At 54.0% G+C, this 117,069-nt stretch overlaps 2 protein-coding genes across 2 annotated transcripts; one reads left to right on the forward strand and one right to left on the reverse strand.

Moving 5' to 3' along the window:
- The first annotated feature begins 21,229 nt into the window (after positions 1-21,229).
- Positions 21,230-103,792, forward strand: KCNH2 (potassium voltage-gated channel subfamily H member 2). The gene is made up of 15 exons (XM_083466659.1): positions 21,230-21,396; positions 29,760-29,990; positions 52,087-52,251; positions 55,433-55,870; positions 57,221-57,435; positions 81,561-81,986; positions 85,543-85,930; positions 86,680-86,879; positions 88,011-88,263; positions 91,967-92,160; positions 92,286-92,385; positions 92,684-92,962; positions 98,395-98,590; positions 99,444-99,639; positions 101,267-103,792. Exons 1-15 carry the CDS (start codon positions 21,321-21,323, stop codon positions 101,456-101,458), a joined length of 3,549 nt encoding a protein of 1,182 aa, XP_083322785.1. The 5' UTR covers positions 21,230-21,320; the 3' UTR covers positions 101,459-103,792.
- Positions 103,793-107,238: 3,446 nt separating this feature from the next.
- Positions 107,239-115,430, reverse strand: LOC310690264 (diamine oxidase [copper-containing]-like). Its single transcript, XM_083468958.1, has 5 exons — positions 115,351-115,430; positions 111,951-113,481; positions 110,301-110,589; positions 108,805-108,937; positions 107,239-108,253 (listed from the first exon to the last, which is right to left on the reverse strand). The coding sequence occupies exons 2-5, from the start codon at positions 113,473-113,475 to the stop codon at positions 107,975-107,977; spliced, it is 2,226 nt and encodes a 741-aa protein (XP_083325084.1). The 5' UTR covers positions 113,476-113,481; positions 115,351-115,430; the 3' UTR covers positions 107,239-107,974.
- Positions 115,431-117,069: the final 1,639 nt, after the last annotated feature.

Raw genomic sequence — 117,069 nt, forward strand, 5'->3', positions numbered from 1 at the left:
GGGATACTTAATTTTTTCTTTTTATGTGTGCCCTTGTTTCTCAATTTTACATGGTTTTGTATATTTTGTGGTATTTTATGTATTGTGACTTGCCGTTATTTTTATTGATTATAGGTTAGTAATTCTTTATTGTAATTGATAAGTGTAAACTGTTTACACTGTTTGCTGATATTTAATTTTACTGTTTTCTGTTATATTCTAATGAATTGTTGAATATTGGTTTATTTGATATGTTGTTCATTTTAAAGTTATTGTGACTTTTTTCTATTGGATCAGACTGTTATTAAGCGTGTGATCTTTGCTGTCTATTCTGTTGTTTCTTCAGCTGTTAAACCGCCTTGTTTATAGTAAAAGAGAAAGGCAGTATAGGGGTTGGACTAAATGACCTTTGGGGGTCCCTTCCAGCTCTATGATTCTAGGACCCAATTCTGGTGCTGAAAGCGCCTCATGGCTCCCAGGAAGCCTGGGTGGGCAGTGGGCAGGGAAACCTGGAGGGAGCCAGCTGGGGGGCTTTGTTTGCCCTCGTTGCAGGAATTTATGTATAGGTTGGGGGTTTTTTTGCCCCTCCAGCAGATATCATACACATGCAGCCCACTACCAAAACCAGCACCATTGCTTTTGTGACTTTTGTGATTTGTCCCCACAAAACACTTCATCAGTTTCTTCCTATCTAGCCAAAGGGCCTTTGCTGCACGATACCAAATGTAAGAATTCACTGATAAGTGTATCTGTGTACTGGCTCACTGGGAAAACTTCAGAAATTCCTATAGACATGTGAGCTCAGCTCCTCAGCAGCCCCTCTGCCTGAGTGATAATCCCTGGCATCCTGATACCTGAGTGCCAGGCAGGTAGCCAGTCCAGAAATAACAAACCCAGATGAAGACAAAAGGGTGGGATGAACCTGGCTGGGAAACAGGGAAATGTAAAGATCTCTTTTGTTACACTTGATGGGTGTTTGGTGGAGGGCAAGGGGAACCAGGGGGCAGGGTCCAGGATGCCCAGATTACTGCCACCAGACCTCCCCTTTCATGATGTAACCGTGATGTATGAGTGATGTAGTTTGGGAGGTGTAACATGGGGATTAGCAGTTAATAAAAGTTTGGGGGCTCTTTTGTTTGGGGCTTCCATCTTGTTCCACCTGGTGGCAGGTGGGAGTCCTGTTGCAACAGTCTTCAATCAAGACTGGTATTCCTGGCTGGCGTCCTTGTTTCTTGCCCAAGGGAGCCCTCAGATTTCTCCGTTAACACCCTGCACCCAGATTCCCACCTGTGTCTGGAACTGGGTCCTGCCTTTGACAGGAATGACAGTGGCAGACCAGTGCCAGGCTGGGCTGGGTCTGCCAGATCAGAAGGGAGCGCCTTCTTGCCTTCCTGCCAGGACTCCTTGCAGCTCCTGTCCGGCAGCCAGAGCCCGGCTTGCTTGGCCATCTGCCTCCTCCCAGCCCCCTGCCAGCCTGGCCCCCCCAGCTCTGCTCTGACGCCCTCCTGCCAGCTGCTCTGGCAGCAGCGGCTGTAATGAAGACCTGCTAAGCCGCTCTGCCGCTCCTCCAATCGCTGCATCCCAAGTGAGCCGCAAGGAGACCAATTAAGGCGGAAGGAGGGAAGGAGAGAGAGAGATGGCAGGGGACGGATTCTGACAAGGGGTGGGGGCAAAGGAGGGCCAAGCAGCTGGCAGAGGCTCAGCAGGGAAATGTCCAGGCCTCACCCTGCTGAGGGAGGCAGGAGCCCAGCAGGTGTGAACAGGCGCCCACAGGTGTGCATGCATTCACAGCCATGCGCCTTTAGTGCGCAAAAACAATTGGAGGCAGCGATGCTTCTGAAGTTGCTGGAAAACTCAGGAGGGGACAGTTGCTCTTGTGTTCGAATCCTGCTTGCTGGTTTCCCAATGGAGGCATCTGGTTGGCCGCTGTGAGAACAGGAGGCTGGGCTAGGTGGCCATTGGCCTGATCCAGCAAACGCCCTTCTGATGTTCTTATAGAATCATAGACCGGCAGAGTTGGAAGGGACCCTGAGGATCATCTAGTCCAACCCCCAGCAGTGCGAAGGGACACGGTGCAAATGTTCCCCAGATCTGTATGCGTTAATAACAAACCCACTTGAATGATGTAGGAATCCATCTTGTAAGAGAAGTGTGCATTTATTTAATACGCAGAAGGCATCAAGGCATTTCTTTTAACGCAGCCGTGACTGAGGGTGGCTCTGGGAAGATGGAGATTTTGTTTTTTAATATTGTGTTTTGAAATTGCTGGAGTCCTCCCAGGGAAGAGGGCAGTAGCAAAAACAAATGTAGTCTAGACTAGATTCATAGAATTGAAGGGGTTAATGTAGAGGGTTTCCAGCCTGCAACCCAGGGGGTCCTGCCCTCTCACATGATGGGCGACCACAAGTGGGTGGGTGGGTGTTTGTGAGGCCAGAAGCAAAGGTTTCTCTGCCCACTTGACCTCCCTCTCTGTCGTCCCTCCAGCCAAGGAAGAAGGATCCTCAGAGAAGGGCAGAATTCTGCCCAGGCAAGGCCATCCCAGGACGGTCCAAAGAGGGCCAGAGAGGGAGGTGGGCGAGGGAGATTCCCAAGGGCCGGAGAGGGCTGCATGTGGCCCCCAGACTTAAAGTTCCCCAGCCTTGATTTAAACCAAGAAAACACCTCACCAAATTTAAAAGTAGCTGCAAAAAAGTGCAGCACATTAAAATTAACCAAACACAGACTGGAATGTCTTCCAAGATCTTCTTGAAGTCTGGCAAAGACGGGAGCCATTATGTATAGGAGGCATCTTAAATACCTAAAGGATATTGACAAGCCGGAACGTGTGCAGAGGAGGGCGACCAAGGTGATCAAGGGTCTGGAAACCACATTTGAATGCTGAATCGCCTTGGCACGCCATTCGCACCCAGAGCTCACCATGGCCGCTTCCCTGTCCTGGGCAGAGCATCCTCTGGCCTGCTGGCCTTGCATCCCTCCTCCCTCTGCCCACCATTTATCTGGTACCCTGAAAATATCAAGGCCAATGCTGCTGGTAATGAGAATGTGCTGAGACAGGAGGAATGAAGGGGGGGGAGAGGGAGGGAGGGGGAGAGAGAGAGAGAAAGAAAGAAAGAGAGAGGGGGGAGGGAGGGAAGGAGGGAGAGCGCTATTCCTGCAACCTGACAAGGAGCAGAGCAGCGAGACAAGGCAAATCGCGTCCTGTGGAGATTTCTCCCTTCTCCGCCTGTTCCTCTAATGAAAGCATTTGTTAAACCAGCCCGGCTTTTCCCAGGCATTATTGCCCACAGCTTGTAATTTTGATTTTTCTCTTCCCAAATGCACCCAGCTTCCTAGCTACACTTTCTGAAAAGGGATCTCCCAGAAGCTGGAGCTTAGGCGCAAATCTTCCAGGGCTCTCTGGGGATGTTGTGACGCAGTGTCCCCGTCTCTGGGCGGAGAGAGACTCGGGGTTTTCCACCTTCGGATTCCTTGGAGACTGTGGCACTTTTAGGATACCTGGTTTTATTTACACATATGTACAACCCGAGCATAAGGTGGAGGGTTCACGGCATCGACACCCAAACAAATCTTGCTTCTCCTCCTCCTCCTCCTCCTCCTCTATATTTATATTTATTCCCCACCTTTTCCCCTGACAGGGACTCAAGGTGAAGAACTGCTGAAAACATAGGGAAAAAACATAATTAAAAACAATGAACCATCAATAGAATTAAAACTAGATATTGTGGTTGTTGCCCCCTGTCTGTCTCAGGAGACCATGGAGGGGGGGGGTCCCCTTTGGGGGCGAAGTCAAACTGTGGGAAGGTTCCATAGCCTGCTGTGGTTGGAGATACGCTCTGTACAAATAATTACAATAAAAACAGCGCAGCACCAGCCCTCTCGTTAAAAGCCGCGGGCTCCCCAAACCCTCTTGGAACAGGAAAGTCGTCACTTGCCGGCAGAAGGACAGCAAGGAGGAAGCCAGTCTGGCTTCTCCGGGGAGGGAGCGCCAAAGTCTGGGAGGAGCCACCACTGAGAAGGCCCTTGTTGCAGCCCAGAGCAAGCAGGTCTCTCTATCTCCGGCTCATCGGCCCTTGATCTCCTACCTAACAGACAGGTGGGGGTGCAAGGAGGAGTACAAGGCAACATCCAACTGCCTTAGGGACTCCACTCCCGCTTTCTTCTCCTGAAGATGGGAGCAGAGGATTTAGCCACGGTGACACATTCAGAGGCTGGATACTTTGCACAGCCAGTTGGTGGGGAGGGAGAAGAGCCTTCAGAGGTCTCTCTGCTTGTGAGATTTCCAGAGGGATCTACCTGCCTTCTGTCAGGGACAGAAGAGCCTTTGATCTGTGCCAGCAAGAAACACCGCTCTGGTTCTCTCTCTCGCAGATGCAGCATTTTTGAGCAAGTCTTGGCTGCACACCTTTCAAACTGGGCTTCTGAAGAGCTAGAAAATGCAGGTGAGCCAGGACTCTGGGCTCTCTCCATGTCCCTGTGAGGGAGCCAGCTACTCAAAGGAAGCTTTGTCCCTCCACACAAATGCAGAGCCTGTAGCTGGATCAGGTCCAGCATCCTGTTCTCCCAGTGGCCAACCAGAAGCTCCCCATCAATGGAGGTTTCTAAGCAGAGGTTGGGTGGCCATCTGTCAGGGACGCTGCAATTCCTGGATTGCAAGGGGTTGGGCTGGATGTCCCTCAGGGGTCCCTTCCCACTCTACAGTTCTGTGCCTGTGAAGCATTGCTGTCTCCAACTGCAGAGGCAGAACAGAGCCACCCATAGTCCTCTCCTGCTCCAGGAATTTGTCTCACCCTCTTTTGAAGCCATCTAGGCTGCCTCCTGAGGGAGGGAGTTCCATAGCTGAACTCTGCACTCCTCAATTCCAGACCTTGTGGGCATGAGTTCCTTACAGAAAAGGGGAAACTGGGGTCTAGAGAGATGGTGGCCCCAGAATGGGGTTTTATTCTTTGCTGCTGGCACCAACAATCAGGAAGCAAACCCAAGACTGATGGGTGTCAGAAAGGGGTGCTGCTTCTGCTCCCCCAGCCATGGATGCCTCTTTGCAATGGGGTGGCTCAGGTCTTACTCCTTAACACAGGGGTCAGCAAACTTTTCTAGCAGGGGGCCGGTCCACTGTCCCTCAGATCTTGTGGGGGGCCGGACTATATTTTGAAAATAAAAGAAAAAGAATGAATTCCTATGCCCCACAAATAACCCAGAGATGCATTTTAAATAAAAAGACACATTCTACTCATGTAAAAACACGCTGATTCCCAGACTGTCTGCAGGCTGGATTTAGAAGGCGATTGGGCTGGACCTGGCCTCCAGGCCTTTGGTTGCCTACCCAGGACCTAACACCTGAGAGAGAGATCCAGGCCAGGCTTCCTCCTTCTGACAGGGAGAAGGTGAAACTGCAGAACACCTACTTCGCCTCTGTCTTCACCCAAAGGGAAAGAAGCGCCCAACGTGGTGATCACAGAATGAACGATGCAAGTGGGGAGCTGCAGCCCAAGATAGGAAAAGAAGTGGTAAGTAAGGGAACACCTAGCTTCTTTGAATGAATTCCAGTCTCCAGGGCATGAATGTTAAAGTTATAAGTTTAATGCAGGCATAGGCAAACTTGGCCCTCCAGATGTTTTGAGACTACAACTCCCATCATCCCTGACCACTGGTCCTGTTAGCTAGGGATGATGGGAGTTGTAGTCCCAAAACATCTGGAGGGCCGAGTTTGCCTATGCCTGGTTTAATGTATATAAAATGCTGTGATTGAATACCTTGTATTTAAAATGCTACAATGGGAAGTTTACCAAAGGCAAAAAAGGTTGCACTCTGGCAAAAGCGTCACCACAGAAGGCTGTTATTTTTCCATTAGAACGAGATAAGCTACCTGATGACTCAACTCTGGAAAGGGGAGCTGCAGAGTTCTCACAGCAGGAAGCTGAAACTCCCGCCAGGCACTCAGAGTTTCCCTTCTGCTTAGAGAAGAATTGGTCAACATTTGACAAATACAGATTAGCCGGCAGGAGTTTTCACAAAAGGAAAGAGATCACAGACAATGGAAGGTGGTTAATTAGCTTCTGGGCTACGTTTTTGCTCCGCTGGTCTCTCTCTCCTTCCCTGGCCCTCTTTTCTCCTTCCATTGACAAGGCTGGCTGTCATTTATCTTCTAACAGCAAACAGGACAAATCAGGCTTTCTATAATTAACACGGGGATGCAAGCCGGCCTCTTTCTCTGTGGCGGAAAATGGGCTGCGAAAATGAAGCTGCACTTTAACTGCTGGGAAGAGGGAGGGGAGGGAACATCCAGAGAGCCCTTTTCTCACAGAGGCCAAGCAGGAGGCAAGCGCAAGAGCCTGCTCTCTCCTCTTGGGGCAACTGGAGGCGGAGCAGAGCCAGTGAGCCTAGGAGACATCCGTAGCCCTCTCCTCTATAAACTCCTCATTTTGCAGGGGGCTTTGTGCACATCCCTGACATCTGTGGCTACAATGAATCCAGGTGCTCCGCAAGGAACGTCCCGAGAGCTGAAAAAAGGAAATAAATATTTTAGGTCTTTAAAAGAAATAGCAATAAAGATTAATTTTTAAAAACACACATTGGTTACCCCCAATCAAGCAGAAATATATACCCGGTATATATGTATTTGTATATATTTATATAACACAGTCATGTAAGAAATACACGCCTAGCAGTATATAAAAGGAGATCAGCACCTGGAATGCTCCCAATTGCATCTGTTGTGGGAGATGAGAAATTTAATCCAGCAGGTCAGTTGGGGACACTCGAAATTTGGAACATAATCAAGGTTTGGGACTTTTCAGGGGCTGGGCGCAAATGAGCCGGCAATTAGGAGAACACAAAGGCTGCTCCCTTCCTTCCAGTCTGTACTCATAAGGATGTTTTTAAAGTAGGCTGGGTCAAAGGCAAACAATAAATAGAGAACAAATGGATTAAAAAAATATTAATGGGAGGAAAGGCCCAAGATGTTTGTGAAAATATATTGGGATACTAATGGTTGCAAGATCTAATTTACAACGCTCACAAGATACTGGATGTTCTGGGACCAAACTCTGCAAAATACCAAGCTTTTTTAATCAGCAGAGGAACCACCTCCTCAAAAGCTACTAATTGAAAAAGAACAGCTTCAAGGTGATTTATCAGCAGCTTTGGACTACTTGGAAATCCTACTGCGCCGGAAAAAGGGGAGGCGGAAGGGATGCTGGAAGGGCAGTTTCCCTCTCCCTCTCGTGATGGTGGAATTTTTGGACATCCAGTGAAGAGTCAGGACAGACAAAAGGAAGGGCGTGTTCACACAGTGCACAGTTAAACTGTGGAACTCCCTCCCACAGGAGGCAGGGGTGGCTACCAACTTGGAAAGCTTTAAAAGAGGATTGGACAGATTCGTGAAGGCTCCCCAGGGCTGCTGGCCAGAGTGGTTCTGTTCTACCATAGGAGAGAGAAGAGGGGAGGGGAGGTGAGGGGAGGGGAGGGGAGGGGAGGGCTCCTGTGCTCAGATCTTGCTTTCCCTTTGGGGCTTCAGGCTGGCCACTGGGAGAGCAGGATGCTGCACCAGATGGGACCCTGGTCTCATCCAGCAGGCCTCCTCTGAGGTTCTTTGTGTGGGCAAGGGGGATTTTGTTCACCTATGGTTCAAGAAAGGGAGGGGAGGGGAGGTCTTGGGCCACAGTAACCACCCAAATTGGTGAAATGTACCACGGACTGCAAGAAGATCCAACCTCTCCATTCTGAAGGAAATCAGCCCTGAGAGCTCACTGGAAGGACAGATCCTGAAGCTGAGGCTCCAAGACTTTGGCCACCTCATGAGAAGAGAAGACTCCCTGGAAAAGACCCTGATGTTGGGAAAGATGGGGGGCGCAAGGAGAAGGGGGCGACAGAGGACGAGATGGTGGGACAGTGTTCTGGAAGAGACCAGCATGAGTTTGACCAAACTGCGGGAGGCAGTGGAAGACAGGAGGACCTGGCATGCTCTGGTCCAGGGGGTCACAAAGAGGCGGACATGACTAAATGACTAAACAACAACCAACATGATATTCTGCTAAATCCCTTCTTCTGTTTGATTAATTATGTAAAGAACTGGATTCTGACTAACCATCAAACTCATCCTGTGTGTCTAAATACTGGCTAAAAGCTGGAAAGACAATAAGAAGCCAAATAAAAGGAACTTTCTTTTTAGGCACAACTAAATATTATAAAACTGGCTGCTACGAGATAAAGAAAGATTTACCCAATAAACATTCGAACCTTGTAACATAACTTATGCAAAAATAGCTAACATTTTCGGGAGGAGGAAGAGACTCTGAGCCGTTTTAATTTTCCTCCCAGCTGAAGTATTGTTTTAATCTCTCCGTCTCTGTTTCACATTATTTTGGTCGCTTTCGGCGCCACTTGCAGTCCCTTTTTCTGGTAGTAAATTTAGCACAAAGCCACTTGTCTCCCTCTTTCAAAAGCCCCGTCTTCTCTTTCAAGAGATGGGCTCTGCGCAGTCCCCCTCCCGGCCACGGCTGGCCTAAATCCAGAGGAACATTTGGCCCCAGTCACGTCTAACCACAAGGCAAAGGCTTCCTGTGAGCAGGATGCAAAGTCCTGGGCAACAAGGGAAGGCAGGCAGGAGAGATGTGTCACCTGCCAGGCAATCAGGGCAGCCAACGGACCCTCCTGGCTCAGGAAAGGGAGTGAGAAACATAGAATTGCTCCCTCTTCCCCATGGAAGCCCTTGAGATATTTGAAGATGGCCCTCCTGTCTCTTCTCAGTCTTGTCTTCTCCAGCCTCCATGTCCCCGGCTCCCTCAACTGTTCCTCATAAGGCTTGAAGTGACAAGGAGGCGGCCTTCTGAGTTTAGCATGTAGAACTGGCCCAGAGAAGAAGGTAGGAAATAATTATGCAGAGGATGCAAAGCTATTTCTTCTCCTTTGATGGGGTTTCCAACTCATGTTAGGAGTTCCACGGTTGCTTATGCTTTTAATTAAAAGTGACCTTAGCATTTCAGTTGGCTGAAGATGCCTTCTTAAAGCTCCATGCATTGTGCAAGTTGAACCTTTGCATTCTGAAATAATAAAAACTACCCATCATTTATTTTTTGTGTTTCTACCACGCCTTTTCCTCCAAGGAGCTCAGTCACATACCTGGTTCTCCCCCTTCCTCTTTCAGTCCCCACGACAACCCTGTGAGGGAGGTGAGGCTGAGAGACGCAGGGACTGCCCAAGGTCACCCAGTTTGAACCCTGGCCTCTCCCAGGTCTTAGTCCAACACTCTAACCACTACACCTTGCTTCCTGGGGAATCGCTGCCAGCCCTCTGCACACACACGTCCTTGCCTTTGCCTTACCTGCCTTCCTCTACTCACCTGAGCACGGAGACGCTTTTCCTGCCCCCACCTGCCTCTCAGACCCACAAAGCACACACCAGCCTCTCCCAGTTGGGGTGGGTCACAGCCCCTACTTCTGCCCTGGGGGCCACCAGGCCCTTGACCCCACCCTGAAGAGTCCCACCTGGCCAAACCCGCCCTTGACTGCAGAGACGGGAAACTGAGAAGCCCCTGGCTGCTCTTCTATTTGGGGTGGGGCCTGAGTTATGGGGTTTAAAAAATCCCATTCCATTTATATGCTGCCTGCTCCCACCGAGGAACTCGTGGCGGTTCACATGCTTCTCTCCCCCGCATATATCCTCACAACATCCCTGCGAGGTGGGTCGGTGGCTGCCAATGGAGCGGGACTGGGAGTCCCTCCGTCCTGAGAGGGCATCTCTACATCCGTGCGTCGGTCAGCCGAGCTCAGAGGAAAGGGACACCCCCGACCCACCAGCCCTCCGGGTCCCGAGCGGAGGCTTCGTGCCGGAGCTGGGACCCTTTCCGACGCCGGCGGGGCTCCAGACCCGGGCAGAAGGCGCCGCGCCCGGCCTCCGCCCCCCGCCCCCCGGCTCGCCGGCCCGGCCGCCTTTCAGCACCTTGGAGAGAGGCGCGGGGCCGGGATCCAGGCGCCACTTCGGCTCGCCGGCACCTGGGCGGAAGGCACTCTGCGCGTCCTCAGAGGCGCGCTCTCCAGAGTCGAGCTTTCCACGGGCGTCGACCCTTCTCGCCTCCTGATCCTGGGCGTCCCGGGCCTCCTGGCTTGAGGACCCCCGGACGCCCCCCTGGCCAGCCCGGGGGTGATCCCGAGAGGCAGCTCCGAGTCGAGCGAAGGCGAAGGCAAGAGGCAGCCCGACTGGGCCGTGAGAGCCGCGCTGGGCTGGTAGACAAAGCAGGCAAGGCGGGAGGAGGAGAGGGGCTTGGGGCGGGGGAAGGGTGAAGGGGTCGATCCCTGGGAGAGGCTGAGCCCCAGCTCCAGGGGGGCAAGGGCCGGACTCACCTCAAACAGGACATGGCAGAGTTGGGGAAAGTTCAGAAAGTTCATAGGGGGCGGAGCGACTCCCCTATGAAGAAGCGTTGCAGCCTTCGGGACTTTTTCGGGGAGAAATAATAGACTCAGAGAACCAGAGAGCTGGAAGGGACCCCAAGGGTCATCTAGTCCAATCCCTGCAACACAGGAATCTCAGCGTGATAGACTTTACAAAATTGTGCCTAACATGAGAAAGTGGACAGAGAAGAGTTTCTCCTCCTCCTCCCATAACTCGAGGACCTCCAATGAAACTGCATGTTGGAAGATTGAGGGTGGATTAAAGTAAGTCCTTCTTCACCAGTGCAGTTAAACTGTGGAACTCCCTCCCACAAGAGGCAAGGGTGGCCATCAACTTGGGTGGCTTTAGAAGAGGATTGGACAAATTCACGGGCTATTGGCAGCTCCTGGCAGGATGGCTGTGCTCTGTGCTCCACAGTCAGAGACAGCAACGCTTCCGAGTCCCAGCTGCTGGAACCTCCGGAGGGCAGAGGCCTCTGGAGCTCAGACCCTGCTTGCTGGTTTCCCACAGGCTCCTGGCTGGCCACTGTCAGAACAGACTGCTGGACCTGATGGGTCCCTGACTTGATCCCGCAGCCTCTTCTCGTGTTTTTATATTCCTATGTTCCTCCATCCTCAATTTATGTATTTAAATCACGTCTCTCTTGCATTGGTCTCTACAGCCAATGGCAGGCACTGTAACCTCCCAGCAGTTTGACTTCACCCCGAAGGTGCCCTCCTCCGTTGTCTCCATTGTTTGCCCATCCAGCTAGTCCACATGAGGTTTAGAGAGCTGCCTGAGCCCCCTCTTACTGAGAGTGCAGCTTGTTCAGATTTGGTGGTGGGGCTTCTGCAAACGTTACAAGGCTTGGAAAGCCTAGAAAGGCAATGACAGAACAATAATGTAGGAGAACAAGGATACAATCCAAGGAGGCCAGCTAGCACCTTGGCTGGGAGTCCTGGAAGACCTGCTCCCTGCCTTGCAAGCCCTTTCCTACCTGGCCTGGGAGGGCGGGGCCCAGACTGAAGGACTGACTCCAGCTGCAAAGGCTCAGGCTGCTGAAGAGACTCTTGGGCTGGGGGATTGCTGGGGGGGGGGATGTTGAGGGGGTGTTGCTGCTGTTATGGATACCAATTTTGTTATATATTTATTATGATTTATGTTGAAATTTTTCAATTTGATTGTGTGCCTTTTGGAGGTTTTGTTTATTGTTTATGACCACTTCTGTTATGCGTTGAATTGTGTAATTTCTTTCATGTTGTAAGCTGTCTTGAGCGTGGTTTTTCCTATGGAAAGGCAGACTACAAAGAGAAGGGTGTCTGTATGGTGCCTTCGTGTGATGAGGTGAAGAGCTTGGGGAAGCCGCTGGCCTTGACCTGCTTTGGAGGCGGGTGCGAAAGCAGGGAGATGGCAGCTAAGAATAGAAATCCAAAGTAGCCCAGCAGCCCAGAAACCAAAAGCGCTGACCAGGTTCTCAGGAAACGGACGGCAACAGATTGTTTCTTGGAAAAGAGAAGCTTTGTGCTGCTGTTTGGATTGGGTGAAGGTTGAAAGGAGGACAGCAGGGTCCTCTAGGAAAGGTTGCTAGAGAGAGAGGGCAAAGAGGCAGAGCTGATTCTCTTTGCAGAGCTTTGCCTTATCAGCAACTATCTCAGCCAGCAGAAGGCAGCTAGGGAGCCCAGGACACACACAGAAGAGTCTCCACAGCATTGGACATTGTGCATCATGCAAGATTTCAAAGGAGACAGAAAATATCTAAGGGCAGGCAGGGCCGGAGAGTATCCCAGCTGAAAGTATTAAGGTAAATACCAGTATTATATAACCTGAATGAAAGGGAAAGCTGGGCACAGAGAACTACGTATCAAAAGCAAATCCCCTACCAGGTGTATTTAAATCTGAGCTGCTTACACAATGCTAGACCCCAATGGAAAGGGAGGACTTCAGGCGTGATAATATGGGGCCAAGAGCATTTTGCAACGCCTGGCTATCTAAATATCATGGAATCATAGCGCAAGGGTCATCAAATTCAACCTCCCGCAATGCAGGAATCTTCGCTAAAGCATCTTCGACAGATGCCCACCCAACCTCTGCTTCAAGACCTCCAAGGAAGAGGAGACCACCACCTTCTGAGAGAGTTCATTCCACGGTCAAACAGCTCTGGCCATCAGAAAGTTCTTCCTAATGTTTAGTTGGAATCTCTTTTCTTTGTTTGGGGCTTCCCCTCTGGGGCAGCAGAAGACCAGCTGACTCCCTGTGCAAAGTGAATCGTCATTTGCAGGAGGTTTTGTTGGTGTGAACTTCTTCTGCCTTTCCCAGCCTCCCCCCTCCTCTGCCTTTCCCGCGTTCTGGATCAGCTGCACAAAGCCTCTCTCAGCCAAGCGTGTCAGTCAGCAAACTCCTTCCATTAGGGATTGCTGATCCATCCAGGCAGGTCAGCAAACTTCCCTTGATTGCTTTCCAGGAGAAAAGCTGGAAGGTGAGTCAGCATCTTCTCCCCCAGATGCTTCTCAGGAACCCAACAGCATCTAGGAAGGGTGCAAAGGAGGCAGTGGTGGCCGGGCTTGGGGAAGGCACCTGCCTTTCCAGACCCCAAATCCAAGGAGGAGACAGTGCTGGACCATGTGGACCACTAAGAACATGGGGTACACATAGAGGAGAAGCAGGTCTCATGGCACTTAGAATCCTAGAATTGTAGAGTTGGAAGGGATCCCAAGGGTCATCTAGCCCAACCCCCTGCATTGCAGGGATCTCAGCTCAAGCAGCCATGACCAATGGCCATCCAACCTCTGCTTAAAAACCTCCAAGGAAAGAGACTCCACTACCTTCCAAGAGAATCAGTTCCACGGTTGAATGGCTCCTACTGTTGGAAAGTCCTTCCTGATGTTTAGCTGGGGTCTCCTTTCTTGTAACTTGAGTCCATTGGCTCAAGTCCTACTCTCTGGAGCAGACTAAGCATATCCAGCTCCTTCAACCGTTCCTCATAAGGCTTGCTTTCCAGACCCATGATCATCTTGGTCTCCTTCCTCTGCACACATTCCAGATTGCCAATATTCTTCATAAATTGTGGCACCCAGAACTGGACACAGGACTCCAGGTGTGGTCTGACCAAGAACTGGACACAGAACTGGACACAGGACTCCAGGTGGGGTCTGACCAAGGCGGAATAGAGTGGGACTATTATTTCCCTTGAGCTCCACACTGGGCAAACAATTCCTGCATTGCAGGGGGTTGGACTAGATGACCCTTGTTGTCCCTTCCAACTCTATGCTTCTATGACCCTGGGGAGTCCCTATCAATGGCGATGAGGCAGCAGGACTGCAAAGCAGAGGAGGAGGCTTGAGAGCTGGGGTCTGAGGGTGGCTGGGCACAGGGGCAGCCACGATGCCCACTTCAAGAAGTGACTGCAATGGCAGTGGGCACCCAGTAGCCCCCTGGAGGAAACCACTGGGTGGAACTGGAACCCTCCGTATCTGCTGCACAGGAACATCCTTCTGGTCACAGGAAGAACAACTTGGTTCTAACAGGCTTGCCTTATATCTTGTAGAATAACGGAGACGACGGGAGGTTGAATGCAGAAGCACGCTGGCAAGGATGCTCCAACAAGCTGCCGACTAGCTCTGCCGAGGCTCCTTTTATTAGTAGAAGTTAACAATTGGAAACAGTAGTGAAACCACCCTGAACTTAACGTATTTCCATCTACGCACATTTCCAGCGTTAGCAAATACACATGTCAGCAGGTGTTTCCCTGAAATGTTTCCCCCTGATACTTGCTTATGTCTGCGTCCCTGGTCATGCTCCAGCCAAGCGATATGTCTAGCCAACAATTTGTAAGAGGACAAATGGTCAGGGGGGAAACCAAGAAGGCAAAAGGTCAGGGAAAGCAGGTGCAACGCTCCTTGAGAGCCAGTGTGGTGTAGTGGTTAAGAGCGGTAGTCTTGCAATCTGGGGAACCGGGTTCGTGTCTCCGCTCCTCCACCTGCAGCTGCTGGGTGACCTTGGGCCAGTCACACTTCTCTGAAGTCTCTCAGCCCCACTCACCTTGTGGGAGAGGAAGGGAAAGGAGATTGTGAGCAGCTTTGAGACTCCTTGGGGTAGCGATAAAGCGGGATATCAGATCCAAACTCTTCTTCTTCTTCTTGACATACTGTTGCATGCCTGGTGCGAGGTTTGCCTTCGCAAAGTGGAGCGCTACCTCCACAATCTGTGTTTATCCAGGAGCAAACCAGTGATTCCTGCATTGCAGGGGGTTGGACTAGATGACCCTTGGGGACCCTTCCAGCTCTACAATTTTTCATTTTATGAAGTCCTGATGAATTAAGCAGAACTTGCTGCCAAGTCTGTCTGCTCTGGTAAGTGGTGTCCCTCCAGCAGAAGTGTTGGGGCTCCGATATAAGATGTACATGCCATGGAAGTGCAGATCCTCTTCACAGCACCAGTCGCCACACAGAAGCAGAGTGAGGTCCAAATCTTTGCTGCTGTAGAAGTAGCAGGCTGGGTGAGCAGCTTGGGATGAAGTTGTGCACAGAAAGACAAGTGCCAGCATGTAGGCTTTTCTGATACAGATATTTAGAGATATAGAGAATCACTGTTGCTCTGACTAACACCAACTAACCAAGACAGAACACAACACAACCGACACCCATCAATCACAGCTCTCGTCAGGGCTGTGAGCCGTTACCACGGCAACTGGCGCACTTGACCTGGCACCTGTGATTACCTCACCCAGGGGGTGATTGATGCTCATGAAGGAAATTAGCCCTTTCCAGTGTCCAGCTACTCCAACCAGCCTCTGTCCGGCCCTCTTCTACCTCAGAATACCATTTCCATGGAGCAGGCCTGAGCGGCTTTGCAGGGAACCCCCTTGTTCTGAACCCCGACACCTCCCAGAGACAGCTGGGCACACAGCAGCCACAGCAGCTTTCGCCCCCGTAGCAGACTGGTTGTGTGGCTCTGCCGTTCCCAGGGCAAACTAGGATTCTGCACACAGTTCTTGACTCCCGTCTCAGATGTGTGGAGCCACACACACACACACACACACACACCCGATGTGGGAGGGAAAATGAACTAAGCGACACCTTAGAGAAGAGCAGATTTATGGGGGCCCCGTGAGCTTACAGAAGCAAGGGCAGCATCTTATGAAATAGCTCTTGCCGAGATACATTCACGATGCCATAAATCCGGCCGTCTTTAAGGTGCCTCAGGGCAATTACAGTTGCTGCAATGGACTCACATAGGTATTCCTCCAGAGTTCACCCCCATGGAAGGAAATGAACTCTTCACATGCACAGGGGAAGTCTATTCTTTATTGTTGTTATTACAGGTTTTATGTCTGAGGCCTGGCTGAAGACAAGCTCTGTATCAGAGATTAGTATTTTGGCTGATATGCATAATGGATTGGATTTTATGATGAAACATGTGTGTGCATAACTGTATCATCTCTGTCAATATCTATTCCTGCAACTCTTTTAACTGTTTAATATGTGCAGGTGCTTCTGTGTGTTGTCTGTCTGTTTGGGATGCCTCCTGGGAAGTGACTCAGACGAATCCCACCATCTCACAGGAGCTGCTCCTGGGAAAACCTGAGGTTCCCTTGATTGCAACGTCCCTCTTTGTATGAGAGGAAATGGAGCCAGGCCTGCAGGTGGCCAAGGCAAGAGCCAGTCCCTGCTGGCATCCCAGGCTGAAAAGGAGGCCCAGGGCAGGGCTGGGAAAGGGAATCCACCTGAATTCAGACAAGGCTGAAAGAGGGGAGAGGAGAGGCTGGCTGTCTACGGCTCCACTGTCAGAGGCAAAATGCCTTTGGAAAATACCAGTGGCTGCAAATTACAGGATGGGAGCGCTGCTCTTGTGCTAGGATCCTGTTGGTTGGCCCCTGCGAGAAGAGGATGCTGGACCAGATGGGCCTGGGCCTGATCCAGCAGCCAGGCTCTTCTTACGCTCAGGAAGGAAGGTCAACTGAGACTGGCTGGATAACCTACTTGTTTTTCGCTCTTGAGATTGGCTCTGGATTTCTGGCTGAAGCCAAAGCCTTGAGGTGATGGAGGGAGCTCCCCGTCAGCTACTGGTTCCCAGTGGCCCCCAGATAAGCTCCGTCCTAGGGAGGTGGGAGAGTCACCCAGGGAGGCTGCCTGCCTGCCTGCCTGCTGCTCAGCTGTTGTTTCCACTACTGGGCTGCATTTGCAGTTCTCCTTCTGATGCCAGGCTGCCCGCTGTTGCTGTTTGGAGCTGCTGCTGGGCTCCGTGGCAAGGCCAGGAGGGGCAGAAATGCTGGCAGGTGAGCAGGACCTTGGAGCGCCTCACCTGGACTCCCTGCTGTGGCAAAGGCAGCATCCTCCTGTTTTCTCCCTTCCTCTCTCCTCTGGCTTGTTTCTTGTGAGCACTTCTGACATTTTGCCCTGGGCGGCTCTCAGGGGACCCGGCGCTCCTTCCAAGTCCTAAAATACCACCAGCCTCTGCGCCCTTTGAGGTGGAGCAGAGGGACAGAGGGCGGCTTGGAGAGAGAAGCCGGGAGCCTCTGGGCCCAGACTTCAGAGGGGAAGGAGGAGGAGGAGGGAGCCCAGAACCCGGCAGGTTCCAGGTGCTTCCCTGGATGTGAGCCAAGAGGAGACCTGGCGGCAGAGAAAGGCTCCCAGGTGGGAGAGGGATGCAAGCAAGTGTCTCTTCCACCCACCCAGATAGGGGCGAGAAAGGGGGGGCAGGAAGGAATGCTGCTCCTTCAGCCTCTGCAGGATCCACAATTCAATGAACATAGAGTGGATTCAGTATCGCAAAGGGACAGTTTAGACTTAATGCCTATGAACGGAGTACATGCAAAGGTACATACAGTATTCATTTATGGCAAAGTCAACCCATCATTTGAGTCCATCTGCATCAGTGGAGATGCATTCAGAAGCCGGAAGCCCAAGGTGTTGGGGCCCAGATGATGCCCTGGGCAGAGTGGCAGGCTGGCATCCCCAGGGAAGACCAGAGATGGTGGCCCCAGAGGAGGCGGGGGGAGCCTTCCAGGTCATCTGGAACTACAACTCCCATCATTCCTGGCAACTGGCCATGTTCCTGGGCTGCTGGGATTTATAGTTCAGTCACTGAGATAATGCTAATAAAACTGTATAATGCTGTTATACAAATCTATGATGAAACCGCATTTGAATATTGTGTATAATTCTTGTTCACTCACCTAAAACAGGACATTCCGGTTAGAAAAGGTCAAGAAATGGACAACCAAAATGATCAAGGGGTTGAGCGACTCCCCTATGGAAAAAGGTTGCAGCGTTGGGGAGGAAGAAGAGACAGGACGGAGGACTTGGGCAAAAAAAATGAGAGGCACAAATACAAGATGGGTGACACCTGACTTGAGAGCAGTACATGTGAAAAGGATCTAGGAGTCTTGGTTGACCACAAACTTGACATGAGCCAACAGTGTGACGCGGCAGCTAAAAAAGCCAATGCAATTCTGGACTGCATCAATAGGAGTATAGCATCTAGATCAAGGGAAGTAATAGTGCCACTGTATTCTGCTCTGGTCAGACCTCACCTGGAGTACTGTGTCCAGTTCTGGGCACCACGGTTCAAGAAGGACACTGACAAACTGGAACGTGTCCAGAGGAGGGCAACCAAAATGGTCAAAGGCCTGGAAACGATGCCTTATGAGGAACGGCTAAGGGAGCTGGGCATGTTTAGCCTGGAGAAGAGGAGGTTAAGGGGTGATATGATAGCCATGTTCAAATATATAAAAGGATGTCACATAGAGGAGGGAGAAAGGTTGTTTTCTGCTGCTCCAGAGAAGCGGACACGGAGCAATGGATCCAAACTACAAGAAAGAAGATTCCACCTAAACATTAGGAAGAACTTCCTGACAGTAAGAGCTGTTCGACAGTGGAATTTGCTGCCAAGGAGTGTGGTGGAGTCTCCTACTTTGGAGGTCTTTAAGCAGAGGCTTGACAACCATATGTCAGGAGTGCTCTGATGGTGTTTCCTGCTTGGCAGGGGGTTGGACTCGATGGCCCTTGTGGTCTCTTCCAACTCTATGATTCTATGATTCTAGGTGGATAAGAAACGTTTTCCTTCCTCTTTCAAGAGACTGGACCTTCCAGTGATGCTGAACGGTGGAACTTCCCCCAACTTGGATGGTTTTAAAAGAGGATTGGACAAATGAAGCAGGAGCAGGAGAAGGCTGTCAGTGGCTGCTAGCGATGCTCTGCCTCAACAGTAGGGGGCAGCAATGCTTCTGAGTCCCAGTCTCTGGAAGCCCCAGGAGGCGAGTTCGGATCCTGATGTGGGTTTTCCTTTTTCTTTCAAATAATTTTTAATAACAAACCAATCAAATCACATTAATTCCAAATTACAAAGCCAAATTTTTTAAATTTTTGTTGGGGGTACCCATACTTCGAGCTCAGAAAGGGATCCAAACATCTCTCTCTTGCTGCTTTAATATTCACAGTTCTGTCCAGATAGTATTCACAGTTCTGTCCAATCTTCTCTCTATTGTTTTCTTCATCTTCTTGTTGTTATCGTATATTCCTTTCTTTGTGACCTCTGATAGTCTCCACAAGCGGGTTGAAAACAAACCTTGTGATGTGGGTCTTCCTTTAGGGTTTCTGGCTGGTCCCCGTGAGGACAGGATGCTGGACTAGCTAGGACCCCTTTGGCCTGATCCAGCCCCCTCTTCCATCAAAAGCTCCTCACACTCTGCTCTGTGGGGCACATTTTCTCAGCTAAATGGGGGTGCTTTTTCCTACAGTAAATATTTTTTATGTCTGCTGGCTGGTTTATGTGTGTTTAGGGAGGAATTCTTTTTTGTTGACTAAAAGTTGTCAATCAGTTGACGGAACCTATGAGAGCTGGACCATGAAGAAGGCTGATCGCCGAAGAATGGATGCTTTTGAATTCTGGTGCTGGAGGAGACTCTGGAGAGTTCCATGGACTGCAAGAAGATCAGACTTCTCCATTCTTAAGGAAATCAGCCCTGAGTGCTCACTGGAAGGACAGATCCTGAAGCTGAGGCTCCAAGACTTTGGCCACCTCATGAGAAGAGAAGACTCCCTGGAAAAGACCCTGATGTTGGGAAAGATGGAGGGCACAAGGAGAAGGACGAGATGGTGGGACAGTGTTCTTGAAGCTACCAGCATGAGTTTGACCAAACTGCGGGAGGCAGTGGAAGACAGGATGGCCTGGCGTGCTCTGGTCATGAAGAGTTGGACATGACTGAAGGACTAAACCACAATAACAAAATTGGTTGATGCAACGGTGATTAGCTGTGACTTCCTGCCTGGCAAGCGGTTGGACTAGATGACCCCTGGGGTCCCTTCCAACTCTGCAATGCTAGGATTCTGTCAGGTGCAGATAGGTAGCCGTGTTGGTCTGCCATAGTCAAAATAAAAAAATTCCTTCCAGTAGCACCTTAAAGACCAACTAAGTTAGTTCTTGGTATGAGCTTTCGTGTGCATGCACACTTCTTCAGATACACTGAAACAGAAGTTGCCAGACCCTTCTATATAGTGAGAAGGTGGGGAGGGGTATTACTCAGAAGGGTGGTGGGAATGGGAGATAGGCAGATAGCTGAGATGAGCCTGTTGACGACTCTTAACGACTGCAATAGGTCTTCCAGGAAAAGGCAAGGGGTGAGAAGGTGAGAAATGGCTTAGTCATGTATAATGAGATAAGAATCCAATGTCTTTGTTCAGACCAGGTCTCTCCATGGTTTTAAGTTTGGTAATGAGGATTCTGTCAAACGCTGCAGCCCTGCAGGAAGCGCCCTTCCGAAAGATGGAGGTTACCAAGTGGGGCGTGAATTCCCCCCGCCCCAAACACACCAACCCCAACTGGCGAGGAGCAAAGAGCTGACCCGGCTCCCCAGGCCAGCTCCGGGAGGGGCCACGAGCTCCGACCTTGGCCTTCGAGCTCCGGAGCCCGGACAGCGCCTCGCGGGGAACCCGCCTTCCTCCCTGGCACCGCTCGGGCTGGGACTCGGTCGGGGAACCCCCACCCTGGGACTCAGGTCGGGGGACGCCCCCTCCCAAGCGCAGAAGCACCTCCTTGAAGGGGGGTCTCCGAGGGAGCGGGCACTCCCGATCTCGCGCCTCCCCGGGCTCTGCGCCCTCGCCCGCCTCGCCGCGTCTCGACGTTCCCGAGAGGTTCCGGGGCTGCGCGCCCGCAGGAGCTGCTCCCGCGCAGCCCCGCTCCCCCCTCTCCCCAGCCGCCTCTCTCTCTCTCCCTCTCTCCACCCTCCCCGGTCCGTCCGTCGCGGCGCTGGGCGCCTCCATTGGCTGCGCGGCGCGCTCTGGCTCCGCCTCGGCCGGGCTCTCCCTCCGCCGCCGCCGAGCCGCCGCGCATCTCTCGCCCGGCCTCGCCGCCGCCGCCGCCGCCGCGCTCGGAGCCTCGCCTGCGCGGACCAGAAGGCGGAGACGCGCCCCCGGGGCGAAGCAGCCAGCCGGCCGGAGAGACCAGCGGGCGCCCCGCCGCCTCCCCCGCCTCGCCTGCCGTCCCTCCTCCGCTCCCTCCCGCCGCTGCCTTCGCCTTTGCCTAAATAAGGGCGCTCCTGCTGCCTCCGCCGCCGCCGAGCCAAGCCGGGCCCGTCCCGTCCAGCAGGAGAGGCGCGCGGGGCGCCGGGCCGGACGGCGGCTTCCCTCGGCCCCGGCGGGGCTCCCGGGCCAGCCGCTGTCGGGGCGCCCCCATGGGGCTGGGCGCCGCCCGGAGACGCCCCCTGCCCGCCGCCTCCGACGCCTGAGCCCCGACACCTGCGGGAGAGCAGCGCCCGGCCGCGCCGACGCCACCCCGGAGCCGGACTGCGCGTCGGCAGCGCGGAAGGGCCCTCTTGGCCCCAGCGCGCCCCTTCGAGCCCCGGGCGCGGCTTGGGGGCAGCCGAGGCCGGACGGCTGGCGGCTTGACGGGCCCCAGCGCTGGGCCGCCCCTCGCACTCCGCGGACGGCCCCGGCTGCGCGTGGGGCGGGGGAGGCCGGGCACCCCCATGGGCTGACAGCATGCCTGTCCGGCGCGGGCACGTCGCCCCCCAGAACACCTTCCTCGACACCATCATCCGCAAGTTCGAGGGGCAGAGTAAGTCGGGGTGGAGGGGGTCTTGTCCCGGAGCGGAATTGGGGGCTGCTCGGTTGGGCGGGGGTGAAGAGAGGCCTGGGGGTGGTCAAGGGGGAGGTCAGTGCTCCCGCATTATGGGGGTCATGTGGGGAGCTCAAGGCAGGTCTGTGTGTTGGGTGCTCTGGAGTCAGAAGTGGGCCGTACATTGGTTTATTGATGCATTTATTTATTTTGCATGTCTGTCCCTCTGTCCCCCGCTCTGCGTTCTCCTCACAACAACCCTGCGAGGTGGGCCAGGCTGACAGGCTGGGGCTGGGGGTGCGCATCCCTGTGAAGGGGTGCTTGCAGGTGGAGGCCGGGCCCCCGCTCTCTTGTGCTCCCAAACTGCCCAGGGAATGGGGTCCTTGCTGCTGGGGGTGTCCACCTGCCCGGGGACGTGGGCAGCTCCATGTTTGCCGCAGGACGCTTGCCAGCTGGGTGACCAGGTGGCCTGTGCTTGGCCACCTGGACTGGCGAGGGACCGGCCGCCCCTCTTGGAGTGGGGCCTGCCTGCCTTGCAGTCACTCCTGGGCTCAGGCCTAGTGGTCTGCTCTCCTTCCCGGGACCCCCTCCCTCTCTTTCCGGTGTGGTTTGGGGTGCATGTCCCTGGGCCCCAGGGCAGGAGGAGGAAGAGGCCGCTCCCCACTGTGGGGTCCCTCTTCCTCCTTGCTGGGGGACCCACCAAGAGCGCAAGGGCCGGCCTCCAGAGCGCCACTGCAGGCACCCAGATTCCCATCTCTGGCCACGGGGATTTTGCACGGCAGCAGCGTGGAGCATATGGCAGCGTGGGGGCGTTTGTGTAGTGTTCCGGTGCCTGGATGTGTGCATGCCTCATGGTGTTTGTGTATCTGGAAAGGGGTTGTGTGCACGTGCAGGCACACACACGCAGTTGTGCAGTGTTGATAACCTGGTGTGTGTCTTTGTGTCTGCTGGTGGGGAGCCGCTGGGCTGATGCCAAGGGAGTGGAAGGGGGCCACTGAGCGGCCAAACCCTTCCCCCCCCCGCCGCCTTCCCTCTGCTGGCTATCTTAAGGAGGACAGAGCTGGGGGGGGGGCGGTAAAAGATGGAGGTGATCCTGTGACCTCTCAGAATGCGCGCTCTCTCTCTCTGTGTGGCGATTTTCATGGTGTTCTGAAACCTTGAGCCGTCTGAGTTGTGAAGAATCACCAACACTTTCTGGTCCTCCCCAGAGTTAAGGCAACTCGGAACATTTCAGGGTGAAGAAAACGATGTGAGACTTGCCTCTCCTTTTGCGCCCATCATCCTGAGCTGAGCAGGGCGAAAGAGACCAGTGGCCTGGGCTGGAGGGGCCGGCGGCGTTGGGGGTAGGCTCAGAGGTGCTTTTTTCCTTGGGGGAGGAAGAAGAAGAAAGCAATTCCGCTGTGCAAGCAAAACCCCTTGCTCTGACGGAGTTGGATCCTACCCGCCCATCCACATTTTGCTCGGTGCTTGTTTTTCTATTTGTGCCCAGCAATAAAATAGCATCTAGATCTGCCATTCCCTTAAGAAATGAGAGAGAGCCTCCTCCTGGGCCTGGGGGGGGGGTCTTCCTCCCCTCCCCCACCTGTGCCCAGGGCAGGACTTCCCCACATCTCAACCCTCCTGGCAGATGCCTGGCTGCCTGCTCTGTGCAAACCTCCAGAGGAGGTTCTTTGGCTTCCCTGGACAGCCTTGCTTCCCTCCCTCTCCCCTGGTAATTTAACCCCGCTGCCTCTTGGCTCTCCGTGTGGCATCTCTGCAAAGGCTGCTGCAGTCTGTTTTCTTTCTTGGGGGCCAGCTGCTGCCGCTGCCGTCCTCCTCGTCCTCCTCCTTGCAAGCGGTGGTGGCAGCGGAGGGCGGCCCGCTCTCCTCCTCCGCTTAGGCCTCAGCTGCCTTTCAAGGCCAAGGCAGACAAATTGGAGAGGATTCAGGGAGGGAGAGATAAGGCGCTGGAAAGCACGTTGCGTGAGGGAGGTTAAACAGTTGGGGCACTGGGCTGCTTCGCCTTGAGCAACCAGGAGCCTGATAACCATCTCCAACCAGGAGCCTGATAACCATCTCCGAATACTTTGGGTTGTGGAAAAGCTGGATAAACATCATGGCAGTGTGGAAGGCAAAAGCTGGCCTGGGACATCAAAGGGGGGATTTTGAGATTTGCAGGCGGGGGAGGCAGATTAACTTGGCTGCACTGAATGAAAATGGCAAAGGGCAGATGGAAATTAAAGCTAGCAAATTTTGGGGTTCAAGGGTTGTGGCTACTCCCTTCCTCAAGTCAGGCTGGAGTTCCAGGGGGTCTCAGGCATATAGCCTGTTTTCAGCCCTAGAGCATGTGAAGAAGAGGGGTCTCTCGAACATTTGCAGAGTATCCTTCCGCAAGGAGCTTGCCCCTCTTTCTTGCAAAACCCTGGGCTGGAGAGGAATGTCCTCCCGGCTGGAGCTGCTAAGCAGCCTGGGCTTGGGCTGAGCTCTGAGGCTTGATCCCTGGGCTCTGCGGAGAGAGAGACAGGGCCACAGCCAGCTTGCACAGGATCTAGGACTGAGCCACCAGGGTCACCTGCATCCTTTTGGGAAGGCTCAGCCTCGCAGCAGAAGGAGATGCTCAGGAAGCCTCTCTCTCCTGCCCAGTGGGCTCTGCTGGGTGGCAGATGGTCTGGGAGAGCCAGAATTGTGCTTCAGCTTGGAGGCTGTGGCAAATTTCCCACACCTGTTTCTCTGCAGACAAGATGGCTATGATTCTGGCCTGCCTCTGCTCTCTCCAGGGCAGCCACCTGCGCCTGGAGCGCTGCCCGTCCCGGCTGCCAGTTGGGAGAGGCGGCTCCCTTGCTGGCGGAGCTGGGCTTGTTAATGCCCCATTTAGGGAGGGCTGGCTGCCAGGTGGCCTGCGATCTGTGGTCACTTGGCCTGCAGTCAAGCAGGCTAACCTGGAGCAGAGATGGATTTGCAGCTGGCCGGCTACCACCTGGCCCCTTTCGTCATTACTCAAGAATATAACATGAGCTGCAAGAGTCTGGCTTCTTTGCAACGGTATATTTGAATTACGCAAACTGGATTTCCTGCGCTAACCTACTAACTTGGGGCCAGAAGCTTTGGTGTACCAGAGTGGGCTTCCCCTGGAACAAAGATGCTGGGAGGCTGCCCCAGGGAGGAGGAGGAGGAGGAGGAGGAGGAGGAGGAGGAGACAAACCCTTGGAGAAAGAAGACACAAAAAAGCAGGACAGTCAGGAGCCATGCTGTATCTCTGCAGCTACAAAAACAATTCCACACCCTCACCTCGGACACTGTTTCTCAGCCAGAGGAGCAAGCACACTGGCTGCAGACTTCAGAACGTACTGAGGCAGCAGTGGAAGGAACAGTGTACAGAACAATTCCTGCCGTTCCCCAGAGAAGGAAGAGACGTGTCGTGGTGATAGGTGACTATTTACTGAGGGGGACAGAGGCAGCAGCGTACAGAGGAATGACTCATGGTTTCAGTTGTCTCTACACAAATGCACAGAGTATAGGAAACAAGCAAGACGAACTGGAGCTTTTAGTATAGGATGGCACATATGACCTATTAGGCATTACTGAAACCTGGTGGGGTGAGACTCATGACTGGGATGTAGAAACTGAGGGGTATGACCTGTGCAAAATGAATAGACCAAACAGGAAGGGGGGAGTAGCAGCATTATATGTAAAGGATGTATGTGTACATTTGTGAAGAAATCCGTGACCTGGAGCATGGAAAGCAGAATGAGAGTATATGGGTTAAAATTGTAGGAGAGAGAAGCAACAGTGACCTTACTGTGGGGGTCTGCTATAGATCTCCAAGCCAGACTGAAGACTTGGATGACGCCTTCCGAGAGCAGATTAGCACACATTCAAAAAGGAGATATACATAGTCGTGGTGGGAGACTTCAACTTCTCTGATATCTGTTGGAACTCAAACTCTGCCAAGAATGTAAGGTCTGACAAATTCCTCCATTCCTCGCTGACAGTTTCATTTCCCAGAAGGTGGAAGAACCAACAAGGGGATCATCTGTCTTGGCCCTGGTCCTCACCAACAGGGAGGAACTGATAGATGAAGTGGAAGGACAGGGAAACTTGGGAGGAAGTGGTCATGTCCTCCTGGGTTTCAGGATACAGAAGAAAGAAAGACTGATCAAGTGGTGAGTCCTCTGGAGAAGATGGAGAAATGCTATTGGGTGACAGAAGGCAGAATTATTCAACTTCTACTTTGCCTCTATCTTCACCCATAAGGAAACCAATGCCCAACCAGGTGATAACAGAATAAACAATGCAAGGAGGGAATTGCAACCCAAGATAGGGAAAGGGGTGGTAAGGGAACAACTAGCTACTTTAAATGAATTCATATCTCCACAGCCTGATGAGCCAAGGGTACTAAAGGAGCTTGCGGGTGTCATCTCAGAGCCTTTGTCTATTATCTTTGAGAATTATTGGAGAGGTCCCTACAGACTGGAGGCGGGCAAATGTTGTCCCCATCTGGGAAACATTGACCGTGAGCTTGACATTGGTACCAGGAAAGATCCTAGAACAGATAATTCAACAGTCAGTCTGTGAGGAGTTAGAAAAGGATGCTGTGATTCCTAAGACCCAGCAGGGGCTTCTCAAAAGTATGTCATGACAAGACAAGCCTCATTTTTTAATGGAGTTACTAGCTTGATGGATCAGGGGAATGCTGTGGACAGAGTGTATCTTGATTTCAGTAAGGCTTTTGTCAAAGTCCCCCATGATATTCTCACGAGGAAGCTGGTAAAATGTGAGTTGAGTGAAGTAAGGTAACTGTTAGGTGGATTTGTAGCAGGTTGACTGATTGAACCCAAAGAGGACTCATGAATGGTTCCTCGTCATACCGGAAAAAAGTGACAAGTGGGGTGCTACAGATTCTGTCCTGGGCAAGTGGTTGTTTAACATTTTTATAAATGACTTGGATGAAGGAATTGAGGGGATGCTCAACAAATTTGCAGAAGACACCAAACTGGCAGGAGTAGGTAATGCTGCAGAAGACAGAATCAGAATTCAAAATGACCGTCACAGACTGGAGAACTGGGCACAAGCTAACAAAATGAATTTCCATAGGGACAAATGTCAGGTTCTGTCTTTAGGCAGGAAGAACAACATGCACATATATAGGATGGGGGACACCTGGCTTACTAGCAGTACATGTGAAAGTCCCCAGTGCCATGGGCATAGCGGGGGGCGGGTAGCTGCCCCTCCACCCCAGATCAAGTAAAACAATAGAAATACTTAATTAACAATCGCGTCGTTCTGTCCCCCCTAACAAAAATCCTGGCCAAGCCCATGCAAATGCTTCGCCCCTTCTTCATAAGGGAGTCCCTCCCCCCCCCCCGCTCATTTCAGTGGCCTTTTCTGAAACTTTTCCAACTCTACAAACATCCTTTTGGAGGTGAGGCCACCAGAACTGTCCACAGTATTTCAAATGTGGTTGCACCGTAGGTTTTTTATAAGGGCATTATGATAGTGGCTGTTATATTTTCTATTTATTTCCTAGCATTCCCCAGCATGGAGTTTGCCCTTCTTGTGGCTGCCACATGATGGGTCCCTTTAAAAGGTGACAATGACCTTTCTCTGCCTGGAGGGATCCTTTTGGGAGAGATCTGGCTGGATTTCTTTTGGGATTGTTTTGCTGGTTTTGTTGTTTGCGAGTTTGCTTGTGTCCGTGAGGATAGCTCTTCATTTGTGCAGGTGAGGTTGGGGGTGTCAGGAAGCAGGTGGGAGCAAACGGAGGGGGGCCCTTTGTGGATGAGTGCCAGGGATCTTAGAGCTGCCACATGGAAGGTGAAGGGGGAGGACCCGAAAGAGCGGATTCGAGTTGCAAGAAAGGAGCTTCCAATTAAACGTTCATTTAAGGTGGTGGAGTCTCCTCTGCTGGAGGTTGGATCTGTCAGGAATGCTTTAGCTGCAACTCCTGCAGGGGGTGGGACTAGATGGCACCTTGGGAAGAGGGCACACAGTTGTGCCAGTGGGGGAGGGGCAGCCTTGGCAGTGTGCGAAGAGGAGGCTGCAGTCTGTGGAAGGGACGACTTCCATTTCAGATAATAGCGGGCGCCTTAGGAGAAGGCGTCGTCGTCGTGTGTGCAAAGAATACGGAGCATCGCTTGGCACAGATTAGTCATCCCTGAACTCATTTTTAATTGGCCTTTTCTCGAGTCAGGCAGCCTGGGTCATCAGCCTGCCAGCTAAGCGGATCTGGGGTGCTTTTTGTTGTATGTGCAGTGGGCCAAACACAGGAGATGAGAGCCCGTGTGAGAGCCAGGGAGTGCAGCATAGTGGTTACAGCGCCAAGCTAGGACCTGGGAGACCAGGGTCCCAATCTCCTGCTCCCTTGGGGCCGTGGGGCCCTGCCTCTCAGCCTGACCTACCTTGCAGGGCGGTTGTTGTGAAGATTAGAAGAGGGAGAACCATGCGCACGACCCTCAGCTCCTTGGAGAAAAAAAGGGGGGTGTAAATAACAACAACAACAACAACAACAACAACAATAATAATAATAATAATAATAAATTTTATTTATACCCTGCCCTCCCCAGTCAAGACTGGGCTCAGGGCGGCTAACACCAAATATAAAACAAATTGATTGAAATACAACTTAAAAACAAGATTAAAATACATTGAAACATTAAAATGCAGTCTTATTTCTGCAGAAACTCAAAAACGTGTTTGGAGATAAATGTAATAAACACATAAATAGCTTGTCCAGTGTGATTTGAAATAAGAGGCCATACTCCTCTCTTTGGACCTTGAGTGTAAGTGGTGCCCAGTGTGCCCCCCCTGCCCCCCGGCTACGCTGCTGCCGGGAGCCCTTGCTGCACGTTGCTGTGTAGACCGTGGCTGAGCCAAGGGGGCCCAGAAGGGCTCTGGTGGAGGGGGGGCAGCTTCCTGGGAGTGCTTCATGCCCCCCCCCGTGGAGTCTGTTCCTCCTCTCCTTGTTGGCATAGCGGGGGGGGGGGCTTCCCTCCCTCAGAAGCATTAGCTGCAGCAAAATGGAAGGCCCCACTCTGAAAAGGTTAGGGGGCTGATCCAGGTGCGGTTCCTGCCCTTAGAGATGATGGTCTCAGGGTCTGGGGCACTTCATTTGGGAAAAGGCGGCCCTTGAGGTTTTGCGGTCCTGAGCCACTTAAGGCTTTGTAGCTCAAAATTGAATTAGGCCCAGAAACTAAGGGGCCCAGGCAGGATCAGTGCAATTGGTGCTGTTGGGCCAAGATGGGTGTCAGATGCTCAGACCGTCTTGTCCCATTGAACCACCTGGCCACTGAATTCTGCACCAGCTGAAGCAACTGGACTGCCTTCAAAGGCAGCCCCACATATAAGGTGTTGCAGTATTCTAACCTAGAAGTTACCAGAGCATAGACAACAGTAGGATGGATGGCAGCTAACAGATTGAGGTTGAATCCTGACAAGACAGAAGTACTGTTTTTGGGGGACAGGGGGCGGGCAGGTGTGGGGGATTCCCTGATCCTGAATGGGGTAACTGTGCCCCTGAAGGACCAGGTGCGCAGCCTGGGAGTCATTTTGGACTCACAGCTGTCCATGGAGGCGCAGGTCAAGTCTGTGTCCAGGGCAGCTCCATCTGGTACACAGGATGAGACCCTCCCTGCCCGCAGACTGTCTCTCCAGAGTGGTGCATGCTCTGGTTATCTCTCGCTTGGACTACTGCAATGCACTCTCTGTGGGGCTCCCTTTGAAGGTGACCTGGAAACTACAACTAATCCAGAATGTGGCAGCTAGACTGGGGACTGGGAGCAGAGGCCGAGACCACACAACACCGGTCTTGAAAGACCTACATTGGTTCCCAGTACGTTTCTGCGCACAATTCAAAGTGTTGGCATTGACCTTTAAAGACCTAAACAGCCTCGGTCCAGTATATCTGAAGGAGCGTCTCCACCCCCATCGTTCTGCCCGGACACTGAGGTCCAGCGCCGAGGGCCTTCTGGCGGTTCCCTCCCTGTGAGAAGTGAAGTTACAGGGAACCAGGCAGAGGGCCTTCTCGGTAGTGGCGCCCGCCCTGTGGAACGCCCTCCCACTAGATGTCAAAGAGAAAAACAACTACCAGACTTTTAGAAGACATCTGAAGGCAGCCCTCTTTAGGGAAGCTTTTAATGTTTGACTGACTATTGTATTTTAATATTTTGTTGGAAGCTGCCCAGAGTGGCTGGGGATACCCAGCCAGATGGGCGGGATATGTGTGTATGTGTGTATGTATGTATGTATGTATGTATGTATGTATGTATAAATAAATAAATAAAATATTATTATTTATTATTATTTATAGTTAGTCTGTCCCTGTCCAGAGAGGGGCGCAGCTGGGCCACCAGCCAAAGCTGATTCCTTGTCTCTTTTCCCCCCTGCAGGCCGCAAGTTCATCATTGCCAACGCCCGGGTGGAGAACTGCGCCATCATCTACTGCAACGATGGCTTCTGTGACCTTTGCGGCTACACTCGCGCCGAGGTCATGCAGAAGCCCTGCACCTGCGACTTCCTCTATGGGCCGCGCACCCAGAAGACCTCAGTGGCGCAGATTGCGCAGGCCCTCCTGGGCTCTGAAGAGCGCAAGGTGGAGATCTGCTTCTACCGGAAAGACGGTAGGGACCCTGCTTGGGGGGGGGGAGAGGGGGCCAAGGGGTGAATCTGTTCCCCCCCACAGCCCTCCGCTGCCACCTGTGCCTCCTTAACGTGCCCACTTCCTCTTGTCAAGGAACATTAGATTCTGCATTAATGTTTCCCCAGCGCAGAGGAGCCTCGCTTTGCCACCCTGATGAATTATGCAGAAGGACGCTGTGTTTGCTGATTTCTGCATAATGTATCCTGCCTTGGAAGCCATGGCGGGGGCGCGGGGGCTGCGTGGGGGCCACACAAGCTCCTTCTCTTGACCACAGGGCAGTCCTGCCCCGTCACTCTGATTTCGGAGATTCTCCCAAGTGCTTTGCAGCCTTGAAGTCCTCTGTGCAAAACAAGAAAGCTGCAGATCCGGAGAGGCTAATGTTGTGCGGCAGATGCGAATCCTGTGCTTGCTTGGCGTCACGGCAGGTGCATTGAGGGTCCTTGGCCTGGTATATGTCGCAGCCTCTTCCTGACCATGTTTTAGGTGTGTGCATGAAGTCTGCATTCAGTGAACTCGCAACTTATGTGCATCAACATGTGAGATTTCAACTGGAAAAAGTAAGGGGGGGCAGGCGTCCAGGGGCTCGGTCTGCAATCCCACCTGCCATTGTGATCACCTTGGGGGAGCATTCTAAGGGGCAGGGAGAGTGTGTTTTGAATATACGTGATTTTGGCTTTACGCGCAACCCCCGGAACATAAGCCCTGCACAAGTTGAGAGTTGGCCGTGCATAAAAGCGTTTGTTTTTCTGCCAGTTTCCCTGCTCTGGCTTGGCTAAAATAAAAAAGGGGCATTTTGAAAGGGTGGGGGCAATGGTGTTGCCTTTGGGACTTTGACACTCTTGCCCACCCCCTCTGCCCTGGGCCCTTTTCATTCAGGTTTTTGTTGAATTATTATTTATTAATTAAATGTGCATACTGCCCCATACCTGTAGATCTCAGGGCAATGTGACAGTACTAAGAAAGCACACTGCATAATAAAAATAAAAGCTAAGGCTAGCCGCTGAGTTTGGGGGGGGGGTGGAGACGGGAGAGACGCTGCCTCTCGGCTTCTTGGGCGATTTGTGTTCAGGGAGGCTGGCGGGGCTGCAGAGAGGATCTCGGGGGCCTCAGCGCCTTTCCAGAGCCTGCCCTCTGAGGAGTGACGGGAAAAAGAGCCAGAGTCTCTGTGGCCCAGTAAATGTGCAAAGGCGTTTGCTCGGCAGAGATAGGAGATGCAAAATTCCTGGGACTTGGCATGCGACCAGAACTCATCAAGGAGGGAGGCCCGGTCCCTGGTGCCCCGTCAGTCTCCTTCCCAGCTAGGAAAAAATATTTCAAATTCTTCTGTGTCGGCATTTGGGGCAGCTCAGAGCTCAGGCTCCTGGGCGGACTGTGGGGAGGCCGGCTGGGAAGGGCCCCTTCTTGCCTGCCTGCCGGGGACCTCGGAGGGGGTGCTCTTCCCTCTTGGAGCAGCCCTGGAGGGCCAGGTGGGCCAAGCGTCTGGCTCGGGACGTCCTGGGGGAATTTAGCATTTGGGAAGCGGAACGGCCTGTTCAGCCTCCGGTCCTGTGGGAGGCTCAGAGCATCTAGAGCGCAGAATAAATCATGCAGGAAGCCCAATGGCCTGGGATCTTTGTCCGGGTTAATACCAGCCGTGGTGGTAAATGGGTTTTCTCCGTGTCAGATGCCCAAATGACGCCTGTAGTCAGGGAGTCGCTTGCAAGACAGAGCAGTCAGCTTTGGAGATAATAATAGAGGAATCGCCTGCAGGATCAGGCCAACGGCCCACCCAGTTCAGCGTATTGTGCTCAGTGGCCAACCTAAAGTTATTAGGGGTGCAATATTCCAGCACCCACTGCTGCCTCACGACAGCTGTGCCCGCCCATCAGTGGGGAAACCCAGCCTGGAAAAGGGATCCCTCGTGTCAAAGCTCCCCCCCCCCCCCATCCTCTGGCTTAATGGAACGGCTTGTTGAATGTTTTGGCAGTCCCCGTGGAGACACCAGGGGCATCCGCAGCCCCCGCCTAGGCACACACAGCCCTCCCAGGAAGCAGGCGGCCGCGAGGTTTATGTCTATTTGTGCCTGTGGGGACGGGGACATCCATCACAGGCAAGCAGGCTCTTGAGTGGAGAGGCCTGGAGGCGGTGGGGGGGGGCAGATCCTGGCCCTCAGCTGGCAGGCGGGCAGCAAACTGGCTGGTGCCTGGAAGCTGCCTTGGCCGGGGTCTCATCCAGAGCAGGTGCTTATGCACCAGAGACGGCTGCCTGTTCTGCCGTTGACGCTGCTTGGTGGTGGCTCTCTAGGGTTTCAGCGGGGCTGGGGGGGCTCTTTCCCACCTCCCTGGAGATGGGAGCCTGAAGATGCTCTGGCCCTTGGTGCTGAGGAGGGAGTTGCCCACAGGAGGGAAGTGGTTTCCCATAATGAGCATCTGGTTGGCCATCAGGAGAGCAGGATCTTGGACTCGGTAGGCCACTGGTCTGATCCAGCAGCCAGGCTCTTTGAGTGCTCTTATGGAGCCTCCAGGCCAAAGGCAGTCTATCTGTGTCCCTAGGTTGGGGCATTTGGCTGCCGCAAGAACGGAGGCTGGACTAGATGGGCTCCCTTGGGCTGCATCCTGAGTGCCAGGGGCTGGAACCCCTGGAGGGGAGAGCTGCTCTCGTCTTCAGGTCCCGCTTGTGGTTTCCCACATGTGTCTGGCAGTGTTTCAAACTCAGGTGTATAAGCCAGGCGCCAAGGGACTCCTTAAAGCAGAGTTACAGTCGCCAAAATGGAATGTGTACTTGCCATTTTGGGGCAAGACGGCTCTGAAGTCTTACTTTTCAACCAATGGGCTGACTGTGATGGATTATCCGTTAAACATCTGGCTAGATCAGAGGACCACCTTGAGCTCAGTTAAGAACTTTGAGAACTTAAAGAAGAAAAGTCCCTTGATCCAAGAACAGTCCACATCTATATCGGCCTGTTCCGACTGTTTTCTGAATGGTGACCATTCATAGCGTAGGGATATTCTTCACAACTGTGAGCAGGGTGGAAGCAAAGGCAACAATTAACTGTAACATTCTTCACTGCTCCTGCTGCACAGAAAAAGCGTTTTGGTTCCTGAAATTCGATCTGATTGTGCTGTTAAATGTAACGGACCAGATACAAGGGTCCTCAGGTGGAAAAGATGTCTGACCCCATCCTGGCACATGGGCATCTTCACTTGGTCGCAAGTGGCCAATAAAGATAAAGGGACCCCTGACCATTAGGTCCACTTGCGAACGACTCTGGGGTTGTGGCGCTCATCTCTCTTTACTGGCCGAGGGAGCCGGCGTACAGCTTCCGGGTCATGTGGCCAGCATGACTAAGCCGCTTCTGGTGAACCAGAGCAACACCATTTATGTCCCCCCCCCCCCGGAGTGGTATTCGTGGTATTTATCTACTTGCACTTTGACGTACTTTTGAACTGCTAGGTGGGCAGAAGCAGGGACCAAGCAACGGGAGCTCACCCCGTCATTTTGGGGATTCAAACCGCCGACCTTCTGATCGGCAAGTCCTGCTTGGCAGGGGGTGGGACTTGATGGCCCTTGCGGTCTATTCCAACTCTATGATTCTATGATTCTAAGTCCGATCAGTTTAGACCACAGCGCCACCCACTTCCTTAAGTGGCCAATAGCCAGGGCAAAATGTGGCTTGTGAAATGTGAACACAGCTGGGGGGTCACTGTGAGGCTGGAGGCTGGATGAGGATGGACTCTTCTTGCATTCCGACGTTCTTCCAGCCTCCGTCCAGCCTGGCCCCCTCGTGAGGACAGCGGCCAGCCTGGCCCCCTGCCCTTCAGCACATGCCTGCACACTCTGTGTGTGGCTCCTGCTTCCTGCTTTTCCGCTGTTGCAGCAGTTTCTCCCCCCCCCCCAAAAAAAACCCAGCCTGGCCCAACTGCTGCTTTTGTTTACATCTTCCCCCAGGGGAGCCACATCTCATCCGAGTTGCAGCTTCTGCAGCATGGAAGCCAGAGTCCCAGGCAGGGCGGAGGGGGCTGGGCTCTGCATCTCAAACTCCCCAAGACAGATCCAGGCAGACTCCTCTCCCTGCCTGCTCCCTTTTTCAGCTGACAATCCCCCCCCCCATCCTGGCTTTACATCTCCCCCCCCCCGCCATGCACACACTTTGCTCCCCGTATTCAGGCTGTTGCAAATCTGTGCAGAAACCACGCAGCCTCCTCCCTCTCCGTCCCCTTAGCCCAAACCCTGGTCCTTGCCCTGGGTGCCATTCCTTGCCAGGCCCACGCCCCAAATCATTTTGCTGCCCCCTCTCCCCCCACCAGCCAAGGGGCACCTAATACTCCAAGGCTGGTAAAATTATTTTAACGGAAAACCCCCAGTCAAAATGCAGCTGTGAAACGTTTGATAGCCAGCCATGGGCATCCCTTTCATGACACCCCAAATCTGCCGCCTGAGGCAGCTGCCCCCCTCTGCCTGAGGTCAGGGCTGGCCCCATCTCTGGCCGGGACTGCAGCAGCAGCCGGCTCCGGTCTGACTTCTGCTTCCCCAAGGCCCACGTTCCAAATTCCCAGGCGCAGTTTGCTGCTGGTGCCGGTCCAACTGTGGCTACATGCAGATTTCTGGACCCCAGGTTGGAGACCTTAATTCAAAAACCTCTGCCTTAGTCCATCGTTCATTCCATATCCATTTCCACCTCCTCTGTTTTTCCTTCTTGCATGCTGGGAGGTTGAGCAAGCGGTACTCAGGCAATGAGAGTAGAATTGGAGGACTGGAAGGGACCTCGAGGGTCATCTAGTCCAACCCTCTGGCAAACAGATAATCCGTTGCAGCAACAGGGTTTGGAACAAGGGTTGGACGGCCACCCATTAGGGATCCTTCAGCTGCAGTTCCTGCACTGGAGGGGGTTGGACTTGATGAGCCCTGGGGGTCCCTTCAGACCCTACAGTTCTCTGCTCCTGTGTCCTAAAGGTTCCCCCTCCTTTTCTCCCCCCCCCCCTGAGCCAAGGGCTGAACTCTGCAAGCCTCTCTGCTTCTTCTCCTGCTGCTCCTCTTTTCCAGAGTAACTTGTCTGGGGGGGGGGGGGGAAGAGCAGCTGCTTTATAGGACTCTAACCGTCATTCTGGTCGGGGACCTGCCTGGTTAATTATTTTGCAAATCGATAAGTGTATTTTTAGGCATAATGGCAATAACAATTTTAGAAAGCGCTGTGCGGCGGAAAACGTCTCCAAAGCATTGTTCGCCTCAGCAGGCGGAGGATCCGCAGCTTCAGAGGGGAGGGGGTGCCCTTCAGGACCCACCCCAAGGTCACTCTTGCCACAGAAAACGAATTTGCCCTGGGGAGGGAGAGGGAAAGGTACTCTGCGTGTGCTCAGGGGCACTCTCCTTCTCTTTGCTGCTCCTCCATCAGGATCCTTCCAGGCTGACCCCAGGCATTGGTGGGGGGGACGACAATGGAGCCTTGGGGAGCCAGTCAGTGGGGCACGGGGGTTGAAGAAAGGGGTCAACCAGTTGGGATCCGGATGGGTGGGGTAATTAATAATAATAATAATAATAATATTCCAGGCAGGTTTGCCTTCTAAACCCTGCACAGCTCCTTGGCAGTGCCAGCCGTGTGGGGCTGAGGAGGAGCGCCAGGCGCAGGGAGCGCCCATGTTCCGCCTGGGCTGCCCCCCCCCGGCCCCTGCGCCAGGTGTCTCTTCTCTCCCTCCGGCTCACGTCAGCCAGCCCAGTTCCGGCAAGGCGGGTAAACAAAGCCGGAGCCGCCAGCGCTGTCTCCCAGCTGCCTCTCCCTCCGCCCCCCCCCTTGCAAGATGGCCTGTGCTGGGGGGGGGGAGATGCTCCCTCTTCCTTCCTCTCGGGCTTTATAAACGACCAGGATGGGGAGGCAGAGCAGAGTTATCCTGGTGAGGAACTCTCCAAAGCCCTTTTCTCCTCCTCCATGAATGTGTCTCCTCCTCTCAAAGCCATCTACATGGTGGCCATCCCTGCCTGAGGCAGTGAGTTCCCCAGGTTAACTCTGCTGTGTGATGAAGGACTTTCTTCCCTCTGCCCTAAATTTTCCCACAAAAGGAAAGGAAGGATGCCTTGCCTGCTCTGGGGAGAGTCCCCTTCTCTCTCCAGGGAAGGCCATGGTTATGGGGCACAGTCCCGGAGTCAGTTCCCCCTGTCATCTCCAGGTAGGGGTGGGAGAATCTCCTCTGCCTGGAATCCTGGAGAGCCATTGCTGCCAGGAGACAAGGCTGAGCTGGAGGGACTCTCTGTAAGGCGGCTTCCTAAGATCCTGCCCCCCCAGCCCCCCAGGAATCAGGACGTCCCTTTACGGTCTGCCACATTGTGTGTCACAGTGCTGAATATCTGGGTTTGTTGGGTTCAAAGATGGGGTGCAGAAGGGGATTTGGGAGGAGCATCTGGGTCCTGTTCTTTGAGCTTTGGGACCAGAGAGAAGGTCCAGCTGTTTGGGGGCAGGAGCAGCAGCAAACTCCTCAAGGAGCCGCAGCCGGGCAGTGAACCCGGGGGGGGGGGAGAGGGCAGGGGGGGCGGCTGGCCTGGAAGAGAGGCTGCCGGGGCCTCTTCTCCCCCCTCTCCTTCCTTGAGGGGAACAGAAGGCAGGAGCTCTTCCCTTCTCCCCCAGAAGGCAGGGATGGAAGGAGGGGAGACAAGGCAGGGATAAGGCTAGCAAGAGCTGCTAGTCAGGGTCTCTGCGCCACCCTCCGAAGTCTGGGAACTGCAGGAGGGGAGAGGACTCGGGTTCAAATCCTGCTTGAGGGCTTCCCTTTGGGGCACCCTGGTGGCTGCTGTGAAAGCAGGAGGCTGGACCAGATGGGCCCCTATGGCAAGGTTGCCAGACGTCCCCGTTTCCTGGATTTACAAATCAGTCCCCTGACAAAATCCTATCATTCCTAATGAAGTGTCCCTGGATTCCTTGGGAAATATCTGGTAACCTTACCCTATGGGCCTGATCCAGCAGGACTCGCCTTATGTTCTGTACTCCTCCCCACCCCTGGCAGGGCCCTGCCCCCCTCTCCTCCTCTCCCCAAAGATGCCAGCCTTTCGTTCTTCTTGATCTGGAGAGCCCTGCCAGGTCAGCCATCAGAAATGTCTACACAACTGGGGGCCGATTTGTGCCAGGAGAGGACCCCATCCCTCTCCCCCTTCCCCAGCTCTGCCCCCTTTGACCTCCCCTCCTTCCTGCTTATAGGGACACAGGTGGTGCTGTGGTCTAAACCGGGCTGGCAGATCAGAAGGTTGGCAGTTCGAATCCCCGCGACGGGTTGAGCTCCCATTGCTCGGTCCCTGCTCCTGCCCACCTGGCAGTTCGGAAGCACCTCAAAGTGCAAGTAGATAAATAGGTACCACTCTGGCGGGAAGGTAAACGGTGTTTCCATGCACTGCTCTGGTTCACCAGAAGTGGCTTAGTCATGCCGGCTACATGACCTGGAAGCTGTATGCTGGCTCCTTCGGCCAATAAAGCGAGATGAGCCCCGCAACCCCAGAGTCATCTGCGACTGGACCTAATGGTCAGGGACCCCTTTACCTTTTTACCTTCCTGCTTTGCTCCTGCTGTGAGTGTCAGAGTGTGTCCACCTCTCCATTGTCTGGCCGGAGCCAGCCTTGCTTATCTCTGCCCTTTTGGTTGGTTGGTTGTTTCTTTAATTTATTACTTTATTGAATTTATATACCGCCCTTTACTTGGAGGTCTCAGGGTGGTTCACAGAATAAAATCAAAATCTAAAACCACAAAATACGCAATCAAAATAAAAACAACAGCCCAATAGCCCCCCCCCGAACCCCCCACATTTTAAAGGGGCAGAGGATGTTATTTCTCCCAGTGCAATTTCCCCTGCTTGCAGGGTGCCAGACAGATGGGTCCCGCGGCCCCTGAGGGACAAGCACCTCCCTCCACTCATTAACTGCGTTCATGATTTTAAAGAAGAAAACTTTCCTTGGGAAACAGAAGCTCTCTGGCAACCCACCCAGAATCAAGAGAATTCCCAAACTGGTTCGTGTGCCTTGCAGGGGGTTGGAACCCTGGAGGTCCCTTCCAACTCCACAATTCTGTCATTCAATCTGCCCCCCCCCCCAAAAAAAAAGATTGAGCATGGGATGCCCTCACCCCCCCCCCCATCTTCAGGCCTCTGTATGAACACGAAGACCCCCTCATGCTGGAATAAAGAAGGCAGAAGCAGTTTGCATTGATCCAGGAAACTTTGCAAAAGGCTGGCTGGGGGGCCTGTTCTCTTCTCCCCCCCCCCAAGGAGTCTGGCTCTGCTCAGCCAAGTCTCAGCTGCTCATTTATTCATTAGAGGCTGCAAGTGCCAATCTCCGCGGCTGAACGTGCTGCTGCCCCCAAAGCATTCCGGTGCATTAAAGCTTTACTTCAAAATCCATTACAAGAGATTTTGCATTAAAATGAAAATGGAAGGAGACCTCTGGTCCCTTGGCTAAGAAAGGCGGGGGGGGGGGGAGACCCAGCCTCTCCCGTCTTCCGGAAAGTGAGTTTGAGGGGCTTGCGGTGCGTTCAAATAGCACCCTCCTCCTCCTCCTCACATCATCTCCCGCTTCGCTTGCTGGCAAAGGGGCTAATTAGGAGTTAATTGCGAGAGGGTGCCAAGCCCGAAATGTCTGAGGGTGGCAGCTGTGGTGGTTGGGCTGCAGGAGGAGCAGGATCCTGCCTTGGGGGGGGGAGGGGCAGAGAATGGAAAATACTGCTGTCTCTCTCTGGGGATGGGTGCTGTTCTTGGATGTGGGGGGGGGGCACTTTTGCCCTGGCCTTCTCAGCTAATACAACCGGGGCTCTCAGTGTGCAAACAATTCTCTTGTGGGAGGGGAGAGACCCCACCAGCCCAGGCACCCTTGCCACCCGTGGCATTTTGCAGCGCTGCGCTACTTTCAAGCCCTTTGAAAAGTGGGGGGGGGTGCCGGGAAGGGGGGGAGCATTTATCACCAGGCTATTCCTGGCTGCTGATAGCAGGGGTCAAAGGGCAGCTGGTCAGGGCTCTGCCATGTGGGAGGGGGCAAGGAGGGCACAGGAACCCCTCCCTCAGAGCGGCCATTCTCTTGCGGTCCACAGCCCCTTCCAGTCGCCTTCTCCAGGAGGAGACCAGCTCTTCCCCTCCGCAGAGGCCAGGACTCGAATTCGGCTCCCTCACATCCAGTTCAAGGTCTGCCGGGGGCATGGCTGGTGGGTTGGCTGCTGCTGGGTGTTTGGGGCGGGAGGGGAGCACGTGGTGCTTCCTTTGGGACTGCCTGTGAGCCCCCCAGACCCGCTTGCCCCCGGGTTCCTTCCAGGCTTGTGCCGGAGCGGCCTTGGCTGAGTGTTCCTCCTCCTCCTCCTCCTTGAAGGGCTTTTGGCAGCCAGGCCACCCTGCTGACAGCTGTGTATGCTTTGTGTCTCCGGAGCAGCAGCCGCGTCTGGGCTGCGTCAGGGCTGGGGAGGCCGGCAGGAGGAGGGAGGCGGCCTCGCCAGGGCGGGAGGGCGCTGGCAGCTGAGATTTAGCGGGGGCGGAGAGCCACTTTTTGGGGGGTGCCAACAAGCCCAGCTGTTGTGGAAGCACCATAGGCGGCAGCATCTTTGGGGTCTATGTCTACAGCACAAGACTGCCTGCACGGACTGGCAGCCAGGAGCCTCCAGGGCTCAGGAAGGGAGACATGGCCCAGCTGTTGGAGACCGGAACTGAGACCTTCTGCATGCAGCGCAGGTGCTCTGGAGCTGAGCTGCCATGCGCACGCATTCAGGGGTTGCCAGTTTCCAAAGGCGGGGAGCGGAGGCCTCCAGAGGGGTTCCCACCCGGGTTGGGAGGAGAGGGCTATGGATGGCTCCCAGCCAGGACTCCTCTGCTCTGCTTGCCCCTCAGAGGCAGAGATGCTTCTGAATCAGTGACAGAATTGCAGAGAGATCAGCTCTGCCCCAAATGGCCCTTCAGCCGAGGTTGCAGTCGCCCAAAGAGAATGGAAAGTTGCCATTTTGGGGGCAAGAGGCCTCTGAAGTCTTCTTTTTCAAACGATGGACTGACTGGCATTGATTCTCAGTTATGCATCAAGGATCACCTTGAGCTCAGTTAAGAATGCTGAGAACTTCAAAAAGAAACATTCCTTGATCAGGAATTAGATATGTTGGGCTCTTCCTGCCCTGCCTATTTTTCCGAATGGTGACACAGACCATTCATAACGTAGGAATATTCTCCACAACTGTGAGCAGGGCAGGGCATTGCGGGAAGCGAAGATGAGCGTCAGCAATTAACTACAGCATTGTTCCCGGCTCCTGCTCAGGCCGCGCAGAAAAAGCCATTTTGGTTCCAGAAATTCATTCCGATTGTGCAGATAACTGATCGAATACTACAGAATGGAGCTTTGGTGAGTGAAAGCAGCCCAGATCCCGTGATCCTCAGGCAGGCACCTCCAGGTGGTGGAGCAGTCGGGCCCCATCCTGGCACCCGGACATCTTCTCTTGGTCGCAAGGGGCCACCAGCCACTAATTTCAAACACTCTTCTGAATCGCAGTTGCTGGAAGCCCTGGGAGGAGAGAGGGCTCAGGGGTTCAGATCCGGCTTGCAGGCTCCGCGTTGGGGCATCTGCTTGGCTGCTGTGAGAAGAGGAGGCTGGCCTAGAGGGGCCTCTGGCCTGATCCAGCCAGCTCTTCTTCTGCATAACCTGATAGCTGTGCTGTGCAACTGTTAACGGAGAAATCTGAGGGCTCTCTTGGACAAAAAACAAGGAGACCAGCCAGGAAGACCAGAGCAAAACAGCAGCCAGTCGGCTTGGTCTTGATTGACGACTGTCGTGAGAGGACTCCCACCTGCCACCAGGTGGAACAAGATGGAAGCCCCGAACGAAAGAGCCCCCAAACTTTTATTAGATGCCAATCCCCATGTTACACCCCCCAAAACTACATCACTCATACATCACAAACAAACTTTTATTAGCTGCTAATCCCCATGTTACAACCCCCCCAAACTAAATCATGAAAGGGGAGGTCTGGTGGCAGTAATCTGAGCATCCTGGACCCTGCCCCATGGCTCCCCCTGCCCTCCACCAAACACCCATCAAGTGTAAGAAGAGAGACATTTACACTTCCCTGTTTCCCAGCCAAATTCATCCCACCCTTTTGTCTTCATCTGGCTTTGTTATTTCTGGAAGGGCTACCTGTCTGGCACTCAGGTATCAGGATGCCAGGGATTATCACTCAGGCAGAGGGGCTGATGAGCAGCTGAGTAACATGTCTCTGTGAATTTCTGAAGTTTCCCCAGTGAGCCAGTGCATAGATACATTGATCAGTGAATTCTTACATTTGGTATTGTGCAGCAAAGGCCCTTTGAATAGATAGGAAGAAACTGTGACCAAGTGTTTTGTGGGGACAAATCACAAAAGTGATGGTGCTGGTTTTGGTAGTGGGCTGCATGTGCCTGATATCTGCTGGAGGGGCAACCCCCCCCCCAACATATACATAGATTCCTGCCACACCTCCACCCTCAGAGGCAGTAGGCCAGGAAGTGCAAGGTGGCCCTGGGCTCTTGGGTTCCGGCTTGTGGTTACTCCTGATGGGCAGCAGCCGGTCGGCCCCTGGGAGAGCAGGAGGCTGGGCTTGAAGAACCTGCTGGACCAGCCAATAGCCCATCTATGGGCCTGATCCAGACACCTCCTCTTATGAGAGGTTCCCGGCCTGGCTCCTCCTTGGGACGTTCTGCCGCCTTCTGCCTTCTGCTTTGTTTCAGAGATGTGGTTGCAGCTGCAGGGGGAATGGCACTCTGCATGCGCTCAGGGGCACTGCTGCCTGACTCCTGGCATTTGGGGAGGGACTGGCAACCAGGCAACAGGCACTCCGCATCTCTTCCCCAATACTACCTTGGGCCCCTCCAGACAAGTGGATTCTGCAATGCATTTTTGACGCAACCACGGAGCGCAATGCGTTGTTTTGCAACACGTCCTCAGAGGCAGGAACAGAACAGGAAAGAGCATAGGTTTTGTGAAATAAATAAAAGCTGACACAAGTTTTAATCTTTTAAAATCTATTGCTATCGAAACGTTCTTCCTACTGATAATCTTATAGAGTAATCTTTCTTTTTTGCAAACGGCTTTGAGGCTTTTCTTAAACATTCAAGCAGCGTGTAAATGTAATGCAGTGAAATAATGATTGGCGAGGAGGGGGCTGGGAGGAGCCCTTTGTGCTGGGGACTCAGTTCTGGCAGGGGAAACTGCCAGCCCTTAAAAGGGACAAGGTCTCCTGTCTGCGGGGGGGGGGGGAGCTTCAGTGGTGCCTCTTAGCTGAAGAGAGAGGGGCATCTGAGTGTTGGGGTGGGGCAAGGGGTGTGTGCGAAGGGGGTGCTGTGCCAGCGGCTTGTGACCCCCCCCCAAGCACAAGGAGGGCCTGGGCGACGGAGGGACCTTCTGCACTCAGCACCAGCCTGGAGGACCTGCACTTTGTCAGCCCCGTCCCCTGCCTCATCTTCTGACCTCCCCCCCCCCCAGTCCTCCAGAGCAGCTGGCTCACTTCTCCAACAGGGATATTTATAGTGTCAAGAGGGCCTGCGATAGGGAGGGGGGCAGCACTCTTTTTCTGGCACCCGTGGGGGGGGGGGAAGCAGCAGCGCTCTGAGGTGTGATGGAGAGGAGCAGGAGCTGGGGGATTGGCAACAGGGACGGGACACAGTCCCTGCCCCTGCCCTGCCCCATTTTGAGAGGCTCTCTGTGACCCCCCTCCCCATGCTCCGCTAGCTTGTAGACTTCATGGAATGATAGAAATGTAGAGCTGGGACCCCCAGGGGTCCTCTAGTCCACCCTCCTGCGATGCAGGCATCTCAGCCCAAGCATCCAGGACAGGTGGCCAGCCAACCTCTGCTTCAAAACCTCCAAGGAAGGAGAGGCCACCACTTTAAGGAGTCCTCTTCACCATGGAACGGCTCTTGCCATCAGAAAGTTCTTCCTGATGTTTGGTTGGAATCTCCTTCCTCTAACTTGAAGCCCTTGGTTTGAGTCCTATTCTCTGGAGCAGGAGAACACCAGCTTGCCCCATCTTCCATGTTCAGCCCTTCAGATATTTGAAGATGGCTATTGTGTCTTCTGAGGGACACAGGTGGCGCTGTGGGTTAAACCCCAGAGCCTAGGACTTGATGAACAGAAGGTCAGTGGTTTGAATCCCCGCAATGACCGGGTGAGCTCCCGTTGTTTGGTCCCTGTTCCTGCCCACCTAGCAGTTCAAAAGCTCGTCAAAGTGCAAGTAGATAAATAGGTACTGCTCCAGCGGGAAGGTAAACAGCATTTCCGTGCGCTGCTCTGGTTCGCCAGAAGCGGCTTAGTCATGCTGGCCACATGACCAAGAAGCTGTACTCCGGCTCCCTGGGCCTATAGAGCGAGATGAGCGCCGCAACCCCAGGGTCGGTCACGACTGGATCTAATGGTCAGGGGTCCCTTTACCTTTATTGTGTCTTCTCTCCATCTTCCTTTCTCCAAGTTAAACATCCCCAGCTCCTTCAACCATTCCTCATCAGGCTTGGTTTCCAGACCTTTGACCGTCTTGGTCACCCTCCTCTGCCCACCTTCCAGCTGGTCAACACCCTTCTTCAATTGTGGTGCCCAGAGCTGGACCCAGGACTCCTGGTGTGGCCTGACCAAGGCAGAATAGAGCAGGAGTATTACTTTCCTTGACCTGGACACTATATTGCTGTTGATGCAGCCTAGAATAGCATCTGCTTTTTTTGCTGCTGCATCATACTATGGGCTCCTGTTCATCTTGGTCCACTGAGACCCCTAGACCCTCTTCACACGCCCTCCTGGCAAGCCCTGTATGGCAAGACCACCCTGCCAGGCCCACCCAGTCGAGCGCCCTCTTCCCCACAGAGGGACCTGCCTGTTGTCTGCTGGGAGGGATGGCTTAGTTGGTAGATCCTGAGCCCCTTCATCTCAAGGTCCTGAGCCCCACTGTCACCAAAAGGATTCCTGCTTTGCAGGGAGTTGGACTAGATCAGGCATCTCCAACCTTCAGCCCTCCAGATGTTTTGGAGTACAATTCCCATCATCACTGACCACTGGTCCTGTTAGCTAGGGATCATGGGAGTTGTAGGCCAAAACATCTGGAGGGCCGCAGGTTGGGGGTGCCTGGACTAGATGACCCTCAGGGTCCCTTCCAACTCTGCAGTTCTGTGAAGCCCCCTGAACAGGGCCAGAAGGCGCCAGCTCCTTCCCACTCTGGCTTCCTGGGCTTGGCGCCAAGAGTTGCCCAGCCTTCCCATCTTCCTTGCAGAAGGGAATGCAGGAACTTCATTAACTCCTCTCCTCCTCTAATTAAGTAGCATATGTTAATTGCTTTCTGGGAGACCGAGCAAAAGACACACACACACAAGGAGCTGTGCTATCTACAATTGAGGCTCCTCAGAAGCCTGGTCACCTGGGGCGCCCCCTGGTGGCACAGGCAGGACTCTTGCAGGGGTGGCCTCTGTGTGTGTGTGTGTGTGTGTGTGTGTGTTTGTGTGTGTGTTGTGTGTGTCTTGCGCCTCTTCCATGGGCCTGGGATGCTCAAAGAAGTGACTGCTGGTTTCTACTTCTCCACAGCTCACTTCAAAGGCCCACACTTCTTGTCTCTCAGATAACAGAAGGCAGCCAGATAAGCTGATATGAGATGGGGGGGGGGGCGGAAGGACTTGCAGGCTGAGTGGAGACTTGGAGGGTGGAAGAATCAGGGGAAGCTCAGAACTCAAGATGACAAGAAATTTAAAAAAGAATGGAAAATTTTTATTATGTATTTGCAAAGGTAAACAGGCTAATACATTGGCAAGATTTTAAGAACACTTGTAATTTTAGAAATAGCACAGGAAATCTGAGGTGAAATAATAATAATTTGGAGTAGAAATGATATGCAGTTGAAAAGAAAATTTAAGGAAGGCAGGGGGAGTCCCAGGATTTGCAGAATCCCATTTTATTGATTTGATACTGTTTTTGTGTATTTTTTTCTTTTTTGTGGTTGTTGTTTGTTTTTGTTGAAAATTTAATTATTATTTTTTTAAAAACAAGGTTGGAAGAATCAGGGCAGAATCTGAAGTCCTCCTTTATGGTGCACAGAGTAAAACTACGGATTCAACCAAGGGATGGAGGCGGCGGCTGTGAGGGGCTCCTTTCTGGCCGGAAGAAGCCTTGCTTCCAAATACCAGCTGCTGGAAACCACTGGAGGGGAGAGTTGCTGCTGGACCCAGATCCTGCATGTGGGGCTCCCAAATGGGCATCTGTTGGGCCCAGGCCTAGTTCTGCAGGCTCTGCTTAGGGGCTTAATTTGTCACACAATGCATGGTTAAATTATGGATTCAATGACAGGAGAGGAGATTCTGACGCAACTTTAGGAAGAATTGTCGGAGAGCAAGAGCTCTTAGACGTGGAACAGATCCCCTTGGGAGGTGGTAGACACTCCTCTCCTGGAGGTTTTTAAATGGAGGTGGGGGAATGGAGGCTGGGGGCTCACCTGCCCCTTCTGAGTAGACCTGGTGGCTCGGCTATGGGGGCAGCACTGATTCTGAATACCTGTTGGTGGCCGTCTCAGGAGGGGATTGCTGCTCTTGTGCTCGGATCCTGTTGGTTGGCCCCTGCGAGAAGAGGATGCTGGACCAGATGGGCATGGGCCTGATCCAGCAGCCAGGCTCTTCTTACACTCAGGAAGGAAGGTCAACTGAGACTGACTGGATAACCTACTTGTTTTTCGCTCTTGAGATTGGCTCTGGATTTCTGGCTGCAGCCAAAGCCTTGAGGTGATGGAGGGAGCTCCCCGTCAGCTACTGGTTCCCAGTGGCCACCAGATAAGCTCCATCCTAGGGAGGTGGGAGAGTCACCCAGGGAGGCTGCCTGCCTGCTGCTCAGCTGTTGTTTCCACTGCTGGGCTGCGTTTGCAGTTCTCCTTCTGGTGCCAGGCTGCCCGCTGCTGATGTTTGGAGCTGCTGCTGGGCTCCATGGCAAGGCCAGGAGGGGCAGAAATGCTGGCAGGTGAGCAGGACCTTGGAGCGCCTCACCTGCACTCCCTGCTGTGGCGAAGGCAGCATCCTCCTGTTTTCTCCCTTCCTCTCTCCTCTGGCTTGTTTGTTGTGAGCACTTCTGACATTTTGCCCTGGGCGGCTCTCAGGGGACCCGGCGCTCCTTCCAAGTCCTAAAATACCACCAGCCTCTGCGCCCTTTGAGGTGGAGCAGAGGGACAGAGGGCGGCTTGGAGAGAGAAGCCGGGAGCCCCTGGGCCCAGACCTCAGAGGGGAAGGAGGAGGAGGGAGCCCAGAACCCGGCAGGTTCCAGGTGCTTCCCTGGATGTGAGCCAAGAGGAGACCTGGCGGCAGAGAAAGGCTCCCAGGTGGGAGAGGGGTGCAAGCAAGTGTCTCTTCCACCCACCCAGATAGGGGCAAGAAGGGGGGGGCAGGAAGGAAGGCTGCTCCTTCAGCCTCTGCAGGATCCACAATTCAGTGAACATAGAGTGGATTCAGTATCACAAAGGGACAGTTTAGACTTAATGCCTATGAATGGAGTACATGTCAAGGTACATGTTGTTGTTTAGTCGTTCAGTCGTGTCCGACCCTTCGTGACCCCCTGGACCAGAGCACACCAGGCCCTCCTGTCTTCCACTGCCTCCCGCAGTTTGGTCAAACTCATTTTTAGTAGCTTCGAGAACACTGTCCCACCATCTCATCCTCTGTCGTCCCCTTCTCCTTGTGCCCTCCATCTTTCCCAACATCAGGGTCTTTTCCAGGGAGTCTTCTCTTCTCATGAGGTGGCCAAAGTCTGGCATCCCCAGGGAAGACCAGAGATGGTGGCCCCAGAGGAGGCGGGGGGAGCCTTCCAGGTCATCCGGAACTACAACTCCCATCATCCCTGGCAACTGCCCCCCCATTCTACTCTGTGACTGTTGATGCCCTTGGCAAATTAGAGAAATTCATGGGGGGGGGGCAGCCTTGTAGGCCGTTGGAAGAGCAGGCCAAGACTGCCTATATTGAGTGAGCGCTGAAGAAGGCTGAGAATGGCTCCTGGCCAGCGTGGCTGCGCTCTGCCTGCACCCTCTGAGGCAGCACTGCTGCTGAATCCCAGTTTCTGGAAACTTCAGGAGAGGAGAGTTGCTCTGGGGCTCCGATCCTGCTTCTGGGTTTCCCATTTGGGCATCTGGTTGGCCAAAGTGAGAACAGGGGGCTGGACTGGGTGGGAGCAGGCTCTTCGGATGCTCTTCAACATCTGGCGGACCAAACCTTCCCCACGGCCTGCTTTGTGGGGCACTTTTTGCAAACTCTATGGGGTTGCCTTTTCCTAAAATAAACATTTCTCAGGTCTGCTGCCTGGTTAATGGTGAAGGGGGGGAGGAAGAACTTTTCTGATGATTAAAAGTTTTCAGCCAGTTGACCAAACCAATTAGTTGATGAAACTGTGATTAGCTGTGATTTTCTGGACTACATGACCCTAGAAGTCCCCCCTCTGACTCCCCAATTCAGGGATGCAGCAATTCTGCCTTTCTCTGCCCTGAGCTCTCAGGGCTGCCAATGGCAACACTAAGGCAGGGCCGCCACCTTGTGGCCATAGTGAAGAACTGCACCACTGCAATGCAGGACGGGTTTTCTATGCTATCCGTGGCTACCAGTCAGCTCACTCGCGGGATCATCACTACCTAGATTGAGGTTGAACCCTGGCAAGGCAGAAGTACTGTTTTGGGGGACAGGAGGTGGGCAGGTGTGGGGGACTCCCTGGTCCTGAATGGGGTAACTGTGCCCCTGAAGGACCAGGTGCGCAGCCTGGGAGTCATTCTGGACTCACAGCTGTCCATGGAGGCACAGGTCAATTCTGTGTCCCGGGTGGCTGTCTGCCAGCTCCATCTGGTACGCAGGATGAGACCCTCCCTGCCCCTGGACTGTCTTGCCAGAGTGGTGCATGCTCTGGTTATCTCTCGCTTGGACTACTGCAATGCGATCTTCGTGGGGCTCCCTTTGAAGGTGACCCGGAAACTGCAATTAATCCAGAATGCGGCAGCCAGACTGGTGACTGGGAGCAGCCGCCGGGACCGCATAACACCGGTCTTGAAAGACCTACATTGGCTCCCAGTACGTTTCCGAGCACAATTCAAAGTGTTGGTGCTGACCTTTAAAGCCCTAAACGGCCTTGGTCCAGTATACCTGAAGGAGCGTCTCCACCCCCATCGTTCAGCCTGGACACTGAGGTCCAGCTCTGAGGGTCTTCTGGCGGTTGCCTCCCTGCGAGAAGCCAAGTTACAGGGAACTAGGCAGAAGGCCTTCTCAGTGGTGGCACTCTCCCTGTGGAACGCCCTCCCACCAGATGTCAAGGAAATAAATAACTACGGTATCTGGCTTTTAGAAGACATCTGAAGGCAGCCCTGTTTAGGGAAGTTTTTAATGCCTAATGTTTTATTATAAAAAAATTCATTCCAGTAGCACCTTAAAGACCAACTAAGTTAGTTCTTGGTATAAGCTTTCGTGTGCATGCACACTTCTTCTTCAGATATCTGAAGAAGTGTGCATGCACACGAAAGCTTATACCAAGAACTAACTTAGTTGGTCTTTAAGGTGCTACTGGAAGGAATTTTTTTATTTTGACCATGGCAGACCAACACGGCTACCTAATGTTTTATTGTATTTTTAATATTTTGTTGGAAGCCACCCAGAGTGGCTGGGGAAACCCAGCCAGATAGGCATGGTATAAATAATAAATGGTGATGATGATTGTGATGACTGGGCTTGCACGTTCCTGTGATCCTTGTGAGCGAAGCTGTGGGGAGTCTCGTACTCCCAGCAGGGTCACCCAAGGCGGTAAGGTCAAAGGGGAGGTCAAAGACAAAGAATGACCCGAGAAGTCCTCAGCGGCAGAACAGGCGGATGATAAGAAGTGATATGTTACAACCGCTGTGAAGGTCGTTGTGATACTCATGCCATCAGAACAGAGCCTTACTGCGAAGACTGTGTGTTGGTCAGAGTGCCCTGATCTCCACACATAAAGCAAATTCACGCACAGGCATCTTCCAGAAATCTATTTATTATTTTCATCGCCACAATCCTACACATTGTTGAAGGGAAACTCCCTGCCGGGGTAGAAATCTTAGACTTCAAACTCCGCTGTGGACTTTTCATGTGAAAAGTTACTTTTTAAATATACCAGGAAAGGTTCCCAATTCTCTTTGACAGAGTCTTGATTTGCGTTTCTTTTTGGTGCCCTCAGTTTTGGCCTCTCCGTCTTCCATGATTTCCACCAGCCCTTCTCCCTCTGAGGGGATTCTCTCATCCTTCCCCTTCTGTGCAGATTCCCTGCTGCTGTGGTTACATGCATAAATAGAGTCGGCGCTTTCTTTGGGATTTCACTGCCCGGTATCCCCAGCAGGAAGGCTTCTGACCTCTTGGGAAAAGCCACTTAATTTCCCCCCTTCATTTCATTATATATCATGTCCCAATAGGCCATGAGGGATGGCCACCAACTCTGATGCTTTTAAAAGAGCATTGGGCAAACCCACGGAAAAGACGGCTGCACCGCGTTTTTAATATTCTGTTGGGAGATAATAATATTATTATATTGCCTGGGGTTGGTTTGGATGACCCTTGGGGTCCCTTCCAGCTCTGGGGCTGAGCTGCTCTGCCTGGCCTCCTCCGCTCTGCCCTCTCCTTGGGCGGGGAGGGGGGGTTGGGCTCGGAGTGTCTTTAAGCAGATTCCCAGAAGATTGCAAGATTCCAAATCCCTTGGAAATGAGGTCAGTACAATTTGGAGCCCTCTGCCTTCCCCCGGGGGAGGGAGGCAGGATTGAGCCCTGCATTCTCCCACCCCCACAGAAGGAGAGCCCCAGCTTTCCTCTCTGCTTGGGACTATGTTTTGCAGCAGGAACGTCGCAAGTCTGCTGCCACGTAAGGGGCAGGGGAGGGTATCTGGGCAGCGAGACCTGGGCCTGGAAGAGGGCCTGGCACCCCCTCTGCCCACTTCCCCCAGCCGCTGGGTGACGAGAGTGTGAGATAATCCCCCTGCAGCCAGCGGAGGAGTGGGGAGGGGGCTCCCTGCGCCCAGAACCTCACGCCTGCCTGCAGGATTAGTGCTGCAGCTGTTAAGAGCTGTGCCTGGATTAGGGCTGGTCCTGCCCACTCGCTGGGTTCCTGGCGCTGCCACCCCACGGGCACATTCCTCGCGTCTGATGCTGCCAAGTCGGTGGTGGCCCCTCTTCCTCCCGCAGCGAGGTTTGGTGCCAGGAGCGGATGGCGTTCCATAGAGTTTGTGGGTATCAGCTTGGAATTGCAGACAGACAGGCCGTCATCCGACCTCTGCTAAAGGACCTCCAGTGAATCACAGAATCACCGGCTTTAGGGTTGGAAGGGGCCTTCGGGGGTCATCTAGCCCAACCCCCTGAAAGGCAGAAATCACAGCAAAAGCTCTCCTTTCTGGTCACTTGGGCCCTCCCCTCCAGAGCAATGCAAAGCAAGTTTTCTCCCTCTTCCTCTACACAAGATGGGAAAAGCTGCCTGCCAGGCTGGACCAGGATGCAGCATCAGTCAGGGGGGTCCGGAAATAAGGATCACCAGTCAGTTATTTCCCTTTAGAAGCAAAATTAAAGAAAATGGACAGACTCCCCTCCCCAAACAGCTCCCTCTTAAACTGGAGATTTAATAATAATCTCTGCAATTAATTTCCAATGTGTTCAAAATAGTTCTTTGTTTTCTGTATTTCCCCTCCCTTATCCTCTAGTAGCGGGCTGCTTTTATTGCTCCTTTTAAAAAAATTAAAAAATGGTTTCATTACATTTCAGGCAATTACTATAAATATTTAAATTTTAATCTTTTTTTTTTAAAGACACATGTCTATTTGGGAGGGTGTTTGGATTGTGGCAATTGGTTCTTGCTGTTTTAATGGATTTTGTGGGTTTTTGTGGATTCTTAATCACTTGTCAAGCACCCTGTGACAAAGGGCTGATTGCAGATGAATAATCTGGATAAATAGGTAAATTGGAAGAAAGGGGAAAGTTGCATTTAAAGCACACCCACCCAAGAAGCTTGGGAACCTGAATTTGTCTAATCCCCTTTTCAAGCCTTCCAGGTTGGTGACCGATAGGGCTGGGCAATGTATCAATATATCATCTAAAACCGGCTTGAAGTCCATATTATGATATCAGTCTCTTAATGGCCTCTCCAAGGCAGTGCTAGAAGCCGAGCTAGAAAATCTAGGAGCCAAACAGTGCCTTAAACTTGGGTTTTGGTTGCTACAACTGAATGCCCAGGCACCCTGCCGATCAGTTGATTCACCAAGCAGTGCAAGACCCATAGATGCATTTCTTTGGGTGCCACGCTGCCCCCCAAGCCAGCCGACTGGCACGGCGGCATCACCAGCCAGCCAGATGGAGATGGTAGTCACCAAACCTGGCAAGCAGACAGCGCGGCTTCCTCACAAAAGGCTGCTTGCCTGTTGCAAAATCAATGTGACTGGCGCCCAGTCACCGTATTTTTCGCTCCATAAGACGCACCCTTTTCTTCCTAAAAAGTAAGGGGAAATGTCTGTGCATTGTATGGAGCGAATGCGTAATCCTGGAGCCGAACTGCCCAGGGGCAAAAAGCAGATTGTGCTTTTTTTGGGGGGGGAGGGAAGGGGGTGTTGAAACAAAGCTGCCGATCGTTTGCCGATCAGGGAGAGAGATAAGGGATGCTAGAGATAAAGGAGGCTGCCTGGGAGGGGGCCACAGTGGTGCAAAAATGTGGTTACAGAGCATGGATCCTCAGGATTTTTGCATTGGGTCACCCCAAATTCACCATCAGATCACATGTCTGTGGCCACAGCATGAACCACAAAAATCATACATCCACTGTTTCATTCAGAGTATTTTTTTTTTCTTGTTTTCCTCCTCTAAAAACTAGGTACGTCTTATGGTCAGGTGCGTCTTATGGAGCGAAAGATATGAGTAGTTCTGAATGTTGCTCCAGGGACATAAGGGACCGGGGGGGGGATGCCAAGGATGCCAGGGGGCCCCAGGTCTGCCTCTGCTTCTCGTCTCCAGAGAGAGGGAGAAGAGCCGCTCTCTCTTTCTGCTTTCTCGGTGCTGCAGAGCATTTTACAAACTTCCCTCCTCTTGCTTCTTCCTTCTGGAAACCTAACCCCCCCCCTTTCTCTTCTGCTCCTTTGCCCCCCCCCCCCAGGGAGCTGCTTCCTGTGCCTGGTGGACGTGGTGCCCGTCAAGAACGAGGATGGCTCCGTCATCATGTTCATCCTCAACTTTGAGGTGGTGATGGAGAGGGACCTTCGGACCAGCCCCGTCAAGAACACCAACCACTGGGTCTCCCCAGCCGCCTGGCTGCCCACAGGTAGGGGGGCCCTATGTGTGTGGGGGGGTCACCCTCCTGCAACCCCCATCCCACCCCGGAAGGCTCTAAGGCAACCCATACACAGGTGGAACATGGGGTGGCCTCAGGGCCAGACGGAGGTTTGAGGAGCCCCTCAGGAGCTCCTGAAGGGAAGGGGGCCCTTTCTATGTCCACCTGTCCTTTGTCAACAACAAATTGCTGCTGTTTTTTGTGTTGAATATATGCTATATGGCAGGGATAGGCAACCTAAGGCCCGGGGGCCAGATCCGGCCCAATCGCCTTCTAAGTCCAGTCTTCATGTGGTCCGGGAATCAGCGTGTTTTTACATGAGAAGAATGTGTCCTTTTATTTAAAATGCATCTCTGGGTTATTTGTGGGGCATAGGAATTCATTTATTCCCCCCCCAAAAAAAAATATAGTCCTGCCCACCACATGGTCTGAGGCTGAAAAAATTGCTGACCCTTGCTATATGGTAATTTATGGACCTAATAGGTATCTAAAGCCATTTGCACATCACAAAATATGTATTTTATCAAAGCAATTGTTGAACTGAAATACAATTAAGAAGAAGTATATTAATAGTGAAATACAATTAAGAAGAAGTATATTAATTGTGAAATAATGACCAGTGATATTTTAGGGAGCAGGCTAGCAGGTGTGGCCCCTGACTTACATCGTGGGCACCCACACAACACAAAACACGGTTGCTGCATGTAGGTTTTATTTTATTTGTTTTTAATCTTATATTTTGGAAATGCACATCCAGTGTTTTTTTCCCCTTTAATTTTTTTTGGGGGGGCCCCCCAAGAGAGCGGGGCCCTAAGCTAGAGCTTGTTGAGCTTATACGTCAGTCCAGCCCTGGGGGGGGGGGTCTGGAGGAGCCACCCTCCCGCTGGGGCTCCTGCCCACCCTGGGCTGCCCAGTTCCCCCAGGGATGCTGTCTCAACCTGCCTGCCCCCTTCCTTGCCCTCGGCTTCAGAGGGGCTGCCCACCCTTGGCGGCTTCTCTGCTGGAAAGTGACATTTATTTGGTCAGGTGAAAAAAAAGCAGAGGTGGAGCCAGTGTGGTGTAGTGGTTCAGAGCGGTGGACTCGTAATCTGGTGAACCGGGTTCGATTCCCCGCTTCTCCACATGCAGCTGCTGGGTGACCTTGGTCCAGTCACACTTCTCTGAAGTCTCTCAGCCCCACTCACCTTGTGGGAGAGGAAGGGAAAGGAGAATGTGATCCGCTTTGAGACTCCTTGGGGTAGTGATAAAGTGGGATATCAAATCCAAACTCCTCCTTTTCTTCTTCTTCTTCTTCTTCTTCTTCTTCTTCTTCTTCTTCTTCTTCTGGGGAGGGGAAGGGTTAGTGACTTCACAGCACTGGCCAATCCGTCCTGTGCCCAGCTGGTTCCTCCTGCAAATGGGCAGAGCTGGTTTCTCTGGAGTTTGGTCCTGGGGAGGTGGCAGTGAGGGGGCTTCTTCCAGAGCAGGCTTTCGCCTTCATGCATCTGAGGATGCTGGGGGGGGGGGCGAGTTCAAGGCTCATTCCTACCGGGGTGTAAATCAGCGGGGAGATCTGAAAAGCAGCCCTGAGAGCTAGAATTGCCCACAAAGGTTCACAAAGAGCAAATTTCTTTCTTTCTGTTTGAAATATTTTTATTCATTTTTATCATTGCACATTTGCACTCAAACAATTTATATAATCATTTCATGAGATTCTCTGAATCTCGTGACTCCCCCCCCCCCATCCCCTACATGGGTCCTTGTAACAGAAATCTACATATCCGTACGTTCTCCACAATTTTCATTTTTCAAATTATTCATAATCTTCGTCACTTTACAAGTGCTTCTTAGAGTCCAACTAAACTTTTGATTTGCTTACAATGGTTTCCTAAGTAAATTTCATTCCCCCCCCCCCATTCTTTTTCAAAGTCCTTCTTGATTCCTGTGTCTCCTGGTTAGTTTTTCCATTTCGGCAGAGTCCAGCCATTCGGCTTGCGATTCTTCCTTAGTCGGGATTATTTCTTCCTTCCATCTCTGAGCTAGTAGCATCCGTGCAGCTGTTGTCGCAGACGTAAACAGTCTTTTCTGGTCTTTTGGAATCTCTATACCTATAATTCCTAATAGGAAAGCTTCTGGTTTTTAAACAAATTTTAACTTTTTTTTACTTTTTTAATATAAATTTTTATTAGTTTTTTAACATATCATTTTCAACAGTAATTAAACATACTTTTACATCTTATTCAATTTTTTTTACTTCCATCAATCCTGTCTGAAAATTTTCCAATCTAGTCTCTTAGTATGCATTTCTTATTTTCCCTATTAAATTTCAAACTCATAACCAATATCTCTATCTTGTTCTACTTTGTAACGCTTCGTATATTTCTCCTTACAAAACTTCTTGTAGTCCTACTAGCGTAATTTGTTGATTACAGTTCCTCTTCAAATAATTCATATACTTCTTCCAATCTTCTGTAAATCTCTGGTCCCGCAGGTTTCAAATCCTTCCTTTCACTTTTGTCCAATTCTGCATAGTCCATTAATTTCGTCTACCATTCTTCTTTCGTCAGAATTTCTTCTTGTTTCCATTTCTGGGCTAACAATACTCTTGCTGCAGTTGTTGCATATAAAAACACACTAACATCTTGCCTATTAATGTCCTGACCTATAATATCAAGTAAAAATGCTTCTGGTTTTTTAAAAAATGTATATTTCAACATCTTATTCATCTCATTATATATCATTCCCCAGAAGCTCTTTACTTTTTTACATTCCCACCACATATGATAAAATGTTCCTTCTTTTTCTTTACATTTCCAACATTTATTATTTGTCTCATATAATGTTAACTGTCTTTTTTCATTTCATTATATATCATTTCCCAAAATGATCTTGTTACCTTACACGTCCACCACATATGATAGAAATCTCAGAACCCTACAGAGGACAAAGAGCGTTCAGTGGTAAGGACTGGAATCTAGAATGGTTGAGTCGAAGGGACCCCCAGAGAACATCTAGTCCAACCCAGGGCAAGGCTGAATCCCAGCCAGAGACTCTCTTGATGGGGAATTTCTCAGGTGCCCTCTGGGAAGGGTTGCAATGGGGCCTCATCCAGGGTGAGTTGGGAGGGGGCTTCCCTTTCTCTCTGGGAGGGGCCAGCCCCTAACACCTCTCCCCAACTTTTAACCCTTTCCAGGTCGGGGCAAGTCCTTCCGCCTGAAGCTCCCAGCGCTGCTGGCACTGGCGGGCAGCAAGCAGTCTCTCCCGCAGGATGACCCCGACGAGGCAGTGGTGGTGGTGGACTTCTGCAAGCAGAGCAGCGAGTCAGTGGCGCTGGACGAGGTCACCTCCTCGCTGGACAACAACTGCCTGGGGTGCGGGGAGCCCGAGGACCGGCAGGCGCTGATGGAGCGCCAGGGGGGCGGGGCCTCGGAGCCGCCCGTCACCCACTCCTCCCCCCGGGCCGAGAAGACCCGCCTCAACCTGGACGCCTCCTTCTCCAACTGCAGCCTGACTCGCACTCGCTCCCGCGAGAGCTTCTACAGCGTGCGCAGAGCCTCCTCCGTGGACGACATCGAGGCCATGAAGGGCGAGGGGGAGAAGGGCCGCGGGCACAGCCGCCACGCCAGCACAGGTAGGGAGAAGAGGGGCTGGGGGGGGCTCAGGGTCTTCCCTGCCCTTCGGTCCCACGGCAGAGTCAGGGCGCTCCAGTCTCTCCGACTATGTGGGTCCTTCGGCACACTCGGCGTGCAATCTCCCTAGCGCAAATTAAAGCGCTCACAATAGGTTCCACATACACAATCCACCGGTGCCAACTCCAGGCGGCCCTGGGGGGGGGCCCAAAAACTTGTCGTGGGTGCTCAGCACCCATCTGCGGGGCCTTGGGCATTGCTTCCCGTCCGAGGCCTCGGGGGGCCTTGGAAGCAGCGCCTAAGGCCTCGCAGGGCCCCCACTTCCAGGGGCCACGAGGTCACGTGACATTAGCATCACTGGGCACCCATGATCTGGGGCCCAAGTTGGCGCCCCAACGCAATCAGTAGATTTAATTAAATATATACTTAAATGGACAAGTAGTAGAATCCTAGAGCTGTAGCGTTGGAAAGGACTAAAAGGGTCATCTAATCCACCTCCCTGCAAGGCAGGAATTTAGATTGATGATGATGATGATGATGATGATGATAATTTTATTATTTATATCCCACCCATCTGGCTGGGTTTCCCCAGCCACTCTGGGCAGCTCCCAAAAGAACACTAAAAACAGAATACAACTTCAAACATTAAAAACTTCCCTAAACAGGGCTGCCTTTAGATGTCTTCTGAAATTCTGGGAGTTGTTGTTCTCTTTGACATCCGGTGGGAGGGCGTTCCACAGGGTGGGTGCCACCACCGAGAAGGCCCTCTGCCTGGTTCCCTGTATCCTCACTTCTCGCAGGGAGGGAACCGCCAGAAGGCCCTCGGATCTGGACCTCAGTGTCCGGGCTGAATGATGGGGGTGGAGATGCTCCTTCAGATTTAATGCACAAACAGTTGTTTGGTCTTTCTCTAGCAGTGCATGGCACAAAAAGTAAATTGCAAAGAGTTGAAGATGTTTTTCTCAAATGTTGCCAAGGGCCAAGAAAGGCATTGGGGGCCAAGGCTTGGAGCACCCCGGCACAGTTAACCTCTGGAACTCCCTGCCACAGGAGCTGGGGTGGCTTTGAAGGAGCGTTGGGCAGAGGAGGAGAGGGCTGCTGGCGGCTCCTGCTTGTGGGTTTCCCATGGGGGCAACTGAGTGACCCCTCTGAGAGGAGGAGGCTGCACTGGGTGGGTCCCCTTGGGCCTGATCCAGCCCCTTCTTGTCCGTCTCCCTGGAGGCTCAGCTGAACCTGGGACTCGGATCTGAGGCTCCCCTGTGTGTTGGGGGGCAGAGAGGGGTCCCGAGGGATGGAGAAGGAGGCCGGCAAGCTCTCTGGGGTATCCCACCTGGCCTCTGTGTCCCCGGCAGGCGCCATGAACAACGTCCGCAGCCACCTGCTGAACTCCACCTCTGACTCGGACCTGATCCGCTACCAAGCCATCAGCAAGATCCCCCAGATCACCCTCAACTTTGTGGACTTCAAGGCGGAGGCCTTCCTGACCTCGCCCTCCAACGAGAAGGAGATCATTGCCTCCAGCAAGCTCAAGGATCGCACCCACAACGTCACCGAGAAGGTCACCCAGGTAGGCTGGCCGAGCGGGACCTGGAGGTGGTGGTCAGGGGTGGGCAGAGACACCCAGGGGTGGCCTGGCATGGGCTGGCAGAGGTGCCCAGAGGCCCCAGCCGCTGTCTCTGAGAAGGGACAGGGACCCTTCCAGCTATTTATTCCATTTGATTTTGATTTAATAGTTCTGCACTGCAGGCAGTTGGACTTGATGACCCTTTCGGGGGTCTCTCTATGATTTTTGATTCTGTAGCTAAGTTAGGGCCCCATAGAGGCTGCGGAGGAAGAGATGAAGGCATCGTTAGTGTTTATTACGTTTTATCTTGATTTAATATTGCTGCACTCCTGGGGTCTGCCCTAGATGCCGCTTGGGATCCCTTCCGACTCTGCTATTCGACGATTCTAGGATTTGTATTCTGCTTTTCCAGCAACAAACGTCGAGCTCGCAATAATCACAACAGCAAAGGGGGGGATGTAAGCACCGTAATGTCAAAGGCAGTAAAACAAAGCAAACAGCTGCAACAAATTATTCATCAAAACAATTAATGCGGATAAGTAAAAACATAATTCAAAATGAATGCGGGCCCTGCCTACGCTGAGGTCTCCATGGCACCTCAGTGGATTGGGCCCCTGCGTCCCAAGCGTTGACGCTTCCCTCGGGCTCAAAGTAATCCTGGGGGGTCTGGAAGGGAGATGGGATGCCCTCTGCACATGCTTGTGTGTCCTCTATGAGAAAAGGCGTTCCAAGCACTGGAGGGTTTCTCTCCCAGGTTCTGCTCTTCCTTTCTGCGCCTGAGTGTTAACCTATGGAACTCCCTGCCACATGAGGCAGCGATGGCCACCAACAGGACGACTTGGAAAAGAGCATTCGCTAAATCCATGGGGGGGGGGCTATGGGGGGTTCCTACCCAGGAGAGAAAAGTTGCTCTTGTGCTTGAATCCTGCGGCCAGATTCCCAGCGGGAACATCTGGTTGGCCACTGTGAGAACGGGACTGGATGGACCCCCTTTGCCTTCAGCCAGGCTCCTTTGATGTTCTTGTGGAACCTCCAGACCCAGAGGCAGTCTATCTCTAGACCAGGGGTAGGCAAACTAAGGCCCAGGGGCCGGATCCGGCCCAATCCCCTTCTCAATCTGGCCCACGGACGGTCCGGGAATCAGCGTGTTTTTACATGAGTAGAATGTGTGCTTATATTTAAAATGCATCTCTGGGTTATTTGTGGGGCAGAGGAATTCATTCATCCCCCCCCCCCAAATATAGTCCGGCCCCCCACATGGTCTGAGGGACAGTGGACCGGCCCCCGGCTGAAAAAGTTTGCTGGCCCCTGATCTAGACTGAGGTTCTTAGTCTATTTGACCACAATGAGAACAGGACCCTGGACTGGGTGGGCCACTGGCCTGATCCGGCAGGCTGGGAAATAGGAAGGGGGGACAAAATGCCCCTCTGCTTCTCCCCCCCCCCTCCCCACCTGCGCCTCCCTCTGCCTCCTTCTCTTCTGCTGCCGTCTTGGGGGTGTCAGAGTTGGCTTGGCTACAGGCGGGGGTGTTGTGTGTGAGTGTGATGAGGGGGTCCTCCCCCCTTCCTGCAGTGGAGGTCTCTGCTCCCCCCCAAAAAAAATCTCTGGGTGCCTCCGCTGCCCTTGCAGCTCATGCTCTGGCAGTCTGGATCAGGGAGGATGTGGGGAGCGGCTGGGAGACAAAGTCTGGCCACCAGAGGATTTGGCGATGTTTAGTCTGGAGAAGAGGAGACATGAGAGCCACCTTCAAATATCTGAAGGGCGGAGCTCGCTTCTTTTCTGCTGCCCTTTCCAGAGGGCAGGATCTGAACCCATGGCTCCAAGGTGCAAGAAAAGAGATTCCGACAAACATCAGGAAGGACTTTCTGACAGCAAGAGCCATTCGACTCCCTCACAAGGGGGCGGACTCTCCTCCATTTGAGAGGGCCAGGCAAAGGCCCGGTGGCTAGAAATAATAATAATAATAATAATAATAATAATAATAATAATAATAATAATAATTTATTTATTCCCCCCCCCACACACTGTGGACAGCTCCCAACAGATTGAAAACAGAATAAAACATCAAACATTTAAAACTTCCCTAAACAGGGCTGCCTTCAGATGTCTTCTAAAAGTCAGGTAGTTGTTTATTTCCTTGACATCCGATGGGAGGGTGTTCCACAGGGCGGGTGCCACCACCGAGAAGGCCCTCTGCCTGGTTCCCTGTAGCTTCACTTCTCGCAGGGAGGGAACCGCCAGAAGGCCCTCGGAGCTGGACCTCAGTGTCTGGGCTGAAAGATGGGGGTGGAGACGCTCCTTCAGGTCCACCGGGCCAATCTCTCACGGATGCTGCATTTGGGATTCCTGCCTTGCAGAGGGTTGGACTAGATGACCCTGGGGTTCCCTTCCAACTCTACAGTTCTGTGATTTCCTTCCTGCCTCTCTCTGGTTGCAGGGAGCTGGGTGTGGCGGAATTGGGGAGAGCCCGGTGGAGCCCCAACGCCTGCCTCTTCCTCGCACCACTGCCTTCCACCCCACCCTCCGGCATGAGTTTTTGCAGACCTTCTGCCAGGGGTGAGCTCACCGCATGCTCCTTTCGCCCAGGGGTGAGATGTCTCCTGTCCCAGATTCAAAGCCAGGCTCAGCCTGGGTGTCTGCTTCCCGGGCCGAGAACGCAGGGGTGTCTCTGGGCCACGTGCAGAGTGCCTCTTTTGCTGCTGCTTTTGCATGGGATGAGGGAAATTGGAGTGTCCTTCAGAGAAAGTGCACATCTCTCCTTCCAGGAAATTGATGGAGGGAAGATCTGCGGCCAGAGAGGGGGAACCATATTAAAATGCTTGGCGGGATTTATAGATGTTTTCTCCCTCCGTCTCGCTTGCAAGACTCTTCCCCATAAAATATGACCCTCCCTCTCCTCGCACGTCCTTCGCGCGGCTGCCAGGCTCCTCGTGAGAATCTCCAGGCCGCGAGGAGAGCGGAAGGAGGGAGAGCAGGTCTTGCTGCTCTTCTGCCATCTTAGTGGAGAGACGGGGAGCTCAATCTGAAATAAAAGGAAGTCACCCAGCAAGTCACCCAGAGAGGCGGACGGAGCTTTGCTCAAGCTTCTCTGCAGAAGGGGCTCCTCCTCCTCTGGGCTGTGAACCAGCGCATGGATCATGGCTGGATCGGAGGTGCTAGGAAGCAGGTGGGGGCAGTTTCTGCGCTGGGGGGTGGGCTGGGGAATTTAGTCTCATTCAGACTCAAAGTTTTGTTGTTGTTGAGTCGTGTCCGCCTCTTTGTGACCCCCTGGACCAGAGCACGCCAGGCACTCCTGTCTTCCACTGCCTCCCTCATGCTGGGAGCTTCGAGAAAACTGTCCCACCATCTCGTCCTCTGTCATCCCCTTCTCCTTGCGCCCTCCATCTTTCCCAACATCAGGGTCTTTTCCAGGGAGTCTTCTCTTCTCATGAGGTGGCCAAAGTCTTGGAGCCTCAGCTTCAGGATCTATCCTTCCAGTGAGCACTCAGGGCTGATTTCCTTCAGAATGGAGAGGTTGGATCTTCTTGCAGTCCATGGGACTCTCAAGAGTCTCCTCCAGCACCAGAATTCAAAAGGTGTTTTAAAGATGACTCACCAAACTGTAAAGTCTCAGTCAAAAGGTTTTATTCCCAGACCAGCATGAAGGTTGCAAAAGAAATGGGTTGACTGTTAACATGAGCATTGCACTATCAAACAAAAGCCTTATCTCCTCCAGCGTGTTGTGAATCACAGCAACAGGCCTCACAGGCAAGACTCTTCAGAAAGACATTTTGCTATGGGGCACCTGCAAACAGAGTGGTCTCCTTTTTATTAGCACTTCCAGCTGACACCAATTATGGTCACAGTGCCACTCCCAAATGTAAAGGAAAAAACTCTGGAACCTGTCAGAAACTTCACCTTGTTTCTTTGCAGAATGATTCCCTAACACAGGGGTCAGCAACGTGCAGCCCATGGAGCAGATGCGGCCCACAAAGGCCGTTTTACTGGCTCCTGAGCTGCCCCCGAGCCCACTTGGTGAGTCCCCTGTGCACTGCGCTAAACTGGCACATCGCGGCACAGGGACTCACCGAGCAGCGCCAAAAATCGCGTCTGCACACACACAGATACCAGAAATCGCTTCTGTGCATGCTCAGACGCCGAAAATCGTTTCTGCACAGGTGCGACTTTTGGCATCTGGGCATGCGCAGAAGTGATTTCTGGTGCCGTGGACATACGCAGACACAATTTCCAGTGTCAGGCCGTGCTGGTCCGGCCCACGGACGATCTCCGTGGGAGTGATCCAGCCCATGGCCGGTAAGCCTTGCTGACCCCTGCCCTAAGACATAAGGAGTCAAACCCAAGACCTTGCATGCAAAGGAGACGCTCTCACCACTGATCTACGGGCCCCTAGAGCTTGTCTTGCCCTAATTCTGCCTGCCATTTGAAACCCTTTTTAATGCTGGAACCTGGCCTGGGACCTAGGGCAGTTAATGAATAAATACCATAATAGTTGTAATTAATCAACAAGGAAAACACTTAGGGGGACGTTGCCCACCTCACGCTCCTCCTCCTCCTCCTCCTCTTCTTCTTCTTCTTCTTCTTCACCTTCACCCCACCCATCTGGCTGGATTGCCCCAACCACTTCCACACTGATAAGGGCAAAGAGGAGGAGGAAGCTGCCCCCCCAAAAAAAATATGGCTGTGAGTGAGAGGATGCAAAATCCCATCAGAAGCTCCATGGCCATCTCTCTTCCTCGCCCCCCCAGCTGCCCCCCAGCACCCTTCCTCTGGCCCCTCCCAGGGTCCTGGCTCCCCCCCCCCGCAGAACTTGTCCAGACAGAATGAGGCCACTTCCTTGCGCCCTGTGGTGGGGAGGGGCTGTGCTGCGCTTGCCAAAGTGTGCGTCCGCCGCCCCCCCTCGCGGCAGCCAGCGATGGGTCCATCAAGAGCGGTGTGCACATTGGCCTGATGAGGCTGGCATCATGCCAGCGCCTGGCGGGCTCAGCTCCCCTGAGTACCTGCACTCAGGATGGGCAGAGAGAGAGGAACAGGCTGGTAATTAAAGCATCTCCCCTCCGAAGAAAGGTTGGCACATTTGGGGAAAGGTGATTAAGGGGGGTTTGATGGAGGGCTTTTCAGATTAGGCCTGGCGTGGAGGAAGCAGAGAGAGAAGCCTTTCCCTCCCTCTCTCCAAAGTCCTGAACATCCTGTGAAGCTGAATGCCAGGAGATCCAGGACAGAGGAAAGGAAGACGTACTGTATTTTTCGCTCTATAAGACACACCAGACCACCTAGTTTTTGGAGGAGGAAAACAAGAAAAAAAAATATTCTGAATCTCAGAAGCCAGAACAGCAAGAGGGATCGCTGCGCAGTGAAAGCAGCAATCCCTCTTGCTGTTCTGGCTTCTGGGATAGCTGCACAGCCTGCATTCGCTCCATAAGACGCACACACATTTCCCCTTACTTTTTAGGAGGGAAAAGGTGAGTCTTATAGAGCAAAAAATACGGTACTTCATGCAACGCGGAGTTAAACCGTGGAACTCCCTCCCACAGTTGCTGGCAGCCACAGGAAGGGAGATGATGGTCCTGTGTTCAAATCCTGCTTGAGGGTTGCCCACAATGGGCACCTGCTTGGCGCCGGGGACAAGAGAAGGCTGGACTGGGCAGGCCATTGGCTCTCCTTAGGCTCTGATGGAGCCTCCGGGCTCAGAGGCAGTCTACCTGGACTTCTAGGTTCTTGGAGGCATTCAGCCCCTGTGAGAAGAGGATGCGGGGCAGAGCCGAGTTTCCGCTCCAGGTGCCCCCTGCCCCACGCCTGGGCCTCGAGGCTCTTCCCTGATTCTGAAGGGTCTCCGGCCTGGTTCCAGGTGGGGGGCGGCTGAGATGGGAAAGGCACCATGCCATTCCTTGTGGCTGCAATGCCTGCGCTGCAGGGGGTTGGACTAGATGGCCTTTGGGGTGTCCCTTCTGATTCTACGGTTCTACGACGAGAAGGTTCACGGGAGGTTTTTAAGCGGAGGTTGGGTGGCCAGAGCTTTGTCAGGAATTATTCAGCCGTGGCCCATGACTCCTGCATTGCAGGGGGCTGGTCTAGATGGCCTTTGGGGTGCCCTATGATTTTGTGCCACTTCAGGGTGGAGCAGTGGCAATTAGGACAGCCAGTTGGAGGGGAGAGGGAAGGGGAGAGGGGCTTAACAAGCCCCCTCCTCACCCCCCCCCAGCTCCAGGGCGTCTCTCCAGGCTCCTAATCCCCTCCAGACAGGATTTGCCTCCCTCTGTCCTTGCTTAATCAAAGTGCATATGGTGGGTGGGTGGGAGGGAGGGCATCCCGGGGACTGGCAAGGCCGTAGCTCAGCGGTCGAGCTTGACATGAAGGTCCCCCCCCCCAGCATCCACTGGCATCTCCAGACTCCACGGAAGGCTGGGAAAGTCCAGTTTCTGACTCCCCCTAAGAGCCCCTGAGCACCGGCTGAGTTGTTTGAAACAGGAACAAGGAGGGCTGGAACCTTCCTTTATTTCTTTGGCGGCTGCAGAGCCCCTCTCCGCGGGACGAAGGGGGCAGCTTCAGCCTCTCCCCCCCCCCGCGTCTCCGGAGAGGGTGGAGGCAGAGCGGCGCCCGCCCCGGGGAGAACGGCGGGCTGCTGCCGGCCCGTGTGCGGACAATGCAGAGCAACTTGGTGCTCTGAGGCTGCTTCCTCCGACGGGGCTCGCTATGGTCCAGCTGGGGCTGAGGCGAGCCTGGCCCCAGATGTGGGGCTGCTGGTGCGCGCCCCCTGGGGATGGGGCGAGGCCGCGCGGGTGATGGAGGGTCTTCTTCCTGCCTCCCTTTGTCGGGCGAAGACCCCGGAGGGCTGGAGCGAAGCCCCTCTTCCGTGGGGCGGGGGCTGCTTGCGCACGCGCCCTCTCCGACTTTACGGCCCCATAAGTCCCGGCTGGCTGGAGGGCGGGCGGAGAGCGAGCGAGGGAGGGAGGCTTGGGGGCTGGGGGTGTCTCCGCCAAGCAGCCGCATCGGAAGCCCGCAGCGCCTCTGTCTCCCGGCGCGCTCCAAGGTGACCCCCGTGCCGCAGAGGGGGGCCCGGCCGAGGTGCGCCCCCCCCCGGGCAGCGGGGAAGGATCTCGGGGGCCGGAGGTGCCTCTGGAGAATAGGGGAGGGCGGGGTGCTCCTGCCTTGTGCCTCAGTTTCCCCGGCCGCACTCGGGGGAGGAGGAGAACCCCGGGAGCCAGTCGGGGCTGCGGAGCGGACTGATTCAGGAGCCGGGGGGTAAAGAGGAGGGATGGGGAGGGTATACATTCAGGAGCCCCCTCCCCAGCACAGATCTCCCCCGTGTGGGGCTGGGTGCGCGCTCCCTCTCGCTCCGTCTCCCTCTCCAAATGCTCCTAGCCGCCGGAGCAGATGGACTCTCCCCTCCTTGGAGCAGAGCTGGGGGTGAGGATGCTCTGAGAGGAGCAAGGAGGAGCGGGGGGGGGACGGGGGGGGGAGGCTGGCAGCGAGTGGGCGGAGGCCAGCCGGGGCCTCCCCGTGGGTGGGCCAAGGAGGGAGGGAGGGAGAGAGAAAGACCCTGGCATCTGTTCCCATCTGCCCAGCCTCCGCTGGTGAGGTGCCTGGCTGCCTCCCTCTCGCCCTCCTCGCCCTCCTCGCCACCCCCCACGGCCAGGGCCCCCCCAGAGCCCCCTCCCCCTGAGCCCCATGCCCTGAGCCAGGATCGTCGCTGCAGCGGGCATGTCTCAGGGCAGGAAGGACAGCGGCGTCGGGCAGCCGGAGGGCAAGAATGCCCGAGTGCGCCGGGCGGTGCGCATCTCCAGCCTGGTGGCGCAGGAGGTAGGGGGCTGTGGGGGGCGGGGCGGGCAGCCCGCCAGGGGGCTTTCCGGAGGGGAGGGGCTCTGGTTCTCCCGAGGATGGGGTAGGGCGGGGAGAGCACTCTGCACGCGCTCAGAGGCTGGGGGGGGAGGTATGGGGCTCATGAAGTTTTGGCGAGTTCTGGGTTGGGAGGGAGGGGAGCCCCCTGTGCCGTACGTTGCCCCAACCCCTGCACTTGGGGGGGGCACCCAGAACTAGGCTCTTCAGGGCACCAGGAGCGAATTCTGCCGGGTCTTCTGCAGACACCCTGCCTTGCCCTTTCCTGCCCTTGTTTCCTGATCTGCACCCAACTGTTGCTCCCAAATATTTATGTGACTCCAGCTGGACACTCAGTGATGCCTGACCCAGCCTGACCCAGCCGGCCCATGCCTCAGGGAGCCATAGATCCCTATGCACGTGGGGGGGGTCTGGGTGAGGGGACCCCTGCTGCCCCCCAGGCAGAAGAAGTGCTTTGGGGGTTGCAGAGGAAAGGGGGAGTGAAGAGTTATGGGGTTCAGGATGAAGGCTTTCTGGGGGGGGCAGCTGGGCAGGTCATTCTCTGGAGCAGAAAGTCTTATTACTACCTCATTACTGATTGGTATTATTTATTATTGCCTTGTTATTATTCGTGTCTTATTAGTGGACATGCCATGAGGGTGGGGAGGGGGCTTCGAATACCGCTCCCCCCCCATGAAAAACAGAGAAGGGACGTTGGCGCTGTTTTGTTGCAGAGGTGAGGCATGTGTCCCAAGATCATTCCTGACTCTTTGGGTGCTGCTCAGCTACATCCTACTCAGTGTAGGTGCATTGAAACCAATGGACCTCTCTTCATCATGGTCATTAATTCAAATGGGTCTACTCTGAGCAGAGATTTGCTGAATGTCGCTTTTAGTGTCAGTGCATGCAAACTGGAAGGGGAAGCAGAGATACTGTGCATTAAAGTTCCTTTTAGCCCCCCGTGGCTGGCGATGGATCCCACTCGCACATCACCACGCAGTCCAAATGTCTTGCTAAACCAATATTTTTTTGGGGGGGGAGTCTTGGTTCCCCTCCTCCTTAGTGTCTCTCTTCCTTTCCCTGATATAGCCCTTCCAGCCCCCCCGGCTCTCTGGATCTCCACTTGCGATCAGATCCTGGCCCCCTGGTTCTGCTGACTCCAGAGTCATGCCCCCCCCCCTCGATTAATGGGCAACTCCAGCAGACTGTGCCTTGTGCCGGGGCTACGATCTTGCAGGGAGGCCAACATTCATCTTTTGGACATGACCAAGCAGCTGGTTTAGTGAGGAACGGCAGGAGCAGTTACTGGGGAGGGGGCTGGAAAAAGTGCCCCCTCCCACCATCGCTCTATCTACATTGCTGTATTGTGATACAATTTGTAGAGGGAGGGAGACTGATGGTGTTAGGACTACTTGATGCTTCTGCTGCTCCTAATACAGCTCTGTTAAGCATCACAGGGGGTTGGACTAGATGGCCCTTGGGGGTCCTTTGCAAACCTACAATTCTAAGATTTTTTTAAAATAAAAAATATGTATTTAATTTGTGTGCTGCTAGTAGTCTAGGCATTTTGCTGTGGGGGTTTGATGGTAGCCGCCCCCCACCTGGTGGCTTCCAGATGTTTTGAGAAACAGTTTCCGCCCGTCCCGGCCAGGTACACATCTGGAGCACAGCTGTTGCGAGCGGCAGCCCCAGATGTCTGGAGAGGAACTTGTCCTTGCGGTTTGGGGACCCTTTGATTGGGAGCCACTTCGGAACTAACTTTGGTTTGGGAACATCGTAAAAGCAAAAAATAGCCGTAAAAATGTCTGCTCAGAACTAGGGGCGCAGGAAGCTGCCTTCTCCCGAGTCCGGCTCTGGGGCCAGTCCACTTCAGCATCGCCTACGCTGACCGGCAGCAATGGCTCTCCTGGGTTTTGGACAGGGGTCTGTCTCCCAGCCCTACCTGGGTTGAACCAGGGCCCTTGTTCTGCCACGGAGCTCTGGCCCTTCAGCTCTTTCCAGAGATTTCTTTGCTTGCTTGCTTGTGACCCGGAAACTACAACTAATCCAGAATGAGGCAGTGACTGGGAGCAGCCGCCGAGACCACATAACACCGGTCTTGAAAGACCTACATTGGCTCCCAGTACGTTTCCGAGCACAATTCAAAGTGTTGGTGCTGACCTTTAAAGCCCTAAACGGTCTCGGCCCAGGATACCTGAAGGAGCGTCTCCACCCCCATCGTTCTGCCCGGACACTGAGGTCCAGCTCTGAGGGCCTTCTGGCGGTTCCCTCCCTGCGAGAAGCCAAGTTACAGGGAACCAGGCAAAGGGCCTTCTTGGTGGTGGCGCCCGCCCTGTGGAACGCCCTCCCATCAGATGTCAAGGAAATAAACAACCATCTGACTTTTAGAAGGCACCTGAAGGCAGCCCTGTTTAGGGAAGCTTTCAATGTTTGATGTATTACCGTACAGTGGTACCTCAAGTTACATACCCTTCAGGTTACATACGCTTCAGGTTACAGACTCCGCTAACCCAGAAATAGTACCTCAGGTTAAGAACTTTGCTTCAGGATGAGAACAGAAATCGTGCTCCGGTAGCATGGCAGCAGCAGGAGGCCCCATTAGCTAAAGTGGTGCTTCAGGTCAAGAACAGTTTCAGGTTAAGAATGGACCTCCGGAACGAATTAAGTATTTAACCCGAGCTATCACTGTATTTTAATATTTTGTTGGAAGCCGCCCAGAGTGGCTGGGGAAGCCCAGCCAGATGGGTGGGGTATAAATAATAAATTATTGTTGTTGTTGTTGTTGTTATTTGTTGGGGTCCCAGCTGGACCCGCTGCTCTTACGATCAGCTCTCCTCCCTTGGATTTTTCCAAGCGGAGCCTGGGATGCTTTCGTTGCAATTCCTGCCTTGTCGGGGCTCGGACTCGGTGGCCCTTGGCATCCCCTCGAGTTCCAGGGGTCTCTCAGTGGAGTCTCCTTCGTGGGAGGGCTTTAAACAGAGGTCCTTTGGCCACCGGTCAGGGATTTGCCAACTGCCATTACTGCCCTGCTGGGGCCGGATGGCCGCTTGGGGTCCCTCCCAAGTCTGTGGCTCTGTCTTTCTGCAAGGTGTGGGGAGGGTCTGGGTCTGGTCTGCTCCCATGTGGACTCTGCCCCCTAGGCCAGGAGCAGGGCAGAGGGGCTGGTGAGAAGGGATGGTGTTGCCCCCAGCCCTCCACCTCCCACCTTGAAGTTGGAAGCAGTTCAAGCTCTGTGAGGTTTGCATGTGTCCAGGCAAAGCTCTTCAAGATGCCCCCCACTCGGGATTTGGCACATTGCACAAGGCAAAGACACCCCCCCCCCGGTCCGAAAAGGGCTCCCGGAAAAAAGAATTTCATTTCCTTAAAAAAAATAAAATAAAGGGCCAGTTCCTGTGTCTCCCGCTTTGTTCTGCAAAGAGTTCAAGGAGGTCTCCCCCTCCCCCCGATTTAAATCCCCACAATTTATTATGGGTGTTATTTATTAAATTTTCATCCGGAGTTTTCGGGGTGCTCCACAGCACAAAAACACAGAATGAAACCACAAAGGACATGATAAAAACAAGAACAAAACAAACCCATAATTTCCCCCCTCCCACAAAGACATTGAAAAGGACATAGACTGTTGATCAGCCAAAGGTCTGGCTGAAGAGGAACGTTTTCGCACAGAAACCCTGTGGGGTAGGCAATAATAATAATAATAATAATAATAATAATAATAATAATAATGGTCTGAGAGGTCACACCCAGGGATCTTCATGGCTGAGAGGCGGAATTCGAACCCTGGTATCCCAGGACCTAGTCCATGACTCTAACCCCTACACCACACTGTCTCTCTCACTGCCCCCGGCCTCCCCTCTGTTCTCTCGCTCCAGTCAAGGTGCTTCTTCTCCCCTGGGGAGCTCTGCAGCCAAAGCCCTCCTTGGGGGGTGTGGAGTGCTGGCCCCCCAGCCTAGCCAGGTAGCCCTCCAGCCCCTTAGGAAGCCCCCCTTCTGTCACCCGCAGGCTCTGGGTTCGAGAAAGGCTCCAGCACGCCCCCTGCTGCTGCTTTGCCTGAACTGTCAATCCTGGAAGGAAAGGCGCAAGCAGAAGGAAGCACTTTGCACGGCCGGCCCGTCTTCCAGGATTTTGCCCAATCCTCTTTGAAAGCCAGCCAGCTTGGTCGCCATCACTGCCTCCTGTGGCAGGGAGTTCCGTAGTTGAACTCTGTGCCCTGGGATGGGAAGGCAGAGACGGTCCTCTGCTCCCTTTCTCCCTGCTGCTCCACCAACCATTGCAGCTGAATTCAAGAGGCCTCACTGGGCTGCAGGTCTAGGCTTTCTCAGCGTTGCCTTAAATCCACTCTGCTCGCACTCAGAGGCACTCTTTTCTTCCCGAGTCAAGCCCTTGCATGGAAAGCGGGTTCTGGAGCTGAGCCCTGCGCCACCCCCAACGTTAGGAAGAGGGCAAAGGCCCCACTTGACCAGCCCTATGAGGCCAGGGGCGCAGGATGGGGGGCAGATTGCTTGTGGGTAGGAGGGGACTCTGGGAAAGACCACGCTGTGCCCCTGCACTTGCCCTGCCCCCCCATCTTCCCTTCCTTCCTATGTTCAGCTGTGGGGCAATTCAAGAGAGAGGCAGTGTTGCCTAGTGGTTAGAGCACTAGGCTCAAGTCCCCACTCAGCCATGGGTGACCTTGGCGGGGGCAGTCGCTGCCTCTCGGCCTAGTCTACCCCACAGGGCTGTTGTAAGGATAAGGGAGGAAGCAGGAAGACACTGGCCACCTTGAGCTCCCTGCAGGAAAGGCGGGAGTTGTAGAGCTGGAAGGGACCCTCAGGGGCCATCTAGTCCAACCCAGTGTGAAATGCAAGAAAGAAATAAAGTTTTGCTGTGCCCACAGCAGACAAGGAGCAACAGAAGCAGGCAGAAAGGGGGCAGAGGACGCCAGGGGGCTCGTTCAGAGGAGCCCCCCCCCCCAAGTGTGGGTCATTTTGACTGCCTTCAGTTTCTAAACCAGGCCAAGTAAATTGGGTGGGTCCCTATATCTATCTGTCTATCTGGTGCTAAATGTCAGGTACAGACTGGGGGTTTTTCCTGGGGGGACGCTGGGGTACTCATACCCCTAAACATTTTATGAACCTAAGTTTGGCCTCACTGAGGGGCAACATTTCAATATGAGTAGGAAAATTAGAGCACCTCAACGTTTTTTTAGGGGGGGAAAGCACTGGGTTCAGAGGCGCCTCTTCAGCACAGAGGAAGCAATGCAGTGGGGGGGGGATCCCGCAGAGAATGGCCCCTCCCAGGCCACTACCCAGGGGTCAGTGGAACCTCCAAGAAGGACCCAGCCCCACTGATCAAGAGGGTCTGTCAGGAAGGCTTGAGCACAGCCAACTGGTCTGGTGAGCTGGCGAAAGGCCTGCATGTTCAGGAAGGAGGAGAGTGAGCGCCCTGGAGATCCCGCCATGGAAGTCCGTTCCCCCGGCGCAAGCCGTGCCAAGGACCCCCCTGAACCCCCCTGGGCAAGGCAGCCGCCCTCAGTCTCCACTTCTGTAAAATGGGAAGAGGAGCCCCGTGTCGCCAGGGGGAGCCTGACCAAGGCTGCAGGTTCAAGGGGTACAAGAGGATGGATGCCATTCCAATCCTCATATTCTCAGGGAGGGCTAGGCCGGCTTAGTGCCAATTTTGCGCCACCCACGAGTGCGTTTTGCAACTCCTGCACTCCTCCATCTTCCTGCCATCTCCCTGGCTCAGGCACTCAGGAAATCAGCCATAGAGGGGCTGGCAAGGGTCATCTAGCCCAGCCCCCCGGACAGAGAGACGGCCTTCCCAGGGCGCCCCTTCGACTGTCCAAAGGCCCCCCGGCCCCCCCATCAAGATATTCCTAATTAATTGATCAGGAATTCTGCAGCAAGAATGCCCAACGGTGCCTTGGGGTCTGGAAATGTGCATTTTTAACCAAATACAGCTGGCGCTTTTCCCCAGGCTGCTGAATCCTGTTGAATGGCAGGTCCCCCTGTCAGGGATTCTTCAGCTGAAATTCCTGCGCTGCAGGGGTTGGGATGGATGAGCCCTGGGGGGTCCTTCCAACTCGACAAACCTGTGCTTCTTTGATTGTATTGGGGGGGGGAGACTCTGAAGTGGGCAACCTGAGTCTGCGGGGGGGGGGGTCTCCACGCCATGGAGAAAGAGACCTGGTGAACTGGACTCTGCCAGGTTGTTGGGGGGGGGTAAGGGGGTGTCCTGCAAGCCTTCCGTGAGTGAGTTTGATTCAGAGAACTTGCTTTCTTTCTTTTTTAAAAAAATGATATTTATTGAAAGTTTAAAATTACAGAAAAAAGTGGAAAAAAAGAGAAAAGAGAGATTAAACAATACATTAAAGGAAAGGAAAGGAAAGGAAAGGAAAGGAAAGGAAAGGAAAGGAAAGGAAAGGAAAGGAAAAAGAACAAAACACACAATACATCAAGACCAAAAACAAAAGCAAAAAAAATTAAAAATAGATCCAATATTTCCATATCTTTGTCTTTCATTAACTTGTTTCATCGACCTCCTCACACCTCCCTTTTTGTATTCTAGTTATTAATTATTTCAGCAAATCCTTTCCATCTTTCACTATTTTCTGTCATTTAATTGTCTTAATTTATTTTAACCTTATCTTACCATAAAAAACCCTAAAACTTATTTGTACATAACTCCTTATAACATTTCTACTAAAGCCATATAGTTTAATTCCAACATTTTTCTAACACTCATAAATTTTACAATACTTCTCTAAATAAATTTTTAAACTTTCTTCCAATCTTCATCCACCGTCTCTTCTTCCTGGTCTTGGGTTCTGTCAGTCTTTTCTATCCATTCCATCTAGTCCATCAACCTGGTGATCTCCTGTCCGAGGCTCTTAACTCTTTTCCATGTCCCTTCTGCAAATCTTCTTCATTTTTATACCAACACTTTACTTTGTCTTCTGCTGATCTTGTTCTTAATTTCCTTCCTTTGTCGCTGAGGAGTAGATCTCGCGGAGACTCCAACCTAACAATGTCTTTATCCCTTCTTGACAGGTCAGCCCATTCTCCATAGACAGGGCCAAAATCCAAAAAATAATTCAAAGCATGTTTCAAAGTCCCTCCAAAGTTAAAGGCCCTCGCCACTCCAATCTCCCCCTGGCCCAAAACCAGATCCCAAAGGCCAGAACATCCCTGCATAAGGGGATCTTTCCAACTTTCCTTCTCCAATCCAAGCGGGACTCCATCTCTCCAAATCTGACTTTCTCCAGATTTGGTCTTCAAATGCAACAGCTTATGCTCATACAAGGCCGAGTTGCTCTCCGCTTGTATTGCTTGAGGTTCAACAACAACCTCCTCCTTTGTCTTCTCCACAGCTTGCCATGTCAAAGCAGATTCCTGGGTCGGTTCCTGAGTAGTTTCTTTATAAGTATTCACTTTTTGTCCCAAATCAATCCTTTTTTGTCCAAAATTGTCAATGCTAGTAGTCATCGCATCCATCTTCTCATGAAGCTGTTCCAATAAGGCACTTGTTTTGCAAAAAGCAATCACTAAGGCTTCTTCTGTCCACATTCTTGTCCAAGGTCAGTGTCTAATTCTCACGGTCTTTAATCTCTACAGCTGGAGAATTCCCCAGCTCCACTCCTGCATCAGTTTCAAGAGCTCCCTCTAGGGGAGACAGTTTCTATTTGTATCCGTCTTTTTAAAAGCAGGTCCAGCAACAAAGTTAACAAAGTTAATTTTGATTTTCAGATATTTTGCTCCTTTCAAGTGCAAAAGGAAACATTGGAATCAATATGTTTCTCTTGTTTAACTATCTGTCAACATACGTTTTATTCACAGTCAATGAACTTTCCCTGGCAGCCCATTCCCAGGTTCAAAATGGTGGTAATTTATCTTTCTTCACTCTCTCTCCTGCAGGCTTAAACAATCTAAACTTTCCCCCTCTTCTCCTGCTTCCAAGGGGGGTTTAGTAATTTTAGCCGATGGAGATTTAATCCTTTACAAACGACTTTCCAGACTTTAGCTTGCAATGTCTTTGCTTCAATCTATTTACAAAAGCGGAAGGCGGACTTCCTGTTTGGAACCTTCCGACTTCGGTGCCAAATTAAAGATGTTTAGTAATCCAATTTTCCGTTCTACTCACAGGTAGTTGTTTAAAGTCCAATTGTCTACAGGAAAAAGTCAGCGCTCTCCGGCAACAGCAATGCGGCTTCACTCTGTGAAAAGAGCAGTCGATTCGAAGCACCGCGCCGCTCACCCACATCGCTCCAGATCCCCGAAACCGGGTTTCCCCGCGAGTAGGGGAGGTGCAAAAGGTGCCAGCCGAATCCCACGTCCACAGGCTTCTCCCACCTGTGGTTTTTAATGGGTCTCCGCCTCACCATGGCGGTCCAGACCCTGATTTCCACAAAGCGGATTCCTCCTGGTCAGAGGGAATCCGCCATTGCCGGAGGCACTAACCCGGAAGTCCCAGAGAACTTGCTTTCAAGGAACATGCCCCCCCCCATACATCCAGCCATAGCCAAGCCCCCTGCTAAGACGCCTGGAGGTGCTGACCCCTCTTTGAGCTGCCTTCCAGTCTGGAGGGGGCTCTGGAGGGAACCCCCCCCCCCAAAAAGGCCATTTCCAAAAATGAGTTATGTGGAAGACCTGGGAAAAGAGATGCAACACACACACACACACACAGAGTCATGGCTCCCCCCCTCTCCCTTTGTCTCCCTTGTGGGGAGGAGAGATTGCTCCTTCCTCCCCCCTCCCCCCACCCCCCACATTCCCCCTGTCCAGCTTTGCCTTGCTTTCCCAGCAAAGGCCAATATTTTGTCCCAATTTGGTGCCCAAAGGAGGCCAGTTAATTTTAGCACATCTCTCCTCAGCCTTGGACCTCTGCCCCCCTCCCTCGCTAAAAATGGAACAGGAGCAGACAGGGAACATTTTGCCAGCCGTTGAAGAGGCAGCTCAGCCCAAGAAAGGACACCCCCCCAACAGGGGCCCCCAGCTTCATCCTACAAGTGGGCCCCACACCCCTGAGAAAAGATCTGGGTGTGTAGGGGGCCTCTGATGACCCCCCTGCCTGAAACCCTAGAGAGCCAAGGTGGGGTGGCCTCGCTCCACACCCCATGCCTGCCCCCCTTGTTCTTGCATCCTTTTAGACCAGCGGTTCTCCACCTGTGGGTCCCCAGATGTTGTTGGACTACAACTCCCATCATCCCTGAGCTCTGGCCTTGCTAGCTAGGGGTGATGGGAGTTGTAGTCCAACAACATCTGGGGACCCACAGGTGGAGAAAGGCTGTTTTACACTGTCTGGAGGGGGTGAGGGGGGCACTATATCACTGAATGTGCCAAGCCCACCCCCTCCCTCATCAGACCACATTTCTCAAAAGGATCCGCTTGGCTGCTGTGAGAACAGAATGCCGGACTAAAAGGACCCACGGCTGACCCCATCCAGCCGGTTCTTCAGGGGGTACAGTCAGACCTCGGGTTACAGACGCTTCAGGTTGTGTTTTTTGGGGTTGCGGACTGCCGAAACCCGGAAGTACTGGAACAGGTTACTTCCGGGTTTCAGTGATCACACTTTGCGCATGGGCAGAAGCGCCGAATCGCAACCCGAGCGTCCACTGTACTTAGGCTCTTATGGAAACGGCAGGAGGGGAGAGCTGTTCCTGTGGCTGCTTCCAGACGGGGCCTCTGGTTGGCCTCTGATGATGGGCTTGGGGAGCCATTAAGAACCTCGGAAGAACCACTGGCAAGCCCTTAAGAACATCGGGAAGAAGCTTCAGGCCGCAAGAGCTGTTCCAGTGCAGGATGGACGGGGTGGACGCTCCTTCCTTGCGGTTTTTGAGCAGAGGCTGGATGGCCATTGGCCCTGGTCGCCTTGCAGGGGGTTGGTCTGGATGACCCCTGGGGTCCCTTCCAACTCTGTTATTCTGTAAGAGTCTGTTGCGTTGAGCCAAGGGCCCAGCTGTGAGTCTGAGCCAGCCGGGCTCTCCTTAGTCTTACCTGCCCCCTCTGTGGCTCTCAGCCAGCCGCTTGGAGGGCAGGGCTGAGGGGAGGGTGGCTCTGGGGGTCGGATCCTGCTTGTGGGTTTCTTCGTAATGGGCCAGCCCAGATGAGAAGAGGAGGCAGGACCAGATGGGCCATTTTCACCATTTCTCCGCCAGCCGTTCCTCGCACGCTCAGGAACACTTATTTATTCATGGGAGGCTTTCGAAAGTGCCCTCTTGGAAAAGTATCACGTCCGCATCACGTCCGATTTGAACGCCATCCCATTGGATTTGGAATATAAGCTGTGGGTTTTTGAAAGAACTAATGACAGCGAAGTTCAGATAATAAAAGCCTATGTGCCGTAAGGCAGCTCATAAAAAGAAGTTTAAAATAAACATCAGGAAAGGAGGCCTGGGAAGTCAGGAAGAAGGAACATTGTACAGGACAATGTTTTGGAATCTTTTTGGAGATTTGATAAAAATGATAGGTCTAGAAAGCAACCCATGGGGTCCGCAGCTGAGACCCACAGCTGAGACCCCCTCAGCCGAGCCCACAGTCCAGACACCCCCAACCAGGCACTGGCAATGGGGTCTAATGGTTAGAGTGCTGGGCTGGGACTTGGGAGAGGAGGGTTCGATTCCCCCCGGGGTGACCTTGGAGTCAGTCGCCATCTCTTAGGGTTGTTGTGAGGGTGGAATGGGGAGGAGGGGAGCCATGTGCCCCCCCCCCCGGAGATCCTTTGAAGATAAAGGTGGTATATAAAGATAAATAACAACAACAACAATCCTCCTTCTTGGCACCTGCCCGCCCCTCCTGCCTCAGTTTCCCTGCTGCTGAAAGCGGACCTGAGCATGCGGAAGCAGGAACCACGATGTTCCACCCATCCGTTCCTCTATTTGTTGTTGTTGTTTAGTCATGTCTGACTCTTCGTGACCCCCTGGACCAGACCACGCCAGGCACTCCTGTCTTCCACTGCCTCCCACAGTTTGGTCAGACTCATGTTTGTAGCTTCGAGAACACTGTCCCACCATCTCGTCCTCTGTCGTCCCCTTCTCCTTGTGCCCTCCATCTTCCCCAACATCAGGGTCTTCTCCAGGGAGTCTTCTCTTCTCATGAGGTGGCCCAAGTCTTGGAGCCTCAGCTTCAGGATCTGTCCTTCCAGTGAGCACTCAGGGCTGATTTCCTTCAGAATGGATCAGTTTGATCTTCTTGCAGTCCATGGGACTCTCAAGAGTCTCCTCCAGCACCAGAATTCAAAAGCATCCATTCTTCGGCGATCAGCCTTCTTGATGGTCCAGCTCTCACTTCCATACATCACTACTGGGAAAAGCATGGCTTAACTATACGGACCTTTGTTGGCAAGGTGATGTCTCTGCTTTTTAAGATGCTATCCTCTATTTATTATTTGCTTATTAAAACCATTTAGGGGTCACTTTCTGTCCAAGGATTCCAAAGTGTTTTGCAGAATAAAGTAACAACACTAAACTGTTAACTACTTATAAACTCAAGTGTTAAAATATCAGGGGCAAATGGGAAGGGAGCCCATCTCAGAGAAGGAAAACTCTGACCCTGAACCTCCACTGTCCTGGGGGGAGAAGAGAAGGCTCACGAGAAAGCCCACAGAAATCCAGAGTCCCACGTCTCGGCATTCCTTTGGGCCACATCAATGAGGCTGAGAAAGGGGGGGTCTTGTCGTCTGGGCAGCCCAGGACCCCCCCACACACGGCCCAGCCTTGCGCCCAGGGAGGTCACTCTCGGCTGCTCACACAGCGGTTTGGCTTCCCCCTGGAAGCGCACTCCATTGTCTCTGGAGGCAGATGGATCATAGAATGGTAGAGTTGGATGGGACCCCTGGTGGCCATCCAGTCCAACCCTCTCAGTGCAGGAATCTCATTGAAAGCATCCCTGACAGGCTGCCATCCACCTTCATTCCCACCGTTGAGCAGCTCTTCCTCCCGGCAAGTCCTTCCTGAGGTTGAGTCAGAATGCCAACAACAACAACGTTATTAAAGTATACATGAAAGCTAAATCAGCAGCAACAAGCATGTGCAAAGTGCCTTTGGGGTGGAGAGGTTTCTCTGTACATCCTGCCTGCCAGGTAGGCCAGCTGCAGATCCTGTTTCTGATGGGAAGAGCAGTTTGACTCCCTTGGGAAGGGGGAGATTGTGTGTGTGTGTGTGTGTGTGTCTGATCCTTTAGCTGCACTTCCTGCATTGGGGGGGACGGGACGACACACGACTAGATGGCCCCTGGGGGAACCTTCCCAGTCAAAGGTTATATCACTTGATCCGTCTCTCTTTCCAGAAGGCGGTGGAGTCTCCTTCATTAGGTCAGTAGGGACTCTTCCGCTGCGATTCCTGCCCTTCAGGGGGTTGGGCTAGATGACCCCCAGGTCCCCTCCCCACAACTCTTATGATTCTATAGTTAGGAGGGACTTTCCCCCAGGAGGTGGGGAGGCAAATTCCTTCCCCTGCAGGATATACCTTGACTCGCTTGCTTGAGCGATCAAACAGCATCACATTTCTGCAGGGGAGGGGGGGCCTCTTTGTGGCCTGCTCAGCTCCTGAAAGCCCGGCTCAAAAATCTTTTTTGTGTCCCCCCCCCCTTAGCATTAGAACTCTTTCACACACACGCCAGCCTGTCTGGTACCAAAATAACTGTGCGCAAACACGCGCAAGGTGGGTGGGGAGCGAGGCTTGGCATGTCTTGCCTGACGGGGAGGGCTTTCTCCTGCCCCGCCAAGGGGGCCTGTTTTGGGGAGGGGAGAGAGGACGCCCATGCAGCTGCCAGGGCTGCCACCCTCCTCCTCCTCTCCCCCGGGGGCCAGGCTTCTCTGGTGCCTTGGCAGTGCCAGGGGGGCATCTACCAACCCGTCCGCCCCGGCGAAGGGTTAACGGCTGGGGAGGCTGACCGGCCTGGCTCCTTCTGGCGCTGGGAGACAGAGAGCAGGGCAGGCTGGGTAAAATTTCCGCCCCAATAATTTTCCAGCCTGCCTGCCTCTCTCTCTCTCTCGCTGCCGCCTTGCCCGCCTCCCCAACATCCGAGCCTGGCAGCCGCTCTGGGTGGCTGCTTTGCCCGCTCCCTGCGCCCCCTCCGCAAGGGGCTCCTCCTCAGGCCGGCAGCATGCCCAGCGCCCCAGGCACCAGAGGCTCGCCCGCCCCCTGCCCTCTGGGTGCCCCCCACCAGGCACGCAGCTGGGGCTGAGCACCATGCGGGCGGCAGTGCCTTCACGAGAGGATGCTGGCTTCCCTCCTGCAGCTGCTCCAGGATTTCTCGGGCCCCCCTGCCGCTGCCACCGCTGCCCCCCAGTCCGGAGCGCCCCCCATGCCTGGGGCTTCCCTGTGTGGCACCTGCCTGTGCCTCGACAGCGGCAGCGGCGCTCATGCCAGGGCCAGGGCCCAGGATGGCGAGCCGGGAGACAAGGTAGGCGCGTTTCCCAGGGGGTGGGAGGAGGGGAGGGTCTCCATTTGTCCTCCGTGGGGCAGAAGCAGGAGGGTGGGGTCCGCTCTCTGGTTTATTTATGGAAGGAATAGGTGCTGGGGGGCTGAGTTATCACTAAACTGGGATGAATGGGGCAGGACTTTTTCAGTTAAACAGTGGAACTCCCTCCCACAAGAGGGGTGGGTGGCTTTGGAGCCATAGAGTTGGAAGGGACCCCTGAGGGTCCTCTAGTCCACCCCCTGCAAGGCAGGAATCTCACGTAAAGCATCCCTGACAGATTAGAGGGCTGGACGGATCCAGCCAGGATGGCGTCTGCATCCCAGCTGCCGGAAGGGGAGAGGGCTCTGGGCTTGGATCCTGCTTGCTCTTTTCCCATTGGGGCATCTGGTGGGCTGGGCTGAATGGTCCCCCACTGGCCTGATCCTGCAGGGTCATAGCTGTCATCTTTTCCCTTTTCCTGCGAGGAATCCTATTCAGAATAAGGGAATTTCCCTTTGAAGCAGGGAAACGTTGACAGCTGTGAGCAGTCTCTTTTGTAGTTCTTACGGCTGCAGAGAGGGATGCTCACTCTTTATATGCTCAGAGGCACTCTTGGCTGCGGTGTGGACTCAGCTTTGGGGCTGAGCTAGGGGAGAGTGAGGTGGCCGGACGCCAAGGGATCTGAGTTCGAAAGCCGCTTGGAGCCGCTGTTCAGGAAGGTGGATTTGCGAGGGTCCCCCAACATCCCACTGCCTTCACTGGGGAGAGGGGCTTGGGTGTGGGGCTGAGAATGAAAGGGAGCGGAGTGACACCCCCCCCCCCCCGCTTCCAGCCCTTCCTCGTTCCTGGTGGTTGGGGGGGCCGGGGGGGGGGCACCCGCTCTGGCGCTTCGTGGAGCAGAGGGTCAGGTGGGGCAAAGCTGTTTGCTTGCACATCCTTCCTCCGGGGAGCTTTGAGCTTACGTAAGTCTTCCGAGGTTGCACCGTCACGTGGGAAAGGCGCTCTGTGTGTGCTCAGAGGCACTTGCTTGATGTTTTTTTGTTATTTTTAAAATGTCGCTGTGGTTTAGGTCTCTGCTGTGGCCCTGAGGACATCTCTGGGCTGGGGTCCCATTCCGAGGGGGGTGCAGGTGCTGCCTTGTGGGTGGGGAGGGGGCTTCAGGTGGGAGGGGGAGGCAGCGGAGGAGAACAGACCAGCACCCAGCAGCACGGAGGTCCTCAGCTTGGGGTCTTAGCAGTTCTGGGCTGCTTTGATGTCTCCTTGAGAAGAGTGGGGGGGGCCTGTTGTGTTTGATGGATTGCACTGCAGAGAGAGGAGGACACTCTGCCTGTGCTCAGAGGCACTCTTGCTGTGTCCCATGTTCCAGCTCTGACTGGGAACATTGCAAGGAGGGTGTCTTGGGTTCACCTGAAGTGACAGAGCAACGCAGGGAAAAGGTCTCCCCAGAGCAGAAATTGTGGAGGGGCTCCTTGCAAGAACCCAGCCAGTCTCCACATGCCAGTGACCCAGTTTGAACTGGGTGGCCAGTGCTCTGCCCATTTCGTGAGCCAAAGCCGGGCCAGGGAGTGGGGGGAATTGTGGGCAGCACCCCCAAAGGCTCCTGCTCATGATTTCCAGTGGGTCTACTCTGAGTAGGACAACCACCCATGTCAAGGCAGCCATACTGAATTTGTAGGTTCCCCTGAGGATGTGCAGAGTGCTTCGTTGTCACCATGTCCAGAGCCAAATTCAACCTTGCCCCCCCCCCAAGAGGGTGGTGCTCAGCACCCTTTAGCTAAGCAGCATGATCTGGAGTCTTTTGTGGGGAGTCTGCCAGGGTCGGGTAAGGTGCCCCTGGGGGGGTGGCAGCTTGAGGGGCGGGGGGCAAAAGGCTTGTTTTCAGGACGCTCCATTCCTGGGACTTTTGGCAGAGAGGCCAGAGGTGGCTGTGCAGCTGCTGCCCCCCTCCAGCTGCTGACACCCCCCCCCCGCCTTCAGAGCCAGGAGGAATTAGCTGTCCTGCCCATCTGGAGGGCACCCTGGCATGGGATGGCCAGGAAGGTTATAAATAGAAGGTGCTTGCTCCTGGGGCAGCCGGCTGGGGATCAGAGGCAGCAGCAGCAGCAGGGAAGGGGGCGCAGCAAAGCATGCTGGGAACAAATAGCTCAGGGTCTCCCTGGGGGGGGGGGCAAGCAGCTGGCTCCCCCCCCCCGTTTGTGGTGTGTCTCTCCCCACCTTAGCCTGAGACAGCTGGCAGGAGGAGGAGGAGGAGGAAAGAGGCGCTGAATCTGCCAGCGATGCTTCAGCTCCCGGGCTGGACTAGATGGCCCTTAGGGGTCCCTTGCAAAGCCTGCCATTCCTTGAATGGGGACCGAGGCCCACGGATGCATCGCCCACGGAGACTGGGCATGGGGGGACCCCTCCTTTTCCCACAGAGGCCATCCTGGGGTGAGGAGAAGGAGCAGGGGCTGCCAAGGATGGCAAAATCGCAGAGCTTTGAGGGAACCCCAGGGGCCATCCAGCCCAACCCCCGGGCAGAGCAGGAATCTCAGCTCAAGGACCCCTGGCACGCGGCCGCCCAACCAGCCAAGCCAGGCTCCCTTATCTGAGCTGGTGACTTTTCTCCTTCCGTTTCTCGGGGGGGGGGTGCTGTTCCGGCCTCCCCGGGCCTGGATCCATCCCCACTGCGGTCCCTCCCCTGCAGCCAGGCCACGGCCTCTGTCACATCTTATTAGGAGAGCAGGGCCTGGTGGGAGAATCACAGAACTGTAGGGTTGGAAGGGTCCCCCAAAGGTCATCCAGTCCAACCCCCTGCGGCGCATGAATGGCAACCGAAGCGTTCCTGACGGATGGGCATGGAAGCTGACTCTGCTGGGGTCACTGGGGGGCACCTTTCCCGGGGGGGGGGATTCTGCCTCTCTCTCTGATGGCCCCCGTGTCCCTTCCCTCCCTCCCCAGGTCCTGTCTCTGGGCGCTGACGTCCTCCCGGAGTACAAGCTGCAGGCGCCGCGCATCCACAAGTGGACTATCCTGCACTACAGCCCCTTCAAGGCGGTCTGGGACTGGCTGATCCTGCTGCTGGTCATCTACACGGCCATCTTCACGCCCTACTCGGCCGCCTTCCTGCTGCATGACCGGGAGGAGCAGGCGCGGCGCTTCTGCGGCTACTCCTGCAGCCCCCTCAACGTGGTCGACCTCATCGTGGACATCATGTTCATCATCGACATCCTCATCAACTTCCGCACCACCTACGTCAACTGCAATGAGGAGGTGGTCAGCCACCCGGCCAAGATCGCCATCCACTACTTCAAGGGCTGGTTCCTCATCGACATGGTGGCCGCCATCCCCTTCGACCTGCTCATCTTCGGCTCCGGCTCCGAGGAGGTAGAGTCGCAAAAAGCCCGGCGTTTCGGCGCCGCTCCTGTTTGCAAGGGCCCTTTGAGCTGCCGCCAGGTCGCGGAATGTCCCCAAACACTCTTCCTGCTCCCGGGGAAGGCGAGGGCAATAGAAAGTGGAGGGTTTGGTTTTTGTGAAAAGGATGGGCAGTGCCTTCGGGGGCTGCAGGACAGGCAGGAATTCAACAGATGCAGACTTTCCCTATTGTGTAGACATCCAACTGTCAGATCTCTGTCATGGAAAGGTCCTGGTCTCTTGTCTACATAGAAAGTTTGGAAGTGGGGGCTGCAGAGGGTGGGGGGCAGATGTCAGGTAGCCCCTCCAGGTAGCTGTGGATGGAGAAGGAGAGAAGGACAAGTCCCAGGCTCAGTCCCCAATGGCTTCAGGGTTCATGGCAGATGCAGTGTAAACTATGGAACTCTCTGCCACTGGAGACAGGGATGGCCACCAGTGTGGATGGCTTTAAAAAAGGATTGGACAAATTCATGGAGGAGGAGAGGGCCGTGAATGGCTACCAACCATCATGGCTGGAGGCCCCAATCCTTCTGAATCCTAGTTGCTGGAAACCACCGGAGGGAAGAGGGCTCTGGGGCTCAGATCCTGCTTGTGGGTTTCTGGCTGATGAGAACAGGGTGCTGGACCTGATGGGCAGTTGGCCGGATCCAGCAGGCTCTTCTCAGGTTCTTCTTATCCCCTGCCTAAACCCTGGAGGGGCATTGCTGGCGATCAGCGCAGGCGACCCTGAGCGGCCGGATGGGCTTAGTGGCAGGCTGCAGTTTTGAGACACGTCCTTCTTCTGTCCTGGGCGCCACTCGCACAGGGAACCGGCCTTTTGCGAGAGATGTCTGGCCACCAGGTTTGGCAACTAACATCTCCATCTGGCCGGCTGGCACTGCTGCCGTGGCCGTCAGCTGGCTTTTTGGGTCTCGTGGCACCAAACGCCTCTTTTGCTGCTGCGCTGCCCCGTGATCAGCTACTCCACGGGGCGTCTAGGCAGTCAGTTGTGGCGAATAAAAAGGGTCATTGTGCCGTTTGGCCATTAGGTTTCCTATCTCAGCTTCAAAGTGGGAGACCCAGGAGGCAGGGAAGTGGCAGCCACAGGAGCCTAAGGAAGGGGGGACTGGAGGGGGGTCTGTCCTTTTCACCCCCTGCCCTCTCAGCTCAACCCCCCCCCCCATCCCCCTCTGTGTGGGGAGTTCATGGCCTCCATCGGCCGGGACCGGGAGGGATTTTGCTTCGGATGCGAGGCTGCAATCTTGGCACCCCAAAGAACGTCTCTCGCCCCCCCCTCACGGTTCCTGCACATGCTCACAGGGCAGCGGGAGAGGCAGGAGCCGGTGAGGAAACTGGGTCTGGCCCCCAGGGAGGCCCCCGCATCCTGTGCGCCAGGTGCATGGGGGAGGGAGGTGGAGGAGAATTTGTGAGGCTCAGGTGTGCCAGCTGAGATGGCGGCTGCCTCAGAGGAGCAGCTGGGGAGGGGGCACCCGTCTGCAGAGATGGGGGAGGGTTTCTCTGGACCCAGCCAGAAGCGCACCTGGGGGATCAGCTCTTTCCGCTCCGGGGGGGGGGGGAGACTCAGGGCAGCCTGGACTGTGAGTCCTCTGAACGGGGCTGGATCACATTTGGACCCAGGGTGGGTCACCATACAGGATTCCCCGCAGAGCATCTTCTTGACCACAGACGGACTAGGTGGGCCATTAAAGGGTAAAGGTCAAGGGACCCCTGACCATTAGGTCCAGTCGCAGACGACTCTGGGGTTGCGGCACTCATCTCACTTTACTGGCCGAGGAAGCCAGCATACAGCCAGCATACTTCCGGGTCATGTGGCCATAATAATAATAATAATAATTTATTATTTATACCCCACCCATCAGGCTGAGTTTCCCCAGCCACTCTGGGCGGCTCCCAATCGAGTGTTAAAAACAATACAGCATTAAATATTATAAACTTCCCTAAACAGGGCTGCCTTCAGATGTCTTTTAAAAATAAGATAGCTGCTTTACATCTGAAGGGAGGGTGTTCCACAGGGCGGGCGCCACTACCGAGAAGGCCCTCTGCCTGGTTCCCTGTAACCTCACTTCTCGCAGTGAGGGAACCGCCAGAAGGCCCTCAGCGCTGGACCTCAGTGTCTGGGCTGAATGATGGGGGTGGAGACGCTCCTTCAGGGATACAGTGCAGGAAAACACCATTTACCTTCCTGCCAGAGCGGTACCTATTTATCTACTTGCACTTTGACGTGCTTTCAAACTGCTAGGTTGGCAGGAGCAGGGACCGAGCCACGGGAGCTCACCCCATTGCGGGGATTCGAACCACCGACCTTCTGATCAGCAAGCAAGCCCTAGGCTCTGTGGTTTAACCCACAGCGCCACCCGCATCCCTAGGTGGGCCATTGGAGTGGGCTAAATGGAGCCTCCATGGACAGAGTCAGTCTACCTGAGGATAGTTGCCACCAAGAGTGGGAGACGGCTGTTGCTCTCACATTCCGCTTGGGCTTCCCCTTCGCTGGCCCCTGGGGGGGGGGCAAGATGCTGGACTGGGGGGGGGGGCTTGGGCCTGATCCTGCTGCTGCTCTTCTGAGGTTCTTATGGGAGCTCATGACGCTGAAGGAGCAAGTGAAGAGGAAGAAATGGGCGGGTGGGAGACGGGAAGCCCCTTTTGCCCTGAGGTGTCCTACAGGAAGTTTGCAATCCAGTTTGCAAGATCCCTTGGGAATAACAAGAGGGATGGGGGCGGGAGTTATTTAACCTCGGTTTTCACACGTCTCAGCTGCCGAACGTTTTGGAAGCTGAATGCTGAAAAACCGGAAGTGAATGCTTCTGTTTTTGAACGTGCCTCGGAAGTCAAACAGACTTCCGGAACAGATTATGTTTGAAAACTGAGGTTCCGCTGTATATTGCTTTCTGGACCCCCAAGAAACCAGTATATGAAAGCAACCCAATTTGCAACAGAGTACAATACAGTGGTACCGCGGGTTAAGTACTTAATTTGTTCCGGAGGTCCGTTCTTAACCTGAAGCTGTTCTTAACCTGAAGCAGCACTTTAGCCAATGGGGCCTCCTGCTGCTGCCGCGCTGCCGGAGCACGATTTCTGTTCTCATCCTGAAGCAAAGTTCTTAACCCGAGGTACTATTTCTGGGTTAGTGGAGTCTGTAACCTGAAGCGTCTGTAACCTGAAGTGTCTGTAACCCGAGGTACCACTGTATTAAGGAATCAGCAAACCAAAATTTCTAAGGCAGTGGAATCAAAGCCCATGTGTGGGTTTTTTGCAAGGGAGGGGGTCCAAAGGGGCATTTTGCCCCACAGGATCTGAATCCTGCATTCGGTCAGGCAGAGAGCTTGATGCAGATCGTCCCCCTTGTGTCTCTTCTCACCCACATAACTGTCGGGTTGGAAGGGGCCCCCAAAGGCCATCTATTCCAACCCCCTGCAACGCAGGGATCACAGCGACATCGTTTGACGGTTCTGTGACACGTAACCCAATTTGGAGTGGCGGGGGGGGTTTGTTGTTGCTCCTGCCCTCACAGCCCCTCTCCCCCCCCCCGCAGACCACCACCCTGATTGGGCTGCTGAAGACGGCGCGCCTGCTGCGCCTGGTGCGAGTGGCGCGCAAGCTGGACCGCTACTCGGAGTACGGGGCGGCCGTCCTCTTCCTGCTGATGTGCACCTTTGCGCTGATTGCGCACTGGCTGGCCTGCATCTGGTACGCCATCGGCAACATGGAGGACAAGACCATCGGCTGGCTGCACTCGCTGGGCAGCCAGATCGGCAAGCCCTACAACGAGAGCACCCCCCACATGGGCCCCACCATCAAGGACAAGTACATCACCGCCCTCTACTTCACCTTCAGCAGCCTCACCAGCGTGGGCTTCGGGAACGTCTCCCCCAACACCAACCCCGAGAAGATCTTCTCCATCTGCGTCATGCTCATCGGATGTGAGTGTGGGGCGCGAGGGCCGTGGGGCAGGGAGGGGACAGGCGATGGAGGCCAGGCGGAGTTTGGCTCGGCCGTTCTCCACCCCCCAAGCACACTCAGGGCGTCCCGTCCCCCCACTCCGCCGCTAGATGGGCTCCCCGGCAGAGGACGCCCAGTCATTGGGATTGTCAAGTGGCAGAGAGTTCCAGGGGTTCCCTGCCATTCTGGGCCAGAAAGCACCTCTGCAAGCAGCCTCTGCTCAGACACACAAGGCTGGTGGACTGAGAGAAGCTCTTTGAGGGAGGAGATTGAAATTATTATTATTATTAATTGGACTTCTACACCACCCTATACCGGGAGGTCTCAGGGCAGGTCACAACAAGACCACAACATATAAAATCAACTCAAGAGCAAGAACCCAATAACACATACCCCCCCAAAAGTCACATTTTAAAAGGGTATGGGATGTCAATAAGATCAACCAAAGGCCTGGTTAAAAAGGACGGCTTTTGCCTGGCGCCTAAAGGTGTGTAATGAAGGCGCCAGGCGAACTTCCCTGGGGAGAGCATTCCACAGACAGGGAGCCACTGCAGAGAAGGCCCCGTTCTTGTGTTGCCCCCCTCCGGACCTGGTCCTTGAGGTATTGAGGGAGGGGCAGATGATGTTTCAGGAGAGGCAGAAGGCCTTGCTGGGCAGGTGTTTTCACCTTGCATGTGGGAAGAGTTGGGGTGGAGACAGACCCTCATGCAGCGCCCCCTCTTCCCCACAGCCCTGATGTACGCCAGCATCTTTGGGAACGTGTCGGCCATCATCCAGCGCCTCTACTCGGGAACGGCCCGCTACCACACCCAGATGCTCCGGGTGCGAGAGTTCATCCGCTTCCACCAGATCCCCAACCCGCTTCGCCAGCGCCTGGAGGAGTACTTCCAGCACGCCTGGTCCTACACCAACGGCATCGACATGAACGCGGTGAGTGGGCGCAGCGCCAGCTGGGGGCGGGGAGAGCATTGGGATCGTGAGAGCAGCCAAGTTTCCTTGCTCCCTATGACCTGCGCCCCCTTGAACGCTTCGGTCAGTGGAGTGGGCACGCTGTGAGTGCCACAAAACACCCGTTTTCCGCATTTGTATGCCTTCAGTTGTTTAGTGTGGCAGCGCCTGCCCTTGGGAACTCCCTGCCTCTTGACCCCAAGCAGGCGCCTTCCCTGTGTTCTTTTTGGCACTTGCAAAAAACATTCTTGCTTCCACAAACCTGTAGGGATGCTTAGAAAGGTGGTGAGAGTTTTAACCTGTCTTAGTATTTTAACTTTTTGTATGTTTTAAACTATGGTTGTCTGCTTTCTTGATTTTATTATCTTTTTTTGCAAACCACCTTGTGGGGGTTTTTATTTTATTTTTACAATCAAGAGGTGTATCAATTTTACTAAATAAGCAAAACAGTAAATATTTGGGGTGAGCACTTATTTATTTCTAAAAATGTTTGTACACCTCTGTGTCACTGAAATTATATCAAAGTGATTTCCAATGAATTTATTTTTTTTAACTATACAATAAAGAGTTATGAGCAGGCGTTGGTCAGCTGCTGGGGAATAATGCCTTCTTAACTGCCTGCATACGTCTGGCAGAATAGAATAAGTTTCAGCAGGAGTTTATAAATTGGCACAGAAGGTGCCTGCTGGATCTCCAGTGGCAGGGAGTCCCACAGGACTGAAGGCTCCATTTCAAATGAGCCTCACCGACTTGGGGAATGCCCAGCAATGCTCCTGTGGATGATCTCAGTGATATTAGAAGAGTCCAGGCAGTTCTTGAGGTTCCCTGGACCCAAGTTGGAACAGAACAGCGGATGTTTGGCCTGGCTGGGCCGGGCCTGGACATATGTGTGTTTGTCTTTTGCCTGGTACAGAGGTCCAATAGGCCCTATTTTTTTTGCCTCTGGACCCACCCACCACAGTCACACTGCTCCCGGACTGCTTCCCGCGAGCAAATGCGGACCTCAGCTGGCTAATGTCCCTCTCTCTCCACCACCGTCCTGGAGCCCAGGGCTGTTTTTGTGGAGAGGCTCCTTCCTCTGCTGATTCGAACCCGCCTCTCTCTCCCCCGCAGGTGCTGAAAGGATTCCCCGAGTGCCTGCAGGCGGACATCTGCCTGCACCTGAACCGCAGCCTCCTGCAGAACTGCCGCCCCTTCAAGGGAGCCACCAAGGGGTGCCTGCGGGCGCTGGCCATGAAGTTCAAGACCACCCACGCCCCCCCGGGAGACACGCTGGTCCACGCCGGAGACGTCCTCACCGCCCTCTACTTCATCTCCCGAGGCTCCATTGAGATCCTGCGGGGGGACGTGGTCGTGGCCATCCTAGGTGAGGAGGGGGCGCAGAGGGGGTCCTAGGGCAGATATGAATGTCACGCAGCAATCGGATGAAGGGAAACCGACTCCGCTTGGAATAAAAATTGTCCAGGCCAAAATATGGTCCCAAAGCTTTGCTTACGGAACTTTCTTCAAACAGGCACAGAAACAAAGGGTGCTACAAGCTACATGCTTCTCCAGGCATAGGCTCAACTTACAAATATAAGACTACTTCAAACACACCAGGAATTGCAGGTCTGTCTCACCCCTGGAGCTGCTTTCTCTTCAGGCGGGGTTGGACTAGATGACCCTTGGGGTCCCTTCCAGCTGTACAATTCTATTCAAGACTCATTTGCTTGCCTTTTTTCTGTGGTGGCTTTAGAACAAAGACAACTCCCTCAAAATGGAGATTTGTAACTGAATAACCCTCCCAGGTGATCTGAGGTTAAACACCTCCTGCAAGAGCTAGCAGAGATACATCAACAATTGATTATCAACTTGTTAGGCACCATGCAAGCTCCAATGGAAATTTCCATGTTCCCTTCAGCAATACACATACAGAGCTATTTCCCATTTCGATGTTCAATTAAACAGTTATACTTAACATGACAGGAGAGATTGGAAGGCTCAAGGAGCAGAAGACCCACGGAATTTTGCTGCGTTTTATCTGGCTTTAGTCAGAATGGCCCCACCTCAGGTTTCCAGCAGGATTTTTCAGGCTCTCGTTGAGTCAGAATGTGAGGGGCTCATAGAATCAGAGGGTAGGAAGGGACCCCCAAAGGTCATCTGGTCCACCCCCTGCAATGCAGGAATGAGAGCCAAGGAACCCCTGGCCTCCAGCTTGAAACCTCCAAGGAAGGAGAGTCTTCTGAGGTCGCCTGTTCCACTGTCAAACGACTCTCCCCATCCGAAAGACCTTTCCAATGAAGAATTCTTTGCAATTCTGTGATTTGGCAATTCTTTGGATCTCCAGGCAGGGCTCAGAGAGACGGCCGTCTCTGAATCCCTGGAGAGACATGGCTGCCGGTCAGTGCAGACCGCACTGAGAGAAACAGGCCAGCAGCTTCTGACTCCCCGGTGATGAGGATGGTGGTGGTGATGAGGATGATTTTATTATTTTATTTTTATTATTTATACCCCACCCATCTGGCTGGGTTTCCCCAGCCACTCTGGGCAGCTCCCAACAGAATTAATGATGATAATAAAAGCGAGAAAACATTGGACATTAAAAACTTCCCTAAATAGGGAAGTCCACTAAATACAGTGGACGCTCGGGTTGTGAACATGATCTGCGTGGGCAGCACATTCGCAATCCACAACCCACAGCGCCGCATCTGCGCATCTGCACACACGTGGGTCGCGATTCAGTGCTTCTGCTCATGCACAACCGCCAAAACCCAGAAGTAACCTATTCTGGTACTGCCGGGTTCGGCATGGTGCGCAACCTGAAATTGTGCAACCCAAAGCATCTGTAACCTGAGGTATGACTGCAGTTGTTTATTTCCTTGGCATCTGATGAGAGGGCATTGCACAGGGCGGGCGCCACCACTGAGAAGGCCCTCTGCCTGAAGAAAGGTTGCAATGATAGAAGTTTAAGGAAGGATGCCAGGCGTGGGGAAGGCGGACAGAGAGACTGTTTTCTCCCCCCTTGTAACACTCGAACTCCTGGGCATCCAAGGAAGATGAAAGCTGGAATATTCAGGACAGATCCTGCAGCCTCTTCTGATGCCCTTCTGCAAGGGGACGGGCACCTGAGCTTGCTTCCGTGAGAAGCCTTGGCAGAAGACTCTCCTGGCGGGTCTCTCTGCCTGGTTTCCTCCAGAGGAAGCCAGGCCTCCCGGTAACCTCTCCTTCCTCTGGCTCCTGCTTCCAAGATGGCCGGAGCCCAGGAGGAAGAAGCCGCCCTCAAATGAATCTGGGCCTCCTGTTCGCCCTGCAGAGACGAAATCCGGCTTAATGAGTCTCTGCTGTTCCTTCTGAGACGCAGCTGCCTCACCTGGGACCGAAGCAGAGCATCCCAGGATATTTATAGGCAGCTCTTCTCGGCTCCCTGAACCCGCGTTGCTCAAAGCTGCCCATTTCTCCCCACCTCGTTCCTGCCCCTCTGCGACCTGCCTGAGACTCAGCACCACCCAGAACTGCCTGCCGCCCTCAGCATCTAGGCTGCTACGAATAGCTTTGCTGGCAAGGAGGGAGGTCTCTGCTGCCTGGTGGAGATGGCCAGACACACGCCCCACTCCTCAGTCTGCTGTCACTTTGCAGAGGGTTGGACTGGATGACCCCTGGGGTCCCTTCCAACTGTACAGTCTGGTGATTTTGTGACTTGCTGGGCAAACTCCCTGACCCCAAACGGCTCCTTTCCTGCACGAGCCATGTGGTTGCCAGGGCACAGGAAGGCTGGGACTGTGGCGCCAGCCAGCACCAGCAGCATGAAAGCTTGCAGGGAGCAGGTGGTGGGCAGAGAAGAGGCCGAAACGCAGCTGCCCCAGAACTGTAGAGTTGGCAGGGACCCCCAGGGGGTTCTCCAGACCAACTCCCTCCAATGCTCAGTGACCCTCAGGGTCCCTTCCAGCCCCACAAGAAGCCTCTGCAATGCTGGAATCCCAAGCAAAGCTGCCACAACCAACGACCATCTGATCTCTGCTAAAAAACCTCCAATGGGTCATAAAATTATAGGAGGGGACCCTCAGGGGCCATCTATCCCAACCCCCTGCAATGCAGGAATCTCCGCTCAAGCACCCCCAACCTTAGGGGAACGTTTTCGCCTGCAGCCTAATGACTTATAATGAAGGCACCAGGCAAGCCTCCCTGGGGAGAGCATTCCACAAAGAGGGAGCCACTGCAGAGAAGGCCCCGTTCTCGTGTTGCCACCCTCCGGACTTCACACGGAGGAGACACATGAAGAAGTGCCTCAGAAGGTGATCTCAGGGTCTGGGTAGGTTCAGATGGAAAGAGGCGGTTCTTGAGGTATTGGGGTCCTGAGCCGTTTAAGGCTTTATACAGGGGTCAGCAAGGTTTATCTTGCCTGGGATGGATCATTCCCACGGTGATCCCATGGCACAATTTTTGGTGTCTGCACAGACACAATTTTCGGGGCCGCAGAAGCAAGTCACCGCGCTGCGCTAGTTTAGCGCAGCATGCAAGTGGGCAGCTCAGTTTGGGAGCAGCTTGTGGGCCGGTCAAACGACCTCCATAGGCCACTTTCGGCCCATGGGCCTTAGGTTGCTGACCCCTGCCTTTATAGGTCAAAACCGGCACTTTGAATTGGGCCTGGAAACAAATCGGTAGCCAGTGCAGTTGGACCAGGATCGGTGTAATATGCTCAGACCATCTTGCTCCACCAGCTGAAGTTTCCGAACCGTCTTCAGAGGCAGCCCTACGTAGAATGCATTGCAGTAATCTAACCTTGAGGATACCAGAGCATAGACAGCAGTGGTTAGGCTCTCCCTGTCCAGATAGGGGCACAGCTGGGCCACCAGCCAAAGCTGATGGAAGGCACTCGGGGCCACTGAGGAGCCACTGAAGCTGAGCCTGGGATCGTGGCCACAGAGGGAGAAGCGGGTGAAGGAGGGGAAGAGAGGGGTTTCTGGAGGAACAGCAGAGCCAGCTCTGGGTGCGAGAGGATGCTGAGGAGGGCAATCTCCTGTGTGGCCTTCTATGCGCCTCTCCCGGCTGCGCAAGGGCTCAGTTTGCCCCCTTCTCTCCCTCCCTCCCAGGGAAGAACGACATCTTTGGAGAGCCCCTCAACCTGTACGCCCGGCCCGGCAAGTCCAACGCAGACGTGCGCGCCCTGACCTACTGCGACCTGCACAAGATCCACCGCGAGGACCTCCTGGAGGTGCTGGACATGTACCCCGAGTTCTCTGACCACTTCTGGTCCAACCTGGAGATCACCTTCAACCTGCGGGACGTGAGTTGTCGCCCCCAGGAGACCCGAGGGGGGTGGGCTTCATTGGCCAGCCAGCTCAAGGCCAGGAAGGTGGGGGTCCTGGGAGACCCCCGGCACTCTTCTCACGGCCAACCCTTCTCTTCCAGACCAACATGATTCCGGGGTCGCCCAGCAGTGACGAGATGAACGGCGGCTTCAACCGCCTGCGGCGCCGCAAGCTCTCCTTCCGCCGCCGCACGGAGAAAGGTGAGGAGGTGGGGGTTCGATTGGATGACCTCAAGGGGTCTCCCAACACACGCTGTGCTCCCTTTCCCATGGGTGCTCCTGTAGCGGCTACTTCTGGGTCTCTCAGCTGGGAGGAGCTTTCTCCCCCTCCTCATTTAAACCCCACAACGACCCTTCGAGGTAGGCCAGGCTGAGAGGAGGTAGGTGGATCTGAACCCTGGCCTTCCCCAGGTCCTGGTGCCTAACACTCTAACCACTGCACTGCACTGCCACTCCCTGGATCTGGCCGGCCAATAACCTTTTCTCCTTCTCCGCACAGATGAGGAGATTCCGGGGGAAGGCAAAGCCCAGCCCAAAGTGCTGCACGTCGGCCAGAACTGCCAAGCTCCGGGGGCTCCCCGCGGACCCCCCAAATGGGACCCCTGCCTCAGCAGCTCCGTGGCGTCCAGCCCGCCCTCCAGTGACGAGGAGGAGACCCCCGTCCCCGTCTCCAGCGCCCCAGAGCTGTCGCCTTTCCACCCCACGGACCCCGCCGGCCAGCCCCCCTCCCCTGCAGCCACGGACCCCAAACGCAGCAACGTCTGCAACCCACTCTCAGGTAGGACAGGATCAGAGCCGTAGCCGCGTGATCTTGCACCCCTGGCAGAACCGTCCAGATTGTGCCCCCCAGCCACAGGCAAATTAGCTTTGCTTTCCGCCTCTCCTCCAACCCCCCCCCCCATTCAATTCACCCTCTATTAAAAACCTTTTCTTATGAGGCAATAAATCGATATTTATATTTATGGGCATATTTTTAGCTGATTTTGCACACGCACCCCATCGCCTGCACCCCTGGCGGGGGCCCACCTCACCACCCCCATCTACGGCCCTGGACAGGATGAGGCCAGGGGGGCAGGGGAAGTCCTGTTGCCGCAACCCCCAAATTAGCAGCCCAGAGGTTGCGATTCCTAACTGCCTTCTCCTCGTCTGAGATGATCAAAGCAAAGATGGCTTGTTTCCCTGGCAGAGTCCCCCCCCCCCCCAACTTCCTAATCCCAGGAACTCGTGAGACCAATGCAGCCCACATTTCCCAGGCAGTTTCCGTATGAGTTACTCTGAGTGTAAAGAGATGCTCCCTGAATCTCTCCCAGATCCCTGAGGAAGGTGCTGGTCTCTCACAGCTCTGATCCTAAATTCCCAGTAGCATTGATACAGGTATCCTAAAACCCTGAGATTGGCAATCCCACACACCTCATGGATTTTATTCGGTAGCAGAGGAAATTCAAAGTACCGTATTTTTCGCTCCATAAGACGCACCTAGTTTTTAGAGGAGGAAAAGAAGAAAAAAAATATTCTGAACGAAACAATGGATGTATGATTTTTGTGGTTCATGCTGTGGCCACAGACCTGTGATCTGATGGTGAATTTGGGCTGACCCAATGTAAAAATCGTGAGGATCCATGGGCTTTTACCGCCCCCCTCCCAGGCAGCCTCCTTTATCTCCCTCCCAATCGCTTGCCAATCAGCTGCTTCCTTTCAACACCCCCTTCCCTCTTGTTTGCCTTATTGTCTTTTCCTTAGCTGGAGCAGTTTTTTGCTCCTCCTTTTCTTCTAATTTCTCTCCTTATTGCTTCCTGTTCCCCCCCTTTGCAAGTTTCCTGTCTTTACCTCCCCCCTTCCAGACAGCCTCCTTTATCTCTAGCGTCCCTTATCTCTCTCCTGATCAGCGACTTTGTTTCAACACCCCCTTCCCTCTTTCTAAAAAAAAAAAAAAAAGCAGGATCTGCTTTTTGCCCCTGGGCAGTTTGGCTCCAGGGACCACGCATTTGCTGCATAAGATGCACAGACATTTCCCCTTACTTTTTAGGAAGAAAAAAGTGCATCTTATGGAGTGAAAAATACGGTATTGGTTTTGCAGAGCTAAAAATATACCACCCTTCACAGCATTTAAACTGGAAGTAAGGAACTAAGGCTGTGTAATCTTAGCCAGAGCTAGACATAGACATAAATAAAGCATGAAAAATATAATGTTTACTTACCTGAAAGTCTTGCACAGGATTCAGCAGAGAGCAATAATGAATACAAGGCAGGCAAAACTGCTTCTAAGTTACTAAAAATACATGGTTGAGATCAAAGATGGTGCCTGTGCTTGGGAGATCAGACCTTGCATCTGATCCCAGGCTACACGACAAGAAAGAGAGTTTTCTTCAGGTGGAAGTACAAAAGGTTAAGAGCCCTTGTCTTTTCCCTGCCTGTGCAAACAAAGGATGTCACTTCACTAAATGCCCTCTAGGAATTAAAGGACTCTCTGGGTCTTAACCCCTTCATGTGCCTGTTTAGCAAACATAATTGTCAATTATTTTTCCAGTATAAACCCAATTACACAAATTAGTTCCAAATTAATACAATTTTGTTAAGAGGCTTCCGGTGCACCGTTCTTGATGGATCTTTATGATCTAATATTACGGCATTTCATATTCTTATTTATTTCTATTACGTTCCATTTTCCAAAATTAGCACATGATTAACAGCTGCACTCTTAGTGATTTCGTGTTACTATATTATTTAACTTCCCAAAAAAGGTTTCAAGTGAGGAAACAAAGCTTTTTCCTTTTTGTCCTGCATGCGCCACATCCCAAAGTCAGTTGTGAGCCTCTCCTTACTCCCCCTGTTGTTGTATTCCAGCTCCTTCCCATAAGACTCAAGCATTTCCAAATTCCCTTCCACTGGCAAGTCAGCAAGTTCCAGAGATTTGCCGTTTCTTCCTCTGGCTGGGAAGGGAGGCGAAAGGCGACTCCGTTCCTCTTCCAACATCCCAAAGCCTTCATGCCACTTTCCGCAGCATTTTGCTTTTTAAACAACATCTCCATGATCTCTTTTTTGGGGTGGGGGTGGGGCAGGCATCCTTCTAAACAAAACAACCAGCCCCACCCCCACTTTACTCCTTTCAAGTCGCACACAGCTTTACATCTTCTTTTAAATATCTTTGCGACATCGTACATCAAACCATCCTCTCTTGTATATCATAAAATCCAATATTAGGAGAGGGTTGCCGAATCAAAAATGTAAAAACTTCCATAAAATGTAGCAGAGAGCCCCCCCCCCCAGCACAAGAATCTTCTCCCAATTTCAAACCTCCGTTTCATGCAGCGGATTTTTCGCAGTTATAACGTCCATCTCCTCCGTTGTGTGTGCCTATTCTTTTTTTAAAAAAAAATGATGTTTATTGAGAATTTAAAATTACAGAGAAAAAAAGGAAAAGGAAAAAAGATAGACAAAAAAAGAAATTAAACAATACAAGTCAATAAAAAGGAAAAAAAGGAAAAACAAAACACACAATACATCAAAACCAAGAACAAAAACAAACAAAAAAATTAAAAACAAATCCAATATTCCCAAATCTTTATCTTTCATTAACTTGTTTCATCACCCTCCTTAAAACTTATTTATACTTAATTCCTTTTAGCATTTCTACTAAAGCCAAATAGTTTCATTCCAACATTTTTTCTAACACTCATTAATTTTAGAATAATTCTCTAAATGAATTTCTAAACTTTCTTCCAATCTTCATCCACCGTCTCTTCTTCCTGGTCTCGGGTTTTGTCAGTCCTTTCTATCCCTTCCATCTAGTCCATCAACCTGGTGACCTTCTATCCGAGGCTCTTAAGTCTTTTCCATGTCCCTTCTGCAGGTCTTCTTCATGTTTATACCTGCACTTTACTTTGTCTTCTGCTGATCTTATTCTTAATTTCCTTCCTTTCTCACTGAGGGGTAGATCTCGGGGAGACTCCAACTTGACAATATCTTTATCCCTTCTCGACAGGTCAGCCCATTCTCCATAGTCAGCACTGAAATCCAAAAGATATTTGAAGGCATGTTTCAAAGTCCCTCCAAGGTTAAGGGCCCCCACAACTCCAAACTCCCCCTGGCCCAAAACCAGATCCCAAAAGTCAAAACATCCCTGCATAAGGGGATCCATCCAGCTTCCCATCTCCAAACCAAACAGTACTCCATCTCTCCAAATCTGACTTTCTCCCGGTTCAGTCATCAGAAACAACAACTTATGTTCCTGCAAGGCCGCGGCTCTCTCCATTTCTATTACTTGAGGTTCAGCAACAACCTCCTCCTTTGTCTTCTGCACAACTTGCCCTGTCAAAGCAAATTCCTGGGTTGGTTCCTGAGTGGTTTCTATATAGGTATTCACTGTTTGTCCAAAATTGCTAACTGCAACAGTCATCAAATCCATCTTCTCATGTAGCTGTTCCAGTAGAGCGCTTGTCTTGCAAAAAGCAAGCACTAAGGCTTCTTCTGGGCACATTCTTGTTCAAGGTCAATGTCTGGTTCCCACGATCTTTAATCTCTACAGCTGGAGAATTCCCCAGATCGACTCCAGCAACAGTTTCACAAGCTCCCTCTAGAGGAAACAATTTCTGTTTGTATCCGTCTTTTTAAAAGCAGATCCAGCAACAAAATTCCTTTCGTTTTTCAGATATTTTGTTCCTTTTAAGTGCAAAAGGAAACATTGGAATCAATATGTTTCTCTTTTTTAACTATCTGTCAAAAAACGTTTTATTCACAGTCAATGAACTTCCCCAAAGCGTCTGTCTCTGACACCCCGTTCCCAGGTTCAAGACGGTGGAAATTTATCTTTCTTTACTCTCTCTCCTGCAGGTTTAAACAGTCTAAGTTCCCACCCACCCCTCTTCTCCTGCTTCCAAGGGGGGTTTGGTAGTTTTAACTGATGGAAATTTAGTCCTTTACAAATGACTTTCCAGACTTTAGCTTGCAATGTCTTTGCTTCAATCTATTTACAAAAGCGGAAGGCGGACTTCCTGTTTAGACCTTCCTGCTTCGTTGCCAAATTAAGATGTTTCATAGTCCAATTTTTCGTTCTACTCACGGGTAGTTGTTTAAAGTCCAATTGTCCACAGGAAAAAGCCAGCACTCTCCGGCAACAGCAATGTGGCTTCACTCCATGAAAAGAGCAGTCAATTCGAAGCACCGCACCGCTCACCCCACGTCGCTCCAGATCCCCGAAACCGGGTTTCCCCACGAGTAGGGGAGGTGCAAAAGGTGCAAGCCGAATCCCACATCCACAGGCTTCTCCCGCCTGTGGTTTTTGGTGGGTCTCCGCCTCGCCGTGGCGGTCCAGACCCTAATTCCCACGAAGCAGATTCCTCCCGATCAGAGGAAATCTGCCATTGCCGGAGGCCCTAACCCGGAAGTCCCCGTTGTGTGTGCCTATTCTTAATGCCAATTCAAACCTGATTATAAGGAGAGCTTCTGCATCCAATGGCAATTGGGGGGGTTTGCATCAGGCGAAGTGTGTGGCTTCCACCGCCTCTGCCTACCCCACCCCCCCGCTGACCTGTGATTTAACTGAGGGGTTCATAGGGGGTGGCTGAACCCCTTCCACCCTCTTTTCCTCAACCTGTGTCTTTCTCTGATGTTGAGGGAGTCGTCGCCGTGAGGCAGGACAGGAACCGGAAGCCAGCAAACACAGTTGCCATTTTGACTGCAGAGTTTTCCACACTTGGGTGCTCAAAGTAGGAAAGTTCATTCAGAATAAAATACAGTGGACGCTCGGGTTGCGAACGTGATCCGTACGGGAAGCACGTTCTCAACCCGCAGTGCTGCGTATACGCATGCGCGGGTTGCGATTCGACGCTTCTGCGCAAGGGCCAAAACCCAGAAGTAATCAGTTCCAGTACTTCCGGGTTCGGCACGGTGTGCAAACTGAAATCGCACAACCCGAAGCGTCTGTAACCTGAGATATGACTGTACAGAGGAAAAGCAGGAAGAAGGTCGAAGCAGAACACAAAATAATACCAGAGCACCCCAACTCTAAAACCAAACTGTAAAATTTCTAGCTGGAGATATTAGTTGCCAAGCCTGGTGACCAGACATCTCCACTTCCTTGCAAACGGCCGGTTGCCTGGCTAGTTTCGGACGCTGTGGGTGGCCCCCCGCCAGGGATTCTTCCGATGACTCTTTGGGGTCCCTTCCAGCCCCCCACTCTCTGCCTTCTCTCCCCCCTCCTCCTCTCCGCAGGGGCCTTTTCAGGCGTGTCCAATATCTTCAGCTTCTGGGGGGAGAGCCGTGAGCACCCGTACCAAGAGCTGCCCCGCTGCCCCGCCCCTGCCCACACCGCCCTCAACATCCCACTGGGCAGCAGCGCCCCCCTCGGCCGGAGGCAGCGCTGCGAGCTGGAGGCTCGCCTGGACCTGCTCCAGAAGCAGCTCAACAGGTATTGGAGGGGGGGCGGGGGGAGCTCCCATCAGGGCTCCCTCGGGAGGGGGGCAGAGATTTCCCCCCAGGCACTCTGGGCGGCTCCCAACAAATTTAAAACAGAAGAAAACATCAAACATTAAAAGCTTCCCTAACAGGGCTGCCTTCAGATGTCTTCTAAAAGTCATATAGTCATTAATCTCCTTGACATCTGGTGGGAGTGAGTTGCACAGGGCGGGCACCACTACCAAGAAGGCCCTCTGCCTGGTTCCCTGTAACCTCACTTCTCATAATGAGGGAACTGCCAGAAGGCCCTCGGTGCTGGACCTCAGTGTCAGGGCAGAACGATGGGGGTGGAGACGCTCCTTCAGGTCTACTGGACCAAGGCCATTTAGGGCTTTCAAGTTCAGCACCAACACTTTGAATTGTGCTCAGAAACTTCTTGGGAGCCAATGTAGGTCTTTCAGGACTGGTGTTATGTGGCGTCCGCGGCCACTCCCAGTCACCAGAACCCGGTGTGCCTTAAAAATAGGAGAGCAAAGAGCCCGAAGACAGAGGGCACGTAGCAGCACCCATAAAGGAGGTGATGATGATGACGAATGAGGAAGTGGGAGAGATTGGGGAGGTGGAGATTCACTCGGGACAACGCCATTATCCAAGAGGCTGGGTTCTATAGCCTCTGTGCGTAAAGAGTGAAATAAAAAAGGATGGTAAGAAACTTTTCCTTGTCTTTATACTTTCCTGGGCAACCAGCTGGGAGCCTCTGACAGCACCCTGACAGCTGTGGTTCCAGCACTGCAAAGGGGTTAGACTAGATGTCCCTTGGGGGCCCCTTCCAACTCTACAGTTCTGTGTTTCTCTTCTCCCTCCAGGCTGGAGAGCCGCCTCACCGCGGACGTGTCGGCCATCCTGCAGCTTCTCCAGCGCCAGGCCGTGCTGGTGCCTCCTGCCTACAGCGCCGTCTCCTCTCCGCTGCCTCCAGTGGCCCCGGGCCCCGGGCCGGCCCCAGGGGAGCCCCCCCTGCCCATCAGCCCTACCCGGCCTCAGGCGCTCCACACCCCAGCTCAGGTGAGGGGAGGGAGGCAGCCAGGCAAGCAAAAGACTGGCATTTGCAGCCTGACCAGCTCCAGGGATTTGGCCAAGGCTGGAGCAAGCAGAGGCATGTCTGCCTCCCACGCTGGTCAGAGAGGAGGGGAAATGATGTCACACAAAGCCCTCTCTACCAGTTGCCTTTCTATGGTCTCAGGCTCTGCCTAAGCAATACAGCCCAAATGACTCAGCTACATTAGTCAAAAAACAGCATTTTTAATGCATTATAGACATGCAACACCAGATGGCGCTGTAGAGCACAAAACTTTTCTATGCAATTTCACATAGCGGGGGGTTTTTTTTCTTTTGTTATAACTGTAGCCTTATTAGACTTTACCGATTGATGGACTCTGCGTTGCTCCCGGACGGGAGGAAGGAAGTCAAATGACACCGAGGGTTGGTTCAGAGAAAGAGTTTTTTATTTCTGCTCTCCGGAGCAGCAGAAAAGCACTTGTGTGGTCAGTCCACAGCAAGTCCAAAGAAATGACAAGTTTCATGCAGTATATATACCCTCCAGGCACTCTCTCCCTCCTTCCAACTACGTCAGCTTATACACGCAGGTTGACATCACAATAATAATAATAATAATAATAAATTTTATTTATATCCCGCCCTCCCCAGCCGAAGCCGGGCTCAGGGCGGCTAACAACAATAAAACAGTATAAAAGTATAACATAAACAACACTCTAAAATCATTCATTGTAAAATAATTAATCACAGATGTTCCTGCTCCGGTATTTTTAACCATAAAAGGGTGTCCTTCCCGTATTCTTGACCATAAAAGTGTATTTCTGTTCCTATGCTCTTATCTTGGAGCAAGAGGTCACCAACTCCAAGAACACACTCTGGTGCTGTTCCCGGACTAGGTCTGTGCGTCAGAGTGTGGTAAGGTAAGACTCAGACATGTCATCCCTACTCCACTGGAACAGCCAAGGTCATCCTTTGCCGTGACTGATAAAGGAGAGAGCTTTGTTTATACAGCTGTGTTCTTGTTATGCATTTGCTCAACAGCTCGAGTTAATGCATTTTAGAAATGCTCTCTTGGAGAAAGAAGAAAAGGGGGGGTTGAGTCAGTTTCAAACTGACTGCACAGAACCCTATTCCTTCATAACAATTGGTTATTTATAGCGGGGGTTTTCCTGTGTGTAGATCCACCCTTAGCCGCTTCTCGTGGGAACTAGCAAGAATATGCATTTGTTAGGTTAGGCTGCTAATCTCCCACAGGGGAACAAGATGCTGGACTAGGCAGGATCCTGGTTGGATCCAGCAGGCTCTCCTGACATTCTGAAGTGGATTCCCCACTTCCCAGGAATTTGCAGTGCAGCTCTTGGCTCTGAAAAGACACCAAAATGTGTTGCGGGGGGGGGGGTTTAGGATAAACTATGGTTAGAAATAAGTGAATGGAGATAAAAATGGAATTAAGGGCAGGACGATCACATCTTACATGGGACTTTGGTTCCAGGGGTCTCGTGTGTGTGCCCCCAACCCCTTGGAGCCCCCCTGACAGCTATTGGGTGAGGAAGAGAGAGGATCCTCGTACCCCTAGGGGTCCCTCCTTCTCCTCCTGGACTGACTCTGTCTCCTCTTTTTCTCTCCCCCCCTTCAGGTTTCCCATTTCCCGGGACCCTGCATGGACTCAGCCCAGCCCCGGGACGTGGTGCTGCTGGTGGACCCGCTGCCCCCAGCCCCCCCTCGGCGCCTTTCGCTCCCAGGGCAGCTGCCTGCCCCCCCTCGGCCGCCGGCCCCTCCAGACCTCTCCGCGGACTTGCACAGACACTGCTCGGACCCTGGCAGTTAATGGACTTTGCAGAGGCGGCCCCAGCGGAGGGCCTTTTTGGGAGTTGGAAGCGGCCCCCCACCTGTCGCGGTCGGAGAGGGGGGCGCACCATGAGCCTCAAGGATGGTGGTGATTGGCTGCCCAGGGGGCGTGGCCAGAGGAGGGGCAGCCCCCCCACCCACTGTGATGTTAGCTGGCCTAACAGGGGTGGGCCAGTCACCGTGGTGACCACCAGGCGATTGGCTGGTGCGGATGGCGGCGAGCGGACTAGTTGCTTGCAGGAGTAGCGGTTGTAATAATGACTCATAACAACTATTATTAATAATACCGATAAGGGTTAGAATCCCCTCCCCTGTGATCCCCAAACATATCAGACCAGCAGGACATGCAGAGCCACCCGTGGGTCCAAGGAGGGGCCGGGGGGGAGGGAGGAAGCTGGGGGGCTCCCAAGGGGTCCAGGGAGAAGGCGGGGCTGCATTGGGGTGCCAGGAGAGGGAGGCTCCCCCTGTTTGGCCCTGGTGGGTCCTTCTGGGGTCTCTCCTAGCTTAGAAGCACAGAACGGTAGAGTCAGGAGGGATCCCCCAGGGTCTAATAATAATAATAATAATAATAATAATAATAATAATAATAATAATAAATTATTTATATCCATCCCTCCCCAGCCGAGGCCGGGCTCAGAGCGGCTAACAACAGTAAAATAATACGGCATTCTAAAATCAATTCATTATAAAATCAGTTCAAATCAAATTAATGGCAACCATTGGGCTAGAGTTCTGTGAGAATTGCCAGAGTTGGTGGTCAGACTGTGCCTTGGCCAAAGGCCAGGTGGAAGAGCTCCATCTTGCAAGCCCTGCGGAAAGATGTCAAGTCCCGCAGGGCCCTGGTCTCTTGGAACAGAGCGTTCCACCAGATGGGGGCCACAGCAGAAAAAGCCCTGGCTCTGGTTGAGGCCAGTCTAACCTCCCTGTGGCCTGGGATCTGCAAGATGTTTTTGTTTGAAGACCTTAAGGTCCTCTGTGGGGCATACCAGGAGTGGCAGTACGAGGGTCCTAGACAGCATAGGGCTTTGAAGGTGAAAACCAGCACCTTGAACCTGATCCTGTACTCCACCGGGAGCCAGTGCAGCTGGTAGAGCACCGGATGAATGTGATCCCGCACCGAAGACCCCGTAAGGAGTCTCGCCACGGCGTTCTGCACCCGCTGGAGTTTCTGGGTCAGTCTCAAGGGCAGCCCCACGTAGAGCGAGTTACAATAATCCTGTCTGGAGGTGACCGTCACGTGGATCACAGTGGCCAGGTCAGGGCGAGAAATGTAAGGAGCCAACTGCTAGTCCAACCCCTTGCAATAATAGGGAGGGGGTCTGCCCCACTCCCAGCCCCCATCTGCCTCTGTGGGTGCCCACTCATAGCCATTGACCCTTGGTGGGGGGGACACCTAGAGCCAGCCCTCTGGAGTCAGGGTTGGGGGGCCCCATGAAGCCCCACTTCAGATGCCAGCCCTTCCCATTGACCCCAGTCTCACCAGTCATCCTAGTGGGTCCATCTTCCGTGGGGGGCGATGGGGAGGAGGGCCACAGCAGGCAGGTTTTGAGCTGTGGACTCTCACCAGCCCCTCTCCCAGTGCAGTGTGGGGCTGCAGGGGGGGCCCACAACTAGGAAGGAGATGAGGTGGGGGGCAGGAAAGAGGGAGAGGCTGGGGGAGGACCTGGAAGAGAAAATGACCCCCCCCTACCTGACAGGAGTCAAAGGAAAGTGAGTAGTCCTCCCCCCATAGGCTCCCCACCAGAGGTGAGATCCCCACAGGAGAAGCTTAAGCTGTGGGGCAGCCCCTCTCTAAAGGCAAGTGGGGGCTTGTGCACAGTTCCCAGGTTTGGTTGTCTGAAAGGGCTTCTCCCCCCCCCCCGCCCCCCCGGCTGATTTCCTCTCCCTCCCCCTGTGGGAAAACTTCCTGATCTTCCTGTCCTTTCATTTCACTGCATATAGGGAGCAGGGCTGCATCTCATCTGAGTGACCCCTACTTTTCTCTCTGCCCCCCCATAAGATCCACAGCCCCCAGAAATAGGAGTTGGGGCAAGGAGGTTGTGCTGGCTGCATCTCCGAGGGGGAAGCATTGGTTAAACTCTTCCCCACAAACAAGACACTTTCTTCCAAAGTGGGGGCAAAGGCGTTTCTTTTTCCATCAGTGGGGGGCCCATTTCCTTGAACGCCCCGGGTGCTCCCAAGGGCCTTGCGCCCTCCTGCCCTCCTGGACCCTCCTGTCTACATGCACGTGACACCCCCATCTCCCCCCGCCCACCTGCATGCTGTACTCAGCATTAGGAACCGATGCCCAATAAACTTCGAGTTGGATGCCTGCCCTGCCACGCTTTCTGTGTGTTTGATCCACCTGCACAGGGAGGGGGGCGGGGGGGGGCTTGGGATTTGGCAGCCCCATAGAGGAGGCAGCCCTTGCGTTCTGAAAATGGCACTGGGATTTGGGGGGGGGGGAGACCAGCCATGCAATGCAAACTCCGAGTGGTTCCTTTGAGACCAGGTTTGTTTCATGCTAAGCAGGAATGCAAGGGACGCGGGTGGCGCTGTGGGTTAAAACACAGAGCCTAGGACTTGCCGATCAGAAGGTCGGCGGTTTGAATCCCCGTGATGGGGTGAGCTCCCGTTGCTCAGTCCCTGCTCCTGCCAACTTGGGTCCATTGTTGTTCAACATCTTTATAAATGATTTGGATGAAGGAATTGAGGAGATGCTCATCAAATTTGCCCCCCAAAAAGGGTGAATGCTTTTCTCTGCTGCATCAACAGAGGTCCTGTGTCCGGGTCAAGCGAGGTCATAGTCCGTCCTCCCTCTTCTGCCCTGGTCAGACCACGCCTGGAGTCCTGGGTCCAGTTCTGGGCTCAGAATTGAAGAAGGATGTTGACAAGCTGGAAGGTGGGTGAGGGAGGGCGACCAAGATGATGAAGGGTCTGGAAACTAAGCCTGGTGAGGAACGGTTGAAGGAGCTGGGTATGTTTAGTTTGGAAAAGAGGAGACCGAGGGGAGACAGGAGAGCCACCTTCCCATATCTCAAGGGCTGCCACATGGCAGATGGAGCCAGCTTGTTTTCTGCTCCAGAGGGCAGGACTCGAACCCATGGCCTCAAGTTACAAGAAAGGAGATTCCGACTCAACGCCAGTAAGAAGGGTCTCCCTTGGCAGGGGGTGGACCCTCCTTCCTCGAGGGTTGGTTTTTAAGCAGAGGTTGGATTCCTTTCACGCAGATTCCTGCTTTCCCGGGAGTTGGGACAGCAATAAGTAACCACACAAACCCCTGTGTTGCAATGAGAACGCCAGCAACGTCCAGGCAACACAATGACTGTGTACATACGCAATAGAGAATCTTGATAGAATTCCTTCCAACCAGTAAATTCCTTCAAACGGGGGTGGGGGGGTTGGGCTAGATGATCCTTGGGGTCCCTTCCAGCTCTACAATTCCACTCCCACAAGAAGCCCCCTCAGAAGGCTTTGCCTGAAGGGGCCAAGGGCTTTGCGGCCAAAGTGCGTCACTTGTCACTTATTTGAGTGATGGGTTGCATTTATATCTCGCTTTTCCTCCAAGCAGCATACCTAGCTTTCCTCCTCCCCATCTTATCCCACAACCACCCCATGAAATAGGTCAGGATGAGGCCTTACTGGGCCCCAAGGCCACCCACTGATCTTCATGGCTGAGCGGGAGGATTTGAACCTCCCAGGTCCTGGCCTGACTCTCTAACCACTACACCCCATAAAATAGCATTTGCCCTTTGGGTGACCATTCGCTCGGTTTGGAGAGGTCCCCACAGACCCTCTTAGTTTTGCACCCCACCCTGAATAGTTTGGCATTGTCAGGAAACCCCCGCCTTAAAAGGGGGTCCCCATATCAGGGGTGAATCTACTCTGAAATAAATGGAGCTTCAGCTTCAGGGCTCCAGAAGCAACTTGAGTCCACGTTTCTTAACAATTTGGGGTCAGGAAGATCCAGTTGGAGTCACACAACTCAATTGAGAGTTTGAGAGTCAGTTCAAGCTTCAGGGGCCCCCTACCTATGGGGCCGCCTCTACCTGTATGTCCCACGGAGGACCTTAAGGTCCACAAATGACAACACCTTGGAGGTCCCAAGCCTGAAGGAGGTTAGATTGGTCTCAACTAGGGCCAGGGCCTTTTCAGTACTGGCCCCGACTTGGTGGAACACTCTGTCCCAAGAGACCAGGGCCCTGCAAGACGGAGCTGTTCTTCCTGGCCTTTGGTTTGGACTCAGTCTGACCCTTATGTTCCCCTCCCCTGACGGTTTTGATCTATGGGATACTTTTAAAATGAGGCTGCATATAAATTTGCATTTTAACCTGTATTTTAAATTGGTTCCCCCCCCCCATTATGTTTTTACTGTAATTTCATTGGTGTTAGCTGCCCTGAGCCCAGCTCTGGCCGGGGAGGGTGGGGTATAAATAAAATTATTATTATTATTATTATTATTATTATTATTATTATTATTATTATTATTTATTATTATTAAAATGTAGGTCAGCCACTGCCCCATAGGGATTCTTCTGGGAGATTATTGAGCGCCCCCAGGTGTCTGATGTAGGGACTGCCCAGATGGATTGCAAGACTCTCTTCTGAGAGTTAAAACCCATCGTCTGCTTGGGAAAGACTCTGAGGTGGACTCTTCTGCGAACTTGGCAAACAGGAGAAGGAGGAGACAGGAAAGGGATTTCGCTCCCCCCTTCCAGATGTGTGAAGCTGGTGAAGAAAACCACTGGAGTCACCGTAAGACTTTTAATTAAATAGTTATCAGGATGGATCCAAGACGTTAAACCGTGGGACTCCCTGCGGCAGGAGACCGTGGGGGCTGGATGGCTTTAAAAGGGGGTCAGACCAATTCATGGAGGGCTCTGCTCTGCCCTCCACACTCAGAGGCAGCAGCGCTTCTGAACAGCAGTCGCCGGGAGCCACAAGAGGGGAGAGGGTCTTGAGTTCGAAACCTGCTAGTGGGCTTCCCATTGAGGGCACCTGGTCGGCCACTGGGAGAACTGGGTGCAGGACCAGATGGGACACAGGCCTCATCCAGCACATGCTCTTCTCATGCTCTTAGTCAACTAGTTATTTTATGACCTTTACATATGACTAAGTGGAGCAGGAAAACTCACTTGAGTCCAGCGCCCAGTGCTCTGGGGAGCCCCATAAGCTAGGCCTGTGGGCATCAGGCCCTCCTCCCTGCTGTGTCCCCAGAGGACAGTGCTCAGTGGTAGACCCTCTCGGCACATGGAGGTTCTACTTAGCTCCTGTGAGTAATAGCTGCTGGCACACCTGCCCCCCTCCTCCTCTCTAGAAATTTGCTGAAGCCACTGACTCACACGGTATTGCCAACTGTTAACAGAAAATCTGAGGGCTCCCTTGGACAAAAACAAAAACACGAACCAGGATTACTTGGAGCAAAACAGCAGCCTGTAGGCTTGGCCTTTATTGAACTGTTGCAACAGGGTGCTCCCCTCACTTGCAGGAGAGAGGAAGGACCCAGAAAAATGCTGTGCAAGGGCTTATAAAGACTTTTGAAATTCCCCTCCTGTAGATCAAGCCCACCCCCAGAAACATGCATACATTACAGAAAGGAGGGGTTGAGGGAGGAGTTGTGGTGGTAACCTGAGTGTCCTGTCACCTGGCTGGTTCCCCCTTTCCCCCTCCCCATGAGTACTTTCCAGGTGACAGAGGGGACTTTGCAGTTTCCTGCCCCCAGAGGGAAGAGCTGATCATTGTCCTTTGTTCCTGTCAGTGCCGAATCCACTCCCATATGCAAGTTCTTTGGGATCTTGATGGTCTTCTGTCTGGGACCATCAAGGTTGGCATAGCAACTGGGCAGGGCTCCTGTGGATGTGCTGGGATGCTGAAGGGATTATGGCTGCCCTGTATCAAACCTTCCCCATTTTGTAGTCCTTCCTTCATGGAGTCAAATAAAAGTGGAACAGTGCAAATCCGATGTATGGTTGATTTTCTATGAATTTATAACAGAAGCGTAGCGTATGTCGTGTGTGAGTGTGAGTGGAGTTTGTACAAACTGAATGATTGGGGGGGGTTCCTGCTACACCATGTCCCGTGGCAGCAAACTCCACGGCATGGAGGCATCTGGTCAGGGCCTGTGAGGACAAGGTGCTTGGCTAGATGGGCCTGATCCAGCACATGCCCTTCCTGCATCCTTCTCATCTGGAGAAGTCCTTCCTGCTGGCTGTCTTTACTCTCAAACAGGTGTGTGGTGGAGGAGGATGACCCCCCCTCAAAAAATCTCCTAATATGAAACTGATTTTGTGCCCCAGGAAATCATTTGCCTCATGTTAGAGGGGCAGCCCCCCTCCTTCACCCAGGTGCCCCCCTGCCTGGGTCTGAGGTGCACAGGAAGCCTGAAGTCGGGGGGGGGGTTGGATCTGGGGGGTGGGCTTTGGTGCAAGCCAGGAGTGCCGAGGAGGAGAGGTCAATGTCTGGGGTTGGGGTTTGAGGGGTGGAGAGGAAGATGGGGCCAATCCTGCCTGGGGCTGGGCTACACCTGCCAGTAGGTGCCATTGTAGCTGAAGGGCTCCTGGGAGACGCAGGGCATGGGGTCGGCCGGGGTCCAGCGCTGGACATGCACCCCAGACCTGCCCCCAGGCTCAGAGGGGCGCACGATGACGGTGCGTCGCGAGGCCACAGAGGGGTCTTCGTCGAAGAAGTTGAAGGGTCGCAGGTAGAAGCCCACCACGTTGCCCGGCGTGGACGTGTTGGGGATGTCCTCCGAGTGGGGGATGTGGAGGAAGCCCACCGTCACCCAGGCCACCAGGTCCTGCCGGAGGGAGAATAATAATCGTAATAATTTCTTATTTATACCCTGCCCATCTGGCTGGGCTTCCCCAGACACTCTGGGCGGCTTCCAACAAAATATTAGAATACAGTAATGCATCAAACATTAAAAACTTCCCTGAACAGGGCTGCCTTCAGATGTCTTCTAAAAGTTTGGTGGTTATTTTTCTCTGACATCTGACGGGAGGGCGTTACACTGGGCGGGCGCCACCACCGAGAAGGCCCTCTGCCTGGTTCCCTGTAGCTTGGCTTCTCGCAGGGAGGGAACTGCCAGAAGGCCCTCGGAGCTGGACCTCAGTGTCTGGGCAGAACGGTGGCGGTGGAGACGCTCCTTCAGGTATACAGGACCGAGGCCGTTTGGGGCTTTCAAGGTCAGCACCAACACTTTGAATTGTGCTCGGAAACGTCCTGGGAGCATCACGGCGCATGAATCTGCCTGCCCTGGCCTGGATCTCCGTGTGTGCTCCCCCCAAAACCCCAAGTGAGCCGCCCTGCTGCTCCTCTTCCTGCCCCCCACGCCCAGGCCGCCCTCACCTGGTTCTCCAGGCTCTCATCATTCTTGAGGAAGTTCTCAAAGCTGACCGTGGGTCTCCAGGGGTCGTTCTGGATGTAGAGGCTGCTGCTGGTGTCCTCGTTGTCGTGATGCTGGGTCACTGCTAAGGGGTACCTGCCGGAGGGACACGACCCCTCAGTCCCCAGGGCATGGGTGCCCCTGAGCCCACCCCATCAAAGAGAGGCCAACCCACACAGCGGGCAGGAGGTGCCCAACACCTCCTGCCCACTTGATCAGGGGTCAGCAAACTTTTCCAGCAGAGGGCTGGTCCACTGTCCCTCAGACCTTGTGGGGGGCTGGACTATATTTTGGAAAAAACAAGGAACGAATTCCTCTGCCCCACAAATAACCCAGAGATGCATTTTAAATGCAAGGACACATTCTACTCATGTAAAAACACGCTGATTCCTGGACCGTCCGCGGGCCGGATTGAGAAGGTGATTGGGCCGGATCTGGCCCCTGGGCCTTAGTTTGCCTACCCATGCGCTGAATCAAGGAGGCTCCCTTCTCCCCATCTGTTCCACAGGGGGGCAGGCTCCCTCGAAAGTGGGGGGCTCTCCTTCCTTGGAGGATTGTAAGCAGATATTTCATCAGGGATTCTTGAGCTCAAGGAGGAGAGATCTAGGGCCGGCTCCCAGCCAGTGGGGCTCTGCTCTGCCCTCCACACTCAGAGGCAGAGATGATTCTGAAGGCCAGGAGGGGGGAGAGGCTCTCTGCAGGTTCCCCATTGGGGCATCTGGCCGGTGACAGTGAGAACAGGGGGCTGGAGCAGATGGGCCCCCCTTGGCCTCATCCAGCAGGCTTTCCTTAGGTTCTTAAACCCACAGGCAAGCAGCAAGCTTCAATGAAATGTAATTTTTTTTTGGGGGGGGGGGAATCAGACCACGCTGGATTTTGGGATGTTAACCTGGAACCCCCGTTTGCTATGTTAATTACTCAGTTTGGGGGGGGGGTGGAGTACAAAATGCAGAATTTCCGATCCAAATGGGCCCAAAACGAATACATCCCTTTGGCACCAGTTTGGAGGAGATCCTAAATTTTGGGGTTACAGGTTAATGAAGCTCAATCCTGAATAGCTGCCTTGGTTAGAGAGAGGGGCTGATAATTCCAAGGTTGCAGGTTCCATCCTGATGTGGGGCAGCTGCATATTCCTGCCTTGCTGGGGGATGGACTAGTTGACCCTCGGGGTCCCTTCCATGCTTCTCTGGAGCAGGAGCCCAGCGCCAAAGCAGCACCCACGGGACTGTCCAGCAGCGGCTCCTCGCGAGCAATTCCTGTCTCCCACCTGCCCCCAGTTTCCAGCCTTCTTTCTGGCCAGACCCCGACGGGGGGGGGGTGTGAAACCGTCCCGTCCACTCCGGAGAATCTCCAGGCGTGGGCGACCCGCCGCTCCCTTCGGCTGGGAAGTGGGGTGGGGGCTGCCCTCCCGCCCGGCGTCCCAGCTCGCCCGCCCGCCCCACCTGCCGGCCGGGCTCACCTGCTCCAGGTGATGCCGCGCTCCTCCTGCCAGCCGCGGGGCAGGACGCGGTCGGCGTGCGAGCTGAGCTGCAGGCGGTAGCTGCGCCGGTGGCCCCAGCGGTTGGGCTTCGCCGGGTTGCCGAAGAGCAGGTAGCGGGGCAGCGGCTGGCCGAAGGGGAAGGCGGCCTGGCGCTCGCGGAGCCGCGGCTGAGGCTCCAGGCGCGGCTGCACCAGCGGGTGACTCGGCTCCCAGGGCAGAGAGATGTTCTCCAGAGCCACGTCCAGCGTCTCGAAGCTGTTCTCCAGGCCTGCAGGGGGAGAGCGGGGGGGGGCGGGGGTCAGGAAACCGGCAGGGGAGGGGGCCCTGAGGGTGCCGGGGGGGCGCCTGGCACGGCAAAAGGGGCCAGCCCCGAGGGGCATGCAGTTGGCAGCGGGCCAGGAGAGCCGGCGGGGGGAGGGAGGAAAAGGTTCCCCTCTCACAAGAAGGGTTCCCCAAGGGGGAAGCGGGGATCCTTGGGGGCTCAACGGGGCAGGGGGCGCTGCAGCTGCAAACCACCAGGCTTGGAAAAGCTGCAGTCGCTGAATGAAGTGCACCAATTTTGTGGAGTTAGTTAAACTAATCCGTTTTTATCAGAGTTTGCATAAATGTGCAATGAATTGTCCCTGTTTGAATTTTATTCCGTTGTGCCTTGCAGGGGGTTGGACTAGATGACCGTCGGGGTCCCTTCCAACTCTAAATAAAAAAATTCCTTCCAGTAGCACCTTAAAGACCAACTAAGTTAGTTCTTGGTATGAGCTTTCGTGTGCATGCACACTTCTTCAGATACATGCACACGAAAGCTCATACCAAGAACTAACTTAGTTGGTCTTTAAGGTGCTACTGGAAGGAATTTTTTTATTTTGACTATGGCAGACCAACACGGCTACCTATCTACTACCTTCCAACTCTGTCATTCCCTGATCCTATGCTTATCTTCCTGAGATGGTTGCGCAGGCCAATATTCTGAGTATAATGCTTTTTGTAGGGTAGGGGGCACGGGGAGTAAGTTGATGGAACCAGGCGGGCGCCCCCCCAAATGGTAACTTCTGCCCTACAAATTCAAGAAGCGGAGTTGGGGGGCGGGGAGACCCCTCTGCTCTGTTCTACAGACCTTGCGATGGAGCCTCCAGAGTGACTGGGAAGGGGGGGGGCAGCTCGTTCTGGCGCTTGGAGGCAGAGGCTGGGACCTCCCCCTTGCCTGCCTGCCTTCGAGCTCCTCTGCCGGGGGTCAAGGACGGGGCTTGGCCACAGAGCCCCCTCCCTTTCCCCGACGGGGGGGGGCGCCTGGCTCTTCTTCAGACGTGACCCTGATGGCAAGGGATGCTCGACAGCAGAACGGACACCCTTGGGAGGCGGCGGGCTCTCCTTCGTGGGAGACGTGGAGTCACCCCTGCCGAGGGTTCTGTGATTCCTGCATTGCAGGGGGTCGGACTACATGACCCTGGGGGTCCCTTCCGCCTCTACGATGCAATAAAAGCAGCCACAGCTGCAAACAGGCGCAATTCCTTGGAGCTCGGCCTGTTCCGTGACTGGAAAGGGGGAAGGGGGGCGACTGAGGATGGACTGGGCTTAGGGCCTCCCCGACTCCCCCCGCGCCCCTTTCCGCGAGCGAGCGAGCGAGGGCCCCACCTGCGACGTCCAGGTCGACCTTGTAGTGCACCAGGTGTGTGTGGATGTTGCCCAGCAGGTGTTCCTGCAGGCGGTTCCCGTAGCGGAGCCCCTCGGGCGTGTAGAAGGAGGCGTGCACGTAGCCCGTGGCGTGCACCTTGGTCTCCAGCACCCCGTTGGGGTAGAGCAGGAAGTCCCAGATGTAGTCGTAGTTGTAGACGGTGGAGGTGGTGCGCAGGACCAGCGCAGCACCCTCGAGGCCCGCGTAGAAGTGGGAGCCGCCGCGGAAGTTGCTGTCGAAGTGGCGGCGCAGAGGGACCCCGGTGGGCAGCTCGAAGATGCAGAGGGCACGCGGGAAGCGCACGGGTCCCGGGGCGTCGTACAGGTGGTGCGCGTCCAGGAAGGTGGCCCCCTCGGGGCAGTCGACGCCGGGCGCCAGCTCGTGCGTCACGGAGCCCATGCCCCAGCCCACGTCGATGTACTTGGTCTGCATGGCGGCCGGCGTGTTCCCCCCGTAGATGGCGACGGCTTCCTGCACGCTCACCTCGTAGGCCACGCGCTCCCCGTTGAAGCGCACGTCGAAGAGCTGCAGCCCCGTGGACGAGCGCAGGCGGAAGGCCAGGCTCCAGCCGCTGTACTCCACCAGGTTGCCTTCCACCCAGTAGCGGCGGCCCTGCGGCTCGCACACCTTGGCGCCGTGCGCGTCCGTCGGGGGCCCCGCCGAGAAGCTCCCCCGCGGCACGAAGGTGGAGAAGAGGCTCTCGTCCGGGTGCGGCGGCAGAGGCACGACAGGCACGGCGCCCGAGGCGTGGAGCTGGGCCAGCTCCTCGGCGCTGTTGAAGTAGCGCCCGTTGTACCACAGCTTCTGCACCTGCCAGAGGCTCGGGTCAAGTTCCCGGTGGTCGAGCAGGACCTCCAGGCCCACCGGGTGCAGGAAGAAGCCCTCCACGAAGCGCTGGAGTATCAGCCAAGTGCGGCGCTCGCCCGAGGCCAGGCCCCGCGGGGCCACCTCCGTCAGGGTCAGGCACCGGTCGCCGCAGTTCCCGAAGCCGAAGCCCGAGGCGTCCAGCAGGAACTGCTGCAGCGGAGCCAAGCAGTCCGCCAGCCGCTGCGAGAGCAGCCCGAACTCCAGCTGCGACATCGGCCGCGCCGCGAAGGGCGCCGGCTTCCCCCAGGGCCGGTAGGAGGTGGGCGCGGGCAGGGGCCACACCACGTACTCGGTGACATTGGGCTGCGCCTCGGCCCCGAAGAAGACCACGGCTCTGGCCCGGCGTCGGGGGCGGCGCCCCCCGGACTCCAGGTACCGCAAGGCGCGCCCTTTCTTCGGGGCCAAGAGCTCCACCAGGAACAGGCTGTTCTTGGCCAGGGAGGGGGCTGGATCTGCCTGGAGGCCCAGCTCGGGCCGGCCCAGCAGAAAGTCGCGGACGGCCCGCAGCTCCGCCGGAGTCAAGTCGGAGAAGATGGAGACCCCGTCGTGGCGCTGCGGGGGTTGGCCGGAGGCGGCCGCGGCCAGGAGGCCGAAGACGGCCAAAGCAGAGGACCACATCTCGCCCTGCGGGAGAAAGAGGGAGGCGTCAGCAAGTGGGGTCGGGGCAGGATCCGGGGCCCCAGTCTTTCTCCAGAGTCTGACCCCGGAGTGTGGTGTAGTGGTTCAGAGAGGTGGCCGCGTAATCTGGGGAACCGGGTTTGATTCCTCGCTCCTCCACCTGCAGCTGCTGGGTGACCTTGGGCCAGTCACGCTTCTCTGAAGTCTCTCAGCCCCACTCACCCCACAGAGTGTTTGTTGTGGGGGAGGAAGGGAGAGGAGATTGTGAGCCGCTTTGAGACTCCTGAAGGGGAGTGAAAGGCGCGACATCAAATCCAAACGCTTCTTCTTCTTCTTAGTCTTGGATACACTGAGTGGCAGCCGCAGCTCTCGGGGTCTCAAGTGTGGGAGATGACAGTCCAGCAAGGATGTTCTTGCAACTTAGCAGAGACTCAGACCACAGAAAATGTAGAGTCGGGTACATGAAAAGGGAGACCCCGCTCGCAGCCTAGCCGGCTAAATAGACGGCTCCACAACCTTCTTCAATTCTGCTGCTAAGGGGGGGGGGGGATGTTTACCGCTACTCAGCCCACAAATGTGGGTGCCTGGAGGGATAAATCGAATGAGTATATCGTCTCCTACCTAATAAAACCGGCCCCGCATCAAGCAAGGGTCTTGCTCATCCCAAGTTGGAGATGCCCTTGCCGAGTGAACCCGGGATCTTCTTTCCGCGTGGAAGGCAGGGCCTGTCCCACGCGAGGTCCTCAAGAGCCAGCAGAAAACTCTGGTTTTAATTAAGGGTGACGTTTGGACATGGAAACCTCCCTACAAGTAGCTATCGTCCGAATGGGGGTTTTTTGGCGGGGGGGGGGGCAGCGCCCACAAAGGGAGGGCTAGAGAGTCTTTAACCCTTCCCTGCCTTGCATGCTGCCATCCCAAGTCTGGATCAGCCCCACCCCCGCTACTTGCGGTGGGAGAAATTCTCCCACTGGTGGCACCGCGAAGCAGAGCTGAGCACTTCGGCCAGGCGCTTTGCTTGACAGGGAAGCTCAGCTTTGGGGCCGCCCCGACGGAGCCGAGCGCAAGGCTTTGCAAAACCTCCTCTCCCGCTTTGCTGAATGTGAACTGCCTGGCAGCGCCTCCCGGGGTAAAAGTCTGTGGACTTCAATCTGCTGTAAAGCGCAGAACGAGGGTTTTGTTTTCATCTTTTAGACAACTTATCTGAATTCAGATATTGCAACATCTCCCTTGTTTTCTTGCTTTACTTTGATAGCGGGTGAAACGGAGTTCTTGGGGAGGGTCGTAATGGGAAAAGGAGGCCTGGAGGGTTTCAGGGAATCATAGAGTCGGAAGGGACCCCAAGGGCCATCTAGCTCAGCCCCCGGCCACGCAACGCCTCGCCTCTCCCTCTTCCAGCCTCCTAGAGAATCCGCTCTGACGGCAGGGTCGCCACTTTGCAACGGGCCACGAGATATTTTTGGAGGGCCTGCCTGGCTCTTCGCTTTTTGCAGAACCCTCTGAAGTGCTATAGAAATAACAAATATATCCAGGAAGGGGTCCCCCCCCCAGCACGCACAGAGTGCCTTTTTCTCAGCCCTGAGTAATAGCTGGAAGTCTTTGAACCAGAAAACCCGTCTGCTTGCATCTCAGGATTGAGCCCCCTCTGGGACAGAAAACCACGGACTCCCGTGCCATGTGGGGCATCGTGGCCTTGGCAGGAGGGAAGGCGCCCTCGTTCCCTGGTCTCCTTCCTAAGGAAACCAGACAAATGCCCTCCCTGGAGCTTTGACCCTCCTTGCCCCTCTGTGCTGCATCGGGGGGCACTTCTGGAGCAGGGGTGCAGCCCTGGCTCTGAGTTAGGATCCCTGGCGCCCCCTCCCTAGAGGTGCCCCTTACCTGTCCAGCTCCTGGGCTCTGCTCTCCTCTCAGGGCTGCTCAGGCTGGGTGCTTCTGCGGGGAGCCCTGAGTTATCATACCTGGGAGAAGGAGGGAGGGGCGGGGAAGGCTGGCCGAGAGAGGCAGCGATTGGCTGCTGCTGGGCAGTGGGTGGGGCTGAGTAGCAGGTGCCTGGAGGGGGGGGCGCTCCCAGAGCTCCTGGGAGCTGGCAGGGTGCAGGGTGGGCACACGGTGGACTCATGTGAAGCTTGTGGTCCACCAAGACCCCTAAGCCCTTTCCCTACGTAGACTCAGTGCGGTGGCAGACTGAGATGGCAGAGGGGGCCCACGGAAGCCCCCTGACCACCATACGGAAGGAGTCAACGCAGCAGCTCTGCCTCCCCCCCCCCTTTTACCCGGACAGCCACTTTTGGAGGGATACAACCTCACTCCTGCCACCAACTTGACCCCAGTACCAGATCCAAAAAAGAAAAAACTAGCACTTTTGCAGGCACCACATTATACCCCTTCCACATTGGTAAGAAACTGATGTTTCAGGGAGGCAGCAGCTACACTTTGGAACTCCCTGCCACTTGACATCAGGCAGCGATCTTCACTGGACTCCTTTTGCCAAATGCGAAATTTCAATGCAAAGGAAACACAAGGCAAATTGTGGGAATCATCAGTGGAAGAGACTGAGAAGGAAGTGGCTTCTCCTTCCTTGTAGGTTTGTAAGCAGAGGTTGGCTGGCCACCGGTCAGGGATGCTTGGGCTGAGATGCCTGCGCTGCAAGGGGGTGAACTAGAGGACTCCACAGTCTGTGATTCTGTTAACAGTGACGTGTCATTTGCAGACCACAAACAGGAGAAGCAGCAACAGCAGGGAAGACCGGTTGTGTTTGATGGTGTGGTGTTTATTCTGCACAAATAGTATTGCCACGGGACGCGGGTGGCGCTGTGGGTTAAACCACATAGCCTAGGACTTGCTGATCAGAAGGTCGGCGGTTCAAATCCCCGCAACGGGGTGAGCTCCAGTTGCTTGGGACCCTGCTCCTGCCAACCTAGCAGTTCAAAAGCATGTCAGGGTGCAAGTAGATCAATAGGTACCACTCTGGCGGGAAGGTAAACGGCGTTTCCGTGTGCTGCTCTGGTTCGCCAGAAGCAGCTTAGTCCTGCTGGCTACATGACCCAGAAGCTGTACACCGGCTCCCTCGGCCAATACAGCGAGATGAGCGCCGCAACCCCAGAGTCGGCCACGACTGGACCTAATGGTCAGGGGTTCCTTTACCTTTAAGCAGGAACGCTAGGAAAGGGTTAAAAGAGAATTTGTGGAGGGAGGGGCTAGGGAGGGCTAACAGCCCAATGCTCTGCCCTCCATCCTGGAAAAAGTGACAAATTGGGGGGGGGGGTGAAAGTTCTGTCCTGGGTCCATTGTTGTTCAACGTCTTTATAAATGATTTGGATGAAGGAATTGAGGAGATGCTCATCGAATTTGCCAAAAAAAAAAAAAGGTGAATGCTTTTCTCTGCTGCATCAACAGAGGGAGGTCTTGTGTCCGGGTCAAGTGAGGTCCTAGTCCGTCCTCCCTCTTCTGCCCTGGTCAGACCACGCCTGGAGTCCTGGGTCCAGTTCTGGGCTCAGAATTGAAGAAGGATGTTGACAAGCTGGAAGGTGGGTGAGGGAGGGCGACCAAGATGATGAAGGGTCTGGAAACTAAGCCTGATGAGGAACGGTTGAAGGA

This window comes from Podarcis liolepis (genome assembly GCF_965112155.1).
Source record: "Podarcis liolepis genome assembly, chromosome: 12".
In the NCBI taxonomy this organism is placed as follows: Eukaryota; Metazoa; Chordata; class Lepidosauria; order Squamata; family Lacertidae; genus Podarcis; species Podarcis liolepis.

Bases quoted from the DNA above. Each gene is read 5' to 3' on its own strand.
- KCNH2 (XM_083466659.1), top strand. From the start codon at position 21,321: ATGCCTGTCCGGCGCGGGCACGTCGCCCCCCAGAACACCTTCCTCGAC. The intron at 85,931-86,679 runs GTGAGTGTGGGG...TCTTCCCCACAG, and splicing joins CTGCGTCATGCTCATCGGAT to CCCTGATGTACGCCAGCATC. The intron at 98,591-99,443 runs GTATTGGAGGGG...TTCTCCCTCCAG, and splicing joins CTCCAGAAGCAGCTCAACAG to GCTGGAGAGCCGCCTCACCG.
- LOC310690264 (XM_083468958.1), bottom strand. From the start codon at position 113,475: ATGTGGTCCTCTGCTTTGGCCGTCTTCGGCCTCCTGGCCGCGGCCGCC. The intron at 108,938-110,300 runs GTGAGCCCGGCC...TCCCTCCGGCAG, and splicing joins CGCGGCATCACCTGGAGCAG to GTACCCCTTAGCAGTGACCC. The intron at 108,254-108,804 runs GTGAGGGCGGCC...TCCCTCCGGCAG, and splicing joins ATGAGAGCCTGGAGAACCAG to GACCTGGTGGCCTGGGTGAC.